This window comes from Oreochromis niloticus, linkage group LG5 (assembly GCF_001858045.2).
Source record: "Oreochromis niloticus isolate F11D_XX linkage group LG5, O_niloticus_UMD_NMBU, whole genome shotgun sequence".
Lineage (NCBI taxonomy): Eukaryota > Metazoa > Chordata > Actinopteri > Cichliformes > Cichlidae > Oreochromis > Oreochromis niloticus.
Window position 1 is genome coordinate 14677333 of NC_031970.2, and position 144179 is coordinate 14821511.

General features: G+C 37.7%; 7 protein-coding genes and 3 non-coding genes across 13 annotated transcripts in view; 9 read left to right on the forward strand and 1 right to left on the reverse strand.

Moving 5' to 3' along the window:
• Window positions 1-2523: 2523 nt before the first annotated feature.
• pck1 (phosphoenolpyruvate carboxykinase 1 (soluble)) lies at window positions 2524-7901 on the reverse strand. Its single transcript, XM_003448375.4, has 10 exons — window positions 7756-7901; window positions 6993-7276; window positions 6286-6470; window positions 5665-5868; window positions 5244-5431; window positions 4987-5149; window positions 4647-4871; window positions 4194-4325; window positions 3973-4068; window positions 2524-3727 (listed from the first exon to the last, which is right to left on the reverse strand). The coding sequence occupies exons 2-10, from the start codon at window positions 7214-7216 to the stop codon at window positions 3270-3272; spliced, it is 1875 nt and encodes a 624-aa protein (XP_003448423.1). The 5' UTR covers window positions 7217-7276; window positions 7756-7901; the 3' UTR covers window positions 2524-3269.
• A 140-nt stretch (window positions 7902-8041) lies between these two features.
• LOC109194454 (boLa class II histocompatibility antigen, DQB*0101 beta chain-like) lies at window positions 8042-26889 on the forward strand. Of its 2 annotated transcripts, none has more exons than XM_019358506.2 (4): window positions 8042-8174; window positions 23270-23560; window positions 24298-24576; window positions 24714-26889. In XM_019358506.2, exons 2-4 carry the CDS (start codon window positions 23299-23301, stop codon window positions 24851-24853), a joined length of 681 nt encoding a protein of 226 aa, XP_019214051.1. In that variant the 5' UTR covers window positions 8042-8174; window positions 23270-23298; the 3' UTR covers window positions 24854-26889. The 2 variants fall into 2 exon arrangements, with proteins under 2 accessions (XP_019214051.1, XP_019214050.1); XM_019358505.2 differs by lacking the exon at window positions 8042-8174 and adding an exon at window positions 21230-21360 and having other exon boundaries at window positions 24714-26887.
• A 492-nt stretch (window positions 26890-27381) lies between these two features.
• Window positions 27382-31252, forward strand: LOC102082498 (rano class II histocompatibility antigen, A beta chain). Of its 2 annotated transcripts, none has more exons than XM_019358507.2 (4): window positions 27382-27446; window positions 28777-29067; window positions 29585-29863; window positions 29991-31252. In XM_019358507.2, exons 1-4 carry the CDS (start codon window positions 27392-27394, stop codon window positions 30122-30124), a joined length of 759 nt encoding a protein of 252 aa, XP_019214052.1. In that variant the 5' UTR covers window positions 27382-27391; the 3' UTR covers window positions 30125-31252. The 2 variants fall into 2 exon arrangements, with proteins under 2 accessions (XP_019214052.1, XP_019214053.1); XM_019358508.2 differs by having other exon boundaries at window positions 27409-27442.
• A 2530-nt stretch (window positions 31253-33782) lies between these two features.
• LOC100695841 (uncharacterized protein C20orf85 homolog) lies at window positions 33783-35682 on the forward strand. 2 transcript variants are annotated; one of them, XM_003448374.5, is made up of 4 exons: window positions 33783-33948; window positions 34220-34301; window positions 34825-34923; window positions 35003-35682. In XM_003448374.5, exons 1-4 carry the CDS (start codon window positions 33890-33892, stop codon window positions 35135-35137), a joined length of 375 nt encoding a protein of 124 aa, XP_003448422.1. In that variant the 5' UTR covers window positions 33783-33889; the 3' UTR covers window positions 35138-35682. The 2 variants fall into 2 exon arrangements, with proteins under 2 accessions (XP_003448422.1, XP_005453670.2); XM_005453613.4 differs by having other exon boundaries at window positions 33842-33961.
• Window positions 35683-36405: 723 nt separating this feature from the next.
• Window positions 36406-46081, forward strand: chmp4ba (charged multivesicular body protein 4Ba). The gene is made up of 5 exons (XM_003448373.5): window positions 36406-36762; window positions 42203-42380; window positions 42689-42803; window positions 43276-43396; window positions 43521-46081. The coding sequence occupies exons 1-5, from the start codon at window positions 36579-36581 to the stop codon at window positions 43583-43585; spliced, it is 663 nt and encodes a 220-aa protein (XP_003448421.1). The 5' UTR covers window positions 36406-36578; the 3' UTR covers window positions 43586-46081.
• Window positions 46082-58008: 11927 nt separating this feature from the next.
• ahcy (adenosylhomocysteinase) lies at window positions 58009-69804 on the forward strand. The gene is made up of 11 exons (XM_003448372.5): window positions 58009-58167; window positions 61104-61294; window positions 62516-62591; window positions 62848-63000; window positions 64211-64323; window positions 64717-64924; window positions 66760-66847; window positions 66949-67066; window positions 67648-67770; window positions 67947-68018; window positions 68490-69804. Exons 1-11 carry the CDS (start codon window positions 58140-58142, stop codon window positions 68619-68621), a joined length of 1302 nt encoding a protein of 433 aa, XP_003448420.1. The 5' UTR covers window positions 58009-58139; the 3' UTR covers window positions 68622-69804.
• On the forward strand, window positions 62076-62208 carry LOC112847014 (small nucleolar RNA SNORA17). Its single transcript, XR_003220287.1, has one exon. It is a non-coding gene; the product is annotated as a small nucleolar RNA SNORA17 (small nucleolar RNA).
• Window positions 63385-63517, forward strand: LOC112847015 (small nucleolar RNA SNORA17). Its single transcript, XR_003220288.1, has one exon. It is a non-coding gene; the product is annotated as a small nucleolar RNA SNORA17 (small nucleolar RNA).
• On the forward strand, window positions 67320-67452 carry LOC112847013 (small nucleolar RNA SNORA17). The gene has a single exon (XR_003220286.1). It is a non-coding gene; the product is annotated as a small nucleolar RNA SNORA17 (small nucleolar RNA).
• A 57371-nt stretch (window positions 69805-127175) lies between the features above and the next one.
• asip1 (agouti signaling protein 1) overlaps window positions 127176-144179 on the forward strand; it is a 17651-nt gene continuing 647 nt past the window's right edge. Inside the window, exons 1-4 of the mRNA XM_003448371.4 lie at window positions 127176-127569; window positions 142648-142817; window positions 142946-142995; window positions 144114-144179. The exon at window positions 144114-144179 is cut by the window's right edge and continues 647 nt beyond it. Of these exons, the coding sequence (XP_003448419.1) occupies window positions 142652-142817; window positions 142946-142995; window positions 144114-144179 (282 nt within the window). The 5' untranslated portion in view covers window positions 127176-127569; window positions 142648-142651. The remainder of the gene's footprint in view (window positions 127570-142647; window positions 142818-142945; window positions 142996-144113) is intronic.

The window sequence follows — 144179 nt, forward strand, 5'->3', positions numbered from 1 at the left end:
GGTGGGGAAGAAGAACTTGCCTTTAATGGGAAGAAACCCATTGTCATGGTCGGGGTCATTTGACCCAGCATTTTGAGATTTCTTGTGTTTTTGTCATTTTGTATTATGATTTATGTTTAAGTCCACTTTGTAAGTCTTTAGTTTATGCTATAGTACCTAGGTTGTTCTGTTTAGCTTTTGTTTATTAGATTCCCCCTTGAGTCTTTGCCCTCTGTGTCTCCCTCTGTGTGCCTGCGCTTATGTGCTTGTATGAGTTCTTGTGCCTTGTTTCTCCTCCTTGTGTTTTATTCCATCATGTTTATCTATGTTTCACCAGCCTGTCATGTCTGCTCCCTCTCCCTCATGTTCCCTCACTCCCTCTCATCTGCCTCTCCTTCACTCCTGCATCACGATCCTCCGTTTCCTGTTTTATTGTGAAGGTCTCGTGTTTCCATGTTCATTCTGTTCAGTTTTGCTTCCCCTGTCTCGATATGGTTATTCATGTCAGCTGTGTTCCTCGTGTGTTCTCACTTCCTTGTTATCCTTCTGTGTATTTATGTCAGCGTCTCCCTCAGGCCTGTGTCGCGATCTCCCTCATGGTTGTGTGTGATTCTCCGTGTTTTTACCCGTGTGTTTAGGTCTTATAATTTCCCAGTTTAATTGTGTATTATTTTCCATTCAGCAAATAACGCCCACCAAGTCCCGTCTCTGTGAGTCTGCATTTGGGTCCTCTCCTGCCTGCACGCAGCTGAATTATAACACCCATTCATCAGGGTCAAGAAAAGAGCAACACAGAGAGACCACGAACAATACACAACTGCAATACAGACAAAAATTAATGACATGACATAGTGGCATATAAATGTATCTAGACTGAAAAGAGTTGAGCAGAGAAAAATTATGCTCAACACATCATGGGAAGTCACCAACAGCCTGAGCTTTGGCAGCAAAACTAAATGTTACTACAGGGTTACCTGTCATGTCTGCATGTTTTAATCCCAACCTTAATCGAAAAGAGACAGCTGTATGGTTAAAATCAGGGTTAAATATCATTGGATTTAGTTGAACAATAAAACAAACACTTTCTTGTAAGAGTCCCCGATCAGCTGATCTACGGTGGAGAGAAAAACATATTGACTTGAACTCACTGTTTTAGCCACTTACAAAAAAGTAACCAGTTTATAATTTCTGTGGTAGGTTTATTGTAAAAGTAAATGATAAAATGTCAACAAACTATTCAGAAATAAAGATGTAAGACAAATTAATGTTCATTTTAGTAAGGTAAATAATTATTTTATCTCCTACTGACTAGCACAAACAAAAGTAAACTGTTCAACAAAAGTTTAATTGGCAACAACTTAAGCATTAACGGCCAACACTGACAGTTAATTGCACCCGTTTTTTGAATAGCACCTGGGACTTCTGACCTGTCTACATCTTGAATCTTGCAAGAACAAAAAGCCATCTAAGAACATCGGCAAGAAGATTGATGATCTTCACAAAGTTTGAATGTCTAAAAAAAACTATCAATAGTGAAAAAAAGAAGAATCATGGTGAAAAAAAACCCCAAACTATCACAGCAGTTGGTCTGATTGATCAAAAATGGAACAAAGATTATACCAAGAATATTTGTAACACGTTGTGCTGTGATGGTTTGAAATCCTGGAGTGACAACAAAGCACCCCTGCTCAAGAGGGCCCATGTGGTAGATGAGATCAAAATTGAGCAATTTTTGCATCAATTCACTTGTTGCATTTGCTGAAGATGACACAGAGAATACTATCCCAAACATGGAGCTGGAAACTTTAGGCTTTGGGAATGTGTTTATGCCAAGAGTACAGGATGACTGCATGGCACTAATCACTCAGCCAAGGACTGAAAGTGACTCATGAATAGGTCTTCCAGCAAGACAATAACCCAAATCATACAGCCAAGGCAACAAAGGAAGAAGCACAGTAACATCATGGAGCACCTTAACCAGTGTCTGGATCTTAATCCGACAGAAAACCTATAGAGAGAAATGAAGCTCTGTGTTTCCCAAGCAACAACCTTTAAACCTTCAGGATTATGAGAAGATCTGCAAAGAGGAGAGGTAGAAAATCCTTGCCAAGATGTATGCAAACCTTGGGACAAACTGCATGAAGTATTTACCAAGAACGGTTACTCCACCAACTCTAAAGTCCAATTTTAAATTGCAGTGTCAAAAATGGCTTACATAATCATGTTTTCTTTGTTTTAGCATTCTTAGTATATTTGAAAGACTGATTTCAGATATTTTAACACAAACTAAGACCATATTTTTAGATTATTGCTTTTTACAGATATATAGATACATGTAGTTTAGTTGAAGTTTAGTTTTACCTTTAACTCTATTAAGTTCTTCTCATTATTTTTTCCTAGCTGGGGATATGATGGAGGTGTTGTACCAGCTTGATATGATAATGCTTGGTTTTATTCTTTTCTCTGCCACACTATCCTCAACACTTACAAAATAAAATAATAATAACAAAACCAGATCCTTGAAAAATGAAACAGAACCACGAGTAAGTTTAAATACTTTTATTGTTGTTTCACCTCATTGGGGGCTTAGATTACAACACAAGAGAACCAGGTGATACTAAGTCAGTATAAAAATAAATTAAGGCAAAAATAATACAAAATTCCCTTTCGTGAGACCTGAGCTAACATAGACTCTGCCATATAATTCGATATGACAATGACAGTAGGATGTGCATTCACAATAAGTTATTATTAAATAGAAGACAATAGGACAATACATTGGAACGACAGAACAAAAAATATTGCTGCTACAAATGAAGATGAAGATGCTTGGAAATGTAACATTTCCAGCTCAGTTCAGCAGTCTTTACTGATATTATCTCGCTGAGATAGTTCTAATGAGCATAGTCAGGAATGTTTATCTTTACTATTTCTACAGTTTCATGATTTGCATTCTCCATGATTTGGATGGATTTCTTGTAATGAACAGCCCAAGCAAATTATAGAATGTCACAGTGGTAAAAACCAAATGCTGTAAGGAGAATTGCTTATTTTCATAAAGGACATTAAGGCTTTACCATAAATTAAGACTACATTAAAGAGATAATCTAGCTACTCATACTCTGTTCTATAATTTTAAGATGCTGTTTCCCAGTTACTATATTTCATTTCCAGAATGTCTTACATGTCATTCTATTATTGCCAACACTGTAGTCTAGAATTACAGATAAACAGTCTGGAGAATTAACCCTACAATTGTTTACAGCTGCTAACATGTGGCTATTTCCTCTTCACATTTGCTTCACCCTCTGCTGCAGGAGAGCCAGTTGATGTGCTACCTCATTGGGCAGGTCGGCGTTCACCTGTGTGGTGAAGTATTTCCTGATCTCATCCACCTCCCTCTGCCAGAATTCCTGATCCAGGGAGAACAGCTCATCCAGGTCCACATGTCCCTGAAGGCCCTGGAGATTTAGGGAGTCTCTACAAGGCAGGTAGCCCACTGCTGATGGCATGGCGCCCGCCTCGCCATTCACCCGTCTGAACATCCAGTCCAGAATGCGGATATTTTCACCAAACCCGGGCCAAAGGAAGCCGGCAGTGGGGCTCTTGCGGAACCAGTTGACATGGAAGATCTTAGGAAGCTTGGCACCGGAGCGATCAGCCATGCTCAGCCAGTGAGAGAGATACTGGCCAAAGTTGTAGCCAAAGAAGGGGCGCATAGCGAAGGGGTCATGCATTATTACTTTGCCTGGAAGAAAAAGTAATTAGAGATTGGTCAGTACACTGTATGTTAAAGCCTGTGACATTAATGTGTTATTTGTTGTCATTCAAGAATTCTGAAAATGTTTTTTTAGCAGAATTTCAGATTAAATTGTCGCTAGTGTAAAACAATTTATAGAATATTAGGTAAAAGTCAAAATTATCATCTAAGAAACTCCTTAAGCATCCACTGATTGTCTTTCATGCCAAAAAAGGACACTATCATATACTGACCTTTGTGTTCGGCTGCAGCAGTGGCCTCTGACCTCATGGCAGCGCCAACAAACACACCATGCTGCCAGTCAAAAGCTTCATACACAAGGGGAACACCTGAAAATAAGCAGATTGATTATCCAGTTATTTTCTGAGAAGTATTTATGTCTTATTTTTCTCTCATGCATTCAATCAAAGGGCAACTGGTGTATTCATTTCCATCTTTTGTAGTCTCTTCTCACCTTCTGGTCTACGCCCACCAAAAATGATGGCCTCTATTGGCACTCCCTCTGGAGACTCCCACTGTGGGTCAATAATGGGACACTGTCTTGCCGGAGTGCAAAAACGAGAGTTGGGATGAGCACAGGGTTCGCCTAAGAAGAAGAAGAAGAAAGAAGAAAGAAAATAAGAACTTTTTACTTTTATGACACTCGCACACTTCTTCTCAGTTTTAAAGTATATGATCTTTCTGTTATTTATCCCTATTTTTTATAATATAATCTTGTACTCTGAAATTTTTGGGGTCTAAAAATTAAAGATTAAAAGCTTTTTTTCTTGTTACAAGACATTTGAAAATTGCTTTCGTTACACTTCTGTTTCCACCTTAAATACTGATTTTAAATGTTTGACATCTTGTAGTCTTGCTTCTTTTTCTTCTTTTGTGAGCTGTTTCTTAAAATCAAAGAGCTGCTTACCATCTTCTGAGCGCCAAGGTTTGTTCTTCCAGGATGTGATGGTAACTCCCTCAGGCAGTGACTGGTCCATTCCCTCCCAGTACACACCGCCGTCGCTTGTCTCTGCAACATTTGTGAATATGGTGTTCTTGATGATTGTTGCCATTGCATTGGGGTTGGTCTTGGCTGAGGTGCCGGGTGCAACGCCAAAAAAGCCATTCTCTGGGTTGATGGCTCTGAGGTTTCCTAGAACCAGGGTGAACACACAAATTAGCAATGTTAAAGTCCGCTGTACTGGATTAATGATATTTTTGACATTTGTACATCCTTGAAGACCTTTAAAAAAACGTCCTTCCTTTACCTTGGTCATCAAACTTCATCCATGCAATGTCATCTCCCACACATTCGACCTTCCAACCAGGCAGCGTGGGGCAGAGCATGGCCAGGTTTGTTTTTCCACAGGCGCTGGGGAAGGCTGCTGCCATGTACTTCTTCTCTCCAGCAGGGTTGGTGATGCCCAGGATCTGAACACATGAAATATTTGAAATATTTGGTTTGGTGAAAATGAACAGCATGTGGATAAATCCAAGTTTAAGTGACAGTCTCTTCATTTCTTACCAGCATATGTTCAGCCAGCCAGCCTTCCTCTTTAGCGATGCGTGAGGCAATGCGAAGGGCGAAACACTTCTTTCCCAGCAGGGAGTTTCCTCCGTAACCACTTCCAAATGAGATAATTTGTCGGCGGTCTGGGATGTGAGCGACTAGTGTCAGCTCAGGGTTGCAGGGCCAGTTATTCACCAGAGGCTCTGAAAGACAAATTAGTACATTTGTTCATTTCAGTGGTCTATTAGTAGTTTTGTGGCAAAAGCGCTATTGTGTAACTAAAATATAAGTGAAAATATCATTGAGCAACAGTAATCAGAGTAGTAACTGATTCATACTCATAGTACAACAGTAGCATTATGCAGTAGTTCTTTAGTATCTGTTTTTTTCCCCCCGTATAGCTGCAGGAGAATGAGTTGATCAGTTTTTGACGTACTTTTGAGTGGCAGAGGACAGCCGACAGAGTGCAGGCAGCGGACGAATTCTCCAGTCCCCAGGGCGGTCAGAACAGCTTTCCCCATACGAGTCATCACCCTCATACTGGCCACCACGTAGGGAGAGTCTGTCAGCTGTACTCCAATCTTAGAGAGAGGGGAACCTACTGGACCCATGCTGAAAGGAATCACGTACATGGTCCTACCTGAGGATAGAAACAGACAGCGATGTTCTTATTATTATGTTATTTCAATATTATTTTAGGGTTTTTGATATTTGAGACATTCACAGGTGACAGACAGTCAGGAAAAGAAGAAAATTTGCCTCCAGCTCATTTAAACACTTTAAAGGCATTGTAACTTGTAAAAATATTCTCCAAAGAAGAAAGAAGAAACACTTTTCTTCTTTCTAAAAAGTACCTGCTGCACTGTGGATATACTTGTCTAGATTCTCAATAGGGTCCCAGAAAGGGGAAAAAATGTATTCATTTAGTCAGTGTACTATTGATGAGTGAAAACTTTTGATTTTAGATTCAAGTTCTCAAGTTTTTCTAGTCCTATATTTGAGTCATCCTTTCTACTAAGAACTGATAGCAGTTATGAAACACGTTCGTCTCTGGTACCTCTCATGCAGCCGGGGAACCGCTGAGCCATGGCTTTGTCGAACTCTTCTGGGGACATCCAGCGGCCCAGCTGGCTGATTCCACCTCCTTGTGGAGTGGGCACTGTGTCCTTCTGTTCCTGGGTAACAATAACTGTCTTACTCTCCACACGAGCCACATCCCTCGGGTCAGTTCTGGCCAACCAGCTGCAGGAAGAGGAAGAAGAAAAGGAAGTGCAAAAATATTGAAAACTTTAGGGCTTTTGTTTTAAATTTTCAATTTGTTGTACTTTACTTTAAAGTAGGCAACGGTTTTAAAATCTCCTAAAGCAGCCACAAATCATTATTAATAATCAATATGTCTTCTTGATATCAGCTGGTAAAAAGGAATGGTGTGACTGAGCTACCTAGACCTACTGGTTTGTCAAGAAGTAGAAATTTTCCAGGTATGTTTTATATTTAAACAGCTGCTGACGACAGAATGATGTGTGTTGTCATTATCAACAGCAACAACCCTGGGCATCTGCCAGCTGCACCAAAGCACCACTGTCCCAGCTAAAAAAACAACCCAAGCTATATTCAAGAAATTTAAAGCTATCATTAGAAATAATTTCTTCTGTTTTTCAATTTAAAACCCTCACTCACATAAAAAAAATAACTAACTAAATAACTAAATAAGTCTCTTAAAAAAGAAAGCCTTCCATAAACCACTGAATGTAACAAACATACCAGTTCTCATATTTGGTGAGCTTCTTGATCATCCCCTGTTCCTCCAGCTGGGTCAGGATGGCAAGGTTCTCCTCGTCTGAGCCATCGCAGATGTGAATGGAGTCTGGCTGGCACAGGGTCACATTGGTCTCCAAAAACTCCCTTACAGCTGGACTGAGGGCACTGAGATCACCCTGCAGGATCCTGGGACCACTCTGGTTCTGGGACGGGATCTGAGGAGGCATGGTGAAGGTTCTGGAGAGAGCGTGAGCCGATAGACTGAGGAAAAAAAGGTGACAGGAAGTCTGGAAAGAAAGATTTAAGTGGCGGGTTGAAAAGGAAAGGGGAAAAAAGGAAGACGGAAAAAGAATGTTGGAATTGGATAACATGGGTTAGGAGAAAGTTTGCAGGAAGGTGACAAGGAAGAGGAAAAATATAAAAGGAGGATGAAGTTTCAGAAATAAAGACAAAAATGAGGACAGACCAAGAAGAATGAAAAAAAAGAATGAAGCAGAAAAATGGTCAAAGTTGAGTAAAATTTGGGGTAAAAAGAGAGACATGGGGAAAAAAAGAATAAAATAAGTCAGTTTTGTGCATACACATTCTCCAAAAAAAAAGTGCTCTGCTGCTGCAACATCAAGAAATCAAACTCTGGGTGATGCAACAGCATCCCTGTGCAGATACCTCTCATTCTGCACTGATCCTCACATTACTTTGCCTCATATTATTTTACCCTCCTCACTTTAAACATGAGCCCCACTGAAAAGAAAGAGCAGTAGGTTACCTTCAGTAGTTTGCCTGGAGTGCAGAGCCTTTAGCTTGGTCTCATCTGCTGAGGTGTCCCTGGTGCCTGTTTGCAGGACAGTTGAGGACTGTTTCTCCTTCTTGGTCAATTGTATCTCCTATGGAGAGCTTTGTCCTTTATATACCCTGGGGTGTCTCGCAAGACAAGGGTGGGAGGGAGGGGTTGGTTAGAATGGGGGAGGGAGAGGGGGAGGAGGTGTGTCAGGGAGGAGGGCTGGGGGGGAGGGCTTGGCCCTTGCGTTAGCTGGGTGAACCTGTTGTTCCCTGCAGATGTGAAAAACACAGTGTGTAACAGGTTGCTGGTGAATCATTAATCAGTAGCAGGACGCGATGTCGTCTTTGAATAACCGGTTCCCTCTGCCGCTGATCGCTGATAGCTGGCTCAGATATGAAAGAGAGGTAGGTAGCTATGCTTTCACTGCTGTGGCTGTCTCTCTATCTGTCTCTCTCTCTGAGTAACACATATTTTTGGAGGGAAACCCCAAGGGGAGACTGCCTGGACAAGTACACATTTTATTTAGAATGATAACAGTCTCTTGCCATCCAATCAAAAAGAGGACTGAGACAATTGCACAAAATTTCAAACTTAAAATTCTGAAATAAACAGTAATATATGTTCACATAGTTTTCAGAATTTTGTAGTGTAAAATAAACTTTTGCCCTGAAGCAGCAAAGCAAATCCAATTGATATACACTCTGATTCAGGCTGCCTCTGCCAGTGTGGTAACCTCCTGTGACGATTGCAGCAGTTGAACTTCGGCCTACTTTACTCGATGATGTAAGTTCAGGGTTCAGTGTTGCCAGAACTGTGTGTGACGTGGGCTCCTTGGCTGGCCTCCTTTTTATTGGCTGTCAGGCGAAGGCTCGCCTTTGTGGGATCAATGATGGGTCACTGGAACATGCGCATGTGCGCAGTTCAGAGGCACTGCTGAATAAAGTCAGCGACACTTAACGATAAGAGGTAAAAGCGCATGTTGGAGATAAGCTCAAGGCATTTGTAAAAGTTGTAGCAACAGTTAAAGAAGTAATAAAGGCATATGTTTCAGCATAATTTTAATGACTGTCCAATTGCCACATGACAGAATGGCAGCTCTCCATGAGCTGGAGGGTTTTCTTCATTCTGCTGCTTAATACGCTGGTATGCTGCATGTCTTTAGGAATAAACTGCATTTTAATGCACCCTCTTTTTCAAGTTGAGTTTACTTTCGCGTTTTAGTAACAAAAAGAGGTTTGAAAACATATGATCAAAACCAGAGTTGCACAAATGAATGCAAATTAAATTAAATTATTCAAAGGTCAAAGGTCGTTATTTGTGAAGGAAGGGAACAAATCTGAAAAATTATGAAATCTCTAAAAAGCAACTGTGACTGTGTAACATGTGGGATATGGGAGAAGCTTTGTTTTGTTAATAATAATAATATATATTTTTAAAGTATTGAATATTCTAGTCCATTAGTAATTTTTCAGCTAAGGTTTTCTAATATTTCATTAAAGTGTGGTAAACAATGCAAAATGGACAGATCACAAATTAAAGAAAAATCACTGATATACTTTTACTTTTACTTATTACTTATACATGTGGCAGAAGTTTCAAATGATGAGGAACTATAGCAGCTTGTTTCAAACAGAGGATGATCTGAGGGGCTGCAGTAAATTATACAAAACAGCATAAACATATAAATTTGGAAATGATAGGTCCCATTCAAATGAAGGGATGTGGGAAAGTATCAGCAAAGGTCCACTACAAGTACAGTTTCTGGAACTGATTTCTCCAAATCAAATTTCAGTGAGCCCTCATTCCCTATGGATGAGGGCACTATTGTCCTGCAAAAGACCACTCCCATCAGTATAGATTTGTTTGTAAATGTTATTACTCAGAACCATTTTGCACTGATTTGCACAGTTCCTTTCCTGTAAGGCAGGGGTGTCAAACATAAACTCAGATCTACTGTTAAAATTGCACTTCTTTATATTATTTAAAGACATCTCAGATTAAATATGTAGTTAAACACTGACAGAAAGTAGAGTTTCACTCAGCTTGATTATTCTGAATCCAAAATGAATGATGTTAAAATGACTCAATGGCACGTAGGACAACTTTGTACAACAGGTCTCATTATCCTCATTGCCAGCCAGGGGTGAGATTTGGAAAAATATCGCATTTTTACTTTAACTTAATATAGTCTATGAATTATAACAAAATTTTAGCCTGAAGTAGAAAAACAACATTTCTGAAATGTCTGCATCTGTATTAGATTGACTAACAAAAAGCACCAGAAGGCTCTACAGTAACTGTGCTACAGTTCAAAAAGGTAGCAGTTGGTAGGCAATGATATAGCCTGGTCACAGTACAGGGACAAGCTTAATAACAGTGACAATTAGACTGGCTTGGATTGTTTGCAGTGTACACAGATTCAGCTTGTATAAGTGTGCAGTCTCATAGGAGTCTAATCCTGTGAATAATTAATAACAGCCATGAGTCTAAAGCTTGTAAAACCACCTTTAGCACCAATGATTGGAAGTAATAATTTTCTTCATGACCTTAGCAGTCTCTCACATCACTGAGTTCTGAAGTTAGTGGGCATTCATTTATGCACGGCTCTTTTAAGGTTCTGACACAGCTTTGTGTTTTAGATTTGCTGGTCTTCTTCGGATTGTTGTCCTACTTAAACATTAGCTGTTGGACAGATGGTCTCAGATTTGATTTTCTTCAATACTTTGGCGTGTAGTGGAGTTCATGGTTGACTCAATGACCACAAGGGCTATGATTCCTTTGTAGTATGGCAACAGATCTTGCCCCAATCTTCACCCTTTCGCCACCATACTGACAGATGCTGGTGGTGATACACTAATATGCTATTATTTTTGCAGCTGTGCATTATGTCCAAACCTCTCCACTTTGATCCAAAAGATATTGTTCCAGAACCTTTGCGAACTGCAGATTGGTAATACATTTAAATAATATGTATTTGTTTAATATTTGTTAATTTGTAATATTATGAACGTTAACGTGACCTGTAAGGTTTGAGGTGTAGCTCTTGGGTTTTTTGCAGTTTGACCATTAAGCATTGCACCATCTGACCTTGATCAGTTAATCAAGCACATTTGATTAGCTCTACAGACCCTATAGAGTCCTGTGAAAAATTATTGCAACAATTTGTTAAACTAGTAAAGCAAGTATAATTGTACTTGTACTGGTAGTAGCACTAGTATTAACCTACTTTACTCCTACAGAAGGAGTACCATCATTGTTGATAGGAAAAGGCAAGTAGTAGTGGTTATAGAAATTGTAGCTAAACTTAGTACTTGTTGTAGTACTGATAGGAGTGGAGTGCTACTTTTAGTGTAGATATTGTCTCTAAATATAACTGCATGCATGATAGTGTTGCAATTAAGAGGGATATTTTCCTGAACATGGTTTATAGAGCCAATTGGACAAATGTTAATACAACTGATCACTCCTGAATCTGACTTGAGCAGTTATATAGAAACAGGAGTAACAGGAGTAACCTCACATGGGGTCAGACTGAAGGCTGAAGACAAGAAGCTGTAATAAAAAGGAAACTCCTCGACAATGGCCCTTAAAGTTGTGTAACACCTGCAGCTCAAGTGTTTCATGAACAATATGTTCAGTTATTCAATGAACTGTCAGCTGACATAAAACATAAATACCCAGAGGATCTTCAACCTGCCCACTAAACTTTAAGGACGCTCATATTATCAGCACAGCTCAAACCGAATGGAATCTGAACAAAACTGCAGCAACAGGATGTAAGTGAATGGAAGCTGATATTGTCAGATCTTAACAAAACTACATTTTGAAATAATTAAACACAACTCTACTGCACAATATGTGTCTCCTGAGTATTTGTTAACATGTTCATGCTGAGAACTTTAAAAAAATGATAATGCGTCAGAGCTGCTTTCAGCTTGTGCTACACGCTCTAAGAGGTCAAGAAAATCATTTAATGCTGCTTTAACATAATGCAAACAAACATTCATGCATCTTATCTTTTGTATGTGAACAGATGACTGACACATCACTTTTTAGGATGATAAGTTGTTACCTTGCAACGGGAGCAAAAACTAGTTCATTTACACATCAAGCAATCATTGAGGAACCTGATCGTTCATTTGAAGTGATTTGGGTTTGGGGCTAAATGTTTTCCAGGTCCCTTGTATATATTTGGCTCCTTCTCCATGTTTTTTTCATGGAAAGTGCCAGATGCTTGCAGTGGGTGATAGGTACTGCTGCAGGCCTGCAAGTTTGGCATCTTTTATTTCAAAGCTATGGTGTTGTCTGTGTAGAGTTTGGCTTTGTCTTGCTAAAAGCTCACCTTTACATCTGGATTTTTTAAAGCAGTTATTGCTTCAAAATATCTCTCTATATAATATTGTATTGATGGGACCTCCACAGATGTGGAAGTTACCCATACCACCTGTACTAATACACTTCCATATCATCACAGATGCTGGCTTTTTTAACTGTGTGCTGGTAACAAGCTTGATGAGCCCTCACCTCATTAGCTCAGAGGACATGGTGTCAAAAATAACTTCAGATTTTAATTGCTCAGAATAATTTTACCCTTTTCCAAGTCCATTCGGACTGAGCTCAGACCCAGAGTAGATGGCAGCTTTGCTGGATCGTGTCTATATATGTATTTTTCTTTGCATGGTAGACTTAACGTGCATTTTGGGGCATAGTGACAAGCTGCTCGGGAGACATGTGAAGACATGTGGTCTTCACATGTCTTCCTGAACCCATTGCAGTGCTTTCCTTTGCTATTTAGTCTGTCAAATAATTTTTAAATATAAGATTTAAATCTTCATTCTATTTCAAACAGTATCCAGAATTATTTTTTCTTGAGGGGAAGGTCCCAGCTCTTGGGGCAAATGTGACCTCAGAATTTATCTTTGAGGAAAAATTCTCAATACAATAAACAATAGTTTAGTGTAAACTGAAGATGTCCTTTAATACACTACAGATCCCAGCCTACCTAAGAGGGCAAAGCTTTCTAAAACTTTTATCTCCTGATGTTGAATGTTACTATAGATACAGGGATACCTTTACTGTCAAAATAGTCATAAAAACTGCTATTTGTTTCTCACTGATTATGAAGCACTTCATTGAACACATTAGTCAAACAAGTCTAATTAACCGATATATGTATATAAATACTCGAATTTTTAGACAGATTAATTTTAAATACTGCAGAGTGGGATATCATCAATGGAAACTGCCACAGTGAGATGAGAAAAGCTTCAGGCAACAGCCATTTATGATTCGTGACTAGCTGCTTCCAACACATCGAGGTAAACTTTACCATTAACAGCTTGGCTCAAGATGATTAATCCCTTCATTATGAAAGAAAAAAAAAACCTCTGTATCTGGCTGGTCTAGGTTTCCAGCATTTAATAGCTACGAGTGGTGCTGCACTGACATTTATAGACTGTCACAATTCACCACTGGTTTATACAGTGACAACCATGGTAGGTTCAAGTGATCAATGTGAGTGCAATACCTTTGTAGTGTTTTATATATATATATATATATATATATATATGTATATATATATACATATATATATAGATAGATAGATAGATAGATAGATAGATAGATAGATAGAGAGAGAGGGAGAGAGAGAGAGAGAGAGAAAGAGAGAGAGAGAGAGAGAAGCAGTCTGTTTATGAGCTTTCTGGGACAAAAACACTGATAGTGCTGCACCGACTGTATTCATCAATAACAGCGACTTGGTGAACAGCTGACACTGTTATTTTTCAGAGGTCTCTGTGTGTCTCTGACCAGTGCCTGTACAATGTTTTAAATAAATAAGAGACCTTTATTTTTCCAACTCATTTCCTCACCTTGCGTAATAAATGCATGTTCAGCAGATCACTGTTTCACTTTACAGTACCCGGTTTCTGTTTTTGCTCAAATTAAAAGCCAGCAACAAAACTTAGGTGGAAAGGATGAAAAGGCTGTGATTGTGGAAAATTTCTTCAAAACCTCAAATGTTTTGTGCCACTATCAGCATGAGGTGGTTGGGTTGTTTACGAGTGCAGACATCAATGTCTTTGAGCTATTATGTCATCATCTATGCAACAAGCGTATAGTGATATATCATGGAAACATTCACTAACATGGTTGTGTTAAATTGGCACAAACAGATACGCTATCTCCAGTTTTGCCTGTGGTGTGGTTGGCAGCATGCTAACTGGTGAAGACAGTCAACACCTCATATCAGAGATCCTGCTCACATTTCCCATGTGTTCTACCAAAATGAGAGACTGCAGGTTATTTAGGTGCTTTTCTTCTATTAGCAAAGATCTACACTAACAAAGGAAAAATTAAAAAAAAAAAAAAAAGTTCCCAGTTTTTAACTCTAGCCCTGCAGTAGACTGAAGACAACTGAGAGGCCTCCAACCTGCTTGCAACCCCGAATAAGACAAAGGGTTAGAAAACAGCTGGCTGGCTGGTTTAACTCTGTACTGCCACTGTGATTATCTTATAAATCCTATAGCATATCTAGAGCTAATATATGTCACTGAGTGGTGAGAGAATGAAAGCGATTGAATAGTTTTATCTGTAAAGAAATAAGGTCCAGATAAGGCAGGATGGGTTTATGAGCTACAGACAGCTAATCAGTTGAAAAGACCAGTGACTTAAAGATCAAATAAATTACCTTCTGATGGCTGGACACTGCAGCATTGCTGCAGGAATAGCAAATGAGCTAAAAAGAGAAAATGAACAAAAACTGCAAAGACCAAGTGAAAAAGGTGAGTTTTCCTAATAAACATAGCTTACAAAAAGACACATTTACATAGTATTACTACTCGTCCTGCAGTGCAGATATCAGAAGTATTTAGCTGAAATCAGGTACCAGGCAGAACGACCTAAATCAAGCATATTGATTGCTGGGAATGATGTTTGTATATTTCTGGTGATCAACAAAATGTCTTTTCTGTCTTTTCACCAAAGAGACTACAAAAAAAATACATAATAAATACTTTGTAAAATGCAAGAAAGACCTTTGCAAGTTAAAATTTCTAAAAGGATCTGTTGGGTGGCATGTGTCAAAGGTGTTTTTGATCAGAGTGTCAGAGCGTCACCAGAGTGACAGCAGCCCATAGAAAACAGACTGAAATGTGTCATTCAGGCTCGGTCTGAACTGTTCAGTGCATGAGTCGAACTCTACAGCAAACAGCAGCTGCATCAGAGGAGGTTAAAGTACCAAGTGCACTGACGTAAAGGCACACACCTGATAGCACTGGGGGTCTTTGTTGAGAAAACGCTATTTGTCAAAGGTGCAGTAATGAGTGACAACAGAGAAAACTGGGAAAAATATTCAAATTAAACGGTCATTTCCAGGTAATAATAATAATGGATTGGATTTCATATAGTGCTTTTCAAGGCACCCAAAGCGCTTTACAATGCCACTATTCATTCACTCACAAGAGCTTGCCTGTTGTAGACAGAGGCGAGGCTGCCATAGGCCCCTCTGGCCAACACCAGTAGGCGGTAGGGTAAAGTGTCTTGCCTAAGGACACAACGACTAGGACAGAGAGCCCGGGGATCGAACCGGCGACCTTCCGGTTGCAGATACGCTTCCCAACCCCCTGAGCCACGTTCGCCCCAGGTATAGAGGAATGCCTCCTGTATGACATTGTATTACTTTTGTATGAATTTGTAGTGAGGGTGTCAAGCATACTGGCCTCAGACCAGAATCAAGCAGCTACAGGGTTGACTTCAGCCCACTGGATGGCTTAGCAAAGTGGGACACATAGTGCAAGAAGTCATTAATAGTGGAAGTGACTGGAAAGTTAGGTCTATATCTTGGTATAATGTTCAAATTAGTCCAAAGCAATCAAAATGTGAAGATTTTGTGCCTTGGTAGACCCACAGTGACCTGTAAAGTGAAATACAAAAGTAATAATTACTTTTAATTCTTATTACATTTCTCCTGAAGCATTTGAAGCTGTATGTGTCGTGGTCCTGGGTGTCTGACCCAGTATTTTGACCCTGTCCTGGACTTCTGATTTATTTCTTTGGAAATATGAGATACTTATGTTAAAGTTCTTGAGTCCCTTTAAACTTTGTTATTTCTACTTCTTGGTTATTGTTTGATTATGTTAGTTCCTCTTTTCCCTGTCCAGTCTGTCCAAGTCTCATCATTGTCTTGCACAATGTATTCCTTCCTGTCTCCATAATTATCCGTGTTTTATCCTTCTGTCTCCCCCTCTTTCCCATCTCTGTCTCAAGTTTAGTCACTTCCTATTTTATTTTGACAGTTCCTCGTCTTGTGTGAATCACGTTCAGTTTTGTTTCCCCTGTTTTGTCAGTTAGATTTTGTTCAGCTGTGTTCCCAGGTGTGTTCACACTGCCCACAATTCCCTCCTGTGTATTTATTATCTGCGTCTCTTCCAGTTCTTTGTAGTCTCCACTCAGATGGTGTGTGAATGGCTGTCTATTAAGCCTCAAGTCAGTTTTGATATTTTGATATTACATCACCATTTCAAAAATTAAATGTTGTCCTTACATACTTTAATATTTATTTTGATTTTATAGTAAACTGCTATTAGGGTCATTTAATTGTTGCATTTTCTTTCAGCTGTTAGGCCTTGAATCTTTCCTCCTTGATGGTGTGGTTGATGCCAAGAGCTGCTGCTGCTTATTTTTGGTGTCTCCTTTCAGAATCAGGCTGTGTAATACTAACTGTGTTAGTGCAGATGGTTGCATGTGGCTCCTGCGCTGTCTCCCTCCATTACTTCTCCACTTCTTCTTACTTTTTTAGACAACACAATACTGCACGGTCAAGCGGCCGCTCACTGAGCTTAACCTTTAGCTGTCTTGTTACAAATTCTGTTAGCAAATATGATTTCCCACTGCATTTCTTTTGTTCTGGTATAAGGCCGGCAGAGTCTGTAATTGCAGAAAGGAGAAAAAAAAGACATTTTGCCTTCTCAAAAGGTAAAAGAGATGATTGTTGCAGTATTGTAAATTTAGTTGCAGTGATGACAAAAAGGTGATTTGTTTGATTAGAAATCTCCCACTTTGTGATTTTAGCTGTCTTATAAGTTCATGACTTTGAATGATAAGTTCATTCAAACTCACAATCAGAAAAATCACCATGATTTTTTTATATTGTTTAATTTTCATCTTAGAAATTTCCAGTTAACCTAATCCCACTAACTGCGTGTCTTTGTACTACGGGAGGAAGCCTGGAGTACCCGGAGAGAACCCACACAGACACAGGGAGAACATGCAAACTCCCAAAAGTTAGTAAAAACAAATAATTTACTAACAGTCAGCATGTCTTTGTAATGAAGTATTGGAAATAGATTTCAAATCAAACGAAATCAAAATTTATTTATATAGCACATATTAAAACAACAATGTTGACCATAGTGCTTCACAGTCAGTAAAAGCATGAGACAATTAAAACAAACAATAAAACAGGACAACAAACAATAGGTAACAACACAACAAGCTAGAACACCCAACTAGTTAGAATCAAAAGCCAAAGTAAAACGATAAGTTTTAAGACGTGATTTAAAAGACTGGATAGACTCGGCAGTACAAATATGAACAGGGAGGTTATTCCAGAGTCTAAGTGCCACGGTTGCAAAGGCCCGGTCACCTCTCGACTTCATTCGAGACCTAGGTTGTGCTAGGAGCATGTGATTGGACGATTTAAGTGCTCTGATTTGGTGTCTGCAGTGAATATTTGGTGCACATAATGAATATTTGGTCCATATAATGACATATATTAGAACCATATAAGGACATTGCATTAGTAATGTGAAATCTAATTTTTTTTTTAATGTAAATTTGAAAACCTGATGTGGATGAGTCAAAATAATGCGCTCCACCAATGACTCATTGGTCTAGAATTCAAAAGTGGAAAATATTAATGAACACAAACCAAAAGCCTGCATATGACAGTGGACAGATGAAGAACAAGCATCAATAGATTATAAGGTTGCAACTATTTTAAGGACTCATATGAAACTGCATTAAATGCTGATCTGCTTTCTTAATTGTGCCGTGTCCAATCTCTTGATGGTTTATGGAGTAGTTTCTGATAACTGTTCTTGTACTTTAGAGTTTGGTGAACTTTGTATCATCAAAACAGAGCTTTACACTAGACAGGCAATCAGCATACCCACATTTAAGAAGTATATATTTTAGCTCTAGTATATGCCTATAAGTTTAGTATTCTATATATACAAAAAGAGTACAGTTTTAAACAGCTGAAGTAAGCCAAACTTTTGCACTGAGGAAGCATTATGCTCCTTGTTATTTTTAGGATTCACTAAAACGTGTGAGATGTGAAAACTGAGATGAAGGGCTTCTTAGTCAAAGTCAGAATCCAAAAACTGAGCCCTGATGCATAAAGCGCAAAAGAGAGAGCCAAAACCATGAGCTAAATAAAAAGTTGGTCTCACTGTTTGAAAGGTCAGCAGTGACATCTGGTGGCCTTAAATAGGAGTTGCACATTTTAAGAGAATCACTAGTTTTAGTCAATGGATAAAAAGAGGCTTGCATAACTAATAAAAAGAGTCATTTCTTCAGAACAGCAAGCCTAAATAAAGTCACTACCTCATATCACAGATTTACACTCTCATTGTTTTCCAATAGATCAATATCTCTGTTTTCAGTGAGTATGAATTTCATTTGTAGACCTATAGACCTGTTATTGTATCGAAAGACTGCAGAATTCATTTGCAGCATTTGTTTCTGCTCTGCTCAAGCAGAGATCCAATACAGAGACTAACCAGACATGTACCTCGGAGCAGGTAGATATTGAGGGAACTTTTATTTTACTTTTTATGGGGATGAATCTTCTATTGGGGATGAAAACAGCAGGAGGTTAGTATAGTGGCAGCGAATATCTAAAGGTGAACACTCTATGATATCTCAAAAACTGTAAGAGGAGAAAAATAAGAAATAAGAGAATCCTACAGATCCATGTCCTTGTTTTTCCAGGTGACGAGTAATTCATTTGGAAAAAAATCCTACTTCAATCCACTTGCTTGGTGAAGACTGGGAAGGTATCTTAGATAGTGAGGAGTCTTTAACTTACAGGTAAAGTTCCAGCTAAGAAAAGCAGTTAAGTAGCAGGTAAGCAGTGTTGGTCAAGTTACTTGAAAAAAGGTAATTAGTTACTTTATTACTTAGTTACTTTTAAAAAACATGATACACAACCTGAATACTTAATAAAGCAATAAACCTTTCAGCACAATTCTATTTTTTCTGCACAATCCATCATATAAAATGTAATCAAATGAAAAAGTCTCTTTTTAAAACTTGTTTTATTAGTTTTAATCTTTTAACTTTATGCATCAAGCAAAAATTAAATTGTATGCAACAGTCTTTGATTTGAAGAAATTTGTTTAACATTTAAACCTATTTTCTGCATATTCCAGCATATAAAATACTTTTTTGTGTTTACACTCACTCTTTCAAATAGATACAAGTAAAAAACAGGAAAAAATAAATAAAATCAAAGATTCAGCGGCACTGAGTCCTGTCGCTCTTAAATCTATTTTCACCTGTTTAGCAGGAGTGGGGCCGTCGGAGGTTTGCCCAGTGGAATTGGATGTGGTAGCCACAATAGTCATGTCAGTGGGGGGATCGGGGGGGTTTCTCTGTGAATTTCACATACTCGTGGCAGCGTGCTAGGTGCTTGCTCAGATTTGAAGTTTTTGTCACTTTTTATGGAATCAAACTCAAAGTAATGTTAGTACTTCCAAGCTTTAAACGCTGCATAGTCGCACTCTCTCCCGTACTCCATATTATCCATTGCTGATCTACACGTGTCCCTTGCTCTCACCAACGTCACGACACACACGAGTGCCATAAGACACTCTCACAAACAAAATCACGGTTTTGTAATGCAGTAATGCAGCATGCTTATGGGAAAGTAACATTAATCTGATTACTTTTTTGCAATAGTAATCTCTTACTTTACTCGTTATTGAAAAAGGTAATCGGATTACAGTAACACGTTACTTTTAACTCATTACTGCCCATCTTTGCAGGTAAGCATCCTTAATTTTTCTACAGAATGTAGTTTTCTTTAGATTTTCCTTTTCCCTAAATCCATACATCTCATACATCACCAGCAATACATTCTAGAAACTACCAGAGACGGGAAACTGGAGTACCAACAGAAGTTAAACATGAGTTGAACTCAGGTTAATTATCAATACAGGAATGACAACAATCTGTTGGAAAGCCAGTCCTTAAATCCACAGTGCTAGTGAGAAGATGAGCGACAGGCGTGGCAGCTTACCCGAGGATGTTGCAGGAGCCAAGAGGAGGCGAGACTCCTGCACTCACCGACACACTTCTTCCCACTGGTAAGAGCAAGAAAGAGAAAAAGAGACTGGGCATGCCCAATCCACGCAGTGTCAGAAAATGGCAAAAATGCTCAACCTGACTTATATGACATAATTGTTTTATTAAACCAAGACAACCGAAATCCAAGGATCTTTAATATCCTGTCATCAGACCACAGAATACTCAAACATAAAAAGTTATTCTAGTTTATGAAATGACTCCTGAAAATGTCTTAAATTTCATTTCATTTTATTTTATTTCACACATGGTACAACAGTAATTTATTGCTTACACACAAACCTTCCTTTCAGTTAAAATAACACTGCATCAATGCATGAAAAGGAGAAAATATCTTTCACAATGAGACAAATTCAAATGATTTGTTGAATTATTTACTCAATTTAAAGCAACACAGTATTTAGACAACGATGGAACAAACTAATGAAGGTATCAGAGGCTTTTTTCAACCACATTTGAAAGTCCACATTTACACGCTTCTGCCAATTTATCCTCTTTTCTCTTTAGTGTTGGTTGATAATGTGTGTGACATCAGTATGCATAGTGCGAAAGAAATGCTGAAAACTGAAGTAAAGAAAGAAAAGAGTCAAACCATAAGTGACTACACATACACAGCTGAGGCCAAGATCTTTTCACCATTTCTGTGTAGTTTGAGAGAGAAAAAGAGGAACCAGTCTTTCTTTCAGCTTGACAGCTGTGGCTTTCACATTCTTGTTAGTGTTAATTACAGCTGCTGTGAGAAGTCAGCCTGTTTTTCATGATCTGGATTTTTTTTTCACTTGTTCATTATGAGTTTATGATCATGAGTCAGTGACTGTTTGAGGTCAACAAAGAATCCTTGTGAGTGTCTAAACACAACGTTACAGTTTATAGCAGGTAAAAATGGGGAAAAAAAATTAATACAAAGACATTTTGCAAAAGGGTTGTTTACATTTATTTTCCTCAGTAGGTTGTTTCATTTGTGAAAGTTTTTTAAAACGCTTTTACTGTTGCAAATCATCGGTGTATAAACAGATTTTAAGGAAAAATGCCTGGAATAATAGATAATGAGACGGCACCAGGTTCAGAGTGAACTGAAAGTGTAAGTGTATCTGAAAGAAAACAGTCGTTCGCAAACGCCGCAGCAGTTGGTTTAAAAACCAGCAACAGGGGTGCCTCATTCTGGTTTCAGCATGAACCGCTTCAAGTACTTGCTTCTGTGTTTCTTCTCTTTATTTGTAGTTGGTGAGTATTTTTGCTATTTACATGAAGCACCTTCTGTAAGGTACATTTTCAAAAGTTACTATATACTACGGGGTATAGTATATAGTACAAGGTTATGACTGTACTGCACTTTATATGCGAACCTTAATATGACCACAAAGTCCAGTGTTTACACAGTGCTGGTGTACATGCTGTGCTTTGTGTCATACGTCTTTTACGTTCACACAGTGGATTTATTTGAATGGACGCAGACTATAAATTTCAGTCATGTGGCTCTGTGATCACAAACATTGTTATCACGATTCGTAACACCAGCACAAGACAGTGTTTCTGCTCAGTTCACGCTCCCCATTTAGATGTTTGAATTTGGGGAACTGAAACAATCTAAATCCAAATCGAATTGACTCTAGTCTAAGTAAATACGTCAACTTTTATACACTGGCCACAAGATTTTTACATGAAGTCTCATTAGTGTGCAGTGTTTTCTTCAGTAATGTTGTCAAAAGGCAGTTTGAAAAACTTTAGTTTTAGGTTTACCACTTATAATGTTTCAGATTGATTTAGCTAATGCTACATTCACATGAGTGACCTCACATGTTCTGTCTATTTTCCTCTACGCAACATTAACCAATTACGTCCTTCTCTTTCCACCCAGTCTGCGTCCATTCTTGTCCATAGTCTCGTTACCTCCCACCTTGACTATTGTAATTCTCTCTTGCATGGTCTCCCCCTAAAATCCCTCTATAAGTTTCAACTGGTTCAAAACTCTGCTGTCAGAATCCCCTCCTACCAGCACATCACCCCTATCCTTCAGGAACTTCATTGGCTCCCTGTAAAATTCCTAATAGTGTACAAGCTTCTCCTGCTCTCCTTCAAGGCCCTTCGTAACCTTCCTCCTCCCTACCTTCCTGACCTGTTAAGCACTACCTCTTCTGCCCACTCACTTCAGTCTTCTTCTGCTATCTAGCTGGCTTTGCCTTCTTTATGTATTTCAGGGCTATGCGAAGCAGAGCTTTCAGCTGCTCTGCCTGTGGAACTTTCTACCCCCACATATAAGAAACATTGGTTCTGTCCCCCGTTTTAAATCTCAACTCAAAACCTGAATTGAGGTTTAAAATGTGGGAGAGAACCCAAAAATCTGTTCATATCTGCACATTCACTGTGAACTTATTGTTTATTTGATCTTGTGTTTAATTTTATTTATTTTTTTATTGTTCTTCGTTTTGTCATTGTTCTATGTGTTTTATTCTATTGCTAAGTATCCTTAGGTTTCTTGAAAGGTGCTTTTAAATAAAATGTATTATTATTATTAGTAGTAGTAGTAGTAGTAGTATCATTACTATTAAAAAGAAGCTGTCTCCGCAGTTCACACATTTTGCAAAGCCACACAGAAGGCCAGATCTGACACTTTGTGTTGTCTGTGGCAAAGTCAGGGGCTGATTGATGGGCTTTCCTGTTCTTATCTACAGGAATTCATAAAATGAAGAAACAGATACCGTCATGATGTTTACACAAAAGAAGTTTCAATGTGAACATTTTCAAAATGATCAAGTGACTCCGCCTGCAAATTCAAAACTCATTCATTACCAGAGAGCGAGCTTTAGTTCCTTTTATACTGGCAAAAAAATCTAAATCTGATTGATGAAAATACTACATTGAACAGAGTGTGACCTGGACTTACTTGTCTAGCCCAGTGGGACAATACCTGAGCATATGAGTGAAAAGCAACTTTTGAATCTGCTTTCCAAGAGCACAGCTGCACAAGCTCCCTGATGTGAAAGGAGGCCTTATCTTTTCTAAATGTGAGGAAGCACTCTTTTGGCTGGAAGCTTTGCTGAGGGTTGAACTTCTCTGAGCTTGAAAGTGCAATTAGGTCACAGAAAGACAAATCGGTGTCAATTTTTGATTAACCTTTTCTTTTCCTTTTTAGATTGCTCCATTAATGGAGACGGCTACTTCATGTTTGCTGATTTTTGGTGTGCTGTGCACTCCAGAGATCGGGAGGAAGTGGAGTATCTGATCGACTGGTATTTTAACAAAGAGTTTACGATGCAGTACAACAGCACAGTCGGCAAGTGGACGGGCCTCACTCCGGCTGGATTAATCACAGCATCTCGGTTTAATGAAGACAGCGCTGACATTCTGCAGAGAAAAGTGGAGAAACAGCTGATATGTGTCAATAATGTTGATGCAGTATTCAACATAACTGTGGAAAACATGGGTGAATATTCAAATACTAGATGCATGCGTTGCTATCAGTACAGGGAATATTATATATATAGAATACAAACATTTTCTTCCAAATATGTAAAAGAAAAAATCATGCAATGTGTTACAGTGTTTAATGACAGGAATTACTATGATAAAGCACTAAACCAAAACACTTGAACAATCTTAAACTTTCCTTTTTTGAAATGACCTTTTCTTTATTAAAGGAAGTAAACATATTACTCCTTCCTGTATTTAAAAGGGCTAAATTACCAAACAAATGATCCCAAATTACAGTGCAAGGATCCATTTATGTAGTTTATCATCTTAAAGCAGCACAACAAATATGGGTGTAATAACCCTCCTATTTTACAATCATTATTGTAACAGTAGTACAGCAATTATACTCTAACATTTCAACTGAAGAGCAACACCCCAAACCATGAACAGGACTATAAATGATAGCACGAGCCTAAAACTAAACACTTCCATTAGTACTTTGTGATTTGCTTGGCTGTGATTCTCCCTTAATACCTTTATTTCAAGTACCTGATAAAAATGTTCAATTTTTCTTTTTTTGCATTTAAAAAAAGAATTAAGTGCATTTTCAAAGACTATTGGTTTAGATTTAATTGTTTCATGGCAATTTTAAATTAAATCAAACTAGGCATCACATTGCAACATTGTAAGAATCACTGGTTTACAGAATGATGAATTTCATAATTAAAGCTGTTGACCTCCTGATTTCAGCTGCGCCCAGCATGACTCTCCAGGAGGGAGACCACACTTCCAGCCATGACACAATACTCGTGTGCAGCGTTTATGACTTCTACCCCAAACACATCCTTGTGACTTGGTACCTGAATGGACAGGAAGTGACTGAGGGTGTGACCATAAGTGAAGTGATGACAAATGGAGACTGGACCTATCAGGTTCACTCTTATCTGGAGTACACACCTATCCCAAAGGACAGAGTCACCTGTACGGTAGAGCATGTTAGCCTAAAGGAGCCCAAGAGTTCTTACTGGGGTGAGGACAGACAAGATCATTTTAGTCAAAATGCTGTTGATAAATTCAATCATTCTACACATTGATAGTGTTCTTTTTTATATATAAGCTCTGCATTATCAATCATTATGAATATGTGTCCTTGTGTTTTGTTGCAGATTCTTCCTTGAAACAGTCCGACAGGAGTTTTCTAACTGGAGGACTTTGTGCTTTGCTCTTGGGAGCATTAATTTTGTCTTTGGGGCTGATCTATTACAGAAGAAAAACCTCTGATCCAACATTTTCAAATACTCTATAAACTAAATCTACATATAATGATTTAAAAAAACAAAGGGAAAATTAAAATCTCGCCTTTTTTAACTTTATTGCAGATATGTTATTACAGAGTTGTTTTGTTTTCTTTTGCTTTGTTTTTTTTATTTCTTGTGTGCAGCGCTCTGATGCATTTTTAAGGTAAGTTAAAAAAAAATTTAAAAAAATAAAGTAAAGATATTATAAGTGACTTAAAAGTATCCTTACTACCCTTAATAGTTATATGTTATGAAATGAATTTTTTTTCATTACACACTGAATGATTTTGTGTTATAAAATACACCCCAATTTAATCACTGTCCATTTACATTTTTTTTCTTTGCAATTTGAACTTTCTGTGAAAAAAATTTATGTTTAGGTACAACTTTCAAAGCACAAGAGCAGATCTTTTTGTTTTTTTCGTTAGTGTTTTCCGTGTAGCTTCACAAACACTGACATTATATCACATTTAAGGGTTGATTATAAATGCATTTGCAAGATGGGCATAGCTTCTGAGCCTGGAGTGTCTGAAAACTGCATTCTTTTTAATGAACAGTAGGGGGCAGTCTATCAGTACAGGAAAAAGAATGTAATTTTGTCTTCCTCAAAGGTAAGACAGATGATTATTGCAGTAAAAAATGATCGCATATTTAGATGCCTGACTGTTTTAAAGTCGCAACCAAAGGCATCACCGTGATGCTTTCCCCAAAATTGCATAGCGTATACCGAGTTTAAAGAATGTTGACATTAATTCAGAAAAATTACCTCCACAATATGAATGAATCAAATAACATCTAATCAGTCTATGATGCTGAGCCATTTTCACAAAATCACTGACTGTCAAACTCCAGCAGTCTGCTGTTGATGTCAAGATTTGCAACAGCGTTTTGTTGTCTTGGGATTTGCATTATTTTCTATTAAATATTAAATAGGATTTAATTATTAAATTTGAACGGCTGTACAAATAGAGTTAAGTCGGTCATTGATTTAAGTCGGGCATGTTAAACTCTTTGTATTGTTACATTACATATCTGGATCACCTGAAGAGAAAAATATGTGACTGAGAATACTACACATATTAATTTAATTAAAGAAAATACATTACAATATTGTTGTAAATGCTTTGTTTATATGTGTAAGTTCTGAATTCATTCATTGAAATTGATAATTAATCTATAAATATTACACTGAAAGCAGTGATAAATAATAAATACTGTAACAGATTAATTGTAACTGCCAGCTTGACCCTACTGGTAGCAACAATGTAACTGTAGCACAACCGCACACCTTACTACAGTCGCAGTGTCTTTATATATGTACTGCATGGCTCTGACATTCACTGACATTCTTTTGTCGACTTCCTCATATACTACCACATGTTCCTCTTTTGTCAAGCTATCACATGCTTTCTTAAGATCCCAAAGACACAATGCAGTTCTCCAAACAAACAGCAGTAGGTTCATTCTTTTTTCCCATGAATCCATGTTGCTGTTTGTTTATTGGCAGCTTCTCTCTTAAGCTAGTTTCAACAATTCTTGCCCATATTTTCATGGGATGGGTGAAGAACTTAATGCATCAGTAGTTACTACAGCTTTAGGCATATCCTTTTTTGTTTGTTTGTTTGTTTCATCTGTACCACTAAACTTCTTCTCCACCACTAAACTTTTTGAAATTGTGTTGAACAATCTAGTTAACCACACTTTCCTAAATCTCTCCATACATCCACAGGTACATCCTATGGACCAACCACTTTTCCACTCTTTATAGCTGCCCTCCATACTAATCTTCTGCATTTCCTCATTCACTGTCTTTACTCCATCAAATCTCCTCTTCCTCTCATTTTATTCATTCATCAGCTCCTCAAAGTACCCCTTTCCTCAACTCAACATGTTTCTCACTTGTTAGTACAGTCCCATCTCTATCCTTAATTTCCCAAACCGGTCTGATCCAGCCACACTGATCCAAATGTGATTTAACAAAGATTTTACACCAAACGGTCCAGTTTAGGACCACTTATAGGAATACACTGGCTCGTTTTTTTGTGTTTTCTTCTTCTACCTTGACAACTGCTGCTTTCAAATTGTTGTTACTGGTGGTTACAATGTGGTGTGAGACGTCTGATTGTTTTTCATGATCTGTATTTTTTGAACTGGTTCATCATAAGTTTGTAGTCAACGACTGCCTGTAAAAAAACAATCACCATGAATGCCTCATTACAATTTTTAGCAGGTAAAACTAGAAAAATTAATTAAATGCACATAAATTTTACATTTTTTTTTAATTCTTCAGTAAAATTCTTTAAAGTACTTCAGTGTATTGTTATACATTTTAAAGGTTGTTAAACTGCTTGCACTGTTGCACAGTAATTTTTAGTAAACCAATTTTAGGAGAAATGTCTGGAAAGACATAGTGAACAGAACAAAATGTGGATCGGAGTGAACTGAAACTCTAAGTGTAGCTGAAAGAACAGACTCGCTCACAACCTGCACACAGGCTGGTTTGTAATTGAATTCATGCCTCAGTCACGCCTCATTTTGGTTTCAACATGAACCGCTTCAGGTACCTGCTGCTGCTATGTTTCCTCTCTCCATTTGTGGTGGGTGAGTAATTCTTTATTTTTATCTATAGATATCAAGTCACATATGCATTGCACGTAGTTTTTCATGCAGTGGTAGTGACAGTTTCAACATCTGCATGGCCATTTGACTGTTGATTCAAGATAGATTTGTAAAATGTATAAACCTGTCCTTTAGCATTTTTGGATCACATTTAAAGGCATGCAATCAATAAGACTTTACACATATGCAGCTCTGAGGAGCACATCAGTGCAGCATCAACGTACAATAACCACATGTTTAGCAGGTATAGTGTTTAAAACTCAAAATTTGATGGTAGTTCATTCAGTTATAGTGTATTTCAGTCTAAACCACTGGTGTCAAACTCACTGTCATTCACAAGGGACCAAATGCGATCTCTAATGGGCTGAATCTACAAAACAATTGCATGAAAACCCATTCAAATATTGTGCTTTTCCTTTTATCTTAAAAACGTTTATGAGTTTCAAAACACATAGGACCCCTATGTGTTTTGAAACTCATTGAGAAATACCAGCAATGTGTCTCACGTTTTCCACATCCCATCATTATTCAGTATCCGAAGAAACCTTTTTGCACAGCTACTTGGCTTAACAGTATTTCTTTGTTAGTGAGACGACTATACAACTGACAGTGATTCAGGCCTCTCACTCAGACTGGGTTAAAAAATCATTGTCATGATGTGAAATGTTACCTTTTCACACAAAGCTTCTCAGTACAAAGTGAAAAGTATTTTTATTTAAAAGTCCGGCTCAGGCAGTTATGTATGTTTTCTATGCCATATTTAGATGCACACTGACAGACTTTTCCATAATTACCTTAAAGAGAAGCTGAATACAATGCCACTATGTACAGGAATCTATAAAATGAGGAAACGGTCAGCCTCGTGATGTACGTTGCATCAACATAAGGGGTTTTGAGTGTGAAGATTTTCTACTTTCCTATTAAAACAGCGAGGGAGCCTTGTTGTTGTTGTTCTTATCAGACTTTCATTAATGAACATAATAAACTGAACAGAGTGTGAGTTGGATTTATCCTGTTCTGTCCGATGTGAGAATATCTGAGCACAGCAGCAAAAAGCAGTTTTGAATCTCTGCTTTTCAAGGGCACAGATGCACCAGCTCACTGATAAGAAAGAGAACTTGTCTCTTCTTACAGGGAACACCACCAGGTTGATAACAGTTCAGATTTAAATATGAGGAAGCTGTTTTGGCTGGAAAGTTTGTTGAGAGTTGGTTGAGCTTGAAAATGAAAATAAGTCACAGAAAAACAAATCATCCTTACTAAAATCTTGATTGTAGTAAATTTCTACAGCACTTCTTTCTTTTCCTTTCAGATTGCTCTGTTGATGAAGACGGCTACTTCATGTTTGCTGACTTTTGCTGTGTTATGCACTCCAGAGACCCGAAGACAGTGGAGTATCTGATCGATTGGTATTTTAACAAAGAGTTTACGATGCAGTACAACAGCACAGTCGGCAAGTGGACGGGTCTCACGCCGGCTGGATTAATCACAGCATCTCAGTTTAATGAAGACAAATTTGACGTTGATCAGAGAAAAGCAGAGAAACAACTGACTTGTGTCAATAATGTTGATGCAGTATTCAACGGAGTTCAGGAAAACATAGGTAAATGTTCAAACACATTAAATTAGATAGTACTGTTAGTACTGGAAGTGCATAGTTTTCTTCAAAATCTAATGGAAAAAATGTGACTTCTCACAGACAGCGCACATCCACAAAGACCCTTCGAGCAGATAGTCCAGTTCATACAAGCCTGCAGAAACTTCTCGTACTTTCCGTTACAAGATCTCTCAGAGCAGGCACAACACCATTCACTTCCTCTTGCAAAGCTTTTCACAATAAAACAAGATACTTGTACAAATGAACGCTATATAATGCAAATGCTCTTTTAAGGAATTTCAAAACATTTTCTAAATACTTTAACCATCATTATTTCATATGAATTATTACTATTTAATATGGATTTCAATGTTTTTAATATTTCAAAACATTTTAATAGATGATATTTTTAACCTGGTTACAAACAAATACGTTGATTAACTAAAATAAATAACCAGTTATTTATCGCTGGTTTACAGAAGGATGAATTTCATAATTAAAGCTGTTGACCTCCTGATTTCAGCTGCGCCCAGCATGACTCTCCAGGAGGGAGACCACACTTCCACCCATGACACAATACTCGTGTGCAGCGTTTATGACTTCTACCCCAAACACATCCTTGTGACTTGGTACCTGAATGGACAGGAAGTGACTGAGGGTGTGACCATAAGTGAAGTGATGACAAATGGAGACTGGACCTATCAGGTTCACTCTTATCTGGAGTACACACCTATCCCAAAGGACAGAGTCACCTGTACGGTAGAGCATATTAGCCTAAAGGAGCCCAAGAGTTCTTACTGGGGTGAGGACAGACAAGATCATTTTAATCATGTGCTGTTTGCATTTTTCTATAAATTCACAGAGTCCTTTTTTATTTAAGCACTGCATTATTAACAATTATGAATATCTCTGTTGGTGTTTTGTTGCAGACTCTACCTTGAGACCATCTGAAAGGAGTTATCTAGCTGGAGGAGTTTGTGCTTTGCTCTTTGGAGCACTAACTTTGTCTTTGGGACTGATCTATTACAGAAGAAAAACCTCTGTCTGGTTCACTATAAACTAATAAATCATCTTTTAATAAATCATCTCTAATAGTTGTTACAAAATTAAATAACTCAACATAGAAGAAAACTTTGATAAATATATTGTATATTTAAAAAGTAACCTAGATGAATCTTTAAAATTTTTACTTTATGTTTATGTAACATTACATTCAGTGACAGTTAATGTGACATAGTTAAATTCAGTTTTAATCACCATACAGCTGCATGTCGCTTGTTTTATGTAGCTGCATACATAAAACATGTGACACCATTACGGTCACTGTGAGCTTGCAATGTCAAGATCACCTTGAAAAATTACGTCCAAATAGTTATAGCTGTTAGGTAATTGTTCAGTAATGACTTTCTGACTTTGTGTAATTAAATACACAGTTTAATTATTATTCTTTGCTGTATGAGCTTCTTGTTAAAAAGTTTCAGTGTATTAAATTCGTTCATATAAACTTTTGATTTGTTAGAATTTATCCCCATTATTCTATATTACACAATTACAAAAGTGGTATAACACATTTATGTTTTATCCTTTATTGCACATAGATATGTACTGCAGAATAGTTTGGGATTTAAACTGTTACATTCAGACACTAACAAATATGACAGGGAGAAGCCCCTGCTCTGAGGACTTTGAGGGGGATTGTCTGCCTGGACTGGTGGTGGCACCAGAAGGTACACAACTTTAAGGCCAGACCAAAGCATGTCTATAAATTCTGGTGTTTTGGAGTTCTCTCTCTTTCCCCCCTCTTTCACCCTTCTCTGAGTCTACAGGCCGGACACCAACCTAGAATGGTGATGTGAGAAGCGCCATCTCCTTTTAGGGAGACAGGAGGGTGTAGGGGATGAAACGTGAGCTGGATATCAGACCTAAAGTTTTCCTCCAACTTTCAATCTGTCATGTTAACATTCTGTTTCTGTTCACACGAAGTAAAAGTGTTTACTGCCTGGGTGTGGCAGCCTTTGTCTCTCGGAGCATTGTGGAGAGGCAGGGGTCCATGGCGCCATGTAAAACTCATCTGAAATTCTAACCAATTGATAATAAATTGTGAAAATATATAGTTTGAGCATATTTGTTTTTCTCTCATAAAAAGGAACATGGCAGATGTTAAGAAACAGAGTTCAACTCTGAAAGTAAAAACAGCATTGATGTCAGTGCAGTTTTACAAACACTAATATGTAAAACGAAGAAGAAGCAGCAGCTAGTTTTAGCTGTTCCTTTTCATGAGTAATCACCACAGCAGGTATTTGATTTGGCAGAACTTTATGCCAGATGTTCTTGCTGGTGCACCCCTGAGACTGAGACTTCATTATTGATACAATTAAATGTCACTGGCTGGAGTAAGAAATATTATCGAAGCTCTGTTATCACTACTGTAAAAGATGGCCATTAGAGTTGTTTCCAGGTCTGAGGTCTTACCACTCACGCAGTGGACAGTGCAAAGTTGCATAGAAAAATTAGAGAAAAACACTGGAATAAGATATCAATAAGATACTGTACACAGTAGAATAAAATAAAATAAAATAAAATACTATATACAATCGAATAAAATAGAATACAATTGCTATATACAATATGGGTATAATACAACGATGCCAGAAAGAGTATTGCACTTAGTGTTATTGCCATTGCACATGTGTGGGTGTGTGTGTTTGATCAGTTGAAGTCTTTGTTGTAGAGTCTGATAGCAGTGGGGAGGAAAGACCTGCGAAATCTCTCCGTCCCACATCATGGGTGCCGCAGCCTGCCACTGAAGGAGCTGCTCAGTGCTGTCAGAGTCTCCTGCATGGGGTGGGAGATGTTGTCCAACAGGGATGACACCTTAGCTACCATTCTCCTGTCACTCACCACCTCCACTGGGTCCAGAGACAGAGCTGGCCCTTCTGATCAGCCTGTTCAGTCTCTTCCTGTCCCCGGCAGAGATGTTGCCGCCCCAGTCATAGAAGGTCTTCAGGAGTGGGCCCTTCACTCCAAAAGACCTGAGTCTCCACAGCAGGTACAGCCTGCTCTGCCCTTTCCTGTAGAGGGCGTCTGAGTTATGAATAAATATAAATAAATAATGAATAATAAGTAATAAATAATAAGAATAAATATAAATAATAAATTTGTATATTATGTGTGGTATCAGAAAGTCAACAGGCTTTGTCTACAGTTAGGGAACAGTTAAGGATAAGTTTGTAAACTGTGTGGGAATTTGAATTGTCAGAAGGCTAGTTAGTTTTTTAGTTGAGGCTAACTCCACAGTGATATAATGTTAAGGGATTAGTTTATTGAACATGTTCATAATGATATGCTGCGTAGAGAGTTGAAATAGTGGGTTCTTCAAACACCAGACATGTCCTTTGTTACCCTTCAAGGTGTTGCCCTTAGGTTAGCTGAGGCAAGCCCGCAGGGAAGGAAAACTAGGTCTTGAGCCTAATCTTGTGATACCAACTGTCAGGTAGTACAGGGAGTTAACGTAGATACGCACGCATGCCATGGATACCATTATGAAGCATATCTCTGTCCAGTTTTCACAGCCTTTTCAGACTGGAGAAACTCCCACCCCTACCTCAATGAGGCACTTTTGTTTTCAGGCCAATGTCAAGCTAGTAGCTAGATTTACACCCCCGGCTAAAAGGTACAGTGGTGGGTCTAGCACTGAGGCAGATGTACATAGCCAGGTCATGGAAGGGAGCTCTCGGTCCCTCTGGTGCAAAGAGTTGGGCATCTGGAAAGGGGTTTACAGACTTTTGGATACTGAGTCCTAAAGCCTTCCCCATTACACCACTACAGCACATTTAGAGTGCATCTCAGTTTTTCTACATGATAAAGAAGTCTGTTAGCATGACTTTTTGTATTTAAACTATAAGAAATAAATGGGTAAAAATTACAGAAAAGGTTTCTGGTTGCCCAGACTGTCCTGTAATTACAAAAACTGAAGGTTTTTTTTTTTTTTAATAATTCATACATACATATATACATATATATATATATATATATATGTGTGTGTGTGTGTGTGTGTGTGTGTGTGTGTGTGTGTGTGTGTATTTACATTTCTCTAGTACAGAGAGAAACACTTCAACTGCACTATTATTTAATTACTTTGTTGTGGTATAAATGGCCATGGGGGCGGTCTTTATCAGCAGGAAAAGTTGTAAAACTTACAAAAATACAGTTAAGTCCAAAATGTATGCCCTTCTTTACATTGTCCAAAACTGCCCAGTGGACCAGATTGGATTCTTTGCTGGGCAAATTCTGTCCACTGGGCCTTATGTTTGACACCTCTGCTCTAAACGTGACCTGCTCCCAACGAGTTATGTGTTCAGCATAAGTTACTTTAGTGATTAAGCCAGTTAAAACTTTCATGACACAAAAAACGGTTACTTTAACTCCAACATACAGTAACTCACTAGCTTATTAATCTGGCTTCTTGGTACACCCCTGGTGTCACTTTAGCTGTTTGCAAGAACAGCATTTTATTTGAGAATGTTAGCATGCTCATGTTAGCTACTTAGCAGCTTAACCTAGTATGATACTAAAAACGAAATTGTCTGAGCTTGCAGCAACCCTCCAATGGCTTCATCCATCCCACTGTCACCACGGTTACACACACACTCACACACAGCCGCACGCACACAGAGAAAACTGCAGAGGTATATGTGTCAGGGAAACCTGTCTCCATGACCACAGTAAACAGGCCTATCAGCATGGCTTACACACAGATGAAACATTATCTCGACAGAGCGAAAGAGGCCACACAGTCTGACACACGAACACTCGCTGGTCAGGAGAGATGGCAGAGCCACAGCGAACATCTGAACCCATCAACTATGTGCATCAGGATGAAATCTGGTAAATCGTCACAGTATGTTATTTATGTTTGATTTTAGTCAAATTTTATAAAAATATGTTCTTGCATATCTGCTGAGTTACTAGGAAGGTCTTCTTTGAGCAACGGCATGTAAAGCAGTCATTACTCTGACTGGAGTGAGACCTTCAGCTCTTTCTGGATTTGCAGACAGTGCTGAAACTGGAAGAACGGCTTGTTTCTTTCCACTGGTGTATGATGCAGGGTACCACATATGATAAAAAAAAAACAAACATATTTGTATTTGTGTGTTAGGAAAGCGCATGTAAAGGCTGAGAAACACTCGGCTGAAGTTTGGCCTAACAAGTGGGGCTTCCTGTCTGAAGCCTACAAGGAGGTAAAGACAGCCACAGATAGCACCGCTCATTTTACTGAATGAAGGGTAACCAGTGGAGCACGGACCTTTAACACCTGTCCACTGGTTAGGGTACAATCATAGATTCCCTTCTAGTCCACAACATGTGGGAAAAAACTGACAGAAATTCCAAGAAATACTCCTTCAAGTCAGACATCAGTTAAATGGACATCAAATAAAACTAAAGGGGCTTCTCTCCTTTGGTGTCAGATTGCATTCTCTCATTAGGCTTTTTTTTTTCCAAGCTTAATTTCACACACACACACACATACACACACACACACACACACACACACACACACACACACAAATACACATAGCTTGAAATATCACTGAAAAGGGGGTGACTTTTTAGTGCCTATGTCCATCTTTTATATACAGTTAATTATTACAAACATTCCCACAAATTACAAATCAAATGTTTAAATAAACACAACATTCATATTGTTTCAGGTCTCCGGATTCCACATATGTGGATCTAACTTCTCTCTTATGTGCATTTTAGTATGAGGTGGAAAGTGTGAAGCTGAAGAAGGCAGTCAAAGTGGAGCTTCCCCAGCACCTGACTACACGACCTCTGACCCCTCCAGAAAGATACATACATGTATGACCTGGCTATCTATCTGTTTATCTATCTTTCTCATGTATCTGACAGGTTTTGTTTTGGGTTTTTTTCCCTTCAGGTTAGCCCCTCACCTCCTGTTCCTCAGACAACTCAGGGCATGATTGGTTGGCGTTCAGGTCACTCACATCTGCAGCTGGAAAAGTACGGCACAGTGCATCATGGGAGGCGTAGTTTTTTGAAGGATTTGGGCTGACCTTTTGTAGCTATTTGAGTAAAAGTCCTTGGCCACTGTTGTCTCACCTAATAAATGACTAATGGCTGGAGCATATTTGGCATATTTCATGGTCTCTTTGACACTATTCCACATTAATAAAACAAAAAAAACTTTCACAACTCTGACTTCAGACTCAGCGTAGGGCATAAATTTCGCCAGTCGAAGATCAACCACCACAGATGATGAGATGACAAGTGGTTTGCAAAACTGTCCATTAATTGTCCATTGAAAATTTCCTTGAAAAAAAACAATGTATTATTTATTCTTCTAATTTCAACAATGTCCATATAACACTTGCATCAAGCTCAGGTTTCTATAGTCCATTTTCTTTAGATGATGCCAACAGGATCTAACAAGACCATACATGATGATTCTTCTTCTTCTTTATATTTTTTATTGGCGGTTGGCAAACAGCAAAATGGTGCAATACTCTTATTGCCTGTTTATGCCCTGTCCTTATCTTCAACGCCATGCTGCTCTGTTGTATGTTAATTGCCCCTTGGGGATAAATAAAGTCTTTCTGATTCTGAGTCTGATATCCACTCATTCGCAATGATACAAGATAAAAAAAAAAAAATTTAAAAACAATGTTTCCCTCTGTCCCATCTCATCACACCTGAGCGCCACTGAACCTTGATTAAATGGCTGTTGAGACAGTAACAAGTAGCGTTACTACTCCCTCTTGTGTTGGCAAGTTGCAATACCATCAAAAACATAAAATGGCTCTAACATAAAATCACTGATAAATCTCCACCTGTGTCACAATACTGCCCCGCAAAGGCAGAATACTGTAACTACACAATTAGCCAATATTACCAGAAGTAATGAGACTGAACGAGCTTTTTCTTGTGTTTTGATTTTCTTACTACTCCATCGGCTCTTTCTGAGTATTTTGGATTCCTCTCTCGGTCCAAAGACCTACATGTTAGGTTAACTGATGATTTTAAATTGCCCATAAATGTGAATCTGATTCTTTCTTTTTTTTTTCTTTTTTTTTTTGCCTGTCCCATTTGGTTCTTTAGCCGTCAGAATTGTTGTCTGAAGACCAACAAGGATACCAAATGGATTTATTTTGCCAAATATGAATCTGATTCTGAATGACTCCCTGTCTCTATGTGTTAACCACTCTTTTCCAATTACAGTGTTTTAAAACAGGTTATGTAGCGTCTGACTGGCAATAACCACAATGAGCATTTATTAGTTTGCTCAACTGTGAAATTCCCCATAGTTCCACGCATGAGTCACGCTGACGTAATGACATCACGAGGCCTGCTTTGAAAGCGGAAGAGACAAAAACAACAACAGCCTCGGCAACAGGGAGGGACGCGCATTTTATTTTTTAACCTGTGTGGTATCAGAAAGTCAGCGGACTTTGTCTACGGTTAACCCACAAGTTAAAGTTTACATTTAAGCTAGAAAAATGTCGCTATTTGGCAAGATATTCGGAAGCGGGGGTAAGGGTGGGAAAGCGCCGACACCCCAAGAGGCTATCCAGCGACTCAGAGAGACCGAGGAGATGTTGGCCAAAAAACAGGATTTCCTAGAGAAGAAAATTGAACAGGAGCTCGTGACGGCGAAGAAAAACGGCACGAAAAACAAACGAGGTGAGGAAAAGCCCGTAAACTGCGTCGGACTTAATGAAATTGTCAGAACGGCTAATTAGTTTCTTAGTTAGCCTGAGGCTAACTCAACAGAAGGAAGAGGGAAGTTGTTAGTTGACAGGCTGCCTACCTGAAAACAAGTCTGTCCACCCGGCTACAAGACTCCATATTTAAATGTCTAGTTTCTGGCCGGCACGTATAAAACAACTGAAGGGGAGAAAAAAACTTTAAGGAATGAAATAAACAAGAGACAAAAAGTTTGTAACGTTTAGGTTAGAAGACTCGGGCAGCCAAATATTAAACTGATGTTTAGGAGCATAACTAACTTTGCATGCATATATATCCAGGTATTGTTCTAAATATTTACAAAATTTAACATATTAATATTGTTTTCACTTGACAGACAGTGTCTATTTATTTTTATTAAACAACTGCTGAACAACACAAACTTTGGGTTGTTCTCTAAACGACATTTATGGGTTTTATCTGAAAGATAAATCCTGCCTCATCTTATAAAATGGAAGAAGGTAGCCTCACCTGGAGCTTTTTTTTTTGGAACATTTTAACTATTGTTTTTAGCAGGTCATACCTTACAATTAATTTCTGTCCATTTTCTTTTTTTTAGCCGTGTGTCCTTTTTTAATCTACAGTATATCACCCTTCAGTCTTGGGCATGTAACCATATAAAGCACATTGTCAGTCATAGATGCATTCACATACCGCAGTATGCGCTGTGGTTACAGTTTAAATTATATCCACTCCTTTTTTTAAGACTAGTATCTTTATCTTCTCTGTAACATTGCTATTACAGTGACAGAGTAGGACTTTTCACAGGTTTGTAAATTTATACTGTGATTTTAAACAAGTATATCAAATGGCTACATATTTGAAGGACAAAATTATTAGTGAGTGAACATGTCTGTGCAGCGATTACACTTAAACGGTGTCAACCGCATGTGTGCCTGCTAAACTGAGTAGCAGTAGAACAGTTAGACTAATGACATGTTGATCTGAGTTTCATGGCTCGAAGACCCAAGCAGATCTTTACATGCTTGCAAATACAGAAAGTAGACTATTGGCTTAACACCAGTTTCTATCACTGTGAGCTTGTCACCTAAAAGTAGTTTTTAAAGTCTTAGTGTGATCTAAATCGGAAAAATCTTTCCATCTCCAAAACCTGATTTTCAACATAGTTCATCCCATAAGTCTGCCTCCATCTATCTTTGGGGTGAATGATTGTACACAATACATAAATTCCTCATGACAATATACCAACCCTGCTGTAATATTGGCAGCTGCACGATTGCACTCTTAGATTTATGGTCACTGTTTTACATTTTTCTACTGTACTTCAAGGAGGACCACTGACTTTTTCTTCCACATTTTCTATTTTTCATTACTTCTTTATTTGGTTTACTGACAGCCTACCACTAAATGGATGTTTCTTCCTATTAACATTACTGAAGTATTAGTGATTTAATTCACCACGTCTCGTCTATAATACTCAGGATGTCGCTTTTCACACGGACACTTATGTTTTTTCATTGAAATAGCCATAGACCAAAATGGACTCCACATTGTACTTGTTGCATGAAGACTGCTGATGGTCACTAAAAAGGAGCAGAGTGGCAGGAAAAGCAAAACGTCACCGAATTAGAGCGACCTCTGAGACTGAAACACGGAGTCTGAATGCATTTCTGCAACCCACATAATGTGATAATGATTTGTGTGATGTTGGCTAATGATGTTATCAGTCTAGGAATAGGTCCAGCTGCTGATATAATCTGATCAAATGGAAACTGTCAGCTGCTGTCTGGCTGCTAGTGGAAAAGGTTAGGCACAAAGTAGATTGCTAAAGGTCTGCATGTGTGTGTGTGTGTTGGTGGTATATGGCAGCTGTGGCCACTAAGCAAGGTTTAGTGGATTATGATTGACAGGCTTTTCAAAGAAAAGAGGTGGACAGGTGGCGAAATGTTCCTGTAAAATGTAGCCTTGCTGTCTTGCACTGAAGCTGTCCTCTCCCACTTTTTTCCTCAAAAGTGAGGAAATATTACATTCACATTTTGCATAAACCTCTAAATCTAAATTACTACCCATCATCATTATCATCATCATCAAAGTGTATCTCGTGCAAAAGAGCCCATAAAACTGAATTGTCACATTAACAGTTATATGGTTTTAAAGTATGTTGACTGATTTACACTCCCTGTGCATTTATTGGGGAATATGCAAGAAATATCCCCCTTTAAGCAAAGCCATCATCTACTCTAATCTGTAAGTTGAGTAGTAAAGATGTAAAGGTAACAGATATTTTTTTCCCCTCTTTCTTTTTTTGTGAAACAACGATTAAAAGTATCTAGACACTAGGCCCACCTCTATTATATTTGGCTGTGGTATGTAAATGTGCTACCGTAGAAACAGTGGTCACGTAACCTTAGAAACAAACCACACCTTAATGCGTCATAGGTGCACTTCTGGAGTTAAATAATAATGTTTGCTCAAATTCATATGTCTTGACCAGTTGTTTTGTCATTTGTTTTTATTTTCCACAAAACAAATTTGTGTTCTCAGAAGCCTCTTACATTTCTCCCATTGTTGTGTTGAAGAAAAATTCAAATGTTCTTAACCCTTTAACAGTTCATTCGTCAACCAACCCACTTCACCCTCACTCTCAAACCACAAAAAGAAACAAGCAGTTTAATAATGACAAACTGTACCTCCAGCTGACAGGAATGTCATTAGTTTAAGCAATTACATTACATTTAAAGTTATCAGATAAGATAAGATGACCTTTATTAGTCCCACAGGTGGGAAATTGCACTTTTGCTGTAACAAAACAAAAGTTATGTAGCAGAAATTAGAAAACACTGGAATGCAATAAAATAAAATAAAATACTATATACAATAGAATAAAATAGAATAGAATAATAAATACAATAGAATAAAATAAAATACAAATGCTATATACAACTGAGTAAGAAGATACAAAAGTACAACTTGTCAGAAAAAGAATTGCACATATAACAGTCTTATTGCACGTGTGAGGGTTTGATCAGCTGCAGAAGTCTTTGTTGTGGAGTCTGACAGCAGTGGGGAGGAAAGACCTGCGAAATCTCTCCGTCCCACACCGTGGGTGCCGCAGTCTCCCACTGAAGGGGGGTAAATTAGATTTTTTTGGAACCACAGATTACTGTTAGAATTGATTCTATGAGAAATATATGAAAATGTTGGTATTTTGCTAAATCTTGAGTATTGTACTAATTACTGTTTTATTTTGTATGCATAACTTTAATTTAAGATGTATATCCAAGGTATCAGAGGCCCTTTTTTTCCCTGGGCAATGTGACTAAGAATAGAATTATACAGGTGGACTACTGGTAGAAAGACTAATGGTTTTAACCTAAACATTCTCATATGTGGACATTTTGACCTATTAATGTGGTTATCTTCTGCTATTTAGAGGAACATTTAGCATGTCTTAGAAATTGTACAATGTTGATGTTATTGTTGTAATTATTATTTAGTTCAGAAATGAAAAAGTGCTAAGAGCAAAGGGCTTATTTTCATTTTTTACTGTTTTTGTTTGTTTGTTTGTTTGTTTGTTTGTTTTTACTTTCTTTTTATTGTTTTTCTTTAAACACTATACAGGGGGGGTAGGGGGGTAACAACAAAACAAAACAACAACAAAAAATAAGTAAATAAATAAATAGTGCAAGTAGGATAACAGAGACAAACAAACAAACAAACAAAAAACAACAACAACAACAACAACAACAAAACAAAAAAAAACCATGTTGGATCTCCTTGTTTCTACAGTTTGATCATTTCTCATTATCAATGTGTTGGTCTTTATCCTGTTAACTTTGTGTACTCTGTTTCTTACTGTTTTATACGGTTCCTTATAATGTAATATAGCAGCAATAGGATTATATTTACTTCATTTTATGATATTCTATGGGTAAATATGAAATGACTAATAACAATGAAAATAGACTAATTAGATATATTAGCTAAAGTTGGGAAGGAGAAGAATTACCATCATGCTTCCTGCCTTGCAATACATGGGCTGAAATCTTGAGTAGTTTTTTTAATTAATTTTTTTACTGTGACAAAGAAAATCTCAAATCCTTTGCATTATAGGGATTATTCTACTTTGTATCAGGTGTAGCTTGTTCAAAAAGTCTGAATATGCTCAATAATTTTAAGATAGTTTGGTATTAATTATAATTTTGAGGGTGTTGAAAAGGCCCTTAGTAAGTATTTCAGTAATTAAATCACTCATTCATTCATTTTGAATTTTAAAAATAGTGCAGGACCTCTTTCAGATCTCACAAAACTGTGATCACAAATTTTTGAGACCAACCTGAACTGTAAGATGTATTAAACCTGTTGTAATTGTACAACAGCAAAATTTCAGTTTTGTTTTGTAAGTAATAAGCACATTTGGACAACTGTGTTAAACATTTTGAACTGATATGAATGCGTTTACTGCTGAGCGTGCTTTTCATGTGGATGTTTTTTTTTCCAGTACAAGTGCAGTTGAAAAAAAGGTCCTGAAAATTTTTGACCTCTTTATGTCTCATGCTCTAAAATTAAACAGTAATCCACCCAGTGTACAGATACATCTTTTCTTAGTTCCTTGTGACTCAGCAGATTTGAGTCAGTTGTAAGTTTCACTTGCTCCATTGTTAAGGTGATTTCCTATGTAAGCACCTAAGGGGAATTCCCAGTATAGGTGTGTGGATGTCGTTTTTGTTTGTTTGTTTGTTTTTTGGTAGTATTTAACCCCCACTCCCCTGAAGAACACAGGAACCAAAATACACATTTATAGTCATATACATAAATGTATTTTTTTTTTTTAATCCTCTCAGCTAATCAAAGAACCGTCACCGGATTTCCAAATGTTGTGCTTTCTAACTTAGTTTGATCCAGGCCTATGTGAGCTTGATGAGTTGCTGGACTTGTTGAAATTCAGTGAGTTACAAACCTAAAAAATCTGACTGAAGCATGTTGTGACTTCATGCAGAGATTTGGCTGAGACAGGATTTTATCCGTTTGAGTCTTGTTTCGTGATGACTGCATGAAACCATTTACTGTACTTCAGCACAAAGCAAGCTTTGCTGCTGCATTGCTGATCGTAATGTCTGATGTCATGGGACGGTGATAAGGTTTTAATGATACCAATTAGCCAATACTGACTCTGCTTATAGGTCATATTCTTTATCGATCCCATTTGTGATTCATGATCAGTTGTGTATAGGAAGAAAAAAACGGCCTGCACAGTAGTATTAGGCAAATAAGCAACATTTATTCATATATGTTTTGTTCTTTTCAGTGTTTTTTGTTTGTTTTTTATATTAAAAAAGGAATAGAATACTGGTGAGCATTTGTGCTGCTTTCTAAACTAAGTTTATCTCCCCTTCTGTTTTTTTCCCCTGTCCAGCGGCTCTACAGGCCTTGAAGAGGAAAAAGCGTTACGAGAAGCAGCTGGCTCAGATTGACGGAACCTTGTCCACAATTGAGTTCCAGAGGGAAGCTCTGGAGAACGCCAACACTAACACAGAAGTGCTCAAGAACATGGGCTTTGCAGCTAAAGCAATGAAGGCCGCACACGAAAACATGTATGAGAGAAGTTCTGGCAGTATCTCGAAAGAGTCTTTTGTTATTTCATCATTTTTTTTATTTATTTTTTTTACTTTTCCCCGTATGTTCTGTCATGAGACTTTATTTCCCCATTTTGCTTCCCCTTCTTTGTTCCCTTCAATAATTCCTCCTTTTCCCCTTTTCTTCAGATTTGTCCCCTCAGATTCATTTATAGTAAAACGTGTGTGTTGTAGTCTTCTACTTGGCAGTGTACATGGTTGTAGAATGTATAATTATATATATTTACTAACATTTACATGCCATCTTTGACTCTCCTGTTTCACAGGGACATTGACAAAGTAGACGATCTGATGGCAGAAATCACAGAACAACAGGAGGTTGCCCAAGAAATCTCAGATGTGATCTCTAGACCAGTTGGCTTTGGGGAAGACTATGATGAGGTGAGAGCAAAACAAAAAGCAAACAAATAAAGAAAAACATGAGACCTACAGAAACTAAAAGGCTTTAGGCTGATGTTTTAGATTTTGCTTTCAAATGAATGTCACAACAAATGTTATAGTAATTTATATTATAGATACAGTGTCCCATGAAAACATTAATAAAAAAAAGTCAAAGCACACTTACTTAAATTTTTACTGTGACAATGTGACTACACAGTGAGTGACTTGCCTCTTTCCTATAATGTCTCTGTAGCTGCTGCCTCATTTCAGCAGTGAGTTGGAGCCACTGCTGATAGTTACTGATTGAAATGCTTTTCTTTCAGTCTGATTTTTAGAAAATAAAACTGAGATTCTAAATGATTTGTAAAGCAAATATATACATATCTTACATCTGCTGTATTACTAAATGGCTTCTGTCTAGTTAGTTTTGATCTACATAAATCTGATTTATTTTGTTCTTTTCTCTGTTTAGGATGAACTCATGGCTGAGCTGGAGGAGCTGGAACAGGAAGAGCTGGACAAAAATCTTCTCGAGATCGGAGGCACAGAAAATCTACCCAGTGTACCGTCTACATCACTTCCATCCAAACCAGGTATAATGGCACATAATAAAACAAAACTAGTATTAGTTCAGTTCAGTGCACCATCCATTTGACTAAAATATACTTTTTTTTTTCAAATTAAAATTGAATGTTGTTTTTCTTTTTTCCTTTTTAGCCAAAAAGAAGGTGGAAGAAGACGAGGACGACATGGCAGACCTCGAGGCCTGGGCGGCTAACTGAGCTGGCTTGCCCTGCTAGCTAGCTAGTGGCCTTCTCCCTGCTACCAGACTGATCCCAGGCATCTGGAAGAGAGATGGGGACTCTGGGCTGCTGAGCTGGCTGCTGGCATGCTGCTCTGTCTTAAAGCCTACTTCCCAATACCTAACCATACCCCAACTTTGAAGTATGCACTTGTGCACATATTTTTATGACTTCAAAAGAAATGAACCCGGGCTTTTTTTTTTTTTTCTTTTTTTTTTCAGTTTAATGTTACAGAATGAATCTCTTTGCTCCAGCTGTGCACTCCTCTTTTTCTAAAGGGCATAGAGGGAAAAATAATGTCATGCCCAGCAGCCTGTGGTTATGTGTCAAAGATCGTGTATGAGCATTTGGGTGCATACTTTTTGGGAGGGTGTGTGGAGTAACAGGAAAAGGCTTGTTTCTAAAAGGAATGTGAAAATTCAACACATTTTGGGGGTGAAAAAAAGACAATAAATCATTTTTCTGCTTCCTGCATCATCTCTCAGCTCTTCTACAAAGATGACAGCAAGCCATTGCTGCTGCTACCAACAGCAGCAGAAAAGTTAAAACGTGTAGGACTTTCTCATTAAACGTCACTGTGAAATTACAGACCTGCTACTGTCGTAAACTACATTAAATCCTTTAATGGAAGGATCCAAGATTTGATGTCTTCGTCCCTCTGTCTGCTGAAGTGTAATAAGAAAAACATCTGGGTCATCTAATCAGTTGCATCCTGCTAATAACGGCATGTGGTGAACACTCCACCACCACCACCCAAAAAAAAAGCAAGCAGACAGGCAGGATTTTTTTTTTTTTTTTTAAGGAGCTTTTTAGAGGTCATAAGCTACCAAGCATGATTTACTGCTGGTGCTACACAGTTTATGCTTCTTTTTTGCTGCTCCTCATATTTTACTCCACTACTTTCCATCTCTGTTTTTTTTTGTTTTGTTTTTTTTTTTATCCTATACTCTCTTAGCTTGATGTCATTGCTTGTATCCAACAGAAGCAGTCTTTCATAACACTATTGCATCTTTGGTTCTGTTTGCTTTGTGGGTTTTTCACTTATGACACATTGTCCTTTCACATGCCCTATGTGCTGCAGGGACATGGCTGATGTTGAAAGCATTAGAGTTGTGCGCTTGGGCACAGTAAGAATCAAACCAGATGTTTACACCTGTTTAAGCTGGTTGGGACACACTAAAATAAACCATGCCTGAGCTTGATAATCAAGCAAACTGGGTACTGAGGGCCAAACATGCAGGGGGAAGGGTACAGATCACCCAGTGATAGCAGTAACAGTAAAACCAGTAAATCAGATCAGTCAGCCCTACAACCACAAGTTCAGACTTGCCAAACTGCAGTTGAATTCATTCAGTTCTCATAAGCACTCTTTACATTTCCTCAATCTTACAAATAAGTAGCTACGCCTTCTTCCCTGAGAGCAATGTTGTTGTGAACTCTCCACAAAGTGCAGGCTGTTAAGAAGCCACCAAGCTTTGTTGCTTTTAATCATGCAGCTGTAGCTGAAGAACAGTCTACAACTTTAATGCAATGGTAAAGAGTAATAATGACCGATATTCAGGACACCAACGCCTCTGCTGCTTCTGCTTAGTCCAGTCTTCATTCTGAAAAAGCACACATAAAGCTGCTCTAAATTTATGACCATTCATTCATAAATACGTAGTCAACTTTTTACTCCAGCAAAGCTGCCAGAGGGCACACTACAACACCTTGGATCCGTTTGTGCCTGACATCTGTCTGTGGTTTCACAGTGACAATATCTAAAGTCCTACGCTGGTTGAATTTAAAGATGATGTGTGAGTGTGTGATGTTTTCTGAGACTTTTGACACAGTGACCTCTTGTTTAGTCAAATTAAGATGGTAAGGTAGATTCTTTTTTTTCCCCCCATTTAAACTCTCCCATAGTACGAATTGACTTTTCAGCACTGTGTGACAAGCATGGGGTGCATTTGTTCCATGTTGGTCATCTTAATTACAAATGTGACATAAGAAAGTTCTGCTCACTTGTCCCTTGACTTATAGCTGCAGCTACATCTCCTTCTTCCTCTTGGGGAAACAGAATTCTCACTGTACAAATTGGGGTTGATCATGACTGGCTTTCTCCTGTAATTCAAACATAACTACATTTTAATTAAGAGGTAAAACATTTAGGAAAAAATGCTCAATTGTTATGCATTTAAGAATGGGTCAACCCCAATCCTTACATGTAAATAAAATAAAATAAAATGGGGGAAATAAAACTTGCATATGCCAATGCTTGTTTTTGTTTATTTTTATATAATATATATATATATATATATAATTTTTTTCTGTTTACCTCAAATATCAGAAATACAATGTGACCTGTAGCCATCTTAGCTCAGCTTGGCTGTAAAATACGGTTGGACATTGAAAGTTTTCCATGTCACAGACATGACTGTTGTTAATGTGGGAGGTTACATACATTTTATCTTAATAAAGTTGGGATTCAATGTGTCTGCACGGCTGTATTGGAATTAGTTTACCTTTTATATATTTCTCAGGCAGCAAACATCTGGAGTTTATGTCACCATTTTATTTTTCCCCTACATCTTTCAACCTGTCCAGTTTTGTAATGTTTAAAACTTGTGGAGACCCTGCCTTCCCTCAAAATTTGTTCATTTTACCTGACTGCAGTAACAATGAGTACATTAACAGTAAATGGCCTGTATTTATATAGCGCTTTTACTAGTCCCTAAGGACCCCAAAGCTCTTTACACATCCAGTCATCCACCCATTCATACACAGCCACCCTGGGGCGCACTGACAGAGGTGAGGCTGCCGGACACTGGCGCCACCGGGCCCCCTGACCACCACCAGTAGGCAACGGGTGAAGTGTCTTGCCCAAGGACACAACGACCGAGACTGTCCAAGCCGGGGCTCGAACCGGCAACCAGTTTGAGGTACATGCAGCACACTGCCTGCCTTCTACTCCATTTCAGTGTATTTATGTTGTGTTAATCATATTTTAACTTTTTAGTTACCATTCAGGTAAACCTTTACACAGATGCATGCAGCAGATGTATTTGGGATCAACTCCTGAGCCTAAATGCAACTTGCATGTTGGCAATTTGCACTGAGGGCTCCAAATTATTAAGTATAAAAATATATCACTTATGTTGTCTCTCTCTGTGGTAGAGTGTCACTTCCTGTTCCTGTCACAACACACATTTGTGTTTTTGTGTAGGTTGTCGGTGTAGCCAATTTAATTAAAAACCTCTAGATAATGTCTTATTTCATAGTGTAATCTTCACTTTCTTTATCCAAATCATACTCTCTGTTGAGGATCACTAATTATATTCACAGTGTTCACTCACTGTGTCTTTTGTGACTCGCTAGCAGCATGGCCTCTTCACCTGTCCCTGCTGCACTTTCCTGGTTTTTGTGTCAGATGTTTAGTTACTGCTCAGCCCCCTTTAGCAACAAATGTACTTGTAATAAATATAGTCTATTTGCAGCTTTGGAGGCCAGGATCACTGAATTGGAGACTTGGCTTTGCACCCTGGAAAAACCCGTAGCTAGCCAGGCCCCTATAAACGCTGCAGCCAAAGGTAGCGTAGGCACCGTTAGCTCTCCACCGGGAACAGGACGGCTGGGTGACAGTGAGAAGCACCAACAACCCGTCTGCTTCTAAATTAGGTTAAACTAAGGTTATTGTATGTAGTCCTAAAAATCTAGCCAGATGCTTACTCTGGATGGCATTACCATTACCTGTGAGGAATCTTGGAGTCGTTTTTGACCAGGATGTTTCCTTCAATGTGCATATTAAACAAATATGTAGGACTACCTTCTTTAATTTGCACTTTCTTCAGTGGCTCCCTGTTAAATCCAGAATTGAATTCAAAATCCTACTCATCACATACAAAATTGTGATTATTCAGGCTCTATCTATATAATGACCTTATAGTACTGCATCACCCATTAGAGCACTTTGCTCTCAGACTGCAGGCTTACTCATGCTTCCTAGAGTCTTTAAAAGTAGAACTGAAGGCAGAGCCTTCAGCTTTCAGGCCCCTCTTCTGTGGAACCAACTTCCTGTTTGGATTCGGCAGACAAACACTGTCTATACTTTTAAGATTAGGCTTAAAACTTTCCTTTTTGCTAAAGCTGGATCAGGTAACCCTGAATCTTCCCTTATGCTGCAGTAGGTCTAGGCTGCTGGGGGATTCCCATGATGCATTGAGTACTTCTTCTACAGTCACTTTTTCCACTCACTATGTGTTTATACACCTTTCTGCATTTAATAATTAGTTATTGTTAATCTCTGGCTCTCTTCCACTGCATGTCTTTTGTCATGTCTTCCTCCCCTCTCCCCACCCAGTCGCACTCCTGCTCTTATATTTGGTTTTTTTCTTATGTTTCTTGTATTTTGCATACCTCTGTTGCTTGTGTAGCTTGCACACAAGAATTTCACTCACATGCGCAGTGCCAGTGTACCAGAACATGTGATGTGACAATAAAAGTGATTTGATTTGATTTGAAGATGGCCACTGCTCACTGAGCCTGGTTCTGCATGAGGTTTCTTAATGTTAAAAGGGAGTTTTTCCTTCCCACTGTCGCCAAAGCGCTTGCTCATAAGGGGTCATATGATTGTTGGGGTTTTCTCTGTTGTATTATTGTAGGGTCTACCTTACAATATAAAGCACCTTGAGGCGCTGTATAAATAAAAGTAAATTGAATTGAACTTTACACTTGTTATGGCCCCGGCCATAATGTGTCTTGGTGGCTGTTTTTTGTTGATGTTGACACAGAAGGAATTGGGGTTAGAAAATGAGCATGGTATCACGTTGTCGGTAAAATGTCGGTAAAACTGAGATTTTTGATATGTTATAAATGATCACACTTTGTGATATGAAACGTGAAAAAAACAAAAGTTTGTTATGTTAAATGTTACAGTTTTCTCTAGTGAATTACCAAAACACAGATCAAACATCCACACTGTAAAATATAACTTGTTGTTTCAACTTAAAAATATGAGGTAAAGGGCTGCCTTAAAATTTTAAGTTAAGTCAAGAAATAGAGTTTGTTCTTATAACACAACCAATTGTTATCTTAATGAAAAATTACATGTTGTCTAAACTTTCGTCTTAGTTTAGTTGACTGAGATTTGTTAGTCAGTTCAACTCCTTTAATTGTCATCTTTACTTGGGAAAACCCTTTCAGCTAAATTAAAATAATCTATTGTTTAAACTCTTGTCCTAGTTCAGTTGACTTGGGTTTTTTAGTTAATTCAAATACTTTAGTAGTTCTTTTAACTTAGGAATCTATTTTAGCTTAACTAACATAATTTGTTAGCTAAGTTGATTTAAGTGTATTAATTAACTGAGCTCCTTAAGGTAGCTGAGTGAGCTTGTAAATCAGTTTCATTTTAATTATCAGAGTTGATTGACTGGATGTAAAGAAAAATGTGTATTAAACATCTTAAGTTTTGTTTTGTTTTTTAAGCTTTCTAACATCCATTTCAGCAAAACTACCTGTTAGGTTTATCTTAGATCTCAGGTTTAAATATCTACATTCCTTTAAATAAATTTTCTGTTGTTTACAGAAAAAAAAATAAAAACCCACAGATTCCATTAAAGTCTATCTGATCATTTCATACAAGTATAGTACATAAGTTTGTTTTAAGAACATGACAAGACAATTACTCATGAGCGCCCAACATTCACCATTTATTGTGCCATCTTAGTCATCTGAGAAACAGAAAAATCAGTGACGTAGCTCATCAGGCTCACAATCCATCAAAACTCAAAGGCTGCTCCCTGTGAAACAATAAATTTGAACTTGGTCTTGAGCCCAGTTTGGGTGAAGATTAAATTCTGACCAATACTCTAGGAGCAGTAGTGATTCTTGTGAAGTAACAACATAAAGTCTGCATTAATGTAATGTATCAACGGGACACTTGATATTTTAGAAAAGTTATTCTTTACATTTGCAAAATTTTTAAACTTCATTGTGCTCAGTCACACCTGTTAGCATAAAACTTGAAATATTAAAATAGTACAAAACCTTTGATAAGTGACAGTAAAGATCAGTTTATAACAACTAAGACATCAAACTCTTGTATTTGTCTTCGTTTACAATTGCAACAAATTCCACAGAACCAATATCTCTGAAAATGAGTGCATGCTTCTGAAACATTTGATAAGATGGATATTTCAGAAACATCAGTTTGAGTCTGCTCAATTGCAAAACAAAGGAAAAACTACTGACTTGCATGAGATAAGCATCTGCAGAGTCCACCATTATATTGTTGTTCACATAAGTTTCTTAAACCATGAACAAATGAGTAATTGTCTAATCTGGAATGTAAAGTGTAGTCATTTAGTGACATACAAAAGTGAGAATGAGAACTTGCAAGAATAAAAAAACAAACAGTAAAATAAAAACTGTCCTTAACACTAAGGAGTATACAATTACAGTTCTGCATGGCTTTCTGCAAGAGTCTGTTTCTTAGACCATGCACTAGTGAGATGCACTGCCTTCCACCAATGTTCATTAGGATGTTCTGAATGGCTTCAAAGATGTCCTTAAGTTCCTTTGGATAGTGTATGTTGAGGGCAAAAAGAAGGCCCATCAGCATGGAAATGGCACTTGAGACATCCCTCAGATTAGACAGGATTACTGCCGCCTCAAGGACAACCAACACATCGATGATGTCTTCTTCTTTCACCATCGCAATGCCAACTTTCATCCTCTTAGAAAACGTGTCTTCAATACCTGTCGGCTATAAAAGGGTTCAAAGACAAAAAAAAAAAAAAAAAAATTACACAATTACAATTACACAATATCCCTTGTGCTTAACAATTCATGTCTTTCCAAAGAACAGCCATACTGATGCTTTGGATGATGGTGATTGGCTTTGGGTAACACTTATTAGTTGTTAAAGTTTTTTCAGAATGAGATATGCACCCCCATGTTACAAATCCATTTCTTGCTTTAAACAAAGACCATGTTCATAAATAACTGAGCATGTCTTCAATTGCAGAATTCAAACAAAATTTTCAATTTAAATGGTAAATGGCCTGTATTTGTATAGCGCTTTACTAGTCCCCTAAGGACTCCAAAGCGCTTTACACATTCAGTCATTCACACACATGGGTGGATGACTGAATCGTGACTCAAGAGTTGACAGTTCGTCTTATAATCGGAATGTTGCCGGTTCGAGCCCCGGCTCCGACAGTTTCAGTCGTTGTGTCCTTGGGCAAGACACTTCACCTGTTGCCTACTGGTGGTGGTCAGAGGGCCCGGTAGTGCCAGTGTCCGGCAGCCTCGCCTCTGTCAGTGCGCCCCAGGGCGGCTGTGGCTACAATGTAGCTTGCCATCACCAGTGTGTGAATTTAAATCTACTTATGCTAAATATTGGCTGTGCTCTAAACCAAATCTGGCTGAGAATACATGAAATGTGCAAACTGCAGCTACACTACAGGATCAGATTATGGCTCCATAGACAATGCTTCTTTAATCAGTTTATTGATTAAAGTTTATTTTTCCCCCTATATTAACAGCATGAAAAAAGAGCATATAGACATGGCTGAACAGGTTGCATAATTGGCACTGAATATCAACATCCACCTTTACCCAGCTGCCCAATGACTCTGGGCCAGTAACCTTTAATTGCTTACCCAGTCTACACAGTCTCTTTTCCAGGGTCCAAGACATTTCACCAAAGTATTGCCCCCCACAGCTGTAGCAGCCACTGCAGCCCCTTAAATATCCTAATATCTCTGCCATTACAATATACAATGTGAGAAATCAAACGTAAAGCTGAAGTGAACAGTACAGCAGCGAAATGTCAAAGACCCTGGTGAAGACATGAATAAACACAAGACACTAATAATATCAATGCTAGCTTGCCAGTTAGTTACTCTGAAACCTAGACCAAATCCAGTGTCAAAGATCTTGTAATAATACATTTGGTGAGGAAAAAGTACACATGTTATCATGTGGCATCTATTGTTTCATAGATGCCATATGTTTCATTTAAAATCCACTGTGGTGCTGTCATTATTAAATTTACTAAAAGAAACAATGCTAACCTTCACAGTCTTGAAAGTGTGTGAGGGCTCTTCCTTTAGAAAATGAGGTCCTCTGTCCTCTTCCTTTGTGTAGGGCTCTGGTCAAAGAAGTCAAAAAGAAAACAAAAACACTTTTTAAACAGTGTTTATAAAGCATGTAGACAGCTCCAAATTCACAGCTTTTTGATACATAATTCCATCAATATATGATTATCATTGGAGATTTTGAATCAGGCTTATCAGGACATTCAAGTAGAATATGATATCCAACCTACCACCAATATACACAGATTCTGTAAAAGTTACCACACTAAATGTCCGGTTGTGAAATATGATGACAGACTTTACTTATCAGCTTTCTTTCAATGAGTTCATCAGTTGAACTGGATAACCTAAAACTTAAACAAAGGATTAGATTTCGCAGTTGAACACTTACATCATCACCGAAGCATCTTATGAGCCTAGTTAGCCCTCCTATGCCGCTCTTGATTTTCTACAGCTCCACGAACCTCTCCATAATGGTCAAGCACAGCAAAAAGGAACCCTTTCAGGTCAACAGATGTAAGACGGGCAAATTCTGCTTCAACCTGAGCAATAGAAGAAGAGGGGTGGAGAGTACAGGCAGAATAAAAAAAAGATTCTTTGAGACCCAAATTTAAGCAAACAGTCATCTGAGGCCCATTAGAGAAAACACAAACACACAAAAGCAAACAAACAAAAGATGCACTTTACCTGCCGTTCAGCAAACAAGGAAGTTCAGAGAACAATAAGCTCTGTCTTGAAATCTTTTAAAGTAGAATGATTGTGAAAATGACTTATGTGATGTAAAACTTTAGTAAACGTGCGATTAAAAGAACACTGAGTAAAAGGACAAGTAACAATTTCCTTATTCCTCAGATGTTTACCTTGTGAGCAATACTGTTTTAGTCCAACTGTCTCATTAAAGTTACACAACAGGCTTTTTACATTAAAGCCAGCAAGTCCATTACATACTCCCTTTTTAGATCTGAAATACTGTGCACATTCTGTGTATATGTAGTGGACAGCAATTTACCCCCAAAAAGTGCAAAGTTTGCAAGTCCACCTCATTTAAATGACAAAGACAGATGTGATCATCTAGACCTGTGAAAATAAATTAATGACAAACTTGCAGTTATGGATGTTATTACAACCACAAGAACCTAAACAGTCTGCTCCATTGCTTTTGTTAATGAATCATTTGTTGGTAGCACGTCTGAATATTTAGTTTATGCCACCTGCATGTGATCATCAATAGTGCCATATTACTTCTTAAGAAGTACCCTGACACTACAATCTTTATATCATTTGTTCTACAGAGCTATTAAGTTACAATATAATCTGTGGTGTTTCCAGTATGACAAAATGCACAAATTGTAACTTACCATTTGACTCCACTGACAAAAATAAATCCCCAGCATCAAGTTTGGCTTCACAGACCTAAAATAAGTAAAATAAAAATATATGTTATAATTATATTGTTTTCGCCATTTATTCATGTTTGCTAATTTTCTGACATATAAACAATATTAGTTTTGTTACAATACAGGGAATGCAGTTTAATTAAAAGGTAAATTATGCAAAAAAACAAAAACAAAAAACTTCTGCAGTATACCATGCCAAAAATCAGTGTCTCTGATGCCAATTATTTTATCACTACAGCTCTTTTAGTATGGAAACTCACACAGTCTAGTCATACTAGTCACAAGAGTTCAAAAATAAGTTAAAATAGTGAGCTGTTGTTAAGCATCAAGCATTTCAGGGTAACAAATAACTGCACAATAGAATTAAAGCAAAAAATAAACACACTGGAGGACTATCTGATAAAAACTAATATAATGCTGGTTTGTAGACCATATTTTGTCTCAATCCTCAGTGCACTCTTGCAGCTTAGCATGCAGCAGTTAATAACAACTTAAGTGATTACATAGGGGTAAACAGATGACAACAAGCATCGGAGTCCTGCCAAAAAGTTCTTTTTGAACCCAGCCAGTTATTGGAAATATTCCCAAAATGAACTTCCACCAAAATACAACAGCCTGTGAACTTGAAAGAAATTTACAAGTACAGAGACAATATGAAATAAGCTTTATTAATTAGCTGAGTTAGCTTGCTAATATCGCAACAGTGGTTGAGTGCACAACCTTAAAGCTAGCGGCACAATACTTGTGATTTGGTCAGTACCACATTAAACCCATAAAAAAGGCCATGTGTCAGTTTATTAGGTCAAGTTTGGTCATGACACACAAGCTGGACCTTGTCGGCTAAAGTTACATTAGCTAAAGCAAACATTTCGGTAAAAGAGAAAAACACACATCATGCCATAAATTCAAAACATGTTCCAACTTTTGTAGCTCTCTTTCCTTATAGTTATAACCAATGTTACTCACCTTGAAAGCATATTCCAAAGAAGACGATTAGAAAACGTCCAAGTAAAGTGAGCATGTCGTTAACCGCCGATTCCCCATGATGCACCTCGGTAGGAGTCACGTGAGGCAGTTTTGAATCCTGCTGTGCTCAACTTACCCACATTGTCAAGTTCACATAAGTTTCTGATTTAGCTGGACATGAGTTTTCAAGTTAGCTTTTTTTGGTGTAATTGGGACGTTTTTAACTTGTAATTCTATGTTATAACAACAACTTCAGTCATCTATCGTCAAACTGATATAGAATAATATGTTGAAATAACAAACATCTAGAATTACATTTTACAGTGCAGGGTTATAATGCTTGCACCTGTTATTCTGTGTCATAGACATTTAATAGCGCAGTATTGTTACTGAAAATACGAGATATCCATTGATAGCCGGATCGGATTGGATCTGGACACAACCCACAATACAGGTGACAGCTGTTGGCCTCCTTTCACAAGGTTATCTGCTAGAAGATTAAACCTCAACCATGTTCTTTGAGCTATTAAGCCACTCATCTACTGTAGTTACAAGCTAATGAAATCAAGTGGTATTTTTATATGCCAGTTATCTAGTCACCTTATATTATACATGTCTGCGTCTGCTATACAGGCCTCAGAATGCAAAATGAATTATCCATAATATCTGGATGTATCACAGGAAGAAAGTGCAAAACAGAAGAAAATTATTCACCTAAATAGTTCTTTAAAGAAGGTTTTATACATTAGGCAAATACCAAGAGATCCCAGACATCCTATATCATGACATGAACAAATTATACAGGACTGCAGACATGCAATAAATGTTACCAGAACAAAACAAAACTATAGTATCAGCTACAGAAGGTGCTTAGGTCCTTGCTTAGAGACCAGTGCATACTGTCACGTCACTGCCAAGTCAGAGCAAAAATGTATGGCTCTCACAACATTAAACTGACAAATCTTATCATAAACAAATATTGTATAGTATGAATCCAGCACACTCTAGACCTAGCATACCTTTAAACTGCAGTCAAATTCTCTGCATGCATAAGCAAAAAGCTGCTTAATCAGGTCTAATCTGCACTATTGGAATTTGTTTTCCTCACAATACAAAGACTGGCTCAGTTGTTTGTCCTCCATTACTGCTTCTCCAGCTCCGGTTGTGCAAGTATCCTCTAGTGAACCATGTAGAATCTGTGATTGAACAGCTATGGCCTTTTTCCTGTTAATAACCAAGCGCATGACTATCAGTGCCTACTTGATGACACTGTCTGAAAGCCTATACTAGTGTCCCTACTTTTAACGTGCAGTTTCCGTTTTCTCTGACACGCAGCATTTGGCAATTGAAGTGGTTTAACACTTTTGACTCCTGGTGTTGTCTGGGAGTGGCTGTATGAACTTGCTTTAACTGGGTAATCCAGTCTACAGGCTGTAATACACTGGGTGGCTCCACTGACCTGACAGATTGTTCCACTGAGACTAAACTATCTGTGTGTGTGTATTTTGTAAATTTACTGTTTTTGGAAATATGAATCATGTTTGGGACATAAAGACAAATAATTACATAAATGCTATATAATCATGAAAGCTTTAGAAATCTAGGCAAGTAATAGGTATTATGAGTAAAAAGGTAGACCTTAGACAGAAATTGGTACCCTAACTCACTGCTTTTGGTCATGTTTGAAACTGCAAGGGTACTGGTCTAGTGTGTTGTCTGAAATAGAGACGATTTTGCGTTTTGAATTGGAGATGGACCCCGTGTCTCTCATTCTGGGCCTCCCAAGCCAGCGCTTAATCTCCAAGAATAATAGTAGGTTGTATTGTATTCTCACCTATGCGGTGATTGCATGCATTAATGAAAAAGTACCAACTGTTACTGTTAAAGGCTGGCAAAGAGTAGTGTTTGATCTAGTGCCACTGGAATATCTTACATGTATATTACACTCAAAAACAGACCAATTCTTTATGGTGTGAGAACCCTGCTTGAAATATGTGGGACCTGATGTCTCTAATGTCATGCTACAAGGATTTTCTTGAGTTCTCATGCTGTATATTATTACTGGGACCCCAGGTATTGTTTAGATGGATCTGAGCTGGTGTTCTGTGTTCAGTTTCCTTGTTTTTGTTTTGTTTTTATTGCTGTGAACTGTACACCATATTATATTATGTAATTATGGGTTGTTTGTGAAAATGAAAATTAATAAAAATATTGTTTAAAAAAAAGGTAGACCTGAACAAGGAGATACAATGAAAGTAACATGTTTCGAAATTAAAGTGTAATTAACTGAATAAAGGAAACATCTCACACATTTTCATAGCGTGCGGGGTTTAAATGTCAACAAAGATGTCGGGACTACGGTGGATTTGAAAGCCAGTCAAAGTTTAGGAACCAAAGCATACATATGATCCTACTGACCACTTGATCTCATTAGTAAAACATTTGAAAAACACATCTTTTACCTAACCATATTACATTTTTAAATATTAATTAAAATGATTAAATATTATAAAATATTGTGTGAATAAACCAAAAAGTTGAAAAACTTGTGGGATAAATACACTACACTGCCAAAAGTATTCACTTACCTGCCTTAACACTCATACGAACTTGATTGACATCCCATTCTTAACCCATAGGGTTTAATACAATGTCGCCCCACTCTTTGCAGCCATAAGAGTTTCAACTCTTCTGGAAAGTCTTTCCACATGGTTTAGGAGTGTATTTTGGGGGATTTTTGACCATTCTTACAAAAGTACATTTGTGAATTTAGACACTATTGTTGGATCAGAAGGTGTGGCTCACAGCTCTAATTCATTCCAAAGGTGGTTTTATCAGGTCAGGAGTCTGTGAAGGCCAGTCAGGTTCTTCCACACCAAAGTTGCTCTTTATGTCTTTATGGACCTTGCTTTATGCATCGGTGTGCAGTCATGTTGAAACAGGGATGACCCCTTCTTGTTTCAACATGTTTCCACAAAGTTGGGAGCATGAAAATGTCTTTGAATGCTGAAGCATTATGAGTTCCTTTCACTGGAACTAAGAGGCAGAGCCCAACTCCTGAAAAACAACCACACATCATAATCCCCCCTCCACCAAATTTTAGACTTGGCACAAAGCAGACAAGTTCTCCTGGCAACCACCAAACCCAGACTCATCCATTGGATTTCTGAACGGAGAAGCATGATTTGTCACTACAGAGAACGCGTCTTAGTGGTGGCCTGCTCTATACCACTGCATCCAACGGTTTTGCATTGCGCTTGGTGATGTAAGGCTTGGATGCAGCTGCTCACTCATAGAGACCCATTCCACAAAGCTCTCCATGCACTGTTTTTCAATTTGAAGGCCACTTGACGTTTGGAGGACTGTAGGGATTAAGTCTGCAGATAGCCGGTGACCTCCGCGCACTATGCGCCTCAGCTTCCTGCTCTGTGATTTTATGTGGCCTTTCACGATATAGTATATGTTTGCCTCCAAAAAACCTACAACTTTGCTTTCCCACTTAAGCATAAATTCATAGTTCTTGAAGACTGAGTTCAGCTGCAGCCTTAAATTGACCTAATACAAAAACTATATTATTAAAAAAACATATTTATTAACAAAGGAAAAACTTACAAGAGGACCCTATTGAAGTTGCTATATAGGAAGAACACTGGAGTATGTGTAGGAATAACCGTAAAGCAGCTGCCTGTGTGCAAAATGTTATTCAACTTTCGCAGTCGGCATTACACAATAGAATAAAGTAGTTTACACTGTCACTTATCTACAAACCAGGAAACCGCCGACAGAGTCCAGCCTGAACTTGCTTACACACTCAAACTTCTCGCCTCAAGACCTCATTTCATGATTGACTGGACGTCCCACATCACCCGTTACCCAATCAAGTCGTTTACGCGTGGGGCGGGAGCTGCTGCAGCCAATCGGAGTTCAAAAGAGAAGCGCGTTCTAGTCGCCCTGTCGAGTGAACTCGCCTGGATGAGGCTTCGACGATAAAAACCGAGCCGTCATGTTTTCGTCCCTCCCTCTCTGCCTCTGTCCGTCGGCCAGGCTCCCGCTTCTCTCAACCTTACCGGAACGTAACACCACAAAACAACCATGTCTGAGAAACTTCCCTACAAAGTTGGTCAGTGTCAATGTTTATTGTTTCTGCCGTACTTGTATATCAAGTTAAGCTAAGCACGTTCGCTTTTAGTTAGCTAGTAATGCGTTAAGTTTGCAGGTTGGGTAACGGTTCCCATAGGCGTTGAATTTAGTGTAGAGCCAACCGTATACCGAAATAAATGTTTTTGTATGCCTAAGACTAATTTTTTACTTATCCCAGACTTTGCAGGGCTTTCTGGACTCTATTACCGCTAACTTGCTAGCATGTGGTGAAACGTGATATGTTATTACCGCAGTTTAGCAAGCTGTCCAGTTAATTTGTCGGTGTTTCTTAGTCATTTTAGCAGTTAACTTTTAGATTTCCTTTTCCCGGTATGTGAATAATGCATACTTTGATTCATTTCTGAGAATGAATCGACATGTAACAGCCATACTTGCATCAGGCATGGGCTGCTCCGTGAACGAAAGCTCACCTAAAGCCTCTGGGAGTTGTAGTCTATCAGTGGAACCGGTGTCGCTAAGAACCTTTGGTTCGAGCTGTTTGTAAACTACACCTCCCGTGATGACTTGCGCTTCACCGCCAGTTTCTGTGTGAGTGACAAGAACAGGCATAGACAAAGCTGCACTGAATGCGACTTGCAAACCAGTAACGGAAGCACTACACGTGGTGTTTGCCTTTGCGTAAGCTTGATAATGTTGATGTCAGGTCTCTCTGTTGGAATACAGTTTTTTGTTTTTTTTTGTTTTTATGGTTTTGTTCCCGAATTAGACTTGGTTCTCAGTCACAATTTGCTATAACTGAGCTGTTAATTAATTTGAACTGTGCTTCTATGTCTGCCATGAAAATGGACAATTGGTCTATTGAAATGCACCAAATGTGAACCACACCTGCCGTGGATGATATTCTGCAGCTGCCTAGAAACAGAAGCTGTTAGGCAATATCCCGCTAATTGATAGGCATGAGACGAAGTCCGCATGCAATCCAAGGGTCAAGAGTTTTAACACAATAGCTGAATCTGTTAATTTGTGATATGTTAATATATGCAATAACACTCATTTACTACAAGTACAATTACAAATGGTTAATCAGTAGTTAACTACAAACATTTAATCAGTACTGTCTTTTGTATTGTACACTGCCTTCCCAAGTGCTGCTTGATTACAAAAAAAATCATAACCACAGTCATTGTGGTCAGTAATTATATATAAATAACAATTCTTTTACAAACTTACATTAACTTTGGAGAAATGGTAAGTTTAATAAACTTATGAAAGAAGAAATGTACTTTTTAATTTATTTCCTTTAACTGCTAATTATAACTAAACAGAAAAAATAGATTCATGACCTTTATAGGGAAGCCATTGTCAAGTAAAAAGGTGTATTCATAGTTGAAACAACAAATTGTTGCAAAACTTGTTTTTCTGTTGTAGCATTCGAACTGAATGTATTGTTTATATTTGAAGTTAAAATGTGATTTATTGCACAGCCCTAACCAGAAGGCTATTGTAGTGGGTCGACAGCTATGATTACAGTAACAAGCCAAAGCAGCATGTTTCTGAGAGCAAGGCTGGTAGTGCTGCCATATGTTATTAAATTATTATGACAGTGGTCAGAAAATTTATTTATAGATCTGGAATTTTTGCTGTGAATTTATGTCTAAAACTAAAAGCAAGAAAAATTAGGTGTATAAATAAGGTCTTAACTAGTGGTAGGTTTCAAATATGCAGATGGCATTGTAGGGAAAACAAATCAGTCAACTTAATTTTAATGCCACTTGGCCATCATTGTTGTTGTCCCTCACACAGTTTACACACTTTAAAATTTAGTTGCTTTCTTAATGGTAAAAGCAACAACTAAAACAAAACAAAACAAACAAACAAACAAACTCCGAAAGCCAAAGAGATGTAATTTACTGTTGTCTGTGGCAAAGACAAGTATCAGATTTTGTGTAAGAACTGCTCCACTTTTGAATAACCCCAGTATAATTCATTTTTGAATCCTAATATTTATGCAGAAATTATATTTATTTTACATGTAATGTACATGTACATGACATAACACATTCTACACTTTGTAGGAATGGTTTGATATTAATATAGGCACATGGTTGTTCTGAAAGTGCACTTCATACAAAGCAACAAGAGGCTGAAGTGCTAACAAAGAAACAGGATCAAGAACAAACAGACTTTTTGTAGATTTACGTGCTCTCTGTAAAGATCTGGCTTACTTGGCTCATTCCAATTTGAAAAGGATAATCACACTTCCCTATTGCATGCCGTTCATGACATGATTTTATTTCCTCAGTGTGACCAACTTGTGGAACAGCAGCAACAGCAGCTGTTATGAAAGTGAAAGAAGGGAGTGTAGAGACAAACCTCCAAAAGTGCAAATCTGTTATATCACAGCTGTGGTCATGTGAATTCTCCACCTACAACAAGATGATTAGAAAAGAGAAGATTATACAATTTCATATAAGAAATCTGTGCAGATGAAACTGGGTATGCACAGGGTGCTAAACTTGCACACAATTTTGCTGGTATTCTGGACAGCACAATTAAAAATATTAGATTTGCCTTTTTGAGACTTATAAAACTGCAGTTTAAAACACAACAGAGTTGCTGATTTGCAAAACCACATCCTGATGATGTGGTTTTATGCATTTATTCCCTCCAATTAGTTCTTTTTGAAAAATGGAACACTCCAGACAAATAACGTATGAATGTTATGACTGCCATTTGTTTTTTTATTTATTTATGTTAACAGGTGTTTTCCTTAAAGAAAAACACTCAAGTTTTAAACTTTTGGACTTGAATAAACAGACCAAGTCTGATGCATATATGAGGCTTTACCTGACAAAAAAAACATCCACCTGAGAATGCTGGACCAGAGAGCAAGCTTATTGCATTAATCAGTTTTATCTTTGTACTCCTTTTGACAACCTGCTGTCTCTTTTCTAGCTGACATCAGCCTGGCTGAATGGGGACGTAAGGCCATCGACATGGCAGAGAACGAGATGCCTGGCCTCATGAAGATGAGGGAGATGTACGGTCAGTCCAAACCTCTAAAGGGAGCCCGTATCGCCGGCTGCCTCCACATGACCCTGCAGACTGCCGTTCTCATCGAGACCCTCACTGCCCTCGGAGCTGAGGTGACATTTAAAAGCTGCTTTTTAATATTTATTTATCAAGAGAGCTTCCAGTAACTTTGCCTACATTGTGCAAGGGCACATATGCCCTCTTACTTTCTGCATTTAGACATAGTAATGTCTTTTTGAGAACAAACTGTAGGTCCCTTTAAAGTTGATGCATATAGATCTGTCAAAATCCTTTTTGTTGTTTTTCGATAAGACTGTGCAGACCCTCAAGACAACTACAGTAGAGGACACATTAATTGATTCATTTATTGGTACAGCCCATCTGGAGTCTGGCTTTTCTCCCCCTCTGTGTGCCTCAAGGCCGTTGTATCTTGTTATCATGTTGGTTTTATCTCTCTGACCACAACTGGTCTTGTCCTGCAAGAACCTGCACCCTGAGACCTAGCAGAGAACAAATAACAATCTCCCCTCCCCATTTTTTTTCTTCTTCCCTAAATTGGTTTTACTCTGTCTGTATAGGTGGTGACTTGACTTACAGTCACCTTTGCATATTTAAAACTGTTAGTAAGTGTATTGAACTGTAGATGGCAGCATTGAGTGACATTTGTTCACAAGGTAATAGCCTTAAGGTTCTACCAACTTGACTTCAGGAAAAATCATGTTTTATGTGCACAAAAAACCTACTTTGATTTCTTATGTAATGTTACATTATGAAAGGGTGAATGTGATGATTGGAAAATCTCAAGTTAAAAATCAACAAATGCTACTAAAGTTTATCTAGATGTGCTAAATGATTTTCTCACCAGGTGTCATTGCACGTCATTGTGACTGATTTACTGCCCCTTGAGGCGTTGCAGCCCAACTGTTAGTGTTGCAGCTGTGTCATAAGGTGGCAGAGAGAGACTGGTGGTAGTTTACACTGAGACTCTAAAACACATTGGGGACTCGGGGTTTTTCCCACCGACAGTTGAGTACACAGTGTGCTGTAGCTTGCTTTAGTTGGACTTTGGTTTCCGTTATCTACACATTTCTGTCCAAGTAAGAATCCTGCCAGAAAACCAGTTAAATGCACTTAAAGCCAGCAAGCTGTTATTTATTAACATGTCACCTTACACATTGTGTATAAAATCAATTACCACAGAGGTTCATCAACAGCTAGGTTACCTGGGTTCATGTAAATATTTATTTCATAGATTGTGGTGATTTCCTGTTTAGTGTGTGTGATTGTAGCTTCAGTTTTTTGTGCCTAAACTGACCCACACTCTTCCTCCTCAGGTTCAGTGGTCGAGCTGTAACATTTTCTCCACTCAGGATCACGCTGCTGCTGCCATCGCCAAGGCTGGCATTCCAGGTAACACACACTGACAAGTTGAAAAATGAATTCGATAATTAGTCTCAGAACCGACTCATTTCCTGCAAGCATTCTTAATTTTTTTCTTTTTAAATCTTGGCAGTGACAGTTAGGAGGAAGTGCATGCTCTTAAGATCTTTCCAAAGCACAATGAATATGTTTTAAATAAATGACAAAACTGTCAGGACTTTTTAATATACACACCTGAATTTTAGAAATAAAGCACGTTACTAAATATATCTCTGTCCATCTGTAGTATATGCCTGGAAGGGTGAGACAGATGAGGAGTATGTGTGGTGCATTGACCAGACCCTGTACTTCAAAGATGGTCAGCCCCTCAACATGATCCTGGATGATGGAGGAGACCTCACCAACCTGGTCCACACAAAGTACCCTAAATTGCTGGCAGGTTGGTTTTATGCATCTACACTCACGGTGTAAAATGAAGCTGCTATTATTATTCTTAGGAAATCTTGCATGAATCAATCTTTCTTTGAACTTTTGGCCACTGCATACAGCAGCTGCAACACGTTATTTTAATAATATGAACACTGATGTTTTTTTGTAAGCGTTCTTATTTTTCATGCAAGTTTTCCAAGCTCGTAAGTTCTTCATGTACGACTCTCTTGAACTTGTTTGTTCATGATATAACAATATTTTTGCTCTTGGTATTGTGCAAGACTTGTTTCCAGTCAATGATCCATTATCTTAAGCGTAGTGGGAAAATGCTAAAAGGGGAAGGGGTGGGGGGTGGGGGCTCAAGCTCTTATTGCACTTTAATGCACGTAGTTTTACTGCCCCTTGAGGCGTTGCAGCCCAACTGTTAGTGTTGCAGCTGTGTCATAAGGTGGCAGAGAGAGACTGGTGGTAGTTTACACTGAGACTCTAAAACACATTGGGAACTCAGAGTTATTCCCACCGACAGTTTCACACAAAGGTGTACTGCATGACCAAACATCCTGTTAAAATCCAGCTGTCCTGTATATAGAGAATAATAGTGGCTTTACAACTAAAGAAGTGAGAGAGGTACTTTTACCCTCAATGTCCCAATAATGTTCTATTTGTTGTTTGTGAACATTTTTCTTCATTGTGTTCATTTTTCAACACAGTAAAAAATCCTGCACTTCTATGGTAAAACATAAAGGAAAATATGTCTTTCATTCCTGCTGGTGGGATTTGAAGATGCAAAAAAGACTACTGGTCACTTGATATATGACCTTTCAAGATGAATTTATGGTATCTCTCACTAGTTTCAGGCCTTGTTTTAAAACGGCATTAGGTTCATTAGAAATAATGAACCTAATGTTCTTTCTAAGTGTGAATCCCTTCTGACTGATTGTATTGTTTTTGTATAACCATGCAGTGTCCTTAATTTCTCAGTGATAGCCATCAGTCGCTTATGGTTATGGCCAAAATTCTCAAACAAATCTATAAACTATGTACAGGGTACACCAAACCACTGAGAGTTTAGTTATTATGTACATTATTTGTTACTGTTCTTTTGTGGCTTGAAAACATCTATATTAAGTCTAGTGCATGACCAGTTGTGGTCATGATTTATTCTTCACGGTCAAAGTTTATATAAAGTTCCAGGTTTTTAAGCAATTTTGTATTTCTAGGTATCCATGGCGTGTCGGAGGAGACCACTACAGGTGTCCACAACCTGTACAAGATGTTGAAAAAGGGCGAACTGAAGATCCCTGCCATCAACGTCAATGACTCTGTCACCAAGGTGAGCAATGCTGAGCTTTTTAATTTCCAGCCTATCATGTATAAAAATATAAACATCCTTGCTAGTGGACTTATTCATTCATGGAAATATAAATATGTTAAGTAGTTTATAAATATGCCTGATTTAATTAGTCTGTAAAATGTGTGACCTTGTGAATATTTATCTGGTGATCTATTTTTCTCCATCCTATAGATTTGAAGATAATGGAGTAGTTGTAAAATATTATCTGTTTATGAGGTGAATTTGTATACAGTGATGATATGGCTAATTGAATGAGTTTGAACTAGATTTTGAGTTAATAACACCAACCTGTCAACTTGTATTCTTCTGCCTCATTTCAGTCTGGAACAGCCTCTTCATTCCATGTAATAACATTGTTTCCCCAACCCACAGAGTAAGTTCGATAACCTGTACGGCTGCAGGGAGAGTCTGATCGATGGTATCAAGCGAGCCACAGATGTGATGATTGCTGGTAAAGTTGCAGTAGTGGCAGGTTACGGTGATGTGGGTAAAGGCTGTGTCCAGGCTCTGCGAGGATTCGGTGCTCGTGTCATCGTCACTGAGATTGACCCCATCAACGCCCTTCAGGCTGCTATGGAAGGTAGATGAAGATGATAAAACTGTGCAGTACTTAAATATGGGAGGAATCAGTTATAACCTGTTGGGAAATTTGCATTTTATATATGTTTAATGCTGACAGCACTATTGAAAACATGATCAAAATCAGAATTACACACACACACACACACACACACACACACACACACACACACAAGCCTGTTCAGCTATCTTAGTGAGGACCTTCATTGACATAATGGAAGTAGAATGGTTTCCCTAGAACAGGGGTGGGCAATCTCAGTCCACGAGGGCCAGTGTCCCTGCAGGTTTTAGATGTGTCCTCGAACCAACACAGCTGATTTAAATGGCTAAATTAGCTCCTCAACGGTCGTGTCCAAATTCATGGGCTGCATCCTCCTGAGGACCCGGCCTTCGCAATCTAAGTGGGCCGGGTCCTCAGACGGTCGGGTAGGCCGGAAGTAAACGGCAGTGAAATTGGACGGTCTAGCCTTCTGATTAACGTCACCGCTGTCTCGGTGGAGTTTAATAAACTCGGCCGTGTGCTCCTTGCTATGTAAAATATAACAGTACACTGGCATAAATTCTCGACCATCTCACACTTCTGTTTAATCAGTTTTCTGTTTGACGTTTAGTCAGCTGTATAAAAACCAAGGAGGAACCCACTCGGAGGATTAATAAAGTTTTATTTTATCTAATCTAATCTAATAACTTTAATCTCAGCCAAACCGATTTACTCACGAACAAACAAAACACTGAAAAAGCCCAACAATAACATTTTCAGGTTGTCTCAGGTACTTATATACTACGTTTAACCCGAGTAGCGAAAGTCCGCGGTGATCTGAAAATGATGTGCCGGGAGTTGTGCCGTTCTCGGCGGCTTCAGTGACCGTCGAGCTCCCGGCTAGCTATCGAGCTGGTGGGTAACAGACGTCTCCGAAAACGTCGAAGCACTTTTCCAAATATGCGATATCTTGATAAACCGAGCAGATATTTGATGTTTACACAGCTACTTTCTCGCCTGAAAATATGTTAAAAGTTTATTTTGTGACCCAGAAAAATTAATAAGAGTAATTTTAAAACGTAGTACCGGCCGCCATTACCGGAAACTAGAGTTTGGCTGGGCCGCGCTATGAATTCTGGGATATGGTGAGCAAAGAAGGATACATCAGACCCATCCTCAAATTCGGAGAAAATGAGGACCCATTTGTCGGCTGCATTCGGAGCAGCCTATGAATTTGGACAGCCTTCGGCGCGTCGCTGTGACGTAATCGGTCTACAAATGCGGCCTCAGGAGGATGCAGCCCATGAATTTGGACACGACCAACATGTCCTGAAGTTCTCCAGAGGCCTGGTAACGAACTAATCATGTGATTCAGGTGTGTTGACCCAAGGTGAGATCTAAAACCTGCAGGGACACCGGCCCTCGTGGACTGAGATTGCCCACCCCTGCCCTAGAACCTTACCCTAACCCTAACCATTAAAAATGAATACCTAACCCTTACCCTAAACCTAACCATAACCTAATTGTAACCCTGACACTAAAACCACATTTTGAGCCTCAAAAATGCCTTCAAATTTGTGAGGACCAGTGTGTGTGTCCTCACAAGTGACTGTTGGTTCTCACAAGCATACTAGAATGCAAATTTTGGTCCTCACAAAGATAGCTAGACAGGAACACACACATACACACACACATGCATACATACACACACACACACACACATATATATATATATATATATATATATATATATATATATATATATATATATATATATATATATATATATATATATATGAGAGAGAATTTGAGGTTTCTGTTATTGAAACAGAATGTTGTTCTCCTCTGTCATGCAGGTTATGAGGTTACAACTATGGATGAGGCCTGTAAGGAAGGAAACATCTTTGTCACCACCACTGGCTGTGAAGACATCATCCTGGGACAGTATGTTTGACCAACTCGCATGACTTTCAAACAATTTCATTGTTTGTGAGTTTTCTTACACATTTAAAAAACAGCTTATAATTTATTGTGTTCACTTTCAGCCACTTTGAGCAAATGAAAGACGACGCCATTGTTTGTAATATTGGACACTTTGACTGTGAGATTGACGTCAGCTGGCTCAACAAAAATGCTGCTGAGAAGATCAATGTCAAGCCTCAGGTAAGAACAATGACAGCTACTTAAAAATTTAGAGAATTCTGTGTTTTTGGTTATAGAGTATATACTAAAATGTATATTAAGATGGCATTATTGTTAATATGATGTTGGTGAATGTTGAAGTGTTCTGTATTCTGTTGCTTTGTGTGTCGGTCATGAGGTGGGGGCCAAAATAGTTCTCCACATGAAAAACAAGCAAAAAAAAAACAAAACAAAAAAAACCCCAATATGAGTTTTTTTTTGTTTGGTTTTTTTTACTGCCCCTTGAGGCGTTACAGTCCAACTGTTGGTGTTGCAGCTGTGTCATAAGGTGGCAGAGAGAAACTGGTGGTGGTTTACACTGAGACTCTAAAACACATTGGGGACTCAGAGTTATTCCCACCAACAGCTTAACATAATATGTACTGCAGCTGTCAGTTTATTTAATCACCCTGATACATGTGTAGTTGTAGGAGCTGGCTAAATATTCAGGTAAAGCCTAAGCTAGGATGGGGAGACGTTACACAACACAAAGGATGAGCAGATGTCTCCTGCTATGTCTAAACTGTCCCTGCACAGCTGTTGATTCTCCTCTGACTCCTCAGGTTGATCGCTATCGTTTGAAGAACGGTCGTCACGTCATTATCCTGGCAGAGGGCAGGCTGGTTAACCTGGGCTGTGCCATGGGACACCCATCATTTGTCATGAGCAACTCCTTCACCAATCAGGTACTCAGACTGAGTCAGCGATACTAGAGAAAAGAATGATTGTGTATGCGGTAAACTTTCATCTTTAACACTAGAATTCTATTAACATTTGTAACTTTGATACAAAGTTTTTGAAACAAAGTGATAACATCATAATTGTTTTGCAGTCTTTATTAAATTCGAGTTCTCTACTGTAGGTGCTGGCTCAGATTGAGTTGTGGACAAACACTGCGAAGTACCCTCTGGGAGTCTACTTCCTGCCTAAGAAGGTCAGAACATACACTGTGATAATACTGCTTATCTTATGCAGCACTTGCATTGTATCTGTTTTGCACTTTGTTGGGCATGAATAGGAAATGTAAGATATTTAGTTAAACTAGACTTCTTTTTTTTTTTTTAAGTCAAATTTCTTTAGACACGTAAATACATTGATTTTCAAACAGAAATTATTTATTTTATTGTTTTTGAGTGTGAAAAGCAGTTTTATATACCTTTATTCAGTAATTTATTATATCTTAAGATGTGACCAAAAATTACCTCTGAGACTAAATTAACCATTGCAAACAAATTTTCTCTTCTGAAATTCTAAGTTTCTGCTTTTTAATATTTTCAGGCAGACATTAAAGCATGAAGGAAAAATGAAAAAAAAAAAAGAAAACTGAACAGACAGAAAAGAAAAATAACTGGAATCTTTTTTTAACATGTTTTTGCTCATTTTGTCTTTCTTTGTGTGCCTGTAGCTGGATGAGGAGGTGGCAGCTGCCCACCTGGATAAGCTGGGAGTGAAGCTTACCAAGCTGACAGAAAAGCAGGCCAAGTACCTGGGCCTGCCCACCGAGGGACCCTTCAAACCGGACCACTATCGCTATTGAGCTCCCCTGCAAGTCTGGGGAAGAAGAGAAGAAAGAGGAAGAGGTGTGGCCAGAATGGTGTTGGTGTTTGGTGGGTGGGAGCACTTGAACCATGTTGCACTCTGGGTGCTGTGTTTGGTTTTAGGCTGGACAATAGCTCAGTGATTCAGGGATACAGAGACATTTTTCTTCCCCTCAAACAGCCTTTAAATGAAATGCTAAAGACATTAATTCACAAGTTGCATCTGGCAATCCATTTGGTGATGCTGACGTTTGAAAACGGTACCCTTAACGGTAGCTTCTGCTAACTAGCGAGCGTTGAACGACTTGCCTCTGGTTGAAGCTAGACTTTGCTGGTAAAATGGCATCCACCTAAAGCTTCCATCAGTAGCTTTAAATGGTTAGTTTTTTTTTTTTTTTTAAAGAATAAATGTATGAAGCTGTGGAAGCTTTTTTTTTTTTTCATCTCGTCTTATTCTGCTCTGACACACCAACACACGCCAAACTCCTCGGCTCTCTCTCCTCTTTCTTGCCCATACTCTTCCAAAACACCATCAAGTGCTACTGCTGTTAAAGAGAATTTCTCTTGTTGGTTGCCATTCCCTCTCTGTTTATGGAATAAAACAAATCCTCATGCTTTTCTATCTAAACTCTTCTCTCTGTCTCATAGCGGCTCGAGATGGAACATGATGGGACAGGTTTTTCTCCCGCATCTTAGGCCAGGCAAATGTTTGGCCTGATTCCAGTGTGTTCACACTAATAATGACCTGTGTTAGCACTTAATTGAAAACTGCACTCAAGCTGTGTTAAAAAACTGGGATCGGTCCTGAAGCGATAACCGCTCATCACTAAAGTCAAGAGGCAAGCCGCAGCCAAAGTAACCAAAGTACCACCAAAGCACGTAATGTTTTTGCCTGATTTAGGAGTCCTTTTGATGCCTCATTTTCTTCCTTTTGGTGTAATTAATGTAATTCAACTCGAAGGGCCAAAGTGTTTACAGTGCCCCCACCTTCTCAACTCTTTTCGTTACGCACTATAGCCAGGCAGGTTTTTGTAATGCTGGGTGTAAATGGATCACGGTGAAGGTGAAGTGCCCGTCTTTTCCCCTCAACGGTTAAAGCCTCAATGCCGGCTTCACCTGCTTGTAAGTGATGGATTAATGTTGAAACTGCCAACTGGCGATTAAAAAAGAAAAACATGCCGACTCTGAATTCTTTCTCCTCGTATGGTTGTAAGGTAATGCATCTCTGTGTTTATGTGGGGGAGAGGGGACTTTTTATATTGAGTTGAAAGGTCGGGTCAAGAAAACATTTGGCTGAAACACCTGATGGCTTGTTCGTTGCCTGTTTTAAATTGATATTAAGCCTTTTTCATAACCTTATCTGTGTTTAATATTGCAACTATGACAAAGCAGGGACTAACCATAACAAAGTTCTTAGTTTAATCCATGCTGTGATCTTTCACTAAACTGAAACAAACCTTTAGGGTTATTCTTGGCTCATTCAGAGTCTGGAGGGTTACCACACACAAGCGCGGTTGATTGATATACAGTAAAAGCAACAAGTCCTTTTTGCCTTATTTGACAAGTAAACTTTTCACTCTGGCCACCTGATAACCTACTATATTACCATGTTTGAGTAGAGTAGTAGATAATTAAAAATTCTTAACGTGTGTGTGTGTATATTACAGTCCTGAGGATTTTTCATAGGGTTGCTAAAAAAATTCCCAAATGAAGATAAAACCGTCCTCCTACCATTGTCTGTGGTATAACTCCTGTCCATGTTTCTAGGGTCTTAGCAGATGAATTAGTGACCTAAATGAGGTTTAAATAAATTTTAAGTTGTATGGCATAAATACTCTGATAATCTTTTCTAACAGGTTGGCAGGAATGACCAGTTAAAAAAATAAATGAATGATAAATTCAAGTAGCCGCATAGTTAAAGCAATCCACATTCCGACGCAGCTCATTGACCCGAGCACGGCCTAAACCAGAGGCATTCGCTCTATAATTTTCAAATTTGCTTACAGGCTAAAGGGGGGACCTGGGGTGTGGGTGTCCAACCCCAAAAAACGAGTGTAGTTAGGAGTCACACAAGGAGGCCTGATCCCCTTACCTGGGAAAAATGTCCTCTGCGTCATTTTAAATATATGTAATGTGCTAAATATAATAATCAATGACAGCTCTTTTGCTAATCATAGATCTGAAACACTTTTAAATGATAAAAAAAACCTCCCCTTTCACCTGCTTCAGTGCCTGTCATTCTCTAGCTCCTATACTTTTTAAAGGTGAATTTGCAGAATGCAATAGTGCGTAGTCTGACAGCTTTGGTTGGCTCCACTGTCTTATTGGTAAATCTTTTGTTCCTGGTAGTAATGGACATCGTTGCACAGCAGTTGTTTTATATTATAACTTGTTGAATTTTTGGAAAAGACACTGCATGCTCTGGCCTCAAAGTCCGAACATGCTCCCTACCAGCTGAAAGTCCAGATAAGATCGTCTGCTGTGCAAGTCCTCAAGGCATCGGTCACAACGTTAAAAAAAAAAAAAAGACTATATAAAATTGAGTTAGCTGACACAACACAAGCAGACCTAATGCAGATTTAAGTACTTGAATCATAAAAGGACCTTAAAACATGACTATCATAAGGTGACTGTTGGGGCAAACTGGGATGAAGGAAGCTCAACATGTATAATGTCAGTCTGCTGTTTTGTATGCCTCCTGAGGTTTCACCTGATCTGCTTTAAAAAAAAAACAGTTCTCCAGTGGGGTGGAAGAGCTCCTCATTTAAATTAGTTTTATGGAGACCATAATCTCTCTCGAGGCCAAATTGTGACACAAGATAACACATGACTTGAGATATTATTGGAATATAGACTATGCATTCTGAAAACATGGACTTGGACGTATAAAACACACAGCAGTAAAACAGAGACACTAAATCCCTCTCCAAAGTAAACCTCACATTAAGAATTCAGTGTGTATGAAACGTTTTATACGTTTTATTCATTTGAACCAGAAGCAACCATATTTGGGGTAAATGGTGGATCTAAGTTTACAGCTAATGCCTGCATGTTGCCTCCAAGGGTGCGATGCACAAACGCATACCTGTTAATTGGTACAAATAACAGTCTAGTAAAATGCCAGAATTTCACTCAACCAAAACTGAAGCATAAACCTCCTGTGTGGTCTGTACCTCACAGGAGGCCAGAGTATTTGGCAGATAACTCCACGAAAATGCTCTAAAAGATGCCAACAACACAGATATGGTGGAGAGTTCCAGTTCAGTGATTCAAATTAGGGAAAGTGGAGCACTACTTACTCTACTTTTATTGCATGGTTGGATATTTTTACTATTATTTTTTTTATCCTGTTCTATAGTTGCAAGTATCTGTACTTCCTGGGTAACAAACCTATATGTTGCTCTTCTACTAAGTGGTATTTGATAGATTAACAATGCATTTTATATACACCCACCAGCTGTCATGCTTCATGTGAGACTAAAGAACAGTTTTACCCATTGTCCCTCATCCCACACATTGAAACAATGTACCACATTTTGATTTGCTCTACTTTTCAATACTTTTATAACGTCTGGCTTTAATCCAACAGTTGTGAAGAAAGCTGGGAAAGCTTTCATCGCAGGTTAACCAGTCACTGATTTTTGTTGCCAATGTTATGACCAGCAGGGGAAATTCACCACAAAGTCACAAGCTCTGCAAATTCTAACACAAAGAAAAAGGAAATGTAGCGACATCAAAGAATTGTAAACTGTTTGCAACTGGGTGATTCGACTGAAAGACGATTCTCAAAGCATTTGTGGTCTTAAAGAGATGTACAGATGGATCTCTTCTGAAGCCCAAATATTATTACCAGATAGAATAAAAGCTTTAATAACACAGATTTAACAGTTGCTGGTACAGAAAAAGAGCAGAAATAATTGGAAGAAGACTTACCCACAAGAATAAATGCTTTAATGCTTTCCTTTAATGCTTATTATGTTATATTGTTGAGATGGTAAGGGCTTCAGAAAATTGTTGCTCAAATGAAATAAGCTTTAGTGCAAGTTTGCACGTGTTTATTTTATTATTATTATTTTAGCATCTGGCGCCTACATTTTTTTTTTAGCTACTAACCTGATTTCACCAGCAGGTGGCAGTGTAAGTACTCTATAACATGATAAATAAATATAAATTCACCTTTGGAAATGTTGGAATGATGTGATGTTTTGATCTTTTGGGCATAATTTTATATTTATTTTATTTTTGAAGAATTGGAAGCTATTTTAACAATGCAGATTTAGAAAAGAACGGAGAACCAGGTTGTTTTTTTCCTGTCTGTTGGTGTTTTTTGTGATGAATTGTCTTAGATTTTTTTCTATATTTCATCAATATTAAAGCCCAGTATCAGAGCCCATGTCACTGGATTTTTTTTAAGACCACAAATTAAATAAAAGAGGAACTGCCTTCGAACAATAGGCAACGCCAGATGTCAAGCAGCAGGCATGTGTGCAGAGATTAATGCTATCCCTGTAATTATGCTGTTCTTATTCTGTGAAGCACCCTGCTTCTGCCTTCCATGATAATTGAATAAGATGTTTTTCACACAGCAGTTTTCTCATGGACTATTTCCTCTGGAGGATACAGTTCCAATGAAAACCGCTACATTTGAATTATGTGGATAATCCAGAATAACTAGCACATCTTTCCATTCAAAACATTTTGGGCATTTCAGTTTGTTAAATGCTTTCTTAAAAAAATGCTTTAAAAAATGGCATGCTAATTCCAGTCATCTGCATTATTAGAATTAAAATGTTTGCGACAGATATTTACCAAACTATGCAAACTGGTGTGTTTTTGTGATTTGTGATTGCTATCATTGTTCTCCCTTGTGAGTCTAAGCGTGTCATTACGACATGTGTTCTTAGAAACACACATTGTTGCTGGAACTACCACAAAGGCAGCTTTGAGTACTCTGACAGGGGTTTATAAGTCTCTCTGAATCTGCGGACAGATTTTGTCAACATAATAGCATCAAACTCCAGCGAGACGCAGTCATGAAGCTTGTGGAGCTGAGATCAAAACAAAGGTAAATCATTTTTGTAATCTAAAGACCACCCATAGCAGTCTTACAAATGCAGACTCATCTAGACGGATCTAGAGATTGAACTATCAACCTTCTAATAAGTAGGAAACTTATTCTCCTTAGCCACAGCCAACCAAATTGGCTATAGAGGGTGAAAGCTGTGGCGAAGCGGTGCAGTGGTTAGCACTCAGTGCTGGCACCCATGTGTTTGTGTGGGCTTCCTCAGCTTGCTCTGGTTTCCTCTACAACAAAGATGTACATGTTAAGTTAAACAGTGACTCAAAATTGCCCTCAGGCCTAAATGTAGAAGTGTTTGGTTGTCTGCCTCTCTGTATTAGTGATGGACTGACAGCCTGTTCAGGGTGAAGCCTGCATTGTGCCCAATATTACCTGGGATCAGATCCAGCACCTCTCTGATTTTATTTGGATACTTGTTTAAGGAGAAGGGTGGATAGAAGATTAAAGCAAGCCCCTTCTTTCTCCATTGTTTCCAAAGACTGAATTGCAGCCTATGATTGGGCTTTATTAATAGGAATCCTCTCATCAATCATGAATTTCATTTCTGAAAAAAGGAGCCCTTTAAAATGTCTGTGAAGGTTGTCAGTCATCCAGGTCATCGTAGTCTATGGAGCTTGGAAAGAAAAGCATCTGGACTACTTTAAGTCTCTTGAAGACATGGTGTGGGTTGCAAAAACCTTGGCTGATTGTGAGCCGCACCCGTTTTCATACCTTGGCTTGTGTGATTAGGCGGAGGATCCATAGAGACACTCCCAATACGACTGTAAATCTGGGAGTCTCAACCAATTGCTCTTAGAACGGAAGAAGCTTCTCGGATGAGAGGTGAAACATCCAGACGCTTTTCTTTCCAAGCTCCTTAGAGCCCTTTGAAAAGGCTGCAATAGTTAAAAAAAAAAGTGACATTGCTTAGTCTTCAGTTTGAGCAAAAGTGCAAAGATTACATCAGATCCTGAGTCGTGTAAAACATTTTATTTATGACTAAGCATAGTGAATAAAAACGGATGCTCTTCCTGATGCTCTTATGCTCTGCTTCATCACACCAAATGATGTGTAACAGGAAAAAATTCACAATTATGCTGTTAAATGTTTCATGAAGCATTATAATTTTTACTCCACTACATTCGTCTGACAACTACGGTTACTTTTCAGATTACAGTTTTCCATACCTATGCTGTCCAGCTAAAAAATAAATAAATAAAAATGTGCTGACTTTCAATGTTTGTTTTAAATTGAACCAATGAACGTTCCGTCGTCGGTACTTAGGTTGTTTGGTTTTTTTTGTAATGTAGGGCATTTACTTGTAGTGAAGTATTTTTGTTGAGTGGCAAGTATGGTTCTTGAACCACAGTGTGGTTGGCTACAAAATAAGGAACAACCCAGCTCTGTCAGCATTGTATACGGTCCTTGATCTACATACAACATGCAATAAAGTCACCACCTCTGGGTTGGATAAAACAAATTGATGCGTTTAACAGGAAGTAACGTTGCACAGATTTGATTAACCTGGTGGCTGTGAGAAAAGTCGCTTTGCGTCTTGGTTTTCTTTTTTTTACACGTCCTCTGTGCTGTCTGTCTGTCCTTTTTTTCTTTTCTTTTTCCAGTTCATCATATTTATTATTCTATGTTTAGAACAGCTGCAGTAAGTTATTTAAAGAGATACATTTTTTTTCTTTTTTCTGACAGATCTCGTAAATTTAAACAGAACCTGATGAAAATAAATGTGACATATCGTGGTCTGGAGTTACCTTTGCCAGAACAAACGACCGTGCGATCTGTTTGGATTTATACAGCCTTCTTGCCTGAGGACATGTAACATAATTTTGGAAACAATCAAGTGTGCCAGGACGTCTACGGACACGACAGAATGTTTTTGCTATTCCAGTTAATGTGTAGAAGGTGGAAAAACAGACACCAGACGATGTTTCTTTAAGTGATTGGAAGAAATGTCTCATCTGAACTCTCAAGTGATCCACTTGATATTGAGACTGAATCAAAGGATTTTGTGTAATGTAAAAGAACTCGTGCGAAGCCTTGAAATCTGAGGGAATTGGCTTCAGAGTTGATGATGATAACATCATCAACTCTGCAGCTTTAAAGCGCTTCTAAACTACTTTTACGCCTAGATTTGGTTTTATGGCTCATTTGCTGCTCAGGCTTAGCACTCTCCTCAGCTTCATTTCTGGCAGGAATGGCAGGCAGCTGTTTTTGGCAAACGGGCACTGAAACACCCACAGTATTCCAGTAGAAAGACAAGGTTAGAGGCAAGTGGGTAAACAAAGTCAGCTAGCGGCTAAAGAGACAGATTCCTTCCTCAGGATGTTGGACTGCGTACTAGACTATCATTCATAAAAGACACAAGACTGAGCCTGAGTATCCATTGAGTCTCTGGCTTGTATCAATGCTACCATTGAGGGGTAGAAATTCATATTACTCAGAATGCACAAATGAGTCTTAAATTTTAAATAATAAAACATTTGAATAGTAACTGATATATAAAATATCATGTGATGCATTAATTAAAATGCAACAATTTGTGAAATACAAATAAAATGTACTAGACTACTGAATAATTCTGGATGAATTTAAGTCTACCTGGATATGAGTTTCAGTTTTTCCAGTTTTAAAAGGTGAAAAAGCCGACATTTGAAGTGGTGTAGTGCATCGATCCTTCGAGCTTTAAAAGGATCGATGCACCATCACCAGGGGGCAGCATCAAAAATATGAACAGCAACTTATTTGTGGGCTATTATTGTTTGTGTTTGCATTATTGGTGGTCCTTTAGCTTGAAGAAGTCATAATACAGAAAAAACTGAATGTTAAAAACTGTCTCCTGCAGCTTGTCTCTACTTTTAATGTTGCTTTTTTTGGTCTTTGATGTTCTTTTTTCCACCTTCACAGTTTGTTGTTTTTCTTAAGAGGACCACATGGAAACACATCTATATGTGTTGCATATGAACAACCATCCACTCTGTGGAGCCAAATACCTGTGCAAATACAACCACAGTACCATCAACTCATATTGCCTATCACAGCAGATACAACAGTTTTAAGCCAAGTTGAGTCCAATATTTTTTTTTTTTTACACTTTCTTTGGTGTGACTGTTAAACAAGTTGTGTTTTGCATTGTTGTTTGGTTAGGTCGGGGAACCACAATGTCTTTGTTTGAAATAAAATTACTCAGTCATGTTTGGCACTTAAATTATTTTGTTATATTTATGCAACCAAAGCATCTTAATGAGGCTTTAGTATCATAATAACTATACTAGTATAACTTATTGGTATGGGGGGAAAGTACCTGGTTAGGAATAGACAATGAAACTACTACTAGTTTAAATTTGGTTGTAAAATGCTTTAAATTTGAAAATGTAATTTATGCATCTTTTTGTTGCAGATTTCCATATTTAAATTAACTATAAGTGCTTTGTTTGGAAGGGAAGTGACCTTAGACTAATTAGACTGCTATAATAATTGTTATAATAAAAAACAAAGCAATTTTTTTTCTTCTTATAAAAAAGTATTTTATTATTATTATTATTATTATTTGTATTATTTGTATTATTAGTATTATATAATATGTAATTATAATCAGTGACATTCTAGCACATCTGGTTCATGGCCAGATTAGTTAGAAATGCATTCTTTTGTGAATCCTGTAAACCAAGGATCCCTATTCCAAGTATCCCATCATCATGCTCTAATTTTCCTATTTTTTATTTTCTCTACAAGCAGAAAGATAAATGGTCAAGCTGAACTTTAAGGCTCTCACTTTAAGCTTAGATCTTGAAGGCTTCTTGCCCATTCTTCAACTAACAGCAGAACTTTGGTTGATGGATTTTGGTATTCTGACAAAAATTGATGCTTTGTCCACAGCGCGGGCCGTCTCTTGGCCATGTTTCAGCTCCAGTCAGGTGATCGCCTGTTTTCTCTGAATGACTCATCAACCATGAAACTCACCACTTATGCTGGTGTGGAGTGAAAAGGTGTTAAACTGACAGAATCATAATAGCAAATGTCTGATCTGATGTGGTATATCTGCTTTTTCTGCCGTTTCAGTCTTTTTATTTATTTTTTAATTTTTAAAAAATGAGTTTTCAACTTTTAATAGAGATGTTACACAGGTTTCAAGAAAATCCTTGACAATGTTTTTTTTTTTACATTTTCCACATAACTGAAATGACTGTGATTTAGGTTCCAGCTCTTGGCTGCCATCAGTTCTGGTTTGTACTAAGCCGTTCCACTTCGTGTCAGCCAAAAAAACATTGGAAAGCAGACAGCTTCTTTTATGGCACCCTACCATTAGAAAAAATGTCATAACAAAGACTTAAACTCAACCTCACAGCCAAGTTCTTTTTGTTTAATACACTTCTCTCTGATTGTTAAAGAACATTATGAGGAGAAATATTTAAAAGGTTTGCATTCAGGTCACGGGCAAACAAAGTCCATTGACTGAAAAATGCAAATGGTACTTTACAGGTCAAGGTTTGTTCTGAAAACTCTCTCATGTGAAGATAGCCATAATGATAACAGAAGACGTCAAGACAAGTTTAAAATATACAGGAAATTACTCTGCAAAATATCGAGTTGCTCCTTTAAAGGCTTACATATACTCACTCATTCACTAGCACACACAGACACACACATTTGTACAAAAACGCATGCACATGAACACACACCAAATGTGCCTCAATGAGGAGATACAGTTATGTCCTGTTCTGTTTTTTCTCCTGCTAATGAAAGGAAGCCTTCTAAGAAAAGACTAAAGGCTATTTTATTTTATGCCTTAATTTAATTTAATCTGTACATCTGATTATTTATTTTTGGAATTAAGAACATATATTCTTTAAAAATGCAATTTTAATATGGCATGTAAATACAATGAAAGTGTTTTTTGAGATATGTTGTATGTAGTTAACTTACAGTTTTGAAATTACAGTTGTGAAAATGGAAACCAATGAGCAGTACAATTTGAAAGACCCATTTTTGTCTGTTATTCTTTTATTCATTATTGCTCATTAATAAGATAAAAGTATTTCTTATCTGATTACTCGATGGAAAAAATAATATACTCAATCATTAAACTAATTAATATCTAGCAAAATGTATGAATAATGACTTTGGTTACTTCATTTTGTGTTAGCTTAATACTCTGGATAACTCCTAAAGTTTGTCTTTTTTAAACTGTCTGTGATGTGCAGGTGTGGGTATTTTTCACTCTTTTAATGGCGACGCTTGGCAGGAATCAGTCCACCCTGCTGATCCCAAAATGTTTCTCCTAAAAGCATCGTATTCTACATCCTGCTGTTTGATCTCCGCTGTGGTGACACATGAGCTTTCTCTACTGTGTAGCTGCCTTTTTATTGGAAACCGAGGACCTGCTAGTAAAGTGCAGCCTCTCGGCTGTTTGTTCATAGAGTCAAATTATACTTGCTGTATCATCAGTCATTTCTAGATTACCTGCCACTGCACTTCATGGCCCGTAACAGCTAAACCTTTTTCCAGTCATTTCTATATTGGTTTACTTTGTTCTGGAGCATTATTTTTTATTGAAAAGGTCTTTTATTCCAACAGTGCTGTCTATAACTCTTGTTTCCGCCCTGTAATCAAACCATTCCATCAGCCTCGTGCCCAGTGGATTGGGATTTGGTTGATTTCTGCTCCATTTAAAAATACTCTTCATATTTAAAGCTAGTCTGAGAAACTCACAAACTTCTTTTGGTTCAGTTTGCAGGTTTGAAGCTTCCCTGCCATTTAAGTTTTGCAGATTAGACACTTTGTAATTACAGGCTTGTTTGGAAAACAGGCTATTAAACAGTAAGGTAATGGTTTATAAAGTTACAGTTACAATGTAAAAAAACCCCCATAATGTTATACAAAACTAAGAATATGCCTTGAAGTTGTTGTTTTTTTCTTACGTGTATGCGTACTGGAGCCTATCCCAGCTGACACAGGGCAAAGGGCAGGGTTCACCCTGGATAAGCTGCCAGTCCATTATAGGTCACAGAGAAATAAATGACTATAGATTATAGCAGGAAACTGGAGTATACATACAGAAACAGGTAGAAGATCTAATCTAGCTGTGCATTCATACTGTGACATATGAGCATTAATGTGCATTCACTGCTATGGGGTATACAGCAGAAACAGAAACGGCAACCAGGAAGACCAGAAACATGCATTAACATTCTTTTTTTTTTGCAAAAAAATAAAATAAAAGAAAGAAAGAAATCATTAGGTGGCAAATACTTTTTTCATCTGTGTGCCAAGTTTGGTTGGTTAACTCCTGATCATGTAGGAGACATTTGCAGACAGAGAGATACTTGTATTATAGTAGGACTAAATATTAAAAGTTAAATTTTCTTGCACAATTGTTAAGGCACAGAAGGATAAGAGTAATAAGAGTAATTGTATATCAATCTTGTGATCCTATTATCATGATCATTTAATGTTGTAGAGCTAAACTCACAAGCCAAAGTATAATTTCAGAAAAAATGAAAATGATATCTTTTGCTCGACAGACCGATTCAGTCGTGAGAATATGTGCTGCATTCAAGGAAAATTCAGAAATTACAACCACAGATGCAGAACACACAGTCTGTTTTAAAAAAAAAAAACACTTAAAAGAAATGCAGACGCAAAAAGAAACAAAACGAAAAAAAGACAAACAGGAACAGACAAGTTGAACTTTGAAAAACAGTGTGAACAGAGCCCGCAACTTCACAGTGTGTTTCGACTTCAAGGTTAAACAAAGACAAAACATCTGCTGCTTTGTTTGGTGTGCTGAGGTCCAGAGTTACCTCGGGTCATCCAGCAACAACTACTTTTTGGACCAACTTCAAGCACAGCTGTTAGCTGTCCTAACTCAACAATACATTATTTTAGTGGTGTGAAGAGTAGCTTAAGCAGGCGCTGGCAACCTATTAACTGAATGTTGTCAAAAAGGACCATTTAAAGGAGACACCTCATGCTGTTTTTATTTAAAAGCTTATTTAAACTTGGACATCTGTAATGTATGCTAGACAAAACCAGAGAATGATATCAGCAGTGTTTGATAGTTTTTGAACCGTGTGACACTCTGGAGACTCGTCTCCGTGTTACTGCTTGGAACTCTGCTTTTGCAACTAGAATGTATCCTGACCTTTTGCAAAGTCCAAAGCAGACAGCCGTGCTGCAGGAGCTGAGCCAAGCCTCCAATCCCTGCTGAAAAGGCTGTTTCCATTTGTACAGAATGAAACACAAGCATTTGTATGATTGTGCAAATCTTACTGACATACAACATAATGAGTCAAACAATGAAATATGGTAAGCAAATGAGAGATATAGCACTGTGCCCTTGTTTTGGTGTATTTGGGAGCAAGTCTCTCATAAGGACGGATCTGAGGAAAATCTTACATCTATGGAAGTAGCTGATGAATTACAACCATTATTTTAATCACAAAGCATATAAGTATGCTTATGCTAAGCTAACAAATTTCCCACCTGTGGGACTAATAAAGGTTTGTCTTATCTTAAGTTAAATAAGTGAAAAGATCTACACATTGATATAATCTCTAGTAAATAACAGTATGACTGGGCTGCATCATTAAGCCAGCAAAGGGTGCAGCGGAACAATGTGCAAACTATTCCTGATGAAAGTGCACAGGTCCATTTGGAAGTAGTCAGTGTGTGCATCAGTGTGCAATTTTCTCCATTTGAAAATGCCCACACAGTGTTGTAGATGCAGCACCATGGAGTCCTGGGATTGATTCCACCTTACCGTATGGATTTTGCCATGTTCTCCCCAGGTAGCTTGGCTTGCTCCCATATGTCTGTGAAGGTTCTCAGTCATCCAGGTCATCGTAGTCAAAGGAGTTTGCGAAGAAGAGCGTCTGGACTTCTTTAAGTTGCTTGAAGACGTTTCACCTCTCATCCGAGAAGCTTCTTCAGTTCTAAGGTCAAATGGCCGAGAGTCCCAGATTTAAACCCAGTGGGAGTATCCCCCCAAAGAGGGACAAAGGACCCCCTGGTGATCCTCTAATCACATGAGCCAAGGTGTGAAAGCGGGTGTGGGACCTAATCAGCCAGGGTTTTCAAAAATCTGAATTACACTCCTCAGCCTCCCTGGGAAAGTCTATGCCAGGGTGCTGGAAAGGAGAGTTCGTCCACTAGTCGAACCTCAGATACAGGAGGAACAATGCGGTTTTCGTCCTGGTCACGGAACACTGGACCAGCTCTTTATCCTCTCAAGGATACTTGAGGGTGCATGGGAGTTTGCCCAACCAGTCTACATGTGTTTTGTGGACTTGGAGAAGGCATTCGACCGTGTCCCTCGGGGTGTCCTGTGGGAGGTGTTGCGGGAGTATGGGGTGTCTGGCCCATTGCTACGGGCCATTCGATCCCTATACAACCGTTGCAAGAGTTTGGTTCGCATTGCCGGCAATAAGTCGGACTCGTTCCTGGTGGGTGATGGGCTCCGCCAGGGCTGCCCTTTGTCACCGGTTCTGTTCATAATTTTTATGGACAGGACTTCTAGGCGCAGCCAAGTGGCGGAGGGCTTTCGCTTCGGTGGCCTCAGAATGTCATCTCTTCAGGTGAAGGCCTCCAGCTCGCACTGGAACGGTTCGCAGCCGAGTGTGAAGCAGCGGGAATGAGGATCAGCACCTCCAAATCTGAGGCCATGGTTCTCAGCCGGAAAAGGGTGGAGTGCCCACTCCGGGTCGGGGATGAGTTCCTGCCCCAAGTGGAGGAGTTCAAGTATCTCGGGGTCTTGTTCGCGAGTGATGGGAGAAGGGAGCCGGAGATCGACAGACGGATTGGTGCTGCGGCTGCAGTGATGCGGACGCTGCACCGGTCCGTCGTGGTGAAGAGGGAGCTGAGTGTAAAAGCGAAGCTCTCAATTTACCGGTCGATCTACGTCCCTACCCTCACCTATGGCCACGAGCTGTGGGTAGTGACCGAAAGAACGAGATTGGGGATACAAGCGGCAGAAATGAGCTTCCTCCGAAGGGTGGCTGGCCTCTCCCTTAGAGATAGGGTGAGAAGTTCGACCATCCGGGAGGGGCTCAGAGTAGAGCCGCTGCTCCTCCACATCGAAAGGAGCCAGTTGAGGTGGTTCGGGCATCTGACAAGGATGCCTCCTGGGCGCCTCCTGGGTGAGGTGTTCCGGGCATGTCCCACCGGGAGGAGGCCCCGGGGCAGACCCAGGACACGCTGGAGAGATTATATCTCTCGGCTGGCCTGGGAACGCCTTGGTGTTCCCCCGGATAAGCTGGAGGAGGTGGCTGGGGAGAGGGAGGTCTGGGCTTCTCTGCTTGGGCTGCTGCCCCCGCGACCCGGCCTCGGATAAAGCGGATGAAGATGGATGGATGGATGGTTGAATTATCATCAGTACAATATAAAAGATGTGAAAGAGAAATTTCTATCTAATATATTTAATATTAATGCAAATTTATATTTTATTTCTAATATAGGTCCTTCCCTTGGGCAGAACCACCTCATTCTTAGAGGGTTTTTTTCTCCCTTGACATTATTGAACTGGACAGGTCTGAATATACTGAAAAACAGCTTTTGAACAATGACAATGTTTAAAAGTTTCTTTTAAAAAACAAAAAACGGTGCAGCTCTTATCACGGAGACAGACTGGACTTTGTGTGACACTGATGTAGGATTTCCCTCAATTTCTGGCATTTGTGTTGGGCGTTTTTTAGAATTAGCACTGATGACTACTTGAAGGTGATGGACTGTAATCGTTTTCTCTTGAAAATATCTTCTGTAATGGGGGAGTGTGCCATACTTTCTTTTATTTTCTCTCGTGCATGTACTATTTAAATGAGGACTAATCCTTTTGAGCCAAAGGTTCAGGTTTCAGCTTGCTCTAAATGCTCAGTTACTCTTCATAAAATGAACATGGTAATCTCTGACACACGGCTCTGGCTGTAAGCATAGAGGCCACACACCCCCTCTGCTCAAGGCTTGTGTTTGTGAGGGGCAGCCAATCAGAAGAAAGGGAAAAGGATTAAACTATATTATTTCAAGATGAACTGAGGGGCTGAAATCAAGACCCAGTATTTTATTTATAGATGTCCAAACCTTTCCAGATTTAAACTCAACCCTGGCTGTTTATAGATACTTAAATGTTAGTAAAAAGCCATATAGCAAACACTGTATCAGGTCACTTTTTTTTTTAACGTTTCTTACAGATAAGAGCATAACATCTTACAGAATGGTATGTAGTCTGGCAGATCAGAAAGAAGCAGATTGCTGTAGGCAATTAGAAGATATATGATTACAGAGAGTACTAGAAATGCTCATAAAGCAAGGTGCAATGCCTGTGCCCATATTTACAACTCATTATTAGCACAGCGGACACAAACTAACAAACAATAAAGAATGAAAGAAGACTAAAGAATGCAGGGACAAACAATTTTTTCCTTTTTTTAAAATCTGAAATTTGATTTGCACTTCAGCTCACTGATGTCCAAACATCAGTGACCTCATAGCTGGCTACAGGCACAGTGATTACGCTAAGTGCAAACAGAGCAGTTATGTCATTGTGTCCATTATAACCAGAGCTGTGCAACTGAGTAAACAGAGGTACTGCATCTCATGTAATCTTCTTGGAATTTGCAGTTTACACTTAAATTAAGCCTTTTTGACAAGTCTTTTTTTCAGATGCAGTACCAATACAGTTTCTGTCAAACAGCCTAGTGGAAATGCTGTGTTGCATTAGTGAAAAAAGTAATTGTAGATGCTGAAACTCAAACCTACCTAAATCCTCAAAATCTCCCAGAGAATTGTAAAGCAGGTTAGATAAATTTACCATGACAATGACTTATGTTTAAAAAAAAGTTTGAGTTTCACTATTGATCATTTTGCTTTAAAAATATAAAATAATCTTAAATGGCTTTTAAAATAAAACAGGATCAGTTGATCCTATTAACTCTCTTCCCAGAAGTCTTCTGCCTCAGCCTGTGTGTGACTCATGTATGATATTTAAAAGAATTCATATAGCATTTCTTGGTCACTGTTACTGACTTTGTAAATCTGAGTTTATAATTAATACCATTCCTTTTTAAACTATAATTCCAGTTTATGGCCCTCAGCCACTTTAGTGGAGCAACAAAAACTGTGACCAGAATAAAACTGGAATTAATTTGTAACAAGACTAATCATATAACGCTGATTTCACTATAGCACATCTCTTCATGAAACAGTATATTTACCTGCATGTTACTAGTGGTGTACAGAAAGCTCCCCCTCGATGACAATTGCTTGTAGAAAAACTAAAACAAATGTGTGTTAGATTTATGCAGTAGTTATGATTTATCATGCTAACCCTTACTGCTGTTTTTTAACCTCTGGAAGTTGTATTCAATGTTTAGGGTTAACCTAAAAACATCTGCAGGACAGGTGGTTAAATGAAGGTATGTGCTACTCCAGACTAGACCTGGAAAAGTGCTGAAATCCATTAAGTACTGAGGGCTGCACTCAAGCACAGGTGTTTTTAGTTATTGTGATCAGGGCGCCTCTCAGGATGTTGTGGGCGGTGGACTTAAGATTGGTGAAATAATTGGCATGATGCATTTATTTTTCTGTTTAGATTGAAACTGGCATGTGTTAGTAATATATATTACTGGTATGATATAAGCCCTCTATTAGACATGCACAGGCCCCTGTAGCCATGGCAAGCAGTTTTAACATTTAATAGCGACACTGGGTATCTTTTGAAGATATCTGTAATTTATTTCCTTGTAGGATGAATGCCATTTTAGACATGTTGAATAGGGTGTTCAGATTCAAATATCCACTGTTGCATTTTTTCCTCCCGAAACTGGCATTCTGGATGGCTACAAACGAATTGTTACAGATTTCCGATAATTCCACTGTGTATTTCTAGCTGGTCTTATCTTCAGTTCAGATGTTTTAATTTCACCTACTTTAAGATTGCCTTAAGTCTTGATGTCTGAAATTTAAACTAAGCTATTAAGAATCATGTTGTCAGTATATGAAAATGGAATTATGACTAGTCATAAATGATTCAGAAGTTCAAAAATGATGATTGTAATCAGGCCCAGTGTAAAGGTAATTTGAAATATGTACCACAGGCCTTCAAGCTGGCAGTAGTCAAACCATTATTTAAAAAGCCATCACTTGACCCAGCTATCTTGGGTAATTATAGGCCAATCTCCAGCCTTCCTTTTATTTCAAAAATTCTTGAAAGAATAGTTGTAAACAGCTAACTGATCATCTACAGAGGAATGGTTTATTTGAACATTTTCAGTAAGGTTTCAAAGCTCATCAAATTACAAAAACAGCTTTAATGAAGGTTATAAATAATCTTCTTATGACTCTGACAGTGGACTCATCTCTCTGCTTGCCCTGCTAGACCTCAGTGCAGTGTTTAATACTGTAGCCAATAACATTTTATTACAGTGATTAGAGTATGCTGTAGGTATTGAAGGTACTCCACTGCAGTGGTTTGCATCTATGTAATCTATCTAATAGACTTCAATGTGTTCATGTAAATGGAGAGTCCTCTTCTAAGGTTAATTATGGAGTTCCACAGGGTTCCATTCTAGGACCAGTTCTGTTTACATTATACATGCTTCCCTTAGGCAGTATCATTAGAAGGCATTGCATACATGTTCACTGCTATGCAGATGACACTTAAACTTTATCTATCCATGAAGCCAGTTAACATATAGCAATTAATTAAATTGCAGGTACTGTCTTACTGTCTTAAATGATGGCCTCTAACTTTCTACTTCTAAATTCAGATAAAGCTGAGGTTATTGTATTCAGGACTAAAAATCTAACCAGGTATCGAACCAGATCCTTACACTGGATGGCATTGCCTTGGCCTCCAGTAAGACTGTGAGGAACCTGAGAGTCATTTTTGACCAGAATATGTCCTTCAATGCAGATATTAAACAAATATGTAGGACTGGTTTCTTCCATTTCTCAGAGAGACGCTGAAAAACTAGTTGATGCTAGTTGACTACTGTAATTAGTTATTATGAGGATGTCCTAAAATCTCCCTGAAAAGTTCAAAATGCAAAATGCAAAGTACTGACAGGGACTAGAAAGAGAGAGCATATTTCTCCTATAGTGGGTTCTCTTCATTGGCTCCCTGTTAAATCCTGACTCAAATTCAAAATCCTGCTCCTCACGTACAAGGTCCTTATAGTACTGTATCACCCCATTAGAGCACTTTGCTTTCAGACTGCAGGCTTACTTGTGGTTTGTAGAGAATTTAAAAGTAGAATGGGAGGCATATCCTTCAGTTTTCAAGCCCCTCTTCTGTGGAATCAGCTTCCTGTTTGGATTCGGGGGGCAGACACCCTCTCTACTTTTAATGTTAGGCTTAAAACTTTCTTTTTTGATTAAGCATATAGTTAAGGTTGGATCAGGTGACCCTGAATCCTCCCTTGGTTATGCTGCAATAGGTCTAGGCTGCTGGGGGATTCCCATGATGCACTGAGTGTTTCTTCTTCAGTCACCCTTTTCACTCAATATGTGTTTATACACCTCTCTGCATTTAATCTCTGGCTCTCTTCCACAGGATGTCTTGTCTTCAATCTGCTCATCCCCAAGCAGTTGTGGTTTTTCTTCCCACTGTCAAAATAAAATTGAAAACCATTAATTTCAGTGCCATATATTCTCTGATAACAAGATCTTTCTAGCTATCACATCTAGAAGAATTGTGTTATCAGACAATAATATGAACCATATCCAATTTAGAGTACTGCAAAAAAATCTAGAGCCACGCCCATTATTATCTGTAACAAGGGAAATTGGAGCAATGATTTAATGAAAGGTGCAAATATACACAGAAATTAAGTATATAAGGTAAAAACAAACCCTCTCTGGCTTACTATGCCACTGCTGCTCTGCTTTGTGGCCCCTTTGCCACCCCCTGTTTAGCCCCTCCACCACATCATCATCCACCAGTAAGCTCAAGAGGCTCAAGATGGTTATTTTAATTATTATGGTTAATATTTTTCAAAGGAGTCATGAGGTTGCTGCTGACAGACAACATACTCTACCATATATCAGTAACATCACATGATTTTAAATATACATTTTTGAGAAAATAGTTTTGAAAAGAATAGTTTTTTGTCTTCCATTACACACACTTAAGGCATATTACAAAGATGTTAAAAGAGAGAAAGATGGAAAAGAAAGATCCTTCTACTAGAAAAAATGCTTCTGTTCCTCCCTTCCTTAAAAAAAAAAATCATACAATCATCTGTTTTATAATTTTTCAAGGTGATGTGATTTACCAGTGATTTATCAGCAGAACTGGGACATGATGATAGTTAATGTATCTATGTATGGTGTATCTACTTATTGTAACAAACATATAGCAAAGTGTAATTGTTTTTCGTGGCTTAATCTGTTCATAAGTCATAAATCTTGGCACATACATAATGAGTAGATAAAGCTTATTTATAAAGCATTTTTCACAGAGCATAGCCACCAAGGACTATACAACAAAACAGATTAAAAAAAAGAAGATTAAGTGCCATAATAACTATATAAAATCAAGTTACGACACAGAATAAAGTCAAAAAGTAGTTTACAAACAACACCAATCACTAACAAATCTCAAGAGAAAGCCTGGCTAAATAAAAAAGTTTATAACTGCGTTTTAAAAGAGTCGACTGTCCCCACTAGTCTTTAATCTTGTATGAGGAACAAACAAAAAAATTCTGAGCTTGTAATTGAAGACTGGGAGTAGCAGCGTTTTAGTAAGAAGCTGACCATTTTGTACTTTATATGTAAGTACAATAATTTTAAAACAAATCATAAATCTACTAGAAACCAGTGTAAAGAATATAAAATAGGAATACAGTAAGCTTACCTACTATAATTTGTTAATAATCTGGTCACAGCATTTTGTATAGCTTGGAGGCCTGAAAACCGACAAACAGGCCTTTACAGTAATCAAACCCCGATGACACAAATGGATGAAATTTTCTCTAGTTTGACCAAGCTGATTTTATCTCAAAGTTAAAATATAATCATAGTCTCAACCTTGGCAAGAACAATCTGGGTTAAACAATGATTTAGGGTGAACCTACTTCCATCAGGCAGGAGATACTGCAGCATCCAGTCCCGAACCAGCAGACTGAGAGACAGCTTTTTCCATCAGGCCATCAGACTGCTGAACACTTCATAGACACCTCACCTTCACTTACCGGAACTTCAACATTATGCACTCCATACTGTACTTAAATGCCACTTGTTTTGCACAATATCCAACTGCTGACCTCTGTATATTTAATTTAATTTAATTTAATATATATGTATACACACACACACGCACACTCACACACACACGTATATATACATATTTAGTATACATATTCAGTAATGCGCATTTTGCACACCTCTGTTGCTTGTGAAGCTCGCACACAAGAATTTCACTCGCATGTGCTGTACCAGTGTACCTGCACATGTGATGTGACAATAAAAGTGATTTGATTTGACGTGTTCAATCAGTGAGACTTAAAAGACATATACAACTGAATGCCGTCTACATAGAAATGATAAGAAAGACTATAGAAGCATAGCCTGCAATATAAAACTTGTTTTGGTTCAAAGTCATTAAACTCTTTAAGCAGTTATTATTAGATTTGATTAATGAGTCTGTTCATACAGTTTCCATGTCCACAGTGATCATAAAAATAAAGTTGTGGCTCTCTTCCCATTCATTTAGTTAGAAGGTTAGTTTTGGTAGTCCTAAACATCTGTCAGGAGACATTTCCCAGCTGAGTGACTTTCCTCTGGAAGAGGAATGTCAAGCAGGCGGTTCAACAGAACCAGTGATTCAGGGCAAAAGTAGTCAGTTTTCAGGTTTTGTTCTTTTGTAGATCCATTATGATGTGTTGTGCTTAAGTAATAAGATACACTGTTGAAATGTCACTTTTTAAAGATAACTTGCTCTCTTTATTATCTGTTTTGTAAATGGACCGCTTACTAGATATTAAAATTCGGATCTTTAAATCAGTTCATTCACATCACGCAATTGTTTTACTGGCCTGCTTCAGATTGAACTGGTGTGCACATGACCCATTAACTAAAGTGAATCTGACATGCTGCTCTGGAAGGGCTTTTGTATTAGGAAGGGTAGAAAACTTCTATGGTTACACTGGTACAAACCTGTTTCAAAATTCGTATGGGTACCTGTAATTTTCCAACAGACTTAAAAATATGCAGGTGCCTCAAGGTAAGGTCCAGGCTGCTTACACACGTTCTCCTCCGCTGACATGCATACAGTGTAACTCATACACAGAGGAAGCAATTACAGATAAAGTGTGTCACTTTACAGGTTTTGGAGAATATGTTTTTTATATATGGACAAATAGATACAGAAAATATATCCTCTTACTTCAACACTAAATTAACCCATGTCAGGTCAGATGCATCACTTTCCAATTTACCCTCAGCCTTGGGTGCATTAGTGGATTGTTAGAAAGGAAGAAAGAACAAAAAGAAAAAAAATCATTACAACAACTTCCCCTGTTAACTGTGAAGATATCTATGTGAGCTAATTGTTATTGCCTTTACAAACAAATATAATTACTCTACAATTATCCTACAATTACAAATCCAAATTAAATCACTCTTTAATATAATAGGCATCTTTTTTCTTACCATTTCAGACTAATGCTCTAAGCTGCTTCCAGAGGGCTGCAGGTCTCTCATGAGGGGAGCTGAGTAACTCAAATACTAGTTGAAGGTGAAGCAGTGATTGGGGAAAATGACTGCAGGGTTTTATGGTACATCAGTATTTATTGCCTTTCAGCTTCTAGTAATAAAACACCAGATGTTGAAGCAAACACATGATCCATTGCGACCCACAGCAACTCCAGCACAGAACAAATTAATGTGGGTGTTTGTCTTTTAAGTATGAGCACTTTGATTGTTAGGGTAAACTTGAAAAACTGAAATACTATTAGCATATTGACAAGAGTTTAAATGACAAAGACTGTTTGACTGGTTAAGTTTCATTGTCAAAGTGTCAGTCATAGCGGTGGAACCTACCCCAGAGGGAACCTACCCCAGAGGGCGAGATGCTGGGTACACTCTGGACAGGTTGGCAGCCTCTCATAGGGCTAACACAGAGAGACAGACAACCATTTGCACTCACATTCACACCTATGGACAATTTAGAATCACCAATTAACCTAACCCCACGAACTGTGTGTCTTTGGACTGCAGGAGGAAACCGAAGTACCCATAGAGGCCCCATGCAGATACGAACAGAACATGCAAACTCTGCACAGAAAGGGCCCAGCCACATGGTAGTTTCCAACCCAGGACCTTCTTGCTGTGAGGCAACAGTACTATTATTAAAGTCCTTTCTTTATTGCTTCATCGTATTTTAAAGATCATATGGCACCAGTATTCCAATGGATCACTTACCTCTCAGAGTGTACACGTCTAGTCCACAAAGTTTCTAAAAGTAGAATAGGAGGCAGAAAATTCATCCTTCAAGTCTCTCTCTTGTGGAACCAGCTCTCAGTTTGGGTTCAAGAGACAAACACCCTTGATGCATGGAGCACTTATATGCATTCATATGCTACTGCATGTAGCAAACCTGCTTTGTTTTGTTTGCTGTGTCTGTCTGCTCTGCTTTTCTCTCTGCTCTTTGGCCTCGTAACCCTTCCTGAGCCTGCTTCTGGTGGAGTTCTGTTCTTTCTCTTCATTGTCAGCATGTTAAAACAAATTAAGTTTAAACAGTTTGGCTGAAACTGCTGGTGTCTATCGGTCTAGGGTAATTTCAGTTTGTTTTTTTGTTTTTTACCTCCTTTTTAACAGAAAACCTCTGACAGAACTGGGAAAAGGGATTACAGCCAAAAGCTAGGGTGAAGGAGAAGTGTAGTTAAAATAAATAAATAAATAAGGAAGAGAAGTGATATCTCCTTCAGCAAATCTGAACGACAGACTGGATTATGACTTTAGTCAGATTATCAGTTGACCTGATATATATTTTTATGTATTTTTTTACACACGCACACACAGTTTATCATGTAAGTTTTTAAAACATGTAGCACTTGCCCCTTTAACTTTGCAGATTATCTGAAGTTGCCTCAAGTTCACACGGCCGAACCTTCTCCAAGCCTTCTGAGTAACCAGCTTCATCCAATATTACTAGAGCTGCTGTAGAGTTGATAGGAAACAAACAATCATGAAAAGCATGATTTTTGGCCTTTGAAATGATCTGCATTCTGCACGTCTAGTGGTTTGCGGATGTGGAACTTCTTTTTGACACTGGGGAAGGACACTAAATCAAATCTGAAGGGCCAAGGCGCCTGTTCCTGTTTGGAAGCAGAATTTGTTAAAATCAAAATCACAAGGACTTCAGTCATTGCCTATCGAAGAGGCAGCTGGTGTGGCTGTGTTGGATTAATCCATTTTGTTTTTTACATTTCACAAAACAAAAAACCCAAAAAACAAAACCAAAAAAAACCTAAGTGAGAACACAAGCTGTATCCCAGTTCAGGAGCTGCTCCTTCTGGACTGAATTTTCTATCAGTAGATTGGTGAGGTCTTCCCAAGCCCAAGACATAGAATAAAGATCCATTTGGAGCCCCTAAGTATCCCATTGCTGTGAGCTTTTCTATATTGAATGGAGAGTTTAGGTGTCTTAGTCTAAAATCAAAAAGTCTCCTGAATGTTGGAGTTATATTGTGTTTAGGTGACTAATGAAATCCACGACAGGATGTGAATAATAAAGGTTTGTCTGGTGCCTGTCTTTGTTACAGCTCTGATATGTGAGAAGCTGCCACAAATCAAACTTACACTGACTTGTCAGGTAGGACAGGGTCAGTCTGAAATGGACACACCTTCATGGGCCACTTCCTACAAAGGCTCTGACCCGTCTACTTAGGAAAAGGTCTGTAACATGTTACATGGTGTGAAAGTTGCCTCCGGAGCTTTAATGAGCCCTTCAGAGACCCCATTTATAAAATGGTCTGGGATTTATACTTGACCTTAGACATTAGATCATTCCCGACTGTGTGCTTAATTCCATAAAGATGCTGAGTATTTGATTAAAAAAAAAAAATCTTGCTTGAGCAGGTTCCAAGAAACCTTATTTGATGTAATGTTACCTATAAATCTCCTGCCACAAATGAGGGCTTAGTAAGGAGCAGCCTATACCAAAAAAGAAATGCTTAGTTTTTGGAAGACAAAGTCACAGCAACAGTTGGGGCAGATGAAGATAGGCAACACATATAGTTTGGCGAGTTGACATAAGACAAGGATAAAAAAAATAATTGCGGCTAATAGTAACAGTAAATCAGCTCAGTGGAAAGAATATATATATATATATATATATATATATATATATATATATATATATATAACTGTGGAATTAAATTAATGTTTGGGGAAATCAATAGTTCCATTATATAACCAGCAGGAAGATTACTTATGTCAAGTCAAGGCCAGGTGGGGCTTAAAAATAAAGCCAAAGTACCATATTAGGTTGGTTCCAAAAGAGGCTCAATGTTCAAGCTAAATTATCAACTTAACACCTTAAGAACACAAAGAAATATGTTTGCAGCTTAGTATAAAACAAGGGAGAGCTAAGTGTAAAAATCAAAACTGTCGATTTATCAGTTGATCTACCTCATATATGGTCATGAGCTCCTAGATAGAAAAAGATGTGGTACGTAGACGTACTGACATAGAAACAACCTCTTCCTACTGAGCAAACAAACGTCTCCGCTACGTAGGGCTACCACCACCCACAAAGCATTAGCATTAGCATTAGCTAAAAAAGAAAAAAGAAAAAAAAGAGGCTGACAAAAGTTCAAAATGGAATTTCACAACTAATGGTTCATGTCTTCAATCGCTATGATCTAGAACAGGGGGATGCAGTAATTTCCCAAGGGGCCACATGACAAACTGGGACTAATGAGAATGGCCGAATCCCTAAGCTGAACTAAGTGCTGCTCAATATTGATTTGACCTCTTTATGAACTACTACTGGCAAAAGCAGATGCTATAACTATAATAAACAATAAAAATGTGAAATAAGCATAGTAAAATCAGCAGCATTTTCTCACTGTTTAATCAACATACCATGAAACAATTGTGAACAAAATGTGGACATTTTAGCAAAAAGTCAAGCTTTTTTCATACAAAGTGCTGTTGCTGTTTTGCTTATATTTTCTTTTCTTTTTTCTTTTTCATTCACAGAAACAAAGTCTGTTTTGGATTTGAAGAAATGCATTACAGTCAGGTTCACCTGAGAGCTCTATAATGTCTTTGCCTTTCTTCCTAACAAAAGTCTTGAATTTCTGCTCTCACTTCCCAAACTATTCTTAGCACTTTATTTAGTCTGTCTCATAGCTGTGTGGTGGCCTAGTGTATGCCATCATGTTCAGTCTCATGCTTCTTCAAAAGTGCAGGAAACTAAACTATTATTTTCTGTAGTTCCCCGGAGCAGACAAAAATAAATTTATTAAAAAAATAGTTTCCTGTCTTCACTATATGTTGTTTTCCCCCTCACTTTAATATTTCATTTAAATCTTCTCCCATGTTTATTGCTGACACTGCCAAACTTACAAAGTCTGATATAAAATTCTTAGCATGCTGCTGATTCAGTTTCCTTTTGAACTCATTATCAAACATCAGTTCACCGATTTCAGAACCAACAAAAACACCTTCCTTAATATCGGTCTCAGTTTTCTTGAGACCAAAATTGTTTTTTAAATGCTGAAACTCATTGCTGTTTCTGTCCATTTATCCTAGTTGTCCAACACCTGGAACATTGTACCTAAAAAAACCCAGGACATGCTAGATAAAAAAGTTTTCAAATTCTGAGTCAGCAAGTGAAATTTGTTAAAATACAGCTGAAAAAATCTCAAAAGCAAAATGCTTGCATTGACATTTCAGCTGCATTTGATTGGACAGACATAGGTGCGTAAATAAGAAAAAATAAATAAATATTTGGTACCTTAAAAATAAAACCAACATACTTGTAGTGTGATTTCCATTAAAATTGTAAAAAGAAAGAAAGAAAGAGCTTCTCTGATGGGGAGTTCATATAATGTCAGTGTGGCTCCATGGTGTAGTGGTTTAAACATATTCGCCTTAAATGTAAAAGATCCCCAGCTGGAGGCCGAGATGAGACACAAACCCAGCCTTTGTCGGACACAAGCTACTATTCTGTATCACAACTATATGTTGGTGACCCCTTAGAAAATAAGGGTGCGATTCGTCTTCTTCTCTTCCTTCCTCTCCTTCTCCAAGGTTTAGTTAACAATAGCTTTTGACCAAAATGATTTAAAGGTAATACAAAGGTTTCTGTCACATTGTTCAGTCTGGTAAATGCTTGGACATATACTTGTACCAAACTGCAACACTACTAAAAAACAACAGATAGAGCAAGTCCCTTGTGTTAGTTGTCCATGCCACAATAAGGTTATAGTTTTCCTGAGAAAAAAATGATAACTACATTTTTTTGAATGAGGCCACAGATCTGGATATTGTTCTGAGACAGCTCATTATTCTCTTCTCTGTGGCTGGTGTCCCACCAGATCTACATTTTCAGCCAAACTGGCAATCATCCTTTATTCCTTGGCCCTCCTATGTTCCTTTCTACCCAAGTGCAATTGTCAGTGAGCAAATCCCATGTCTTTTGTCAGGTCATCATCACAAAGAAAAAATAAACATCTTTTCTTCTTTTCTTTTCTTTTCTTTCCTTTTTTTTAAATGAAAAACGAAAGCAGATCCTGAGACTTTGGAACTTTGGAACAAGCTCGGGCTCATGGGTGTAATAATGACAGGGTCGGAAATCCAGTGAGCAGTGTTTGACATGTGAAAAACTGAGTGCCATTTTCTTTATGTTTTATTATCTCTTATGCGATGAGTGAAGTTATGCCTCTCCCCAGCTCCGTGTTTTTATTTTAACAATGTGGTTCAACAAATTCTCAATCTGACACTGCAAAATGGGTCTGTGCATTCCAAAATGACACATGTTGTTTCTGATCTACCCTCACTTTTCTTAACATATGGTTATATTAAGGCAGCTAACTCTTTTTGGTCAAAATATTTATCAGCAAAAACAAAAAGCCTTATTCGTGCAAACTTCCCCCCAGAACAGATTTTGTTGAGGGATAACATTTAAGTATGAGTTATAGTTGACACATGTTGGGCCATAAAACAACGCAATTTGCCTTTTTAGCCCTTAGGCTGTCGTAAGCTATGAATCTAGACGTTCAACACTGCCTGTGAATTAAATAACCCTAACCCTCATTTAGAGCTTTTTACAGTTTTTCCTTTTGTCATGAGAACATACTGTGCAGGGGCATAAAACAACATTGGGAAATGTCTCTTTCTGCACATACAAAAAAATATAAGATGTAAATTTCATGAGCTGCTGTGTCTCTGGTTTGAAATAATACAATTAAAACAAAACACGTTTACTAAATTACCAAAAACGATAGCAAAAACCAATGTGTCAGCTGTGATTTTGATTTGAACTTTGTTTTTTTTGTGTACCCTGCAAACACTTCCCAGCAAGCATTTTGATGTTGAATACCATCAGTCATATTTTTCTTGAACATCAAGCAGAGGTGATGATTGTGCTAAAATAACAATAATAAAAATGAGAATCAAAATGAAAAGTTCACACACATGTAATTATGATATATGTCTATATCATAATTTATTTTTAGTTATGAAATATAAAGAAAAAAGTAAAAACACAGTACAAAGCTAACTGATATCCAGTAATGCAAGACTGAAAATGGAGTGGAGTGTCGGAACAACCATTTAGTAACCAGTTAGTTTTTTGTTACTGCTTAATTGCAATAATGTGATCAAAATGTATTGCTTTGTATGAGCAATAATCAATAATATGATCAATAATACCTATAACTGGTCTGTTTCTAGTAGAATCTTTGCTTTGCCTGAGATAACACTGATGTTTCAACCATGTTTGCTGGCTTGACTAGCAGCAGGTTCCTGTTTTTGCCGTCCATTTCCATATGTGGTTGTGTTTTCTTACTTGAATACTGTTGTGTCTAAAAGAGGATAAGCTCTATGGACCATTGTACATTTTTGTGTCAGGTCGCTCAGAGGAGACTAAGCTTAGCAGGTTTTCTGTGCAGTCATAATACTTAAAAAAATATCATATGGTTTCGTTTTTCTTAGAAGCTGCTGGTAGTAATCTGACAAAGCGCAGAGCAGCATAACTTCCAAGCACCTCATCTGCTCTGTTAAACACACACTCACATAATGATGTGTGACAAACAGGATTTTGTGTGTGTTGTTTGGCAATGCGAATACATGCACAAAAATGACTCTTATATACAAAAACGGCTCTTATATAGCACTTCAGTATCTTGCCCAAGGCCACTTTTGGCATCCAGACCAACCTTGCCATTAGATGACCTTCTCTACCCCCTGAGCTATAATAATTAACATTAACAAAGCCTAACCCCACACAGCACTTAGACAAGATCAGGTATGTTGAGGATGGTATGGCTGTAAGTTGTTGGCAAGACAGCATGCGAAGATGCGTGTGTGTTTTTGGTAATAAATGTTAAGGTTACAGTAAGTACATCTATTTTCTGTTTGCATCTAAGCCACTATGCAATTCAGTTTCAATGAAATTAGTTTTAGAAGGTCTCATTTTCAATCCATATGGTGTAATATGATGTATAATTGTAGAGTCTTTACCTTACAATATAAAGCTCCTTGAGGGTTGGTAATTGAGTTTATTTGAATTGGATTGAATTTGATTGAATTCAATGTTGTCCCACCCTTTGGAGTTATAACATCTTCAGTTCTTCCAGAACCGCTTATCACCAGTTAAGCAGTGTGTTTATGGAATTTCTGACCATTCTTCTTGTCACTTAGACACTGATGCTGAAGCAGAAGGCCTCAGCTGGCCTTCTGCTCCAACATCCACTCTAAGTCATCCCAAAGGTGTTGTATATGGTAAATGTCTGGACTGTGCAGGTCAGTCAAATTCTTTCACACCAAACTCGCTCATCCATGTCTTTATGAACCTTGCTTTTGCACTATTGGGAAGTCATTTTGGAACAGGATGGTGTCATCCACAAACTGTTCCCTCAAAGTTGGGAACATGAAATTATCCATAAGCTCTTGATGTGCTCAAACATCAAGAATTCCTTTACCTCGAACTAAAGGCCTGAGCCCAACTCCTGAAAAACGTTACACTTTGCACATGCGGTCAGACATGTACCGCTATCCTCGCAACTGCCAAACCATAATTTGTTAATCCAGAGAACACCTGTACACTGCTCTAGATTCCAGTGGCGGCGAACTTTACACCATTGCATCTGACTGGAACTCATAAAGCTTCTGAGAGTGACCCAGTGTTTCACAAACGTTTGTAAAAGCAGTCTGCATACCTAGGTTCTTGATCTTATACACCTGTGGCCATGGAAGTAAAGGAACACCTGGATTCAATGATTTGAATGGGTGAGTGAATACTTTTGGCAACTATATTTGGAAGAGAGTGTGCAAAATCTTTTAGCTAAGAAAGCTTCTTTTTGAGTGTTAAGCTTCAAGAAGTCATGTTGTGACATCGTCAGGGTACTGACATTTTCCCTTCAAAAAGACCACAGAAAAAAATGCTGAAAGAATACAGAGTCATTTAGTCCAAACTATTTCTCATGCTATATGGGACCATATTGTTGCCAAAATTAAATGAGAAATTAAATTAAATGTGATGGATTTTCCAAGAGTTTCAAATTCTGCAATTAATTATTGACACTGTGATCAAATGTCATAACTGTGTACTTCAGTGAAATGAAAAGTCCCACTGATGAACATTCAAACCTGCTGTGTGTCTTGATCGATCATATTCTCAGATATCTTGGCAAAACACACACAGTTGGAAATCTTGGAAAAACACACACGCACACAAAATAAATTTCCTTTTTATTTTCTAGAATAGGGTTGGGATTTGATATGCAGCGTCAGCTTTTTGGGCAGACTTTGGGACCCAAGGCCTGTCCAATAAAGTCACTGTGCCCATGCAACTTTATTCTTCTTATATACTTTAACTATAAGTCACATCATTTCATGAATGAGTCAACACCCAAGTTATTGAGATATAATTTCACTTTAAGTATCTGGCTAACAGTCGAGTTCTTCTACAGCGCTCGTGGTAACCAGCATGACTAATGAGGATACTGCAGGTCACACTTTGACCTATGCATGTCAGACTTTGGGAAGTGCCCCTCATGTCCCTTCAGAACTAAAAAGAGTTCATTCATCATCTTGTGCAGCCAGTTTTAAATCATGGCCCCACTCTTAAAATTGCAAAACAAATGGAAATGTGTTAAAGATATTCTGCACTCATGTGCTATTTTCTTAGTATTTGTTGAGTTCCTTGAGCCACCTCTGGACCTAGAGGATATGTCTGTCCTGTTCATCTCATGCTATGCCTCTGCAATCTGAGACACATATTTTTGCATTTTTATAACTTTAACTTAATTTCTCTATCTGTGTACTATGCAAGTACGCTTGTAAAAATACTGACCCTGTGGATAGGGAAGCTCTGGTACTATGAAGTTTCAATGGATGAAACTAGGATTAATGTTTTTCATGCTCAGATATCATCAACCTGTTATTTTTTTTGCAGAAAGACAAAAGTATTAAACAATCATTGAAGGAGGCTATTAATCTATATTGATCTTGAGACGGGATATACTTTATTTTAAAGAAAAGCCTGTATTTATTTTCCAGAATAGGAGCCAGTACAAAGATTTCTACAGATGTGTCAACATTATAAAATGTCAGTGCTCTATTGCAATCGTGCAAAACTACCTGCATAGTAACTTTATTCCTCCCCAAACCCTGAGCCAATGCAAAGACTCAAGGTATGGTCGAGATATTTTCAGTCTGTTGGATCTAGATCACATTCTTTAAAAGCGCTCTATTGAAACAGAATAGAATAGAATAGAATAGAATAGAATAGAATAATCCTTTAATTGTCCCACAAGGGGAAATTTGGTTGTAACAGCAGCAGAAGAAAAGCACATATACAAACAGAACAGGACACAGAACAGAAACACACACAATTTTTACAGGAAAAAATATTTACATCATGGACAATAGTTACAAAAACAGAGAACTGTACAGTTATTAAGATTAAAGTATAGGTTTTTTTAATATAAACTGAGAAAAATAATGTGCAAGTTATAACAGTAGTAGTTGTTCGGTTGATTAGTGCAAATTACAGCGCTCATGTAAACATCTATGTTTGTTGGGAGCAGTTTTGATTGTACAGTCTGACAGCTGCAGGGAGGAAGGACCTGTGGAAACGCTCCTTAATGCATCTAGGATGCAGCAGTCTGTCACTGAAGGAGCTCTGCAGTTCAGCAACATTTACATGCATGGGGTGGGAGACTGTCCATCAGAGATGTTATTTTGGCCAGAGTCCTTCTGTCTCTCACCACTTGCACTGGATCCAGGGTGCATCCCAGAACAGAGCTGGCCTTCCTGATGAGTTTATCCAACCTCTTCCTCTCAGCTGCCGATAAACTGCTGCTCCAACAAACAACACTGTAAAAAATGACGGATACCACCACAGAGTCATAGAAGATCTTTAAAAGCACTCCCTGGACTCCAAATGACCTCAGCCGCCTCAGCAGGTAGAGTCTGCTCTGACCCTTCCTGTAAAGAGCATCAGTGTTGTGGCTCCAGTCCAGTTTATTATTCAGGTGAACACCCAGGTACCTGTAAGAGTCCACTATCTCAATGCCCACTCCCTGGATGTTCACCAGAAAGAAACCCTAAAAAGAACTTTCTTTACACTCTTAGGTTCTATCCTAATGCTTCTCTTTTTATTCTTATTATTATTTTCATTATTATTATCGATGTAGCTGCAAGCTAATGATTTAAACAGCTGTGTTGTTCATAAAATCGGTGGGTCTTGCTTTATTGTTGTTCAGGGAAAGCAGAAAACGTCTGTTGTAAAATACTGTTAGGAAACACTTCAGTGGGTGTGAATGAAGCCAGTTAGTACAATGACATTTTGAACTAGTTTTGCATCATGACAGCTTTTTTATTAACATTAACATTAATATCCAGTGAAATTATTTGTTCTTTGTATTAATTTTGTAAGTACCAGACAAATAAACAGTGTAAAAATACGTGTAAACAAAAAGATGCTATATTTGCCAAATTTAAAAAGCTGTTAAAATATTTTATTTCAGTTCAACACAATATCTCCACTACATCCATCTGTTTGGTAGAGTTTCAAGGTCTGTGGGGTTTCAGAAATCTAATATAATAGCATATAATGAGATAATAATAACCCTGAAACGTGCAGTTATTTAGCTACAAGTTCAGGATTTTTATTTTGAGAGACATATTTCAATATTTTGGCACATATAAAAGCTTTTATAGTTGTCATCTACATTACAGCTGAAGACATAAAGAACCCAGAGAGACTCTCGAGATGGTTGCACAATAACCACATGGCTTAAAAGGGCAGGCCAAGAACAAAATAATATTTTCCTCTAAACTTGGTTGGTATAAATGTTCACTGAGGAAGTACCAATGCTGAGGACTGTAACCTGTTCAAATCAAAAGACATGTTTTTGTTCCCTATATAAAGGGATAGATGTGAGTTATATCTTTGTTAGATGTCACACATAATCAAATTAAAACCTTTCAGAAGGACAACAAAAACCCTTAGGTGACAGAGCTAATCCATCAAGTCGGCACAAAACAGAAAAGGATGAACAATGCATTTTGAATGATTCAAATTAAAGGCATGTGTAAGATACTTCCTGCCATCTTACATCTTTTCTACACTTACTTAATGAGTTTTGATAGACTGTGTGGCTACAGCATTCTGCCTAGGGAGCAGCGATATCCTTGATCTCGAATGTCTGAACCCTTCCCCTGTTCAAATATTCAAATGGACTTCCAGCCATACAATGACAGATTCAACTTTTTTGCAAATTCACTTGGCAACCATATGACATAACTTAGCTGTAAACAGTGCAGGTTCTCACTGACAGACACATGCTCACTGCATAGGCTGAAACCCCCAGACAATATACTCTTAACCCATACACCAAAAACACTTAAGAGACAGCTATCATGCTTTGGGTCTCCCCAGATTTCTTCATGTAACAGACAAAAGACTCACCGTGACTACTTGGGAACTTTCAATGCCTGCTTTTCTTTTTTAACAAAAAAACCTTAATGTTATTGTCTCCATGTCCCTTTTCATTTCTCCTTCATTTGTTGTACAACATGAATACATAGTAACTTATTTATTGTAGAAATCACACCAACATCAATCCTATTATGGCAAAATAATCTTTGATTTCATAAGTTAACTATCTTAAAGTCACAGACGACTTCATGTTTTCTCTGTTTACTCTCTGGAGCAGTAAAAGTGTCCGAAATACTAGTTACATGAAATATATGACATTAAAAAAACCATACTGTCAAAACAATGAAGGGAAAAGGAGTGGCACAAGAATTCTGGGTTGTACATGAGAAAATAGTTTATTGCTACTGCTATTGATAGACAATGATTTAAATAGCTGTATTACTGATGAAACATAACCTTTGCTTTATAAAGATATTGATGCCTATGCCATACAGCATAAATGTCCTGTGCATCACACTTGAAAAACTTAAGTGAATAAAAGATTTTCCTCGTTTTTGGATGAAAGGATTTTATTTAACTGATGTCTGGGAAGAAAAAAAATATAAAAAGTTTTGCTTTAATTCCAACTGCTAATACCCAAAGTCAAAATACTCCATTTAAAGTTTTAGAGTTCCTTTAAATCTTGTTTGTGCAGATGTGAACACAGTAATTATACTTGGCTGTGGAGAAAATCAACCGCATGAAGATTTCAGGAGGAGGTGGTCTCAGTCCGCTTCCAAAAAAAACACCATAGTGGTTATTTTATGGTGAGAATGGGATCCAAACTCAAACTGCCAGATGTTCACTCCAAGTTTGAGCTAGATGCATTCTTGTAACCAGGTATACTTTGCATTCCAGGATGCAGCAGAGTACCACTGATGTGAAGCATGCACAAACTATAAAATTTTGTCCAGATAAATATGAATATTAGATGTAAATTCTCCACATTATTCACTAGTCCAGAAAACGGTAGCTTCTTGCTGTATTAACTTTGGTTGCTCGTAAAGCACAAAAACCTGGCCAATAAAAGCACTCAGTATTCTTTCATGGTTTGTAGAGAAGTAGTTTTCTGTGTGTGCAAAGAAACCAAACTTATCATCTGATTCAGACTATAGAAAACAAACTCTAGCTGTGAAAATGCATTAGATTCAAGTATATTGCAAAACTACAACAACTGCTTTAATTATTCTGGGGAAAAAAACAAAATCCAAAAGGGTGTTTCAGCACGTTCAGGCTCAAAAGCTGCATAATGATTTGCTATAATTTGTAAGTTAACCAATGGGTTTCATATAGGTAAAATGAGCTCTCTAATCTAGTGCATGCATGTAACTGGTGCTTGTATCTGAAGTGTTGTCCAGTCAGCGATTAACATTCTCATTTCTAAGATGCTTTAGATTTAACTGTTTTATGTACTGTTGAACAACGCTGAACTTTTAAGATGCTCAATTCTGACCTTTTGAAACTATAAACCCAATTTCAAAAAAGCATGGACACTGTGTAAAATGCAAATAAAAACAGAATGCAACAATTTTCAAATCTTACAAACCCATATTTATTCACAATAGAACAGAAAACATAGAATGTTTAAACTGTGAAAATGTAGCATTTAACAATGTAATGTAATGACAGCAACATGTTGGTACAGGATCATGTTTATCATTGTGCAGCTTCCCATCTTCTTTTAACAACAGTCTACTTTTGTCCTACTAAAATATGCAAGAATGGGAACATCTCCCATCCAGACAATTCCAAAGCACGTATATGGCATTGATGGTGCATTTCAGCAAATTCCATATTCACCAAGGAACACCCACATCAGAGGGCCAGACTTTGGTTGAACCTAGGTTTCCAATTTGCCTGGTCCATAGAAAAGACAGTAGCATTACTGGATCATATTTACAAATGGCTTTTTCTTTGCCAAAAATGTGATTCTGTTCATTTAGACGATTGATCATATTGATCAATGGTCAATACTGAAATTAAATTCCATTATTCTATTCAGAGAGAGTTGGGAAATGGCTGCAATCTCAGCATTGTAAGATGGTGAAAGATGTACCCTTTGGTCAGTCTTTGACTCCCTGCTGACAATTTACATATTAATGATAAAGAAAGTGACCTTACAGCCCATTGTTTGTTAGTGGGCCTAGTTTGAGTCATTGTGCAAATGTACTGTTTGTCAGGTTTGGGAAACCTGCAGTCAGCTGAGACTGAAGAAGTCACTTGGATGACTGATGAAATGTTTCTCCCACTGAAAATGCTACGTCCTGATGAACAGAATCAACTTTTTGGGATTTCCTTACCTGGATGATTGAGCATGCGTCAAGGCTTTTTCTTTGCATGATAGAGCTTTAACCTACATTTGCGGATGGCAATGTGAAGAGCCCATGTAATGATTTCCATGACAGAATCGTGCCTGTTTTTGATGCAGTGCCACCTGATGGTCATTTAACACTGATTTTTAGCCTTGTTCTTCACACACAGAAATTTCTTCAAATCTGAATTCAGATTAGATCTGAATCTTTTGATGAAATTATATACTGTACATAATAAGATAGTCAAAGCAATTTTACATTTAGGAATACTTTTCTAAAATTGTTCCACAATTTGTTAATGCATTTTTTTCCTGTATCAATCATTTCTGCAATCAGTAATCAATTAAATAAGCTTCTTGAGTTTGAGTCCAAGGTAGTAACAACAAGTTGAAGCATAATGCAGAAGCATGGTTTCTCTCACCCTGTGGAAAAAGTTAAAATTGACTGTCAGTGACATGCTCCAGTTTGACTGTTCTCTGAAACTTAAACCCTCTGAAACCCCTTGCAGCGTTTGGGGTATAATGTAAGAAGGGGCTTACTACTTTGCAGTGACAAAGCTTCAAATTAATATATTCAAATTCATGGGAAAGATTGCCTTCAAATGCTTCCAACAGGGGACATTTATATATTTAGATACTACTTGTGACCTTAACTACAGCCCTTACATTTTTATATTCTAACCTCAGACTGTGTTCCGTCATTCCCCTCTAGCTATAGCATTGCTGTGTTTTTGCTCTGTCTTTGTTTTGGTGGTTTTCTTTTTTCTTCTCTCCATGCCACATCTGATGTAACATTTTTCCCACACTGATCAAACATCAGCATTTTACTGGTCTGCCAACAAGAAAAAGGTAAAAGGTAATCTTCTCTACCTTACATATTGCTGAATAACTTAATCTGTAATAATATTGCTTATTTTTACAAAATTATTTGTAGGTATCGATTAAATTATTCACGACATGAAATTAGCGCTGAAATTAAAAACCGAGAGAGGTTATTAGTCTGCAAGCAGGGAAATTGGAAAAGTATGTTTGGTTTTGTGGAAATGATTGTGGACTTGGTGTCATGGTCCTTCAGTCCTCACTGTGTGAACCTGCCATTTTCTGTTTACATTGTGTTTTGTGTTCTCTGTTTCCTCCTCTCTCCTTTCCCAGTATCTGTGTGTGTGTGTGTGTGTGTGTGTGTGTGTGTGTGTGTGTGTGTGTGTGTGTGTATGTGCGTGTGTACTAGTTTAAGTGTTTTGTCGAGACTCTGCCTCAGTTATCGCCTTCTGGCTCCCACACACCTGTGAGTCATCACATGCCTGCGATTGATGACTTCATAAAGGAAGCAGCTGAACGTCAGTCTTTGCCGGATCATTTTAATCACCAGTGAAAATTGGTTCATTCTTGTACATATTAGCATTTAACCCTTGAAGGAAACTTCAAGGTCAGTTACCTGAGTCACGAATGGTGAGATTGTCTGGGAACACGATTTGGAGAGAGAGTGACCGGTAACCTGATCAAAGAGGAACCGCTATTAAAAGACACCACCTATTCTGTGTTTTGGGGTTGGGGTGTGGAGATTTACAAATGATAAACTTTCCCATATAGTTTCCACATTAAGGGATGTGTACAATAGTGTACATAAGATCTGGTATTCCTATGTATAGCACATATTATAGCTTGCTTGTTTCTAACACAGTGGTATCAATCAGCATACCAATATCAACCAACACATCCACCAGCACATCAAATGAAAACTGCTGTCCCTAAGCATTTGCTTAGATGTGCATGAATAGCACAGTACTAAAACCACTGTGTACAGGAAAACCAATTAAAAAAAAGACTCATATTTCAGCTTTAATTGAAACCATGTCCAACACAAACCCTCAGTAATGACAACCATCCTATACAGATTAAAATTTCTCATCAACAAACGAGACCAAAACAATGTTCACAGTATATATTTTGATCTGTAAAGCAAATGTGATGAAGTAATAAAACCTGAACAACAACAACAAAACAAACTGTAAAGCTTATCCTCATTTGACCTCTAAGAAAGGTTAGGACCTTTAATAGTACTACATCTCATTAAAATGAATGCCCATGGTTCTGTAATGGCACTGGAGTACACTAATGAAAAGTAAACACACTAATATTGTTGTGAGGATTACATGTGGGAAAAACATACATGAGGATGAGATGTCTGGTGTTTTGAAGGCAAAGGTATTAACTTGGTATTCTTAAACAATTCCAGAGGAGGTCTGTAGTCCATGCGCCTGTAAAAAGACTCCACTTTAATCCCCTTTGTTTGTGGAAACACCCACTGCAGATGAAATCTGTTGTCTGCGCTGAGACCTTTTCCTTAAAATCCTGATAATCACACTTTTGATGAGTAACAGAGCTAGCTTGGGAGGCAACAGAAAATGTTTCAAATGAACCAGCTCCCTGTGAATGAAATTTAGACACCAAAACCCTTGTTTATAGCTTCATATTTCACTGACAGAAGAGAAACAGATGGATTTGTCATCTCAGAAGAACAAGCTCTTGTGACTTCATCTTGTATCACTCCATGGACAGAGTTCATCCATAGCCTTAGTTTAACTAACAGTAGTACTTTCCACAAACTATCCTATTTTCAGCAGTGTTGCAATTTTCTGACCACAGTCCAGATGTCAAAGTTGCAGCAAACATACAATGTAGTGACAGTTCAAAGTTTCAACATTTTGGAAAGAACAGAGATAAACAACATTTTGCAGTGCTAAAATTGTAGAAAACAGGGCAATAACCCCAAATAGCTCTCTCTCACAGTCCCCAAGGGGTTTTTAGCCTTTAAAAGTGCTGTTATAAAACAGACAAATTTAGACCCATGCTTTCTTAATTAAGGTCAGGGCCTTGCCTACCTCCCTAAGCTAAAACACAAAAACTGATAACCAGTAGTCTATTTCAAAACAGGCTTCAATAACTGAAGTGAATATTTCAGTTGACTTCAGTTGCATTCATATAGTATCAAGTCACAACATGTGTCATATCAGGGCATTTTATATAGTAAGGTCAAGACCTTATAGTGTCAAAGAAAGAAACCCAGTAATTTCCTCTTAAGCAAACCCTCAGACTGAGAGGAGAGGAGAAGCTCTCTTTTACCAGGAAGAAAGCTCAGACAGAACCAGAACCCTGTTGGGCAGCCATCTGGGTCGACCTCTAGGAGTACAGTGAAATCCATTTGCAATTGAAATCAAACAATTTTACAACAATGCTATTGTTCAATAAGCTTCCAAATTCTCAAACAGGACACCTGTTTATCCCTAAAGGCCTTATATCAAATCTCCGTGGAGTCTAAGCCTTCATTTTTATGATTATTATTTACTAACTGCCACCAAGGCTTCACAAGAAAGAATAAAAAAACTAAAACAGTCTTTTTAAACATTAATTTAATAAAAATTCAGTTATAAGCAATCAGATTCTTTCCTGTTTAGGTAGAATTGTGACTGCTGAGTTGCATAGATTGCATTTTGCCTGCTTTTTTCAAGGCTTCAAATGATTTAGACTTTAATATAGACTAGTAGGTCTTTTCCTGATTTATTGACCAAACTGTTTTAAGTGCACACAAACTCATACAGCGCCTTAAATACTGAACTACTGTGCAGTTCTTTCCTTACTACAGACACTGATAACCTTGATTTCTCTGGAACAGCTGTGTTGCTATTATGTGTTTACTCTCCTAATATTTCAACATAGCCAGCCTTTTCCCCCCGTTTCACTCAACAAAACCGAAAATATCAGTCGGTGATAACGGGTATCAACTTTCTCTGTCAAGACAGGCTTTCTGCTTCAGGCTCTGTGGATGCTCTCATTAAAATGGAGCGTTTTATGAGTCACATGACTCTTCCACAACATGATCCATATAAGTGGCTGAAACATTTATACACTATCAAAATATAACACGTAATCACCTACCTGAGAATCTATAATGTGCTTAAAATATGTTTAAGCCAGATAAAGAGAAACCCATTAGGGTAAGTGAATGCAGATAATAGAAAGATAGTCTGGGTATGTTGAACTCGTTTGTGGCACAAGGCTAATTGGAGACTGAACAAAGCTGGATGACAAGAAACAGGAGAAGACAATTAGATAATCAAAGGGAGGAAGGAAGGAAGTCGAACTCAACATCAAACACAGATTCTGCATAAAAACAAAACAGGAAGTAATGCACAGAGTAACTACTAAACACAGCACTGAGGAAACTAAGGACAAATAGCAAGCCCCACAAATGCTAAACTTAGATTAAAATATAACATTTTCTAAACATATTTCTCAAACTTGGACACAGTATGGTTTTGGTGGGACTGGAGATTTTATATATTTTCAAAATGTAACTATTGTCATACTTTAAGGTCTATAAAAAACCTCAAAACTTAACTGAAATACTTTTCCAGGATATTGAACCTTTAAAGTGGATACCTGGGTAAATCTATTACAAGCTTAATTGAGACACAACACTCGATAAGTTACCCAAATGTTTAGGTTTGCACGACATGTCGTCACCTTGTAAGCCTGAGGTGAGTTAAAAATGTTCACATGGGCGGTGTCTAAAGCAGCTCTGCATCAGCCATGTGAGAAAACAACTACAGAGAGAAATGGCTAGAGTGAGAATTTCAGACCATATTTCATTTTTAAAAGTAACTGTCATGCTGTGATAAGCTGCTCTTTCTTCTTCAGACTGAAGACACAGCCACACCTGTTTTGTATTCTACAGTGTGGAAAGGTGCTCTTACACCAAGGTGTCATCATATGAGGGCCAACTTTCAACCTACTGATGAAAATCCACTGTAACAGTCACTCATGGAGAAATCCCCATTATCTGCACTGAATTTAACAGCCTTACTCGGAAGAAAAACTAACTAAGTCTTTTAAAAGAAGCATTTTCTCTTCACTTTTGCAGTCAGGTTCTTCCACTAAGACAAAAGAAACATTTACATACAATTGTAACATGTAATTATACACAGATATCACACTGTACATATTATCTCAGGTAACACAGTCTCATAAAACCTGTGGCTGTATCTTCATCCTGCACCATCTGATGAGTTGTTTTTCAAGTTTCCAACTGAACAACATGGGTGTTTCCAGGATTTTTTAAAAATGGGTTGACTCAAAGGGACCAAGAACACAGCAGGAGACAAAAATGTTTAATCAGAAATTTGTGTGGAGAACTGGTGAAAAAAGCATTTAGATTGTTTACTAGAGAAAAAATAATCCAACTGTAGCTTAATAGTGGACATGTTGTATTAAAAACATTTAAATAAAATATTTTAAAGATTTTAATAAAAGTACTAAAGTAAATGTCCCCATTATGTGGAATGACACTTTTCAGAATCATATTTATTGGTTTCATTTAATGCAGGTAATCTGCAAAATAATAAGTAACTAAAGGTTTAAAAGTGGTAGTGGGGTCCTGATGGCACTCTTTACCCTTCTTCTGGACAGGCCACTGATTCACCTTCCAATTTTTGTATTAAGCAATCCTTAATACTCAATAGAACTGTTAAATAAAGGGTTTTTTGTTAATGTCTGAATGGAAAAGTTTTAAAATGTGTAAAAAGTTTGTCTGAGTTTTGAATAAGAGCAGCTGATGTCTTGATGCAAGCTTAACGTTTTGTCACTCACTCAAGAGATTTCTTTCTCCCACTGAAAACGCTACATCCAAAAGAACAGAATCAACTTGTTTTTTGAGGAAAGCAGCTGAACTTTCTAGAGGTTCTTGACAATTCACCTCTCCTCCAAGGGTCCATCCGGTCCATCCATTTAAATAAAGTGCAGTTATAGGGCTCATCTATATCCAGGATTTAGAAACATTAAATCTCTTGTTTGTCATATTTTTAGTAAATGTTAACTATTTTTCCTTAAACGAAAGCTCTTTTCTTTATATTCACAGTTTGCACTGGTTGAGGTTTCACTGCATTTCCATGTGGTTATAGTTTGAGTTGACCACCAGAGCCAGCAGAAGCCTGTCTTCCACACACCAATATGGTTTTCATTTACACTTTATTTTGCCATCAACTGAAACATCAGTATTTGTTGGTGGAAATGTGTCAGTCATTAGACCTAATAACCGTAAATAGCACATTAGAGGCTTTCGTTTAGGAAATGTGTGTGCTATTAAGCCTAATTGAGTGGTAAATTCAATGGGTTTCTCTGAATAGTTACATACATAGTTTACATAGCTGGGACAAATGTTAACTGTATCAAATAAATAATCAAAATGAAAGTGGAGTGATCTACAATTGCATTTTAGGGCCTTTCTTGGACCAAGGGGGAAAAAAAAATCATAGCCAGGGGAGAGAGGTACAATGCTCAGAAGTGTGTGGGAGAGGTTTTTATTTTTCCCATTCAGGAACACCATCACTTCACTGTGCAAGACTGAATCAGCCTCATCACATCACAGACACCGAAACATAATAATTGACATAATTATGCCAGCAAGGGAGCATTTACCAAATTATACCTTGCAATGAGATGCAATATGCAAGCACTTATGATTTTACCTTAGTACCACTATTTCTTCACAAGCATTAGGATTTTAAAGCAACATACCTGTGAATGTGGTACTGACCAAGAATAAGGCCTTCTGTGTACTGTTACAGCTTCTCATGAAAGTTTTTACGTGGACTTCCTGTTCAAAGGTGTCAGTGGGATGATAAAGTGGAGTCAACCTAGTAAAGAGAAATTAAGTGGGTCTGCTATTTCTTTTCTATTTTTTCTCCCATCTATTTGTAACTTTAATATCAGAGAATTTATGATTTCTTTGTTTCTCCAGAATTTACTACTTTGCCTCAGTATGGCAATTTTTTGTTTCTTGCCAAGAGTGGCTCTGATACACCATTGCAAGATAACAAATGGACATAAAATATTCAAGGATACCAGAACTGACTTTTTCAGTAATTGCTAACAAGCAAAAAAGAAAACATCCACTGGCTGCTTAGTAATTAAGAAGATATAACAACAGTGCTTAGATGAGAGGTTGGGGAATACAATTAGGTCCATATGTCTTTGGGGAATGACACAACTTTTGTAATTTTGCCTCTAAACATCATCACGGTGGATTTTTATAATATATATATATAAGTCGATTTTCAGTTAAGTTTCAAGGATGTAGTGCCAAATCACAACATCCGTGACCTCAAAGCAAAGTGCAGACTTTCAGCTTTAATTCAAGATGTTTAAAGCAAGCATTGAATGTACTGTTTAAGAATTAAAGCCATGTTTATGCACAGTAATTTAGTACTGACTGATGAGCAGTTTCAGGGCAAGGTAAACCCTGTGGCCTCATTATTCCATGAGAGATTAGGTGGATATAAGATTTGAGAAAAGAAGTTTTTGGACTTTGGGCCAAAGAGATGTTGATGTAAGTGGAGAAGGCCTTCATTAGGCTGAAAAACCAAGGCAAACCTATCAAAGAGATAGCAAAGACTTTAGGAGCAACAATCTGGCAGGTTCTCAAAAAGAAGGAATGCACTGGTCAGCTCAACAACATCAAAAGGCCTGAAAGATCACAAAAGACAATTAAATGATTAATGAAGAAAAATACCTTTATAACATCTCACAGAGTCAACAAGACTCACGAAGAGGTAGTGATATCATTATTATAACTTCATGAATGGAATCACACAGGGCTTTAGAACAATATGTACACCCCTGGGTACACTTGAGAACAGGAAGGCTGCACTTGACTTGGCCAAAAAAAATGAAAAATATCTAAAAAAGCCTGGACAATTCTGCAAAAAAGTCTTTGGACAGATGAAATCAAGATTAACTTCTACCAGAAAGATGGAAAGCATGCAGAAGGAAAGAAAACTGTTCATAATTAGACCATAGCAAACTGCTTCATCTGTCAAAACATTATTTTTCAGTCTAGGCCTCCAACCAGACTTTGTCATAAAGCCAATTTATTGAAAAAAAAATCTATTTAAAATGTTACTAATTATTTCTCAGAGGAAGCAGTGAAAATCTTTGCCACTATTGCAACTCATTATTCTGTGGTAATAGTGGCAACAACCCGATGCAGAATTCAATCCGTCTCTCTTCCTGCATCTTCAAAGGCCAATATTAAGTATCTTTAAGTGCTAATGAATAATAAAATATGAACTGAATTTGTAGGAGATTAACAAATACTTAGCCTTTAAATTTCCAATAGTCACAATGCAGATTCACAGCAATTTCTCAACTTTTGAACATGATTAAGGTGGTTAAGATAATAAAGAAATGGAAATCTGAAAAAATGAGTTAGGAAACAGTGTTCACAGTTGAGATATATTGCTGTTGTCAACACATTTGTTTCCTCACATTTGAGAAATCCACTGCCAACAGCTTAGAAGGTGGTCATCAGAGCATCATCATAGGATTATGGGGATGAAATACTAGAAGTTGGCTAATAACTTCCATCTGAAAAATGATCCCTTAAGATCAGGGAAGGCTGCATAGCTTTCCAAAATACAAGCCATTATACTCTTTTGACATTGATCAGGGCAGCAAAGAGGATCCGTGTTCCTTTTCTGACAACTACACTAACAGTCGGTTGAAAGAACTCCAAGCTGTCACAGACTACCACGGTAAAAACACTCGTACACCCCTTCAGCAAACCACTCAGGCAGACATTTTATGCCTGCTTTGATAAACAACATCAGGGCATCCTGCTACCACTCCCATACCACCATGTGGCCTGGGGGAAATATTTCCAGGTGACACCTGCACAGGTTCACAGGTCTCTGCAGTAGGTTGGTCTCCATAAGATGACATGGTTGAGCAGATCCTTGCCTATAATTCTGAAGTCTCAGGCTGAAGCTGTCATTCTACAGTACTTTAAATGCTCAGTCATTGCGCTGGTTTCCATACAGCTACATGCAAAGTACATCAACAGTTTCCATCCATTTGTACTCATATTGGTTGCCATGAAGTGTCTAGAAAAACTAGTATAAGACATTTCCATACTGTCTTTAAGTTTCAGAAGTTTATGATAACATCTTAACTGTATTCCACAAGTGGGAAAATAATGTGACTGTTTCCCTTTCCACCTCAGATTAAGTTCTGGATATCCAGGAGACTGGTACAAACACATAATGTTTTTGACGTCCTGCAGGCTCACAGCTCTGTTCGTTTTTAAGGCAGTAATCTTGTAGAGATATGAAACCTCCCAGTGTGGTAGAAAACTTGGGTTTCACATTTTCACATCAGAAGCAATTCACTGAGAAACAAGCCATTTTTATGCTCTTATTAGATGAGAAACATTACTGAGCAAGGACCAAAGATAAGTAACATTTGATGGTTGGACGTCTTGCACATTCATGGCACTGCACATTACTCTATATTAATGATTGTATTGATGATGTTTGTCATTTCTCCAGTTTTCTTGGCATTTTGGGAGAAAGCATAGTTTGATCAGAGAAACAGAGATAGATAACACTGATCTTGCTGTGGTACGTGTGGTAATCGCTCCTCTGTAAGGAGGCCAGGCCAAACTGCAGACTATTTTTCCAGCAGATGAGAATGATCTAAGGTTACACTCCTGGATGAAGAAGTGATTCACACAGGTCCACACATACTTCCATGACCTCCTCAACTGTTTCTCAGTGATGCATCTGTGTTCGTAAAAGACAACACCAGGAATGTCATGTTCATGAAGATGACACCGTATTCATGAATTAATGGTCAGAATTAACAGGAAAAAAAAAATAGATTTCTGTAAAATAACACAGCCCCTTTCCCCTTGCTGTAGACAAGACTGATCATGCTTACATAAGGCCCATTTTAAGGTAGGAAAATAAAAGATATGGCTAGATCATGAGAGCTCTAAAGAAGGAAATATTAAACTGAAGAAATATGAGCTGTTCTAATCTGTCTGGTGACATGTTGTACTGGTGAAAACAAGTCCCAGTCTTTTTAGCATAGGTCTTTGGCTAAGGAACAGTTGTTGACTTAGGTACAACACAGTGCTCTTTGCTTTATTAAATGTAGTGAGTTATTTGTTACTGCAATAAAAATGTTGTTTACAGAAGTAGGTGTAAGCCAATATTAATAAAAAACCTCTCGTTTTTATCTGTTAGAACCAGTTATGACCAGAGATGGGCAGTAATGCGTTAAAAGCAATGTGTTACTGTAATCTGATTACTTTTTTCAATTAATGAGTAAAGTAAGGGATTACTATTCCAAAAAAGTAATTAGATTACTGTTACTTTCCCTTAAGCACGCTGTGTTACTGCGTTACTACACCATGATTTTGTTTATGTCTTATGACAATGACGTACGAGTGTGCGATGTCCGTGGTAGCAACAGACGTGTGTAGATCAGCAATGGATAATATGGAGTGCAGGACAGAGTACGACCATGAAGTGTTTAAAGCTTGGAAGTACTGACATTACTTTGAGTTAGATTATGTTAAAAGTGACAAAAACATTAGCGTCCGCTGTACACTCTGCGTGGGAAGAAAACTTCTTTCTACAGAGAAAAATTAAACTTCAAATCTGAGCAAGCACCTAGCACGCACGAGAAAACCCCAGATCCCCCCCACTGACATGACCGCTGCGGCTACCACATCTACTTCTACCAGGCAAACCTCCACCGGCCCCACTCCTGCTAAACTGGTGAAAATATACTTAAGGGCGACAGGACTTAGTGCTGCTGATTTATTTATTTTTTTACTGTTTTTTACTTGTAGTAGTAGTTTCACCACATTTTATAATCCTTCTTTTTTGGTTTACCTTTGAATTTGATGAAGTGTTATGAAGTGTAAATGTAGGCAGAGGAAAGCTGCAGTGTTTTAGAATGCTAACTTTGAAAAGTTCTAGCAAATTTTACATGCACTGGATGATTTAACCCTTTCGCGCATAGTGGTCAAAGGCTGTTTTCTTGTATTTGTGTCAGTGTTGATGGTATACTTGCACCCAGAGGTCAGCCAGTGGACTGACTAAGTGGACATGTATAAAACTCTTTGAAAAGTACATGTTTTAAAAAAACTGAAGTTCCAAAATTGTTTATCATGCCTAAAGATGAATGAAAATACTTAAGAAAAAAATCCAGATAGAGGTTGTCATAATTCATGCATGAAAGGGTTAATGTTGCTTTGTTACATTTGCGTACATTTCAATAACAAAGAGATTTAGCGTGAATGAACCCTTTCGTTGTTCATGGATTGGGACTGGGCACACATGTGCTTGCTTTAAATAGGGAACTCTAGCGAGCTAGATAACTGTATTATGTCTTCAGTATTGCTAAGGGGCTTATTTTTAAACGAAATTGATTATCTTTTCACAACACTTCCCTTTGGTGCCTAAACCAAAAGCAAGACTAGAATTGAACTCTAGCCTCCTAGTCAATGGTTTTCAGACATTTTCTGCTCAAAATGAACCAAAGGAGAAGTAAAAGTAAAAGTCCACCCAGTAGCGGTTTTTGATACGGGCGACACGGGCGGTTGCCCGGGGCGGCAACGTGGTGGGGGGCGGCATCACGGGCATCAGCGAAAAAAAAAAAAAAAAAAAAAAAATTGCTCGTACTCATGCTGTCCCGACATCAGCCAGCGCATATTGGGAATGGCACAGGCACCGATGGGTTTTCTATCGCCCATTTGTTGGGAGTAAGGGCGCCCTCCGTTTGCGAGGTGCGCCTGCTGTTTGCGGCACAGGGAGGAGAGGGCGGGGCGGTGGGGGATACTCTGACCGGCTGGAGCAGCATCTAACCAACTTACGACCAACTCGCAAAATAAAACAAAATAAAAACAAACCAACAAACACGAAAACACCAGACATTATGATACAGACTTATAATTTCTATACACGAAAAGTGAGCGCGAGAGCCCTCGGTGCGCCTGCTCGCTGCTGAAGTCAAAGTAAACTTTATTGTCATCTCCGCTACATACAGTCCAGTATATAGAGAGACGAGACGACGAGGCTGCAGTTACAGCAGTGCAAGTAAACAAACAATAAATATAAGAAGAGTAAGAAAATAAATATACACTTTAGGACTCGGGGTAAAGGGATCAATAACAATTTAAAATTTATAATTTACAGTTTGATGATTTAAAGTCTCACACACAACCCGTCGAAAGGGGAGGGGGACGGCTGCTTCCAAATAGAGCACATTTCATTCATAATGATGTCAATCCAAGCCCATTATGTATTCATGATTTGAATCCTGGGTTGTGCAAAATCCCAGAAATACACCTTAGACAAAGTGAATCTGTGAACTAAGGTGTAGGTCTATTAGGATATGTTGTGGTGATCCTCGGGTTGAAGGATGGGTGTTCATACTGGAGTGCAAAATTAAAACCAATGGAAGATGGACAAGAAAAGTTCAAAGCCATCAGGTGCTCAGTTTAGAAAAAATAGAAAAGAAAAGGAGGAGAAACGAGTAAAAGATACAGGTAAGCAGATGTGTTATTGTGGCAGGTCATCCTGAAACAATCAGAATCAGAATACTTTATTAATCCCTAAGGAAATTATGTGGGTTACAGTTGCTCCAAGAAGAAATGGGAAAAATAGTAACAGTAACAGACTAAACTCCAAACAATACATTATGTTACAGATTTTAATATTAATTAAATTATATTAAAATCTGGGGGGGGGCAGAGGGAGTGTTCGCCCAGGGCGCCAAACAGGCTAGGACCGCCACTGAGTCCACCTATATTCATGTCTGTACAAAATAGTCATCTAAGAAGTGAAATCCATAATCCAGCAGAAGCCAGAGGACACTTAAGGACTGTCAGTACTATGTAGTAACTGTTTGGGGTTTTTTTTTTGTCCTTTCTTTAGTTTTGTGGGTCTCTCACATTAATGAGAGTAAATTGTGGTTTTCTCCACAGTAGAAAGTCTTCCCTTTTCCCCCTTATTAACCTCCTCGCTGTCAATCAGACGCCATCCAGTGACTGTGCAAACAAACTGGGGTTCACTTTGATGTGTGTTTTCAACAGTAAACACAATAAACCAACATGTCATTTATACATTTTTTGTGCAGTTTCATAATGCATTCATAATTCATACTGTTTGGTTGTCACAAAAGCCCATAACACCACGCCACATCTGCTCCTGGTGAAAAGTACACTGGGTTTATTTTAGGAATGCTTGCACAGGAGAGAGAAGGATCAAACAGTCCATATGATTGTTCAGGCTGAGTAAACACACACAAATGCACATTATTAGTTCATTTATTTATTTTTTAAGAAGACAGCTAGAAGAATAGACTCACTGAACTGCGTTAATTATGACATGTTTGTATTTGAGTATTCCAAGGTGAACTATTATTAGTTTGGTGTTTTGATACAAGAAATAGGACAGCTGATAAAAACTAAAGATAGAGTCCAAAACAACCTCACAACAGACAGTGATCTTCGTCTAGTTTGAGTTCAGACTGAATGACTGATGCAGTCCTGCAGCTTGCTGAACACACACACACTTATATTGGCTTCAGTCAAACCATCCTACTGGACGCAGAGCAACTATGCAGACAGCGCCATAAAGAAAACTTACGATGCTACAACCAGTAAAGCAAAATGGTATGCTTTATGTGAGCACTGGCATGACTTATCTAACCTATCAGACAGCTTGGTCAAAACCATCTGTTGCTGAATTTCTTTGTTATGCTACAGCTCTTCAAAATTAATCTATAAACAGCAATTAAAATGTCTCAAAGCCACAGGAAAGAGTGCCTGGTTCCTACCACATTCAGTCTCTCGTGGCTTTCAGTGAGTATCTGCTGCTGGCAGTTCTTTCGTTTAAAATGCTTGAGAAGGTACTGGTGTGAGTTTGACGTGCCAACAAAGAAATGCTGTAACGTAGAGCCAAACAGCTGCAATGGTTATAAATAAGTTAAAAATGAAATATTAATCCTGTTTTGGTCTCTAAGCAAGCATAAACCACTTTTCTTTTAGATGTCTCTGTCTGTAAATATGACCCTGGCATGCCATACAAAGACTGAAGAATGCACGCAGTATCGTAATGAACTGTATCAACCTTAACACACAAATATAAATATTAAAGAAAGCAAAAGAAAGATCCCCACTGACCCACTGCAGCTTATCCATATGTGCTCAGCTGCTAAATAAATGGACCCATGGAGAGGAAAGCGCTGCAAAAATCTGTGGTTCCAGCGTGTATTTTAAAAGCTGATTTAAAGTGAATAATAAAGATCCAAAAGTCTCAGTATACCAGTGAACAGGAGAATGTGAGAGATGTGAGATGCTTTTGAAGGAAAATTCCAACAGTAAAACTGGCAACGGAAAAAAGAAGAATATCAAAAGATGTGACAACTTTATGATCTCCCAGATGTTCGGTCCCACGAGTGAAAAACGTTATACCTGTCCCATACACATTTAGCATCAACCATCCAAACCGTAAAGCCTTGCTAGATAGCTGTAAAAGTTTATAGTTTCTTTCTTTAGTCACAACTACATTTCAGATAGTTCAGTGGCTACATGTTCCTTCTCATTGTCACTCAGGAGTATCGTATATGTCAGTAAACTCAACAGAAGAACCGCCTGTTGTTATTCCTGATGCGATGACTGTTTTATTTAGCTCTTTAAATTTGAATATATGAGAACCATGCAAAATTCAAACTTTTAATGTTCAACCTTTACCACTTTGCAATGATTGCAATTTTGAGAGGCTCCAGCACAACATGCTGCAAAGCAAAGAAATGGTAAACTACCTACATAGCTGCATTTAATTAGTCTAAAGTTTATACGATGAGGAAACCATAAGCTCTGTGTCAAAACACTGACGTAGCCAAAATGACATCACCAATTAGTGAGGACCGTTAAAGCCTCAAGCTGAGTATTTTTGTTGTTTCCATCTCGGCCTTTTAAAAAAACAGACATGACTAAGAAGTTGAAGGATGGGCTAATTAAAGCACACTCTGCTGTATCCTCCTTTTTGACACTAATGGGGTGTGTAGTTTACACAATGAATATCATATTTAATTAACTGAAACCTTAAACTAACAATTTAGGCCTTTAATTGATCAGAAAGTGTTTCCTGAGGTCAGAGAGCGAGGGAGCCAAGGGCCGCTTTGCTATTTGTTACTATACAACTGGATGTGTTTTTGAAAGTCCCCCCCCTGCTGGCCATTACAAACACTTTTGGTCTTACTTCACTTTTCAGAGCTGGAAGCTGAATGCATCTTTTGTGTGCAGTCTGAATATAAACAAGATTCACTTCAAAAATGGAATTAGATTCAAATAATGTCTAAAATATCGAAAATAAGATTGGAAAACTCATGTACAGTGTAACAATTTTAGAAAAGATGGCCATAATTTTTGGACTTGGCATGGCATTTTTGGACTAAGAAGCATTGTCTTAGTCTGATGGTTTAATCACTGTCCGAGTTACAGAGTTTTTACTTAAAAAGACATTACTCTTTGGCCTGCCAAACTGCACTGAAGTGAGGTCCAGGGTAAAGCCACGCTTCTTCTCTTTCTTCATAGATTTACGAGTCTTCACAAAGAAAAGCCAAAATTAAGTTCATCATCTGTTTTTTGAGGTGATGAAAATGTGAACAATTAAAAAACGTACTTACTTGCTCTAAGAAAACAGAGGTGCTTTTAATAGCTTGTTACGCAATAGTTCTACTGGTCTGGCCCACTTGAAAGCTTTTAGCGTGCATACATGTCATCTAAACTTGAAAAGAACAAGGATTCAAGGACTAAAATTCAAGGAGTGGATTATTCTTGTTACTTTTTGAAGAAAATAGTAACTTTTAATGGTTTTAATGGTTTCTCTCTCTCTCTCTCTCTCTTGCTCTCTCTCTCTCTCTCTCTCTCTCTCTCAGGGGACTTTTTCAATTTTAATTTAAACAACCAACATAGAAACAAATGTGTGGTGTCTATCCATAGGTTTCAGATAATTGACCAACTATAAACAACATCATTTACTGTAATCATAATTTTTTTTCTTCATTAACTATAAGTAAAAGCTTTTTTAATCCTTATTTAATAGCGATGCAGTTTGTTATGACATTTTTGGCAGGCTTCTGTGCTCTTTCACTCTCGTGAATAATTCCTCTTCAGAATAAAACTCTGCATGCGGCCTTTAGTAGTTCTTTTAGTTTTCCAGCTTTAACCTCCCCTGTGGATTTTCACTTAAATCCTAACATCTGAGAAATGAAATATAAACACTTTGGATAGTGGGAGGTCTACTTTAATGTTCTTGCTTGCATGAACGCTAAACTCATTTTATTATTATTTACACAAGTTAGTTTTTGTCTTTATTTGTCTGACAAGACATTTTTGACAGAAAGTACAGTGGGAACTTTGCGTGACGGTTATATTTCTTTTCTAAGGCAGTCAACAGTGTTTACAGTCTTTCAATAACTACTACTACTATTTCTAGCTAGACCAGGGATGTCAAGCGTAAGGCACGAGGGCCAGAATTGGCCCAGCAAAGACGCAAACCAGGCCCACTGGACGGTTTTAGAGAATGTGAAGGAGGGGATAGATTTTGGACTTTTAACTGTCTTTTGTTTAAACGGTTTTAACTCTCATTACTTAATTTTATTTTTGGCAAAGCCCAAAGAGTAGTGCTGACAACAGCATTGTTGTTTATCATGTAGAAAAAAAAAACTGGGATGTACTGTTGAGATTGCACTTCTTTTTCTTATATAACCAGGAATGAAATATGTATTGACAGATCAAAGTGGGCTATACGTGGCCCAGGATGTAAAGTAAGTTTAACATCTAGACATTATACCTTGTTACAGTAACTGAACTACCTTTGTGATCACGTGTGTGTGTGTGTGTTTATTATTATTTGGGAGCATGTCAGAGAGAAAGAGAGTCCTAGAGTGGGGTGTGGGTTTCCAAAAATATGAAGTCATTTTGCAATTAGGTATTTTTCACATGAAGGATGGTGAGAATAAATCAAATGAAAAGAAACAGTATAGCAATGCCAGGCCATATTATATCCTGTTTTTATTCCCATCACATTTTAACAATAAGACAGAAAGAGCCAACAAGAGAAGTTTAACAGATTTATTAACACAGAGTTTGGTTACAAAAGAGTCAGAAAAAGGGAACGTGAGGTACAGCTCATAAGGTCAGCAGTGAACAGATTAGGATTTATTCCTAACTGATTTTATACCAGACAAGTGAGACATCAAAGGAATTGTCCTTCAGCTGATTGATCCCGTGAGGAGTGAGCAGGCAGATGTGTAAACTGAACTTCCTAAGCTGAGTCAGCTTTTCTCACAGGGGAGATCACTGACTGATAAAGATCTGAGGATCCCGGACTTAATCTTGTATTAATGGGAGAGATGGAGGAGTGATCCAAACAGTGGAAGGGGACAAACACACACGGAGATTTCCAATGAGACAGCTGAAAGAAGCATGCAATTTTGGCTAGGAAGAACCAGCCTTTTGGTATCGAAGGAGATGTGAAATGATGATACTGGTGCATAGTGAGGTCACAGTTCCAGCTGGTGGCCATACCTTCAGAATCTTCAATGAGCACTAACGCATAAAGAGACATAGAACCAAAACTGCACAGGAGATGCAGAGATCATGAAAAAATATGCTGGTAAACTTTCAACAGGCTTGAGGGATACGTGTCTGGTCAAAAGAGTAATTTCATAAGGTCTCATGTAGGTTTTTACCTCAATTTTGATACCAGATTAATCTTCTATAGTGTCAAAAAAATCTAATGTTGTCATATTTTGATCCTAGCTATTTGAAATGGAGAACCAAGATCAGTGTTTACATTTTCTGTATAATTATGTGGACATATCACATTGATCAAACTTTTTTAGTTACTGAAGAGGTTTTTTAAAATATGGTCTTACAGCCTAAGCACACATCAGAGGGTCTCAGGATCAGTGGATGCTCTGTTCACAGTTTGTTGCTTTGTTGCCTGTTTAGCTTGTGATTAGTTTATTTTATATCATTTTTATTTGATTATTTTATTTATAAGAGGCCATGTCCCTTTTATTCACTTCCAGCTGCTGTGACACTTGTGTTCAGTGCCGTGTCCTCATCTGAAGTTTTTATTATTATTTTTTTTAATTTAGCTGAACTCTATCCCATAACATGCCTGTGGAAGACAATAACTGTTTTTGGCAAGTCAGTTTATAAATTTGTGGCCCCCCAAGTGACCAGAAATCAGACTGTCTTTCTGAGACTGATTCCGATCAGCGAGCCAGCCATCTTTTAACTAAACTTTAAACCCTTCACTGCGATTTTTGGAGAGCAGCCCAGCAAAACCTGAGGCCTCCTCTATAGTAAGACTTGATATGGGATCCTTACCAAAAGTTGATAGATATAAATGACATAGAACAGTGTGCATGCAGGTGCATGTACATTTCCTAATATAAATCACATAGTGGGATCACTTTTTTCTACCCTAACACTCCATCAATCGCATTTCCAAAACTGAACAATCTGTTAAATATTGATCTGAATGTTGTTCCTGTGGAGAATGTGAAATCTGAGATGGCAGCTGCGCGAGCTGTTGGTAGAAAGAAAATTATTTCCTAAAAGATTCGATTCATGGAGTGTCTGTGTCCATCGACCAGGTGGTTAAACTAAGAAGTCAAAGGCATCGAACTGGCTGACTGACTGAATTCTCACGATATGACCCTGATGAAGGCCACAAGCCGAAACGCGTTGGTCAATTATTAAAGTTGTTCATCTTCCCTCAAGTGTTGCTGGAGTTCCTGCATTGTGAATTCTCACGATATCCACTAAATTATCTTCTGAGTTAAATGTTTTACTCTTCTGTGAATAAAAAGTGGAATAATTTGTTTTAGACTAATAGTAATTTGTAAGTAATTTGGGAATAATCTTTTTCCTTATGATTTTAACAATTGCTTTGAACTAGAGATGACTTGGTTTGGGCATTTGAATCAGCTGGTTAGAGTATTGTCCATCAAGATTAACTAGACATGGTTAGGCTTAGGCATTCAGTTACAGGGAGGTTTAGCATAATCCTGTGGACCATGTTTAATTGCAATTGAGGGTCCGTTGGGCTGATTTTAAGTCCACATTGAGCGTAAATTTGGAACACAGGTTATTCACTGTAGTTTAGGAATTTAGGTGAGTAGCCAAGGTCAGAGTAGGGGTTTCTTTCATGGTAGGAAAAGACAGCAAAAACACTGAATGAAATCTCAAAAGCATGACTCATAGGACCAGGTATAGGTTCATGACTTTATTAAACCAATGCATCGTTTGGTATACATACACAATCAGAAGGAAGGAGAAAGAGACACAGTTTATATACAATTGGAGGACATTCCAACACAGGAATAGAAAGACCAGAGGGGTATACTAGAATGGAAGTTGAGGCCAAGTCTTCTTCGCATTAGCTGACCTGACAAAACCTAAAAGCCCCGTTAAACAAAACAGGTATCTCAATCACAATTAATTTTCCCTGTTACGTTGAGCTCTCTGCTTCAGGCTCTGTGCACACACAAATAAAAATGGGCGTTTCATGCATCACGTGATTCTTCTTTCACACAAAATATTCAGTGTGAGTGCAGCCTAGTCCAATGACAAATGATGATACAGTTGTGATAGAAAATAATATTTTAAAAAATTAACAGTACTATGCAACATTTTTGCAAATTAGACTGGAAATTAATGCTGCAGAAAATTGATTATCTGATGATTTAGCACAGAATAACACAAATATTGTGATTTGAACTAATTATTTTAACCTGACAGGTTTACCTTTAAACTGGATGATGAAATGAAACATTTTGGCAGATCAATGTGAAATAACTTTTATTGATTACACAGGTATTCTTGGTGTGTCTTAAGTATAGCCACATATGTAACTTTCAAAAATTTAAACTGAATATCTATAAAACAATAACCACCACCGTCTACCAAAAAATCAAGCAAATTCATATGAGCAACTATGTGGAGGTGTATTAGATATTTACAATCACTATTTGAGATAAACATGACGATTAACCCTTCCATTAATGAGGCTGCAATGAACCCACGTGAAGACAAAAGTGGGAAAAGGCATGCACAAACTCCCACCTGATCTATCCTGGCGTTATTCTTGATGTTTGACATACACCGTGGCGCTCCACAACCAATTGTGGTATCAAATGTGAGCATCACATAGACAAACCCTGACCTCTCACTGTTTGGGAATGTGTTAATGCACCAGCAAAGTGGTTTAATAATTTGTTAAAAATGAGAGACAGATGTGAACTGGTGAGGTTTGATTTGGTCTTTATTCTTTAAAAGAAAGGTAGGAGAATAATTAGTGTCTTACAAGCACAAAGGGTGGCCCAACACTGCTGGTCTGAGTGAAATTGAATCTGAGGAGATTAAAATCTGGCTTCAGTTCAAGGCGAAACCATCTGTGTTGCAAAGTTTTCCCAGTTTCCAAAATGTGTGCATGCAGGGGTCAGTTTTTTTTAATCTCAACAATAATGTGGTATGTGCCATATGTGTCTTTGAAGCCTTGTTGTGTGCGCACACAGCTGCTTTATATGTAGCCACTCCGTGTGTAATGTCCTTTATAGTAACTCATAAGATTTGAGATCAGTGATGTTTACTGATCACTATGCCAGTCTTTTCAAGTGGGACGGACACATTTTTGTTGTTTTAATATGGGGTTCCTCATTTGTTGGATGAAATTCACTTAGAATATAGAAGTTACTGACTTAACATTAATTTGCACTGAATGGGCTCCTTTTTAAAAATAACACTTTTTTTTTGTCTTTTTTAAAAAATCTTTTAGTCTGTCTTACTGTTCTAATTTTATATTGATTATTAGAATTATTTTGTGGTATGAATAGCCTGTATTTAAAATATATATATATATATATATATATATATATATATATATATATATATATATATATATATATATATATACATATATATATATATATATATATATAATAATGATTTTATTTAGGTACTTTATTCTACTTTTTACAGGTTGCACTGGCTATGATGACTGTCAAAATTAACCTTTTTTTTTCTTTCTTTAAATTAAGTAGCATTGCTGTTTTGGTTGTTCATCTGATTCTCCAAAACTTTGGTCCACAAGGAAGCAAAGCCAAGAGCCAAGCAATTCTGTAGATCCATTTAGTGCCCACAAAATTTGGGCCTGAATTTATCTTCCAGCACCAGCAAGTTGAGTTTTATGTTCTATGACCTGGTTACATCACAAGGTCACAGAGACTTGTGATGTTGACTATGAAGTCAGAAATCTCTCTTTTGCCTAATAACTAGACAACCTGTGAAGTTAAAAGATGCCAGAAATGAAACTAATCTCAAACTGGACACTGCCCTTATTTGGGTCCCAAACAATAAACCAACTTTAATTGAAGTAAATCAGGTTAAAAGTTGTGTAAGAACAAAAAAAACATAGATATACAGAGATTTCTTTATAAATTAGTACCATGTTGTGAAAAATTAAGATTTGCTACAATCATATTTCCCTTTTTATCTTTAGTGATACTTTACTTTTCATTTTTGAAAGACAAGATAAGAAAGAAAACTGCCACTCAAACAGTCCTGAATTTAAATTTATTACCAATTTCTGCAAATGCAGAGATGGTAGAAGAAATAAAATTCATTACAAGTATTTGGTCAGTGAGACAATGTTTGTATTTTCATTTATTTATTTCACACTGCCACTGGATTTCAAATCAAGATGTGAATTGGAGACTTTTGGCTTTAATTTAGGCGTTTATTGAAATACTGCATAAATCATTTAATAATTACATTTTCATTTTCCCAGGACAATAATCTGATGTTCAGATGCTCAAAATTAATCAGAAAATTGATGAAAAATGGAAATTTAATGAAAATCCGTTGCAGTAAATGACCGTCTGATGTCTTGGATTCATCATCAAATGCTGTTTTTTCCTCCCTTGAGATGCTCCGCCAGGCCTTTATGCCAGTTTCCTTTAGTTGCTTCTTGTTTGTTGAGCTTTCTGCCTTCAATTTTATCTTCATTAACTGAAAAGCATGCTATATTGAGTGAAAGCTGACTTGGCCATTGAAGACTATCCCATTTCTTTGCCTTGACAAACTCTAGGATTGTTTTCCCAGTATACTTTGGATCGTTATCCATTTGCACTGTGGAGCACTATCTGATCAATTTTGTACCTTGGTTCACTGGCAGACATTCATGCTCATGCTGTAACATTGCTTACACCATGTTTGAAAAAATTTATGTGGTATGCTTCTGATGAGATGTCCCTTTCCATCTCAAAACATTTGTTTTTTCCCCTGAGAACTGGGCAGACAAAGCTTTTTTTAAAATGTATTTTGAGGCAAAATCAGCAATCATTTTAAGCAGCTTTATTCAGATATGACTGGTGTTTCAGTACACAAACGGTTTAAATGAAATATTATTAAGATGGCTGCCAAGTGGTGTCATTTTATTAAATTTTATTTAAAAAACACCAGCTCACAGCAACAGTCAGAAGCTTTATATTATATAAGGTGACAACTGCAAATATTAGAGAAAGAATCCCAATGAGCAGACGAATCCCCTTATTAGCATGTGCTTGGTGACAGTGGGGAGGAAGAACTCTCTCAGGAGGACCAACCTTCTGCCTCAACTGGCCGGGGGTGATGAGAGGGAGATGACAGAATTGAGGAAAGGAGTTTGTCACTTTTCCAGCATGAATACAGAACAGAGTCAGCACCTGCTTACAGTTAGACTTAATGTGTTGTCTGGAAATGGGATATAGGTTATATTGTATGACCCGAATGGAACGCTAAATGCCAAAAAATTACATCCAGAAGCAAAAGTACACTGGACAGGCTGGGGGATTGCCAGTTTCCTAAATCGCACATCATAGACAGATAAAACAGATGAAAGTTATTTAAGGAAAATTTTCCCAAAAGGCCAATCATTGTTTTTTTTATGTATAAGAGGGCTATAATGACAGCGCCTACCATAAGAGCACTTCATTGGAGGGTCTGTTTTACATTTATCTGTCCATTCTCTGCATAATGTGACCTTTCCCATCCCCCAAAGCACTGCTGCACTGGTCCCGCCTCCAGTACAAACCTCCGAGTATGTCTTCATTATCAACAGCAAGGTATTGCTCCTTAAGAACAGATAAAAGAAGAAACAGAGGAGGGCAGGATAAAAAGACGTTTTGGAAAAAAAAGCAAACTTTTACAGACAGAGAGAAAAAGAGGAAGGCAGACAAGACAGCTAAAGGGGGGAAAAAGTTAAACAAGGCAAAAAAAAATAAGGATACTTTAAAAAAAAGACGAAATCAGAGGTGAAGTGTGGGAAAAGAGAGGGAGGAGAGAAAAGGAGAGTGGTGACTTGCTCAAAAGTAGCAGAGAAATAAAGACGTGAAGCAAGACAGGGAAAAGGGGGGGGAAAGAAGAGCGCAGAGAAACGAGAAACAAGAAAGAACGAGAAACTGAGAGCGTGACATACTATCAGACAGCTGGCCTGGCAAACACAGGTAAGACAAATAGAGTTTCTTCCTATCTTGTTTTGTTTGAACTGTTCCATGAAATCGTTTGAGTGCCAGAAAGACACGGGAAAGAAAGTATAACACAGACATCTGAGGCTCAGAGACCTGGATCATTGATGTATGAGAAATTTCAAAACATGCTTTTTATGATCGTTTTGCCTCAATCCTGTTTTAAGTCACAAACAGGATTTCGGCCGTAGTCATCCTTTATGAGCTTGTTAAAAAAATTCCTCAAATGTTGTTTCCCATGTGCCAATTGTTTTAGCAGGATTTCCCCAGCTGTGGCCTGTAAAATACAATGGGCACAATATAGTTACATAGTTGAAATCAAAATCTTGGACCAATAATGAGAAACAAATTAGTCACTGTTCAAGCTCAGTTTTCAATGTTTTTGGTTTATTTTGTGATGTGACTTAGAGTTTCGGACCACTAATGTTAAATTACTACGAAAATACTGACGCTGATCAAGTAGTCACTGGTAACTGAGGACTGAATTACATCTTTTCACGTGTTCATAGTAAGATCTGTAGCGAAGTATAACTGAAACAACAAGAGCAGTTTTCCCGATTGTTTTCCGGTAGAGCGCCAGTGTTCTCAGGGCTCCATCTATCGACTATACCGTATTGTTCCATTATTGGCGGCTGTCAGGGATCATCGTTTCAAGACATTCACTGAAATGAATAAATAAAAGGTAAAAAAAAATAATCAATGATACTTGTACTTGCATTAAAAGTCTTTTTGAAAAGTCAGTAGAACCTCCAAAGGAACAGCACATCAGCAGATTGATGACTGAATATGTAAAATTGCACAGGAGTCTGAGTCTGAGCTGCTGGGATAGCATAAAGGATCAATTTCTCCAGTTCATTTCCCCTTTTAAATACATTACATCAATAGCCCTATAGAATATGTATGTATAACAGTTCACATGTATAATGAAATATACAGTCTTTTCACTGTATGTATATAAATATATTTATTATTATTATTATTATTATTATTATTATTATTATTATTGTTAGTATTATTAATTATATTATGTTTGATTATATGTTAAAAAAGAAATATTCTTATTACAAAATATTAAACTGAATTTTTGCAAACTGCAGAGTGTACTAATATTTTAAGAACACATTCTGAAAATTACAAATGTATTGCATTAATGGGAATACTGCGCATACTGAGTATGATCGTGCTCAGAACATTAAAAGAGTGAAAATAAATATTTGTCTTAGCGCTTGCACATGTTTTTAACATCATTTCTCCTACCTTTATTTCTATGGTTGTTAAATAGAGAAAAAAAACAAATTATAATTTATTATTTGAGTTAATCATATTAGAAATATTAATTAAAAAATGGCACCTAGTAATTAGTATATTAAAAAACTATAAACAATCAATGCAAGTTAAAGCCAGTGCCATCTGGGAACCTGTGTGACAGTACATGATGTTTGTTGTGACGGACCGACGTATTGCATGCCTTGCTTTTTTTACTTAAAATAAACACTTTGTAAGAGTTTCAGTTTTGTTTTGGATACAAAGTATTGACTAATGATTGTTAAGCACTCGCTAGCAACAGTGGACACTGTCTGGTGTGACATTCCCAATATAGTGAATATTCATACACTTCACAACAGGCAAAGAGATTACTCATAGAAACAATGATGAATTGAAAATATTAAGAAAAAAGCTTCTTTTTCTCTCTCTCTCTCTTCTTGTCTTGTCCATGTATAATCCCAGGACAATTGGATTATTTCAAGGTTAGGGATTAAAGTTAAAGATCTCATGCAAAGTCAGTGCTGAAAAACAGTTACTTTTGCACATCAGGGAAATGTTGCCTTTCAATAGGAGAAGATTTCCTAACACAATTACAAGGACTAAAAGTTATATTTTGTCTTTATTTGAATGTTTCTATACTATAATCAAATAAAACTGAGAAGAGCCTAATCGCTTATTCGTCTCTGTCATGTCTAAGAATTCTTTTGCAGTTTTGCACAAGGTGGCAGGTTGCTATAAATGTATGACAAATCAAGCACACTTTATTTGTAATACATTTCTTGCTTTGTGGATCTGCTACCAGAAAGTGCTGTAATCTACCACTTAATATAGTCCTCAGTAAATAAATTTTTCCTTCCTATTTTAATGGCAGTCGCTAAAGACAGACTTACACGTAGTTGGTTTTGGTCTTTTCTTTAAGCTTAATCTTACTTAAAAAATGGGAGCAACAGTCATTCAGTAATGTTGAGTACATTCTTGTGCTGCCAAACATTTGAATAATTAGCCATCTTCAAACAGGTTTATAGCTGCTGATTAGTTTTAATAAGCACACAGAAGCAGTTGTCAGAATTTTCTCACAGACATTTTCGCTGGATACGGTTTTCTGGTTGGTGTGCTTTCTCTTACTGTCTCTTTACATAGACTTGACCTAATACAGCAGCAGGAGATGGTAAAAAAATACCACCTGTGTCTGTTCTCTGGTTTCTTAGACATCTTACTGACAATTAAGACAGTATTATTAGCTGGCAATAATATAGGAAATATTTATTTTCAGTTGGTGCGCTGCAGAACATGAAAACATGTATAAAATGTGCGATGTAACAGCACAGCAGTTAAATCTTTACCATCAGGTAGCAAGTTTATATTAAAATTTTTAAGTTTTCTGTTTCAAATTTGTGACTTTCTCTCTCTCTCTCTCTCTCTCGCTCCATAACTATGTCTTCAAGCATGCTGTAACAGAACAGAAATCAAGACATGTTAGGTCTTAATATAGCAGTCGTGTAGTTACTGGCAATATGCTATGGCGGGAATGTAATAAAGTTGGTATTTACTTTGTAAAATGAAACTCCTCCTGTTGCTCTTTTTTTTTTTTTTTTTACAAATCCCATCCAGCTCAGTCCTTTGTCCTGTGGAGTTTGATTGAAAACTTGACATGTGAGAGGTGAAATATCAGCAGTTTGTAGTACAGTGGCTTGGCTACAGTGCTTTAATATGTTGGATTTCATGATGGAAAAAAACCAATAGTAGGATCTTATTATAAAAATCCTTGAAGGCCTCATATATTGTAGTATTTTCATTTAAAGATATTTAAATTCTAAAGGAAGATCAGAAAATGTTGTTCACTTTTCCAAACACTTTGCCATTTAGAATAATTTACATCTACCTGTGGAACAACTAACAGATAAAAGGCACGCAGTGCAAAGTAGCCCCAGATGGCAGATGATAGATGAGACACAGACATTAAAACTACTGTCTGGCTGATTTATCCTCCTGAAGTCATACCCCAAATCTGCCAGAAGCCTCTCGTCTTCTCTTTTAAAGCTGCCTCGCTCACACTGATGAGAGAGATAAAACGTTCTCAGTTCCCAGATTGCTGAGTCCGAACACAAACAAAAGGTTGAGCCACACTAGTATTATTCAGCAGCTGACCTTTGAACTTTGGCCTCTTTAAGAGTTGTTTCTTGGAACATAGGAGAGCCTGAACTTTGTTATGAGGTCTGCTGGGGATTTTTGTTTTACTCTTATTCTTTTCTATGTTTTGTAGAAGTGATATCTACCAACAAAACTTTAGTCAAGTGGTCGAGTACTTAAAATTCTACTTCCTAGATGATTATTAGCAAAAAAAAAATCTTTTTCAGGTATTAAAATGTCCACGTGGGGAGGACAGGTAATCAAAATACTGTAACTGTAAACCCTATAAAACTGTGGATTTAAATGAATTTTATTCACTTTTTAAAAAGTAAAATATTTTGCAGTATTTAGTGATTTTTATTTACATTAAGTTTTTGAAGTTTACAATAATTTCAGATACAGTGTTTATGATTTTATCTAATCCATATTTGAATATTTGTAGCATTAGTCACGCTGCAAAAATGAAGTCGCTTACTTTTGAATACTCTTTGCATCACATCCTTGAAAATCGAAATAAACTGAACTTCATATTTGATGCCCCATCTTTAAGTTTTGTCAGTATTTGATTCTCATGAAAGGCTGTCAGATTTTAGTACTAACAAATATAATCTTTTCATTTTCAACTGGAAAATCAGCTGAAATGTGAAACGGCATTTAATAGTTCCCCAGAGAGTTCCCCAGAGGTGTGTCTCGCCAAAAACCTCAGGAGCTTTCTTATGGACACATTCATTAATACTCCATGTCATTACTGTTTAAATATTTTTGTTTTATTATCGAGTTATTAAAACTTAAAGTTCCACTGCATTCAGTGGCTGCGTAAAGTGAAACGGAGACACACAATGCACAGTTCTGAAGCTCTGCACAACCTTTTAAGACTCTTTCATTGGTTTGGTTTTATTGCACATTTTCTGTGTAATCAGATTTTCATCAGCATGTTTCCAGCAGTATCAGACAGGAGTGTTCGGCTTTAATGAGCCCACTGTGCTTGTAAAAATGGGAACGCTATGGAGGTTTGATGCACATATTTTAGTGAACGTGAGAATTTGAAGCAGACTGAACATACGAACCAGCAGTGTGAAAGTGAAGAATGCTGCAGGAAAGGGCTGGAAAGTTTCTCTGAGCATTCGATTCGTTGTTTTGATGAAAAACTGGTTTGATGTTGGAATCAATAATTAAAGGTATACTTTCCACCCTTTATAAAGGCACAAGACGCATTCCTCTTTTCATGGTTATACTTGATGAGCGTTAAAAATACTCCACTTAAAAGGATCTTTGTTCTCATTTTCCCTTCACACTTGAAAATATTATTGTGACCTCTGCATAGTCTGTGCCCGCAGTAACAAAAACACACAGATGATTGACCTATTTGACTGCCTACAGCAGCGCTAAAAAAAGTAAATAAAAAACATGAAAGCTTGCACTTATTTTTTTGTCCCCTATTTTTTTTTAAACATTGGACAACATAATTTTTTATTCTTAGTAAAACTTAACAAGAGCAGTGACAAAACGTTTTTGGTACAAAAACAAAGAGGAAGACTATTTCTAATAGAAGTTTATCTCAAGGTAACGCTACAAAATAAACTTGGTGATGTGCTCCCTAAAGTAAGGGTAAGATACAAAAAATAACTAAAAAATTAAAATTAAAAATGACATATTTTATATGCTATGGCATTTGTTTCCTTTGTTTACAACCTAATAGTTGATGACAGATAATCCAAAGACAAATATTTTATATTCCAGTAATGTTCAGATTTTGAAACCTGAAAAACATATTTAGAAGCTGGAGCTCCTACAAAATTTTTAAAAAAAGAAAAACAAAACAAAATAGTAAAACAGTCGCAGTTCAAGGCAACTTAGACAAGGGCACAAACCATTTTAATCTAAAATCATCTCTCTTTTGGATTCTGGCGCTTGGACAGTCAGAGCAAATCCATTTGGTAAAAAATTAAACTCAAACTGTGAAAGTGTGGCAGGTGAACATAAGGATTATAAAAAGTATGAGAAACGCGTCACAGAACACAGAAAAAAATGATGCTGGCTTTAAAGGGTTGTTTTTGAAGGCACTGACCTTCCTTTGTCCCTAAAACATGACAAACGTTTGTCTGTGTTTAAGTCTGAGGCTAAAAGTTTGATTTTTATTGGCATCCTGAAAGCACATTTTTTAGGGTTATTTGAAGCTAATATTTCATTTTAAAACTGAATGGGTGAACTTTCTCTCTACGTGTTGTAATGGTTAGAAAAATATTGGGTGGATTTTCTTTTATCCTTAAAGCAAAAAAAACCATTGTAATGAAAATTCTTGTGTAAAAACACAAATATCATTTCAACAAATGTGATACTGACAGTTTCTGATTTTGTCCATTTAGCCATTGATGGTATTGACACTTGTTCAACTAAAAAATACAAATAAATGGATATTTGTTTTCTGAAAAAGTCAGCTTTATTTCTTTGAATAGAAAAAAACAAACTCTGTTTATGCTTCCCTGCTGTTTATGGTTCCTTTTTTTAAAAAATGTGATTTTTTTTAAAAAAAGAAAAAAAAAGAAAAAAGGCACAAAGGGCTGTGTGCGAAAAACAGAGCCAGCAGCCTCTGCAACAGAGCAGATCAATTTAAAAGGAAACCCCGTGAGTTTATTGCTGACTTCCATGGTGATGGAAATTACTGAAAATTATTTCAAAATGAGAACCAGGCCACTGGGACACTGTGCTGTTATTCTTCCCTCAGCTTCACCACAATTTCCTAACCATGTGTCTTCAAAAAATATGAGTGTGTGTGTGTGTGGGTGTGAGTGTGAGTGTGTGTGTTTGAACAGACAACTCTCAGAGAATGATCCTTGAACTGATTTCTATGAGGTGAAGGTCAGATGTTTTGTCTTGGTGAGGCCAGAAAAAAACACATCTCACTATCTTTGATGTGAGAACTGTTCGTGATCCGATGGTCTGGTTAAATTAAGTTGATTTTCACTTTTTTTTACATGCAAAAATGCCACCACGTGCGGATCTTATAGAGAATATTAATCACTAATAGATCCATCTTCTTACAATTCAGATTCTACGTGATTACATTTCATTTTCTTTTATTTGTAATGACGATTATTACACCAGCATGAAACTTCAGCAATAAGAGCCAGTTATTTAAGGACACATTAGCTGAACAAGATACCACCTGGTTTACCTACTTTCTTTATATCCATCCATCCATCCATCATCTTCTGCTTATCCAATTCAGGGTCCCAGGGGGAGATTCAGCTGTGATAGGGCGAAAACTTTCTTTATGTCACGCATTAAATGTGTACCTAGTGCAGCTGAACCACAGAAAATGTGATTATCAGAGGAGAACAGAAAGAAGGACAGATTTATTTTCCTCTTCAAACCACATAGTTACTCTAGTGTTATAATGACATAATTTGAGCTTGTTATCCAAAACCTCAAATTATTGGATTAGCTTGGAAAGTATAGCTGGAATTGGAAACAATTTTTCTTTCTCAATCTCAATTCACTTAATTCACAGTTTTTCTAGTTTTAGATTCCTTTTTTTCTTTGGCTATTTATAATAATATGTTGGCATTATGGTAAAAGAAACCCCTTCTTTTGTGTATTTGAGAGAAAATGAAGGGTGTATGACTGAAAGATAAGCCATTCCTGTGTGCCTCTCTTAGTGTGCATTTTTTTTATACGCAGCTAAGCCTTTCAGTCTTAACATGCACTTACAAACACACGTCTAATCGTGTAGAGGGAACGTGATGGCAGAAGAAATGTGTTTCTTGTCAAGGTGCATAACCTTGTGTTCAAGGGTCACCTTAGTGGTACGTAAATTACATAATGCACTCAGTATGTGACACAGCAGCGAGGTCAAGAGGGTTTTTCTGAGCAACTATAGTGCTGTAATTTCTCCAACTATGACACAAAAAAGAAAAAAACCTTTGTCAATGCTATACTTCAGGTATGAATGTGTGCATCTCACAGTTAGCAAAACTGTGAAGACGTACATATTTTCTGAAAGTCTTTTTTGTTGAGTCTGTACTTCATGCTCAGCTGATTTCTCTTGCCATGTGGTTCAGCATATATGTGTGAGCTAAATTTAAGTAGTTATCTCTGCAATGCATTCAGAGCAATACAATCAAGCTGTTGCTGTGCAATCTGTGTACACCTTTTTACAAGATTTATAGAACTGCTGGTGTGTGAATTTGGGATAATTTTTGAAAAAATTTCATCATGAAGAGGTATTGGTGCCTATGTGGTCAAAAGATGAGCCAAAATCTTTGCTTTTTTAATTATAAAAGACCATCTAAGGCAGAAAATTGAGCTTAGGCGTCAAAAACAAGCAAATTTTTTTTTCTAGCCACATCAAGGTATGACAGTAATATAACAGTAATTATTAGTTGACTGGTGTGCAAGTCACAAGTGAACTGACATGTAGTTAGGACTACTTTACTGTAATATAATCAGTCAAATACCATTGAAACGTTAGTAATATGTTACTCTACCTTAAGCTACAAATCATCTGGGATGATGTAACATTTCTAGCAACAGAATACTGTGCTGATATGATTCTTTCTTCGTCCTGCACACAAGGCATCAATTATGAGGTGCACGTGTGTTTAAGAGGCAAAAGGAGAGAGAAAACAGCGGGCATGGGCCTGTTGAGGTGGGGGTAATCTTTGTAGATCTCTGAGTAAGCAAAGTAGTTTATGGCTAGGCAGGAAACCCTGGATTCTCTGAGTGTCTAGTATGACAGTTTTGACAGCTATGACATCTGTGTCTTTTAACACAGATGTTATGTCCCTGAAGTAGAGATGTGCCACAAAATTAGAAGATAGAAGTGTGCAAAGCCAAATGGAAAACCATTTCACAGCTGAATGAAAACTCACTCAAACACAGGTCCGTTTAGGAGGTGGGAAGTAACAAAGTACAAATATTTTATTATTGTGTTTAGGTAGAATTTTCAGGTATCTGTAGTTTACTCCCTACATTTTAACACAAATCTCTGTGCTTTCCATTGCTTATATTTTCAAAATAAACTCCATATAAAAGGCTTAACGCATTTGATGAGAGTTATTATTTCACATCTGTACATGTCTTCACAAGTTTTGAGCCTAAGTGGAGGAACCAATAACAGAAGCTAACAACTACAAAAGAGGAAAAGGTAAATTAAGTAGTATTTTTTTAAGTGGCAGGAAATTTCAAATGCAGCAGCTCATTTCAGCTCAACAAATATGAGCAAACACACAAACTGTTTCTGTGTCGTTTGGACTGTAATCTTTCTGGTAGTGAGATAACGTCATTCAGAGATGGACAAAAAAAGAGAGGACTGCTCAGTAACATTTGGTCAGAATTAAATGACATCAAGAGCGACGCATATCAAATTAAATTTAAAGTGATTGACTGACTGAATTCCACCTTCATAACAGCTTTGTAGTGCCTAAAGGTGTGAAATTTTTTTAAATCTTAGGATTACAATTCACAATCCAAACTACATAAACAGCAGTAATAAAGATTTGGCATTCAGGTCATGCAATAACAAGATGTCTCCTTTAATGATATCAGGAAAGGAAATCAGGCAAGGAAAATGCAGAAGACAACACAGAATATTGCAACATGAAAGGTAAATTTTAAAGGAGCTTTCCATTCAGCACCACATGACAAATATATCAGATGACCAGAATTAAAGGCCATTCATTTGTTTGTTTATCTGTTCATTCATTCATTAATTCACTGATTTATATTTATGCATTTTTCAAGAAAAAAAATCATTTTTATGTCCTATGGATATATCATAATTGCCTTTTTTAAATTTGTGGGGCTTGTCATAAGAGAGAGTTAGACTGTGTTTAGGTGAACTACTTTCACAAAGCTGTCTTAAAGATAATTTTAGGTGATTTGTGGTGTTTCCACTGCATGCTGAATTTGGCTGTAAACATACCTCCTTTTTTTCTATTTTTAATACACATGACTTGTGAATTACTTATTTCAGAAGTTTTCTCTAGAGGTGTTTCATCAAGTAATCCCTGTAGTTCATGGAGTTGAAAATGTTGATGCATTCTGTCGGTATATTTATGGAATTCGAGGCTTTTTGTCATGACTTGGATCATGGATAATCATTGGATTATTACGTAGCTTTCACCTCACATTTAACCCTATAAGATCAGGGGTGTAACCTTTAGCTTTTCTATGTTTAACTCTTCAGATGATGAGCAAGAGAGTGAGTGAAAGTAAGCGAACGAAATACAACATCTTAATAGGGACCAAGTAAAACCATTAGGCATGGATTTTCTCTGTATGTATTATTGTAGGGCCTGCCTTACAATATAAAGCGCCTTGAGGCGACTGTTGTTGTGATTTGGCTTGCGTATAAATAAAATTGAATTTAGTTTAATTGGATGAGCTGAGTCTGTAAAGGAAAAAAAATCCCTTTCCTTTTTTTTTTTTTTTTTTTTTTTTTTGCCTGTCCCGTTTGGCTCTTTTGCCATCAGAATTATTGTCTAAAGGCGAAGAACGATGCCCAACGGATTTACTTTACCAAATGGACCTTCCCAGCCTTGCCGTAATGGTCTATTTGATTCACCTTTTATTGTTTATTTTATTTTATTTTCACTTGCTAGATACGGGACAGACTTGAATGAGGAAAAGAAAAGGGAGAAAGAAAGAGGGGGGAAAAACAGCGGAGAAGAGGGACGGGGATAAAGGGCAAAAAACAAAAACCAACAAAATAAGCAGACAAAAAATACATATATCAATCACCTGGATCACCTGAATATAACAGTAAATACTAAATATTAAACATGATTGTGCAGCACGTAAGATCGACAGTGCACAGTGTGCTTTGAGGTAGGAGCCAAAAAGGGTGTAGTTTGTGTGTGTGAGCACACAAACTATGAGCATGAACGCGCTTGTATTTAAAAGGTTCCTTCATGTAATGATCTGCTAGAGGGTGTGGGGAGCCACAGCCCCGTCCTCCAGGGCATGAAGCAGGTATGAAGGAGATCAAGACTCCAGACATCCAGAGGCCCTCAGAACACAAGAGACCAAGGAAGACCAACAGAGGGGCAGCCGCGCCACTATCCCAGAAAGAGCTGAGGAGAGCTCCAGATGAGGGGTCACTCAGCAGCCGCGGAGCAGAAGCCAGGGGGGTTGCAGTGACGTGCCCGTGAGCTCCGCCGGCAGCCAGCTGTGCCAGAGTGACCGAGCCCCAGGCCGAGAGGCCGAGGGCACCGCACCCCCGAAGTGGCCCGAGCGAGCCCCAGGCTCCAGGCCCCGACAAGCAGCCACCAGGAGTGAGCCGGTGTGTACCTGAACGCCCATCCCCGGACACAAAGAACCACCAATGAACCAATGTCTGAGGGCGTCTGCCACTGGCAGGGGAAGTGGTGGGGGGAGATAGGCCTCCATACCTTGGAGGGCCTGAGATGTCCCCAGAGAGGTGGCGTCTGATACCCGACCTGACATATAGACACAGACAAACAGGCACACACAGATACAAACATCCATACCCGCCCTCATGCTCTCATACGCAATTGCATAAAAATTTTCTTTCCACATAAATGATTACCTTTGCAATAAACAATTATTTGCTGATTTGACAATCACAAAAATATATAAACAAAATGTCTTAACAAGTCATTAGACCTACTTCATACTGGAATATGCTAAGTTTTACGATATATTGTATCGCCCTTGTCTTTGCCTACAAATCACCTTGTATGATTTTTTTCTAAGAACAAAATAATGCGGTGACATGATATATCCTTCCCCTGCTCGGATCCACACTGCGTACCTCATATGTGGAGAGAAACAAGACTTTAAACTTCATATTTTGCCTGCACATCTGTACATATTTTTTTGTTGATTGTTAACGTTCCCTCTGCGTTTTCTGTCATCATTTCACCTCTTTAAATCATTCTGCTTTGAAATGTCTCAATGCACTATAATGTGGTTTCCAAAACCTCATGAGAAACAGCATCCATGATCCTCGGTTGACGTGCTAAAGTCTATCCAGATGCAGGAAAGGAGCCATATTAAGGTGGTTTTAGGTGCTTTTTGACTTAGTGTATGTGTTTAGCATTCCTTTTATGTTTCCCCTGCTTTCAAAGGAAATGCTTAGCTCTTAACGTTGTACTCAATTTAAAATGAATTTTTATCAGATCTGTGGGAGAAGGTGCTAAAATGTGTTTTTATTGTATCACGGTGATTATGGTCACCTGGCATGAGTACATCCCAGTTGCGAACGACGCAGATCTTCCTTGTCAAAAATGCTTGTGTATATCTTATTGTTTTAGTTGATTTAGTTGTTTGTTTATTCCACATATTTTGGCTAGTTACAAAATGAGTGCTGAGGAATTTGAGTTGGCAAGGGTCGTGATTTTCAACCCTTACTCCTTTGAGAGATTAAATCATTTTGCAGCTGCTGTTTGGGCAGGGAATGCAAGAAAAGGATTAGGGTGAACATTAGCAGACCTCCTCTTGATAATGAATGCAAGTCACTTTACTGTAAGACCTCTTAAAGCATAACTTAATATATACAGTTGTACTGATGGTAAATTCAGTGCCATCAATGTCTAATAGAAATCCACATTTGTTGGTAAAAGCATGGATTATCTGGATTGAAGCAAAGGGAAGTGATTTCACCTATTTTATTTGAGCTTCATGTTTCCAAAAATGTCAGCACACTGTAAAATATTAATAAGTGACAATTTTTTTATTTTTTAAATTTTTTTTGTGTTTTAAAAACATGTCTACCGAGTCTTGAATTTGACGCCAGCAGCATTTAATTGCAACTGTCCCAGCATAAAAAGCTGGGACAGTTGCAATTAAAAGTGGAGAAGTTGTGCAATGCAGAGAACATCTGGTGGAACATCTGACAACTAATCTGGCAAATTAGTAACATGAGTATTAAACATGGGTATTAAAAGAGCATCTCAGAGAGGCTGAGTGTTTTAGAAGTAAAGATGGGGTGCGGTTTGCCACTCTGTGAAAGACTGTGTGGTCAAATAGTTCAATAATGTAAGGATAACATTTCTCAGCATAAAATTGCCAAGAATTTAGGGGCCCTCACGAAGCACAGCATTAAAAACAGACACCATTGTGTAGTGAAAACCATTGTCAGTGAACACATTTTGTCACCGCATTCGCATATGTCAGTTAAACCTTTACCATGCAAAAAAAAAAAAGTTATAAGCTAGGCCTGATCTATTTTAAGCTGGACTGAGGCAAGGTGGAAAACCATCCTGTGATGGTTAATTACAATCAATTTTGTAATTATATTTGGAAATTTTATTGGAAATAATTAACCAAAATGGGAAATATGCCCCAACTTGTTTAATTTATATTAAATAATGATAATAATGATGATGCTTTTCAAAACAGGTTTTTAAATCAGGTTAATCACTATGTGATGGAGAACTAAATGGAAATAAACTACTAGGAGACTTGCCAATATTAAAGGCAAGTCTCCTATAAAAACTGCTATAAAACTGTTTTTAAACCTATTTTGGTTTGGTCTCTGAAAATATGGGATTTATACAGCCTATTTAAGTCAAGGCAGAATCAGCTGGAAGAGTTCTTGAGTCTGTGATGAATAAAACTATTAGCTGAGCTTAGCGTTTCAGCTTCTACAAAAGTTTATTTTTCACTGGTTGGCTCAGCTTTGTTTGATACTACAGGAGGGTGTGGTTTTGGATAGTATTATTGTATCCAGCATCCTCAGAGTCCTGAACAATATTTCAAGCGTATGTTATAGTAGCCGTGTCTTTTAAAGCGCAGAGGTGAACTACAGTGGTGAGGGTATGGAAATTTCTTGTTCAGTTGCCAAAGGAAGGAGTAACTGGGATGGCGCACAGAATTTGGTTGGTGTTTTCCATTTATGATATGGATTTCATTTGCAGAAAAAAATAGAAAGGTAATCTCAAATTAAGAATAACATGCATAAAATTAAATTTATGAGACTGTTTGGGATTTTGGATTTTTTGAGGATAGATTTCACTTTTGTATTTCTGTATCTAATAGTGACTTAAGGGATTTTATTATGACATCAAATTTAGATTTGTTTTGGTTGTGTGACACTGATATGATTACATATAATAATAATAATAATAACAATAATAATGATGTCATATTGCACTATTGGTCATTCTTACATTTCTAGCCATCCTAAATTAAAAGCCGGGAAAAGGTGTAACATACAACTATAATGTACAAAAACTTTTAAAATAAGTATCAACAAAACAAAAAATTCAGTCTAGGTTTATTTTATGTATACTTTTAAAGCACTGTGTAAAAGTACCGTTAACATTCATAATTTCCTCGTTTCTTCCTTTTTCTCATCAAATATTTGCATGCAAGTTATTTTTCCAGTCTTTCCCTGAAAAAAAATAGACACTGCTCACACCGAACCTTTAGAAATGTACAAACTGTGATATTTAAGTCCAGATAATGATCACAAAGAAAAGTAAAAGAAAAACACAGAGCCCGACTAAACCTTCTCACTGACCTCAAAGTAACAATCCTTCCCAACAGTTCAAATTACACTCCCCAACAGAGCTGTTGCTTTCTGAGCAGAGTGTATCTATGATGTTATCTATATTAATTAGTATTGGATCAGTATGAAAAATACAGCAAAACTTTTTGTACAGGCAGAAAAACATTATTTTGGAATGTAAAATGTGTATTTGTTGCTAATCTGAAACACACTGAAATACAATAGCAGAGTAAAAACCTCCTGCTCAGCTGAAGCCTTTCTGTGTGGAGACTTGGAGGCTGTGTAGCTTTCCCTAAGGTTTCCCTAAGGTTATCTGGTTACTTCTCATAGTCCAAAGACATGCTTCTGAAGCTAACTGCTGATTTGAAATTCACCTGCCTAGTGCTGGACAGACAGCTTGACCAAAAATTCAATGGTTGCTGGAACAGCTGAAATCCCCCCTGATCTTAAATAAGAAAATTGATTACTGGTTCTCTGTAGATCATCCTGACTGCACTCAGCTGAAATTTCAAAAGTGACCATATGTTTGAATAGGAAGGTGGATTGCAACTAAGTGCTCAGTAACAGCAGTATGGAGAAAATACTAAAAGCAGTCACCAAAACTGAAGCACAGTCTACCCGAGAGTCATAGTGACCATTCACTTTCTTACGCACGTTTTAAGTCTTAATAAAATTTAGATGGATAACTTATTTTAAAAAAATAAGTGTTTTTTTTTCTAAAAAATGGAAGGAGAAAAAAAAACATTGACTGTGCTTGAAATATTTGCATTTCATTGTAGGAGCTTATAAGGATTGACTTGTGTTTCAAAGAACAGCATAATTTTTGAGCTACTTTAATTTCATTTTTCTTTGCTGTCTGTTTTTACTTTGTGTGCAGACAAAGTGATAAAGCAGAAAATAAAGTAAACAGATTTATCACAGTAAAACATGTATTAAATATAATATCTTAAATGTAAATATCTTTCATTAACAAATATGATGAGAAAGCTTATTTGAAGTTAAAACATTTCTCATCAGGCCAATTTACTGTTTTTCTAGTGAGGTTTTTAAAATTTATTTATGCTTTTCAAATTACAGTTAAACAGATGTGCTGAGGATGTGAATTTACAATTTCTGGTGTCCTAACTTATATTCTTAGAGAAAGTAAATACATAACAGACATCCACTACTCCTTTTCCTTTTCACAGAAAGATGCACATCTCACTGCTGCTAAGTTGCTTTCTTCTGGCTGCCACAGAGTACTTCCTTGGCTACGCCCACATGATCCCAGATGAGAGACTCTCCACCAACAGAGTTGCTGCATCTAACGCTTTGGCTCAAAATCTAGAAATAAACTCACCCCCTGTGGTTATTGTAGGTAAGTTTGAAAGGACACTGCAAACTGTGGTTTTTACAATGCTGATGATCATGTATCATCTATGCTGATGACACTTTTCTTTTCTAACACATTTTCTAATAATTTCAATTCTTAATTTTCTCTTCCAGAGTTACCAAAATCTGCAAAGAAGAGCAAGAAACCAAAGAAACAGAAAAAGGTTGTTGCAAAAAAATATTATTATTAAAAATGATAATAATAATAATGATAATAATAATAATAATAATAACAATAATAATAATAATAATAATAATAATAATAATAATAATACCATGGTATTGATTTAACACTGGGTTCTATTACCTTTTATCATATAGATTCATTATATTATATTACAGTTTTTAATTTTATATACTGGTTTTTAAAGTGAAGTAATGAAAATGAAAACTGTCTACCCTACACAAGTGAACTTCCTATGGAAACTATGTTTAAATAATTATGTGATTTAGTTGATCAAATCAATTTTGAATACAGTTAAAACAACCAAATTAAAATTAAAGAATTCAATAATTAAAAGAAAGATTTATAAAAACATATTACATATGAAAGGTTTTATAATATACCATGATTTGATTACTATCATTAACTAAACAAGCTGGACTGAATGTTGCAACCAGTGACTATATGTGTCAGTGATCAAACCATACAACCCATCAAGGCCTGTCAGTATTTAGAGCGACATTTTAAATTGACCATATGAAAGAACAGTGAGAACAGTGCCCACTTCCAGAGAATCAAAGTTGAACAAGAGCAAGTGAACTCTTATCACACCCTCTTGCTCATGGAAAAGGAGAAAGCAAAAAACTTACTGGCAAAGATGCTTTTCCTCTCATGCATTCTTCTGTGCACTCATGGGGCAGAAATGTGCCCTGTGTGGTTTTCTGTTGGCAGTCAGGATGCTGTTCTTTTCGCTTGCCTCAGGTCCTTGTGCCTGGCTTTTATATACACACTTAATAAATGCCACAATTCTCAGTCAAAACACTCAGTAACATAATACCATTAATAGTGCTTGTTGCTGATCTTACGTTTTTTTTTGGGGGGGGGGGGGGGGGGGGGGTTGGTAATAGAATAGACTGCCTTTTATTATCACTATGCACATGTGCAATGAGACTCAGAGCAACTCCTACTCTGTGCAGACATGTAGAAAAAAGGGGGGTAAGCTGCACAGTTCAGCGACACTATAAACATATTGTTTCTCATTTTTTACAGCAACCTGTTTTAAAAATATGATTTTATATGTTATAGCTTCTTCTTCTTCTCTCTCTCTTTTTCTTTCAGAACAAATATGGTGTGAAGAAGCGGCCTCCTCCTCCTGCCAACTGTATTTCCCTGTGGGGAAGCTGT

Coding starts and splice junctions, on each gene's coding strand:
- pck1 (XM_003448375.4), bottom strand. CDS start 7,216: ATGCCTCCTCAGATCCCGTCCCAGAACCAGAGTGGTCCCAGGATCCTG. Junction 6,471..6,992: donor CTCACCAAATATGAGAACTG/GTATGTTTGTTA, acceptor CTCTTCCTGCAG/CTGGTTGGCCAGAACTGACC. Junction 4,326..4,646: donor ACCTTGGCGCTCAGAAGATG/GTAAGCAGCTCT, acceptor TCTTCTTCTTAG/GCGAACCCTGTGCTCATCCC.
- LOC109194454 (XM_019358505.2), top strand. CDS start 21,309: ATGAACCGCTTCAAGTACTTGCTTCTGTGTTTCTTCTCTTTATTTGTA. Junction 21,361..23,269: donor CTTCTCTTTATTTGTAGTTG/GTGAGTATTTTT, acceptor TTTCCTTTTTAG/ATTGCTCCATTAATGGAGAC. Junction 24,577..24,713: donor GCCCAAGAGTTCTTACTGGG/GTGAGGACAGAC, acceptor GTTTTGTTGCAG/ATTCTTCCTTGAAACAGTCC.
- LOC102082498 (XM_019358507.2), top strand. CDS start 27,392: ATGAACCGCTTCAGGTACCTGCTGCTGCTATGTTTCCTCTCTCCATTT. Junction 27,447..28,776: donor CCTCTCTCCATTTGTGGTGG/GTGAGTAATTCT, acceptor TTTTCCTTTCAG/ATTGCTCTGTTGATGAAGAC. Junction 29,068..29,584: donor CGGAGTTCAGGAAAACATAG/GTAAATGTTCAA, acceptor TCCTGATTTCAG/CTGCGCCCAGCATGACTCTC.
- LOC100695841 (XM_003448374.5), top strand. CDS start 33,890: ATGGCAGAGCCACAGCGAACATCTGAACCCATCAACTATGTGCATCAG. Junction 34,302..34,824: donor TGTCTGAAGCCTACAAGGAG/GTAAAGACAGCC, acceptor TGTGCATTTTAG/TATGAGGTGGAAAGTGTGAA. Junction 34,924..35,002: donor CTCCAGAAAGATACATACAT/GTATGACCTGGC, acceptor TTTTCCCTTCAG/GTTAGCCCCTCACCTCCTGT.
- chmp4ba (XM_003448373.5), top strand. CDS start 36,579: ATGTCGCTATTTGGCAAGATATTCGGAAGCGGGGGTAAGGGTGGGAAA. Junction 42,804..43,275: donor TTGGGGAAGACTATGATGAG/GTGAGAGCAAAA, acceptor TTCTCTGTTTAG/GATGAACTCATGGCTGAGCT. Junction 43,397..43,520: donor ATCACTTCCATCCAAACCAG/GTATAATGGCAC, acceptor TTTCCTTTTTAG/CCAAAAAGAAGGTGGAAGAA.
- ahcy (XM_003448372.5), top strand. CDS start 58,140: ATGTCTGAGAAACTTCCCTACAAAGTTG. Junction 62,592..62,847: donor CGCCAAGGCTGGCATTCCAG/GTAACACACACT, acceptor GTCCATCTGTAG/TATATGCCTGGAAGGGTGAG. Junction 66,848..66,948: donor GAAGACATCATCCTGGGACA/GTATGTTTGACC, acceptor GTTCACTTTCAG/CCACTTTGAGCAAATGAAAG.